General features: G+C 31.7%; 2 protein-coding genes across 2 annotated transcripts; both read right to left on the bottom strand.

The window, feature by feature from the left end:
- Positions 1-19,631: 19,631 nt before the first annotated feature.
- Positions 19,632-50,828, bottom strand: LOC127735837 (sodium/potassium/calcium exchanger 1-like). Its single transcript, XM_052246225.1, has 6 exons — positions 50,546-50,828; positions 42,083-42,357; positions 36,142-36,267; positions 32,792-32,911; positions 27,376-27,512; positions 19,632-25,699 (listed from the first exon to the last, which is right to left on the bottom strand). Exons 1-6 carry the CDS (start codon positions 50,577-50,579, stop codon positions 25,456-25,458), a joined length of 936 nt encoding a protein of 311 aa, XP_052102185.1. The 5' UTR covers positions 50,580-50,828; the 3' UTR covers positions 19,632-25,455.
- A 65-nt stretch (positions 50,829-50,893) lies between these two features.
- Positions 50,894-112,893, bottom strand: LOC127735834 (sodium/potassium/calcium exchanger 2-like). Its single transcript, XM_052246223.1, has 6 exons — positions 112,835-112,893; positions 112,698-112,759; positions 105,640-105,838; positions 59,470-60,441; positions 54,334-54,442; positions 50,894-51,725 (listed from the first exon to the last, which is right to left on the bottom strand). Exons 4-6 carry the CDS (start codon positions 60,217-60,219, stop codon positions 51,490-51,492), a joined length of 1,095 nt encoding a protein of 364 aa, XP_052102183.1. The 5' UTR covers positions 60,220-60,441; positions 105,640-105,838; positions 112,698-112,759; positions 112,835-112,893; the 3' UTR covers positions 50,894-51,489.
- Between the last annotated feature and the right edge of the window lie 4,804 nt (positions 112,894-117,697).

Genomic DNA, 117,697 nt, shown 5'->3' with positions numbered 1-117,697 from the left:
GTAATGTGTAATTGATCATATTTTCAATTACATATAATTAAAAGTAATTCATAATTACATGGTAAAAAGGCAATGTAATTCATTACTTTCAATTAAATGTAATTGAAAATATGATCAATTACACATTGCATTTTTACCATGTAAATAAATTATGAATTACTTTTAATTGCACTGGACATGTTCTTGGAAAATTTAAAACGTGCACTTCTTGTTTCTCAGATGCACTCTTAAGTGTGCCTTCGTTAAGTTCGCACCTGGTACTAAATATGCATTATGTTTTAATAACACATTAATAATTATCATTTGCTAAATATGGGAATTATTTTATAACATGTTAAACAATTTGAATTTCTTAATTTATATCTTAACATTTAACATTTAAAAAAGAAGAAGATTTAAAGCAATTTAATTGACATTTAGTCTGTAAATTTGTTATTCTTACCATGAATGATAATCTTAACCTCAGAATATAATTTTATATCCTTACATTTAACTGATTATTATGCCAAAGTCAATATACATTTTCTCCTTCCAAACTTATTTAATTAATGAATATTGATATATATTCCATATTACGTATTCAACACACCAGCCTCTCCGTGTAAAATGCTGATATTTCCATTCAGAATTCCAAAGAAAACACCGTGAAATTCTTGAAAAAAAGAAGAAAAAAAACCCTTATGAAATGGGATAAAAACAAACAAGATTTTAAGAAAGAAGTGCAAATACATCTAATGTGAGGGCAAACCACAAATAACAGTTCCCCTTGTAACATATATATTTTGATGATTAGATATGACAATGAAATATAAAATTTAAAAACTTATTTACATTGCTTTTACACGTTACATTGTTTTATATTGCATATATTAAATTTTTATAAGTAAAGTATTAGCTGGTTTGCAAATTTTATACCATATGATTAAGTTTTTAGGACAAAAGTAATCAAAATGGGTGATGTAACTGTAATGTAATTCATTATATTTCAAAATTAATGCAATTGTATTTGTAATTTAATTGAAAAATCTGTATGTAATTGAAAGTGTAATCAATTATTAGTACTTTGGCATGTAATTGAACCCCGGTTTAATCCTATCGAACTTTTAAATAAAAGAGTCCACAAATACAGTTAAGTCGGCCTCATGTCTTATCTTGCATCTAGAAATTGACAGTAAGGATCGGTTGAGGACAAAACTGTACGACAAAATTTCAGCTTTCCTATTGTGAACTTTCAATTTCTATGTAGCAACATTCCTGCAAAGCCTGCATATGGAGTAGTTAATATGATATTTAAGACCTTGCGTTTCCTATCATGACATTTATGGTATAGGGTTGCTGTTTACACCAAGGGGTCCAATACGTAAAAAAGTAATACAAAAATATCGAACTCCAAGGCAAATTCGAAAAGGGAAAGTCCATAAAAACTGACAAAATCAAACGCTATCAATCAACAGAACAAGTGAAAAACAACTGCCATATTCCTGACTTGTCACAGGCATTTTCCGAAGAAAAGTTGAATTTATCCTTGCAAAATTTTACGGACGCCATCACGTTTGGTTGGCGTTATGGAATATATATTGTATATGTTTCACAGATGACGATTGATATGTTCCATTTATCGTTACCATAATCCTGGTTTCGAAGGGTTCGTGTTGCTCAGTTTTCTATACTGTGTTTTGTAGACTGTCAGTTTTCTTTTCTTTTTTGCCATGTCGTTTTCAGTCTCTAACTTATAAGTTTGAATATCTCTTTGGTAAGTTCCATCTCTGTTTTATGTCTTAAACTAAACATTGAATAAAACGAATGATAGTTCCAATACTGACAATATTCAAACATAAAGTCATACTGCTATGTAAGTTTTTCCTATAAGGACTAGTTTAATTAAACGACTAATAAGGTAACATAACTGGTATTTTATTTTGCGCGCTCTGTAAACAACATTGAAATAAAATTATGATGAAATATATCGTTTCTGAAAAGAGTTTTTCCGGAACAGCCAAACTTTCGAACCATTTCGTATTATCCATAAAAAATGAAAAAGGTTTTTAGAAATTAGTGGTAACACAATCCTTGACTTAAATATCTACTCATGTGTATTACAAAGATTACGTTGATTGAAATCCGACCAGGAAGTCACTGTAGAAGCGGGCATGGCGAAATAGTTAGGAAGTTATTGTCTAAGGTTAGGGGAGGGTTGGCGCTTTCAAACTAGTTTAACCCCGCCACATTCTGTCACGGTGTGCCTGTCCCAAGTCAAGTGTCTGTAATTCAGTGGTTGTCGTTTGTTGCTGTATATCATATTTGATCTTCGTTCATTATTTTTTACATAAATCAGGCCACTAGTTTTCTCGTTTGAATTGTTTTACATTTGTCATTTCGGGGCCTTTCATAGCTGACTATGCGGTATGGGTTTTGGTCATTGTTGAAGGCCGTACGGTGACCTATAGTTGTTAACTTCTATGTGATTTTGGTCTCTGGTGGAGAGTTGTCTCATTGGTAATTAGATCACACCTTCTTATTTTTATATTGACAACGCCATGGCATTAAAAGAAAAAGACCAAAACACAAACAACAGTAAACAAAAACACAACATAGAAAACTAAAGACTGAGCAACACAAACCCCACCAAAAACAATATATACACCGTAGGAAGAAACCAAAGCAATATCACCATCTCAAATAAAGGGAAATTCGAGCGTCACTGATCAGTCTTTTGTAGACCAAACGCGCGGCTGGCGTACACAATTTTACAATCTAATTAAAATATAGAAGTCGGATTTCGTTATACTGCATACGATGCAGTATAACGAAATCCGAGTTCTATATTTTAATTAGATTGACAATTTTAATCCTGGTATCTATGATGAGTTTATTTAGAACCGCTGGGTCGATGCCACTGCTGGTGGAGATTTCCTCCCCGAGGGTATCACTAGCCCAGTAGTCAACATTTTTGAGTTGACATAATTATCCTTGACATGGTCATAATTATACATTTACTGTTTACAAAATTAAACTTTTCAAAATTTTGGTTCCTTAATGCTCTTCAACTTTGCACTTTATTTGGCCAATTAACTTTTTTAATTCGAGAGTCCCTGGTGAGTCTTTTGTAAATGAAACACGCGTCTGGCGTACACAATTTTAATCCCGGTATATATGGTGAGGTTATTGACAGTAGGATATGAGAACTTGTCTTTTTGTGTTAAGTTTAAGTATGTAGTTTCCCTCTGTGAAACAAATGTCCGAATAAAAAAGGAGATTTTTTTGTTCCTGGTGTATTATCTAAAGTCAATTTCCTTTGGGTAAATTTCTGGTGTATTCATAACAAAACAGGAACAAGTCTGCTTTTAAAAGGCGCTATGTGAGGAAGTGAAATATAGAGTGTTGAAAAGTTATAACTGTCAACGATATTAAAAAGTACATCGGAATCGCGTAATTTATCTAAAACACATAAAGATTTTTTTACACAACATAACGAATTAATCTCATTTTTTTCCTTATGATTTATTACACAATTTGATGACGAATAAGTTCCTTTTTACATGTTATGGATCTGCAGAAAGGACAGAAAGATAAGCTGCAGACACCTAATAGAAGTTTTAAAGATAAGACGAAATTTGGCGTTTTTGTGTAGTTCAATACATAGCAAGGATATTCATGTTCAGAATTGATCTTAAACTAAGACGTGGTAATGATACGGTTGTTTACTATTTAACACGATGGGTGCCACATGTGAAGCAGGATCTGCTTACCCTACCGGATCACCTGAGATCACTCCTAGTTTTTGGTGGTATTCGTGTTGCTCAGTCTTTAGTTTCTATGATGTGTTTTGTATACTGTTGGTCTCTTTCTTTTTTAGCCATGGCGTTGTCATTTCATTTTCGACTTATGAGTTTGAATGTCCCTTTTTATAACTTTCGCCTTTCTTTTAAGAACTTCACGATATTATTCAAGTCATACCGCTATCTCATTGTGGGCTGCTTTATCCACCGGTTCGAACACAACTTAAAATTGAGAATGGAAACGGGGAATGTGTCAAAGAGACATCAACCCGAGCACAATCTAATTAAAATATAGATCTCGGATTTCGTTATACTACGTTATACTACATGAGGTATGTAGTATAACGAAATCCGAGATCTATATTTTAATTAGATTGGTCTGATATGCATGTATCACCCGTTATGCGCATCCACACTCAGTCAAATATTGCAATTAATAATAGGACCCCATCAGTAAATTAATCCGATCAGAACATGGCACATGCAAAAACTGTTGCCCATAGATAAGATACAATGTAGGCGAAAGGAAGACTATAGATTTGACACTTGGGAACTGGGACATCGTATGGTTGTAATGACAAAATTGATGATATATGTATTCTATCTATTCATTCCTGTAGCTCGGGGAAAGTGATGAACATTTTCAACTCTGCTCCTTGACGTAAACGCAGTCATGGTCATCGTCATTATACATCACCTACACCTCCATGATGTCTCTATTTATGACCTACTGCCATTTGTACAAAAGCCGTTGGGTATTCATTTGCAAGAAGCTTTATTCACTACTCCGTTCAAAACTTCATTCTCTGTACAACTTATGTCTTAGTCCAAATAATTATGACGTCTTGAAAGGCTATTTTAATTTTTTTTTCTGTGACACCTAAAACAAGCCTAAGGCGTCACAGAAAAAAAATTTAGGGAGCCTTTCAAGACGTCATAATTATTTGGACTACTTATGTCAGAAAACCACTGTTACAAACCCCCATTTAAACCAATACATGCATACAGTTATGATCTCGGATATTGCCAGTCACATACTTTTAAGACCAGTTTGCATTGGAAAAGACGAAAAGGAGAAAAGATCCTTAAAAGTTTCTAAAACCTTCCTTTGCCAACAATGGTCTCGATGCCATCGGCAATACTCCTTCATCATAAATCATTCATTCAAAAAAGCCTTCATACTTTAAAAGACCAGTCTGTACATATCATTTCTTATACTTATACCAAAACAATTGCAACTAAATAAAAATTTTAAATACAAACACGTGTTGCAAGATCTCAATATTGACGACTTCAAGCCTTCCTTATAATCCGGCTGGCCACATTGTCTTGTCTTGTCTTTTAGTAGACCCGTCCTATATAGGACCACCTCCAGTAAACGGAGTAAAGTATAATTCACAATTGTTCTATTTAAAATGTTTTTTTGTTTTTGTTTAGGAACAGTACTTTACAGAGGGGTGGCTGCCTTTAATCCCTTTCTCTTGCTACTAGGCAAAGCGTTAAGAATGTTGTTTCTGCCTACGTGCAAAGAAAAACACAATCTACGACTAAGTTGTTCTAGCAGGTTTAGCTTGTGAGTACAGTAACATTTACAACCACAACCACAGAATACAGCACTCGGGTTCAATATACATAATGTATCTACTGTTGTATTGTCCTTGGTGGAGCACTAAGTACACACATACATTTTAAGAAGGTTATGATATTCAAGCAAGAAAGACATGCGTATAGGTGATAAAGCATTGCATCTAGTGAGAAAGTGCTCTAGTGTTTCTGACTCTTCTTTGCAAAGCTGGCATGTTGGATCTACTTGATTCTGGTTGAATGCCGCTCTTGTACTCTGTAGTTGGTAGGTTCCAGTCATTAGTTTTAACTTTAGTGATAGTCTTGCGACATCTCTAGTTGATGTTGTGACACTAGTTAATGCCGGATGGTGAGCACCAATGGCGTATTGGTCAGTGCCAATATAATGTATCCTAATATATAGAGTTGCAAGGTCTGTTATATATCTTATCCAATAGGAGTCTATGGCCTTAGACACTATTTTTTTCCAGACATTATTTGTTGGAGGATTGTCAAATATCTCTGTGCCAGATGGTAATTCGTAAATTGCTAGAAGTTGTCTAATTTTTGAAAACCAGCTGCGGTCGTTAATACCCTTGATACATAATTGCCTTTCTGCTATTTCTTTTTCTATTGAGTTCTCTGATCTGCATATAGAGGCATACATCCCTAAGGCTTTCTTGTGAATGTTGCTTTCTAGTGGACTTGTTCCGGCTAGGATGTATGTTGCTGGATCTGGCGTTGTACTTGGTATTGATAGTACTTGTTTCAGGATTTTTCTGTAGAATGTTTCTATTGCCTGTAGCTCGTTTCTAGATGGAAGAAGGATTTCTAATCCATATAACAGGATCGGGAGTACATATACTTGTAGTAGGTGTAGACAAGCAACTGGGTTTAAGCCATTTTTTCCATGGAGCCGGCCTGTCCCCATCAGACTATAGAGTGTACGCCTAGCCTTTTCTATATTAGACTGTATGTGAGTAGACAGTGTTTTATTTCTGTTCTTGTTATGTGTTATACCCAGATGTACATACAGGTTTCTGGTTGCGGTAATATATTATTTTCCAATATGAGGTCATTGCTCCCTGGCTCCAGTGGCGAATCCAGAGGGGGGCGTAGAGAGCGTAAATTTTTTTGTAAAATGATTAATCAGACTAGACTTCGTGAACTTGGCATTTTCCGCGTATTTAATTTTTATGCGACAATTCTTAACTTATAAAGATATGTTTCGCTCGTATTTAATTACTGTAATATATTATTGATTATGTCAAAATCATGTGATTCGCTACGGTGGAGTTGACCAGTGCGTCGAAAAAAACGTCACTCAGTCATTTTGAAATTCAAATTACAGTAACACATTGCTTAGGCTGAGGATGACAAGCATGACACCTTCAAAGCGACAAAGGATTGAGCAAGAACGTGTTTATTGACTTCTATTTCACAATTCCACCGAACAGAAAGTAATACTCTATTACACTTCCATGAAAAAAAAGTTCCACAGCAATATTATTTACCTACGAAAACATGTTTAACCCATCACGCCCCAGGCTATTAATAACATAATTACACCTTATGTAAGAATCCTGGGTTTTGATTGGTTGATAGCCAGTGTATTTTTCACCAATTTACTTTTATCAAATGAATATCGTTCATTTTTAAACAGCGCCGGGGTATATGCAAAAAGGATATGCCTTTTTTACCCTCTCTGCCGTGGTATTTGCCAAAAAAATACTCTATCCGACTGGACGCTTGTAATGTCACGATCATCAATGCGTTTTGTACGTTAACATTCGGTGTAATTAAACAGATATAGCATGTTCTTGAGGGGTATTTGCGAAAAATACCAGTCTTGAGAATGAATTTCCCTCGCCTTACGGCTCGCGAAATTTAACATTCTCTCGACTGGTATTTTTCGCAAATACCCCTCCTTAACATGATATAGCTGTTCATAGCTGAATAATGATCCCCAGTCAATAAGCTCTAGATAGATTTAAAGTCTAAGGTACGGACCATTTGATTTGAGGGGGCAGTCTGAGATGTTTGAGAGAAAAAAATTCTTACCCTGATTTTTGCCTTAAGCAAAAATTCTTGCCGTATCTGGATAGAAAACAATAACCTTGTCCACTTTTTTTGCTATTAGAAACAAAAAATTCCAACAGAATTATTTAGCATTAAATGAACATGATGAATAAAAAAACGGGCGTAATTTTTTTGGCGCCGGGGGATTTGCATGTAAATCCCATATCTGACCGGAATGTCTGTTTCGTCGAACTGATAAAATGAATATTTTTTCCGGGCAAGGCCCGACTGCAACCTGCCTGATGGGTGTGGCCTTTATGTCTCCATTTGTCGACCGTCATTCATATATTCGTTGTCATTTCAGACTCATTCGTAGCCTTTGGTTGATTTGGAACCCCTCACTTCCTTTGTTGGGTGAAACATTTCAACCAAACATTTGGATAAAAATTGCTTGTTTGTCTTTCTTAACTCGTGTCGGTCGTATTGTAAATTTCATTGAATAGCCCGGCGTATATCTTGTTTACAACAAAAAATCCGCGACGTTATGCTAACTAAACATACAACAAACGAGAATTTTCCATGTCAATTTTTTACTGACAAGTCCCACATCAAATATATTAGTACATAGCTTTGGATTCATCCAATCATTTTATAATAGACAATTAATGGGGAGAATACGGCATCAAAAATGTCCAACCCTTACACTATTTACCGGATTTGTTATAACATAAGCAACACGACGGGTGCCACATGTGGAACAGGATCTGCTTACCCTTCCGGAGCACTTGAGATCACCCCCAGTTTTTGGTTGGGTTCGTGTTGCTTAGTCTTTAGTTTTCTATGTTGTGTCATCTGTGCTATTATTTGTCTGTTTGTCTTTTTATTTTTGGCCATGGCGTTGTCAGTTTGTTTTCAATCTATGAGTTTGACTGTCCCTCTGGTATCTTTCGTCCCTCTTTTTTAACTATAAAATATACATGCCTTACGTCAGGAACCGTTAAAAAAGTGCATTTTTTACACTTTTTTATGTTTTTTAGCCAAAAAAAGGTCCAAAAAAATGTTCGCCTCGCTCCCCTCGGCGATCTTTACATACTTCGCCCCCTTTCCACAATCATGGATCCGCCACTGGGCTCAGTAGGTATGTTAGTATCCACAGCTTTCCGGTGACTCCTGCCAGAAAGAGCTTTCTGTATAAGCTTGAGTGGCTCACTACATCAAAGGCGGCTTTCGCATCCAAAAATGAAACGTGCAGTGGGACTTTCATATCCACAGCTTCTAGAATTGACTCATACAGGATCAGTGCGCAGAAAAGTGGAGAAACTTTAGTAGTATACCCTCTCTGTAACCGGTTTTGTAGGACGTCAATCAGTACTTTCAGCCTCTTTTGGAGTAGGAATTCCAGGCATTTTCCTATTACTGGTAGGACAGTGATGCCTCTATGGTTCTTTGCTTCATGTTTCATACGCTTGTGTTTCCTAATATCATGATTTCCTTGATAGATGATTGCTGCTCACACGGAAGCTATTAAACCAAGAGTTCCAAATGGTGAAGTTGAAGTCATCCCTTCGTAAATTTTACGAACGCCATCACGAATTGGTTGACCGTTATGGAATAACCGTTTCACAGATGATATCGGATATGTTCCTTATGTCGTAACTACAATACCCTCCCTTTTCACGAATGTGACTCGACTTACCGAATTAGACTATTTACCGGATTTGTAATCACATAAGCAACACGACGGGTGCCACATGTGGAGCAGGATCTGCTTACCCTTCCGGAGCACCTGAGATCACCCCCAGTTTTTGGTGGGGTTCGTGTTGCTTGGTCTTTGGTTTTCTATGTTGTGTCATCTGTACTATTATTTGTCTGTTTGTCTTTTTATTTTTGGCCATGGCGTTGTCAGTTTTTTTTCGATCTATGAGTTTGACTGTTCCTCTGGTATCTTTCGTCCCTCTTTTATAACCACTGGGTCGATGTCTCTGCTGGTGGACATTTTGTCCCCGAGGACATAATCCGCCCAGTAGCAAAATTGCATGAATTTACAAAGATCTAACAGGATACTGGCTCGGACGTCGCCCAGTATAAAAAGGTCCGAAACAGACGCCACCATGGACACGGTGTCGTCTGATAAGGCAGGTGTCCCCTTATCACCAGACATGACAAATATCACAAACATGACTCATTCAGATCATCATACTAGTGACAATAGCAATAGTACACATACACAGCCATGTTCAGTTCTCCTTAAAGACATTTTGGATTTTGATGACTCTGAACAACACTGTCTCATTTCGAAATGTGGAACTAATGGCTGCAAAACTTGTGAAATTTTAATAACAGACGCTCAATTCACTAGCAATTTAACTAAAAAGTCTTACTTTACTAGAAGTTACGATGATCTGAATTGTAAATCTATAAATGTCGTCTACGGATTAGAGTGTAACCTTTGTGGATTGGTTTACGTCGGTGGTACGAAAGGAAGGCTAAACCAACGTATGTGCGGCCATAGATCAGATATCAACTTCAATGCAAACGACATTCTGTACCAGCATTTTAATCAGCCTGATCATTCCATCGTTTCTATGACAGTTCGTATAATCGAAAATATATACCACAAGACTAACAATCCCCAACTTGCAACGCCTCTCCGTAGACAAAAAGAGGACTACTGGATTCGACAATTGGGAACTGCGACACCATATGGTTGCAATGACAAAATTGATGGTATAGGTATTCTATCTAGTCCTTCCTGTAGCTCGGTGAATGTAATGAATATTTTCAACTCTACTCCTCGACGTAGACGCAGTCATGGTCATCGTCATTATGCATCACCTACTCTGCATGATGTGTCTATTAATGACTTGCTGCCATTTATACAAAAGCCGTTAGGCATTCATCACATTCGCACGAAACTGTATTCATTACCCCTTTTAAAACTTCATTCTCTGTTTAATTTATGTTTGGAAACCACTGTTACAAACCCTCATTCAAACCAATACAAACTTACAGCTATCATTTCGGATATTGCAAGTCACAGACTTTTCAAACCAGTTCGCATTGGAAAAGATGAAAAAGAGAAAAGATCTTTTCTTAACCTTTCCTTTGTCAACAAAGGTCTCGATGGCGTCAACTTAGGCAATATCCTTCATCATAAATTAGTTCAGTCGAAAATACCACCTTACTTTAAAGATCAGTCTGTACCAATAATTTCTTATACCTATACCAAACCATTTGCAACTAAAATTTTCAATTACAAACACGTTTTGCAGGATCTCAACATTGACGACTTCAAGTCTAAACCTCCTGATTGCACCTGTGCTACTTCCCAATTCACATATAATCCGGCTGGCCACGTTATTACCGGAGACCTCAACATTGTCAATAACACTTCCCTGCGAAATTTGTTATCCAAAGGTCCGAAATATCGTGAGCCTAAATCCATCAATTGGAAATACAACCTCAAAATACTGATGGATTCAGTCGAGGATTATGCCAGGCAATGGGCTAAACGCGAGAAAGAAGACGTAGGTACTCTTTCCGAATGGATTACGGTTGTTAGGTCGTTGATACAAATCCGAATTAAGACACTAAATGGGCATATCAATACCCAAGCTACGTCAATTTTTAAAGACCCAAATGTTGCAAAACACTTGTCCTACCTCCATGACAAATATGTTGTTGTCCCCGCAGATAAAGCCCCAAACAACATCGTTTTTGTGTGTAAATATCATTACATAGACTGCTTGATAAATGAATTAGGTATTGACAATTCACTTGGAAACTCAACATATACCCTAACGACACTTACCAAAGAGGAAATCCTGGATAATCATAGGTCTGTTCTATGTTCCTTTGGAATTTCAACCAAAGATGAAGAACTGGATCTTCTATCACTGTATTGGATATCTAAACTACATAAGTGTCCTTACAAACAATGGTATATTGCTGGGTCTTCCAAGTGCTCCACGAAACCTCTTTCTGAATTATTAACATCTATTTTATCAGCAATCAAAGCCGGGCTCCAAAGTTATTGTGAAACTGCCTATTCTAGAGGTGGAGTGAACCAGATGTGGATACTAAAAAATTCCAAAGATCTTTTAGAGTACATACAATCTAAGACTCTCTCATCTTGCAATAGTATTAAAACATTTGACTTTTCTACATTTTACACAAGTATTCCCCATTCCAAACTAAAAGACAAATTGAAAGAGTTGGTATTACTTTGTTTCATTAAAAAGAATGGCGAACGTAGATACAAGTATCTTGTCTTTGGGAGGGATAAATCCTACTTTGTAAAGAATCACTCTGATTCAAACAAAAAATTCTCTGAAACTGACATTATCAAGATGCTTGATTTCTTGATTGACAACATATTTGTTACGTTTGGAGGACGTGTTTTTCAACAGACTGTCGGAATTCTAATGGGAACCAATTGTGCCCCTCTTTTTGCCGACTTGTTTCTTTATTATTATTAGGCTGACTTCATACAGGAACTTCTTAGGAAGAAAGATAAGAAGTTAGCAATATCCTTTAACTCTACGTTCCGCTATATAGATGATGTTCTCTCACTAAATAATACAAAATTTGGTGACTATGTTGAACGAATCTATCCCATCGAACTAGAGATAAAGGATACTACAGATACAGTTAAGTCTGCCTCATATCTTGACTTACATCTAGAAATTGACAATGAGGGTCGGTTGAAAACAAAACTTTACGACAAAAAAGATGACTTCAGCTTCCCAATTGTGAGCTTTCCATTTCTATGTAGCAACATTCCAGCAGCGCCTGCATACGGAGTATATATCTCCCTATTGATACGATATTCCCGGTCTTGTATTCCCTATCATGGTTTCCTTGATAGGGGATTGTTGCTCACAAGGAAGCTATTAAACCAAGAGTTCCAAATGGTGAAGTTGAAGTCATCCCTTCGTAAATTTTACGGACGCCATCACGAGTTGGTTGACCGTTATGGAATAACCGTTTCACAGATGATATCGGATATGTTCCTTATGTCGTAACTACAATACCCTCCCTTTTCACGAATGTGACTCGACTTACCGAATTAGACTATTTACCGGATTTGTAATAACATAAGCAACACGACGGGTGCTACATGTGGAGCAGGATCTGCTTACCCTTCCGGAGCACCTGAGATCACCCCCAGTTTTTGGTGGGGTTTGTGTTGCTTAGTCTTTGGTTTTCTATGTTGTGTCATCTGTACTATTATTTGTCTTTTTATTTTTGGCCATGGCGTTGTCAGTTTGTTTTCGATCTATGAGTTTGACTGTTCCTCTGGTATCTTTCGTCCCTCTTTCATACCTTTCCTTTTGGAGACTGGGAGAGTATGCCCAACTTTATGAGATCTGGGATGTTTTCTACCTCACAGCTGTTTATGATTTCAGTAATACAGTTCAGCAATGCTTCCCCACCAAATTTAAGATGTTCAGCTGTAGGCTTTCAAAGTGTTCTTTCCATCCCTTGATGATATTCTCTGGTGTGGAATATGTGTTATCTCCCACTATAAGCTCCTCTAACTGCACCTGCGGTTTTACTCTGTGCGCATTTACTAACTTGTAGAAGGTTTTACTGTCTTGGGATTTTGCATTCCTTATTTTTTCCAAGTACTCATTTCTTTGTCTAGCAATCTCTTGTCTCCTGGCGCTTCTGAGTTTCTTTATTGTTGAATTCTTATCTTCTTTTAACGGACCTTCTTGTGGCCTTCCATTCTCTTTCCACGCAAATACCGGTAGGGCATTTTTATTATTTCTCAAAGCTAGTCCTATTTCGTCACTCCAGATGTGACAGTGTGCCGGTTTACGCCTAGAGCTTGGTGGAGCCATTTCCTGTCCTGTCTCGACTAGTATGCTGATAAGTTTCTCTGTGTTAATAAAGTTAGGGTTCTCTTCTAATTTTAACGTTTGAAGCCTCTTGTTCAAACATTGCTGGTAGTCATCTATGTCAATCTTGTCCCAGTTGATTTTATTCCTATATTTTGTTGAAACTTTTATTTCTTTAGGTCCTATTACTAGTATTGGGTAATGATCAGAGGTGTTACTAGCAATTAGATCTAATTTGATTATCTTCAGACTATTATTTTGGCCTGGGTCTAGAAGGAATATGTAGTCTATGGTGGAGCATTCCTGACCATTGGAGTTTACAAACGTGTGGCTAGTGGGATGCTTCAGGTATCCACATTCTGAAAGAAACTCAAGTAGTTTACATTGTCGTGCAGTACTTTTCCCAGTTAAGTCACAATTCCAGTCTCCACAAAGGACAAATCTATAGTCGGACTGGTATTTCTTAGTTATTTCGTATAACATGTCGAAGCATTCATTGAATTCATCATTTGTCTTTCTACTTCCTCGACATGGCATGTATACTGATACTACTATTATTGGGGTTGGTGCGGTATCAGTCTTAATGCAGACTATCCGTTCACATCCATCCTCTATAGTATCGTCAACTATGTGGTCTATTTTATTAGACCAGACAACTGCTGTTCCACCGTACCCTCTAGGTTTCTGTATGGGTGGTATTGGGTTATTATCGTCGACAGATCTGATTTTGTAGTTTATTCCCTGTATAGATTTTCCTAACAGGTTCTGCTCAAAGTTAAAAAGCCAATGTTCCTGTAACCATATAACATGGGCCATAGTATTCAGCGTATCTATACAACTTGCACTGTTCAATCCATTTTTACAGTTATATGAGGCAATGTTTATATACATATTTACATCCTCATCCGTTTCGACATCCTCTAGCCTCTTTCCTTTAGTATTTGGTTGTATTCTAAAAAATGGTTCTCTTCTAGTTGTCTCTCTTCCCATTCCCCATTTTCATGTTTTTGTGGGGATAGACTCTTAGTGTCATTCTTACATTGGTTAAAATCTAAAATACTATGTACAAGGTTTTCTGCCTGATCTTCAGTGCTATCTGAAGTGAAGTTGTGGCGTATTTAGGTTACTGAAGCTAAAATCTAACACACTATTTACAGGTGATGCTATGTGACTTTTACTGATAATTTCATCTGAGTCTTTCTTTTTACTGTATGGTGTCTGCAGCTCTATATCGGAGTCATGAGTGGTTTCCTGTGTATTGTTGAGGGCTATTTCTTGTCTTTGAAGTTCTTCCTTTTCGTTATTTACTAATTGTCTTTCCCGTTGTTGTGGCTTCATATCAGCCTTATATCTTGTTGTGGGTTGCGAGTTACAGTTACAGTTACTTGGTCTCTTGTGACATTCTCATATGTAGTTCTATGAACCTCCTTGTATTTGGCTGAAATACGGTAGTCAGGTTAGCTGTTGTACTTAGAGTTGGCATTTCTTTAGTGACATTTTGACCGTCAGTCTTGTGATTTGTTGAATGAATTCTACTTTTCCTGCTATGTTGGTCTTGATACTGATGATGTGCCTGCTTTGGATTGGTGCTAACCGGTGGAAACATCACATTTTGCATTGCGGTTTGATTCACTAAATTGTTCTGACCATGTGGGGGTATCTGGTTATAAATTGGTGGTGGTGGACGTATATATGGTTGATGCTGGTATCCATAAGGTTGGTGAATACTGGTTGGCCTGTGATAGTACCATGGGTGTACAGGTGGATGTATGTATTGAGGAAATCTATACTGTTGTTGAGTGTAACCCATATTTTGTTGCGATGATTCTAGGGCTGTTATTCTATGGTTGATATTGTTTATCTCTAGTTCCTGTATTCTCTTATATAATTGGCGGGTTTCTTCTATATGCCTTATGTTATTTTTAAGACTGTTCATCTCAAGTAGTTGGACTGTGTTCAGAGGAGATGGTTGTCCAGGCAGATGTTGACAGCAAGCTTGATGATGGTGTGCCGGTTGCATTTGCTGATTATGGTTAATAGTCTGATGGGGAACTTTTGGCTCGATACCATTGGAAACTGGACTTTCAAAGTCATTTCCTGTTACTTTCATTCTTAGTATCCTGTTAGAGTTTTCCAATTCCTTAACCTGTTCTTCTAATTTCATAGAGTAGGATTTAAGCCTGGCATTATCTTTGTTGCAATCTTCTACCTCTTTTTTTTCATATCTTGATACCATCTTCCTTTTTCTTTAATCGGATTTCTTTTTGCCTCATTTCCCTGTTGCTTAGTTCTATTTGTTTTGAAACTTGAATGTCCTTTAAACTGCTAGCAATCACAAGAGGGTTGGAATTATCTGCTGCGACTATTGTATCTACAGATTTTGCAGTATTAAGCAATTGTGTAGTTGCTGTAGAGTGGATAGGTTCCTTTAAATCACTAGACTTCTGTTTGGGTCTGATGCCCGAGTCCCTAGTATCTATTTGTTCGTTAAGAATATCTACTGCCAAATCACGTTCATTTGTAGTTATTATTACTAATGCTTTTGAATAATTAGCTTTGACTTCTAGCTTATCTGAGGTGTATTTGTCCGTCAAAATGCATATTTCAGTCCTATTAGGTATCTCTGGTGTTTGAGAGCTGTTACTTTAGCTTGGCAGCATTGCAGTTTGCTGTTGACATAATTTAAATGTATATGGGGAATCTTCTGGTTTACTTTCTAGGAAAGTTATCTCCTGTTTTTTAAGTTTGGCACAGGAGAAGTGGACCCAGTGGTTACCTGTGTTGCAAAGTATACATTTGGATAGGCAGGTTTTCTTACATTTTGGGCATTGGTTGTTGGCACCATCATTTTTGTACTGATGTTGATGAATCTTTCACTAAAATGTTGTCTGTCCGAGTTATTGAGGCAGCAGGATTTTTCTGTAGCAGGTATTCTTGGCATTTATTCTTTATGATCTCATTTAAATTCTGCAGATTTTGGTTTGGTTGTTCTATGGTTTTCAGTTCTTGGATGAATTGTTCTGCATGTCGCCCATTTATTTCCAGTCTGCATGTGGTATGGTACATGTTTATTCGATAGAGTTGTTATGATGGTCTCGAGGCCAGAGCTACAGATATTGACCGCTCTACTACCATCTCGCCAGTATCATCCGCCTTGTTCGTATGAACTAATTTGAGGTTCGGACTTGAGGCTAAATGGTTGTCAAGACTGTCTATAAAGACAAGAAAGGCCCCTGGTGTGAGTTCCATAATAATATTACCATATTTAAACTCTATTTTGTAGTGTTGGGATCTGTCAGTGGCTGCTATTAACTTCTTTGCAGCTTTTGGCTGGTTTAATTTATATCCCTGTGCTTTCTGTTGGATTTTTGATGGTGTAAATATTTGAGTCAGAATCCTGTTCCTTGATCTAGTTACTAATGCTATTTTAGGTGGATGTTGTGGTAAAACTTCTATTTGCCTATGTGGGGAATGTTTCTTGTGTATTATGGCCGAGCGTGGTGTTTCCCACACTGACCCAGATTTTGATATATGCTATATTGTCAGATAGTGAGTGCTCAGAGGATTATGCTTAGTAACTTATTTTGAGGAGATGTCTAGCGTAGAGATCCCCACACTGACCCTGGATAACAAGTGTTATGGAGAGACTACTATCTGGATGAATAGGAATTGCAGAGTTTGTGTTATAGTCAAGCGTGGAGGTTCCCACACTGACCCTGTGGAGGTAGTCAGGTATGAGGGATCACCAGTTCTGGCTAACTATGAATGACTTGGACTTCTGTAATACAGTAGTGATTTCAGTTCAGTGTTATAAGAAGGGGAAAAAAGACGAAAGTTTGGTTCATGGATCAGAGTTCTATGTCTGTAATGTGTTGACGTATTGTCAAGCGTAGTGATATCTACACTTACATGCGATGTTAGTATTATTAAAATCTTAAAGTGATGTAATCTTAAAATATAATATTAAAATCTATTACTATGTATATATGATGAATCAGTATGAGTGTATTTATTTATTGTGGTCAAGTTGTGTCTCATTTCAATTAGAGACACAACTTCAAAATACTAATTGATTCAGTCGAAGCAGACATATATATTTCCCTGGTCGAAGATTATGCCAGGCATGCTGTGAGGTCGTTGATACAAATTAGAATTTAAAAACAGAATGGGTTTATGAATACACAAGCTACATCGAAATTAAAGATTCGAATGTTGCTAAGAGCCGATCCTATCTCCATGACAAATCTATTGTTCTGTCCCCGCAGATAAACCCCCAAACAACATCGTTTTTGTGTTTCACAATACATACACTGCTTGATAAAGGTAGTAGGTATCGACAAATCATTTGGAAACTCAACATATACTCCCAACACATATACCAAGAAGGAAATCCTGAATAATAATGATATAGTTCTATGTTCCTTTGGAAATTTCAACCAAAGTATTGGAAACTAAATTACCTAAGTGTCCTTACAAACAACATTATATTGCTGGGTTTTCAAAGTGCTCCACGAAAGTTATTGTGAAACGACCTACTCTACAGGTGTGAATAAGATGTGGATACTAAAACAATTCAAAGATCTGTTAGAGTACATTATAATCTAAGTCTCTTTCCTATTGCAATAGTATCAAAACTTTTGACTTTTTTACACTTTTACAAGCATTCCCTATATTCTCTGTATTGCATATAGAGTATATATCTCTCAATTGATACGATATGCCAGAGTTTGCATTTCCTATCGTGATTTCCTTGATATATAGAAGGTTGCTGCTTACAAAGAAGCTATTTAACCCAGAGTTCCAAGAGGAGAAGTTGAAATCATCCTTTTTACAATTTTATGGATGAAGTTTCACAGATGAAGACGGATAACGTTCCAGTTGTTTTAGCCACAATACTGTCCTCTTTTCCTGGAATGTGACTTACCAAATTAGGCTGGTCACTGGGTTTGTATTTGCATGAGTGCTATATATGGAACAGGATCTGCTTACACCTCCAGAACACCTGATAACGCTCCTGGTTTTTTGTCGGGTTCGTGTTGCTCAGTTTTCTATGTTGTGTTTTGTATACACTTGTTTGTCTTTTGGTCGCTTTTTGTTTTTAGCCATAGCATTGTTAGTTTGTTTTCAATTCAGGAGTTTGAATGTCTTTTGGTATCTTTCAACTCTCTTAGCTTGTATTTACTTTCTGATTAGGAGATCCAATGCTTCCCAGTCCCAGTTCCAGTGAATTTGCTTACAATAAAAATCTTCATAGAGGGACTACCAAATTCATCCAAGTTTGAATCATTAAATATGATATCTCTGCATGTTGAAATTGAACATGATATTTTGTTTGGTCTCCACATGCTTTTCCCAAACAAATTGACTGCATACATTTGTATTTTAATAATCTGCAGTTATTTTCCATTTATCACTTTGTTTATGATAATCTAATTTGAGAACAAGACTAAAGCTTTACACTGCTTTTCTTAAATGTGATTTTTTGTTTTAACTTTGCACAAAATATTCTATAAGTCTTACTTTTATACCTTTTACTAAGTTTTATAAAAAATAAAAACCATATTCAAAGATAATGTATATATATATATATATGTAGGACTCTGAACCGCGATGGTCACGCTGAGGTGCGATGGTTTGTCGTTGAAGTGTGTGTTTTTTATGAAGCTGAAGTGCCATGGTGGCATTGTGATGCTATCTTGTTGATAGCTACGCCGAAGTGTGATGGTCTACACAAATTACATTTTCAATGCTTTTCATGTCGATGTAGAAGTCAATTTGTATGTTAGAAGCAGTTTTCCAAGTTTTTAAGTTGATAAGGGGCTTATTAACTTAAATACTACAAGAAACAGGGAGGATTGGTGGATATGGGAAAGTCAACATTTTGTAGCGAATTTTTTTCGAAATCTACAAAAGGTTCATTTTTACATTCTATGGAGTGAGAAAATCTCTAAAAACATACTGGTCCGTAGACAGACTATACGTGTTATAATATTATGGTAAACGAGGAACTCATGATAAAATGTTAATGCAGAATTATGTCCACATGTAGAAAAATCAGAGAGGACTATCTTTCATTTAGTATGCAATTGTAATTAGGACAGACATATACAATAATAAATGTAAATTTATTTACTAACTATTAAAAAAATCTACATGTTCTTCTCGTAATTATTGTACATCTGTAAATTTTAAACTAGCCATCATGCATCAAATAGACCATCACATTTCTGTATAGACTATTGCACTTCAGCGTGACCATGATGACACACCTCCGAGTTCTACATATATATTCTATATAACAACATGTTATCCTGTCAGATTTGTTCAAAATTAAAAGTAATAAAAGTTTGTGGCCTTTAGACAAAGGAATAAAGTGATACCCTGGCAAAATATTAATATGGGAAGGAAACAAACAATAATAGCAAGGTTCTCTAAAAAAACTTTAATGATAACGGACGGAGAAAAACAATTAATATCACATAATCACAAGTCATGGTCAATAATAAACAAATATAACAAACAATTCAAACAAAACACTGTACTAACACAGGGTGCACTTTGGCTCAATAATTATTATTACCATGGAAACAATATATATGTCTAATTGAAATGAAAGTTTATTTATAAATACTGTTTTCCAGAGTTACAAATACAAATGACTCTCCTTATCTGTAACTTTATATCATTTAAAAATTCTTGTTATCTCAAAGTAATATATCTGTCCCAATTGATAGATTTGCTTTGAATTTACTTCTTATTTAACAAAAATCGTCTTATTCCAAATTATTATTGTCAGTCCAATCAACTTTGAAATGATGAGAATCGACTGTATATGTAAAATAAATTTTGATACATTAGTTCACAATTTGTCATTCTGGGGCCTTATATAGCTTACCATGTGGTATGGGTTTTGCTCATTGTTGAAGGCTGTACAGTGACAACTAATTGATTACAGCCTCTACTTTGGTCTCTGGTAGATAGTTGTCATATTGGCAATGATATACCACATTTTTTAATTTTCATATTAAATTTCAAGATAAGATTCGAACTGTTTTTTGGTCTTTAAATATAAATGTAACCTCTACCATTAATAGTAGAAGGTCAATCTTTTAAACTTTATCAAATTCTCATATTCTCTCTGAATATGCTGTTAACATTCTACCATCAGTATCTTTCTAAAATCTACTAACATTCATAAGATTAGGATGATTTATTATAATGATCAGCAAGTCTTTTCACAAAATATTTTACCAGAAATATTACTCATAAGTCAAGAACATTTCATTATAATTTAATTTTGGATGTAATGCGTCTTCTGATTGGCTGACGTTGTTTTGTTTATCAGCTCATAGACATAATTTTGTCATGTGACCGTGACGTCATTAACGTTTTTTCATGGTTTACTACGGTTTAAAATGGAATTTAGAATTAAATTATAAGAAATGACTGTAATATTTTTTCTGTCTATTCGAAATAACATAAAAAATGTGGTGCACACTTTAAAATAACCCGCTACGCCGGTTATTCAGTGTGCACCACATTTTTGATGTTATTTCTTCATAGACAGAAAAAATATTATAGTCATTCCTTAAATAACGTACAATCAATTTTTGTTGTAAGATGTTTTGTGAAAAGAGCCACAGTTCTAGTTTGAATACCAAGGTACAAACAAATTAAGGAAGCTGAATGAACTTATATGGCTTAAATCAACAAGTTTCTTCTAACCAGAGTCTAAAAATCTCATTGCAAAATATTTCAAATCAATAACTTCAGCATTACACACCATTTTCCTCCAATGGTTCACTTATTTAAAGTTGATGTTGAAAAATCTGGACAAAAGTGCTTTAAGAAGTCGATTGCATGCTTAGACAATTTGTTTCAGGTAAGTTGAGTCCCCATTGATTTTGTGAAAACCAATAATTCAACCAGACATTCTTATCAAAAAGGTAATAAAACAAGTTATACATCATATCTATGAAAAACCATAAAATAAATGTTCGACACACTTCTTGCAGTACTCTACATATGGTTCACATTTCAATTATTATTTCAAAATAGTTCATATTTCAATAAATTATTAATTTTATCATCCATAAAAAAACTTGGTCCGACTTCATTAAATAACAAAATATTTACATGACTCTCCTCCAGCAAACCAGCACTAGATAATAAAGTCTACAAAAATATGCTATAAAAACAAATAACGTGGTTTTTAAACAAAGCAAATGAATGCAAAACTTTGTAGAGTATATCAATATAATATATAAAGATAGAAAATATTCAGCATAGATCCTCTAATCTATAAGATATAGAGATCATAGTTATTAGCATTTTTAATTTCATTTGACTTCTTTTATTATTTCTCTCATTTTCCATGAAAGTTGTTGAAAGGAAGTTTTATTTTTGGTAAAATTTTAACATAATTCACAAAACTACTAAAATCAATCTGTGGACCTAAGCGAAAAATCTCAACAGAAAAAAAAAAGAATTTTAACATAGATTATATCTTAATTGAAACAATCATTTCATTTCTTTTCATACCCATGCTGGGTTTTAAATTTCTGCAAATAAAACTTCAATGTTAAAATGAGAATATCACTTTTGAAAAAAATACAAAAGTTTAAAAAATGCTAGACAATATTGGATGACTGAAATACACATGTCAAATAACTAGACAAAAAAAAACAATCTACAGAAATAAAACAAAAGTTATATAAAAAATAAAATGACTTAGAGTTTAATAATACTGTACCAAACTAAAATGAGCATTAACCTATAAGGTCAAAATAAATTTTGAGTACCAAACATCTACCTTTGTATTGTTACATTTCAGCACTAAACGAGTAGACTATATCATTCTATTAATTTTATCAATGAAATATATAAATTAGAACTTGAATAAACTATTAACAATGAGATATGTCTTGCCTTTTTGTTATTTTGATAGTAAAATGCAAATGTTGAAATTAAAATAGCAATACTTGTAAGCTATGCAAAATATTCAAAGTCAATGAACCATGACTGAAGATACAAGGCCAAACAATCTCCATGGAAATGAGATGTGCCAATGTTAATACAACTGCATACTAAATATCATTGACCTGCCACTAGTGGTTCCCCATAAACAGACCTAACCACAAACTAATACATGTAAACTAAGCAAAAGTTTCAAAGTCAATAGACCATGACTGAGGGGGCAGGGCCAAATAATCTCCAATGAAATGAGATGTGCTAATGCAAATACAACTGCATGCCAAATATCATTGACCTACCATTAGTGGTTCCCCATAAACTTACCTAATCACAAACTAATACATGTAAGCTAAGCAAAAGTTTCAAAGTCAATAGACCATGACTGAAGAGGTGGGGCAAAATAATCTCCATGGAAATGAGATGTGCCAATGCAAATTTTAAGTGCATTCCAAATATCATTCACATACCACTAGTTTTTCCCCATAAACTGACCTAATCACAAACTAATAAATTTTTTATGCTGCTGTAGCAGACGCCGGAAACGGCATACCTATGTCTCGCTTTTTGATGCCGTCAAGGCAAGACAAAAATGACTCCAGTATTTTTAATATGAGGAACCAAATAACAGATATTAACTACTTCTTTAAGTTCTACACCAAATTATCTCCCTTGAAATACAAACTTTAAGATGGTTATCAGTACTTGTAATTGTTTATCATTCATATCTTAAATAATTTAAATCCTGGTTTTGAATTTGAAACATACAATTCTGCATTACATGGTAAATCAAAAGCTTTAATTATAGAAATTAATGATAAACGTTAATCATCTGATAACTATTTTGTGTTTTTATCTCTTAAACATAGATAAGTATACGATTAACACATTAAGACATGTATGTGCCTTGCAAAAAAAAACTTCTGTAAATATATTTAAACTTTCGGATAAAAAAATGTATCAAATGATTAACATATGTATAAGAAAGACTATACAAGTCCCAGTACAAAATATGACATTAATTAAATGCTGAAATAAATAAATTGTACACTATAATAACAAAACCAACAAAAACTGAAAATAATAAATAAAAATCTGGAATATGACAACTTGTTGTCTAAGTCAGATCAAATTAAAGTATTACTATTAAGATAACATACATGGTATTGTTTCTACAGTTTGGCTGTTTAAAGTAAAAATGTAAATAAACACAAGTGCAGTATTTATATACATAAATTGTGCTAGTACAATTGACTACAGTTTTTATCTTTCACAAATATTTAATAATAAATGTATTTTAAACTTTACAAATGAAAAATGACATTGCAAGACTATAAGGTTTTCTCTCCATTCCAGTCAGTTTTGGTGTCTTATTGCTTAAATTCTTAGTGAAACTAACAACAAAATGCAGATTTCATAACTTATTTTTTTTTAAATGTCTGTTGAATCGCAAAAAACAATCAACATACCCTTCACTGTTAAAATTGATAAGGGGAGATAATTTTTATTTGTTATCCTACTGCATTCAGATAAAAAAAAAATTGATAATTTTGGATGGAAAAAATGAAAAATGACCTGTAAGACTATAAGGTTTTCTCTCCATTCCAGTCAGTTTTGGTGTCTTATTGCTTAAATTCGTAGCGAAACTAACAACAAAATGCAGATTTCATAATTTTTTTTTTTTTTTAAATGTCTGTTAAGTCACAAAAAACAATCAACATACCCTTTACTGTTAAAATTGATAAGGGGAGATAATTTTTATTTGTTATCCTACTGCATTGAGTTAAAAAAAAAAATGATAATTTTGGCTGGGAAAAAAAAAGAATTTTTGTCATTTGAAATATGAAGAATCACGATGGTTGAAATATATATTTGATGGTTGATGATCATGATTAAAGTGATTGTTTCGTTATTTTTTTTTCCAGAAATTTTTGTACTTGCTAAGGACATTGTATGTAAACCTGCCACTGCACACTTACAATACATGTACGTACTATCAGAAGATTTCAAATGTAATAAAAGTACAAAATTGAGCATTTACCATTTGTGAATTGATTTGATCAATATTTCTGCTAAAATTCACAAATTCTTCCTTTACATCTTAAATCATTTATCTGATCATATAAACAATTCTATTAAACTTTCCTTAGTTTCTGAGAAAAGAATTTTTCTTCAGAGAATTTCATATTCAATTTACCTCTCTTGGTAGGTCTGTAATCTGTTCTCTGATTAGTTAATAAATTCCTACTTTCTTCAATAAAAAAATATTTTAAGAGAATTATCTTTCCTCAAAAAAAAAGTATAGCAAAGTCAGAAATGTTAGTTTTGTTTTTCTTAGTGCGAAAATACAATTGGGTAAGAATCACTCATATTTTGAATTTCAACTGTAGGTCGAAAAAGAACACACTATTAGATCAAAGTATACTACCAGCATTTATTTCAAACACTCTCTGGCATAAACACTGTTACGGAATGTTATATCTTAACCACTGTGATAACAAGTGTTGTAAATCAAATCAGTTTATACATATAACAAAATTTGTGGAATGCTTAACTGTATTAAGAAATTTAAGAAAAATAAGTCCATCGATATGGACATCTGTTGCCTGTCTCCAAACAGTTAGACATGATAGGGAAATGGATAATATGTCAAATTAGAACCAAACTTGCGTTAAGTGTTTATATAACATCGAGTTAAAATTTCCAATGATTTGTTTAATATTCACAAGTTTTTGAACAGAAACCATAAATTTTTCTATTTACCAAATTATTTGGGGCAAAACTCAAGAACCAAAAATGTGTAAAATTTCGAAGCAGCAAAAAAAATCCCCAAATGATCTGTCGAAAGTGATATATAGTGCATGAATGGTGCTTAGTGATAATTGTAACAGAATTAACAATAACAAAAATGGTATTCAATCATTATCTGCTCTTCTGTACAGAAGGTGGTGCTGTCACAATGTGTTGTATCAATTTGTCTCTTTTCATCAATTTTACAAGGACAGAAGAACTATTGATGAGGTTATATAACACTTGTATGGTCAACGTTTCTTTTCATCTTCTTTATGAGGCTAGAGTAACTATTGCTGTTTACAGTGTTATGGCAATGTTTCTATTCATCAACTTTATGTGGATCAACTACTTGGAGTAACTATTGATGGTACCAGTTTAAATGTCACGGTTGACCGCAGCTTCATAAAATAATGATAGTAAAACTTAAATGTTTTGTGGTTATCTATATTTGTTCTTTATATAATGTCTTCAGTCTTCTTTATAATCTTTCAAGTAACAGGACATTTGATAACACTGACTTCCAAGAGCACGCTAAGAACAACGAAAACGATGTACAGAACCAACATTGATGCTCCTAATGGCTTACTCATTTTCCACTTCGATATAGCTATCGTAGCAATCACAGTGATGAGCATAACAAATAACAAGAAAATGGAACAAACAAGTCCGTTGCTATTTACATCAACTGAACCTCCGTTGATGGCCAAATATATTAACCAAGGAATCGGCAATCTGAAAAGGAGTAAGAAAAAGAATTTTACTCAAAAGTCCTTGATGAGTTAATTATTATAGCTGAGTTTTTACCCTCTCTCTTTCAACTGGAGCTTTTCAAGATAATTAAGGCAAAAATTATAAACACCAAGTTATATAACTAAATATCAAGTATATCAATATTTGACCCAGATAAGACTTTTTCATATATGCTCATGAATTAATTTATATTTCATAGTTTAAGTAGTTTAAGCCATTTCAATTGATATTTTATAGTGTGTCTTTCTATGTTGTGATGTTACACTATTGTTTCAGATAAGGGTGAAGGTTTGGTACCATTAAAACGTTTAAACCCGCTGCAATTGTTTGCACCTGTCCTAAGTCAGGAATCTGATGTTCAGTAGTTGTCGTTTGTTGATGTGGTTCATAAGTGTTTCTCGTTTCTCGTTTTTTATATAGATTAGACCATTGGTTTTCCCGTTTGAATGGTTTTACACTAGTAATTTTTGGGGCCCTTTATAGCTTGCTGTTCGATGTGAGCCAAGGCTCCGTGTTGAAGACTGTACTTTGACCTATATTGGTTTACTTTTATAAATTTTGACTTGGATGGAGAGTTGTCTCATTGGCATTCATACCACATCTTCTTATATCTAATAAATCAAAGGTAAATTTTCCTCAATAAAAATAAGTTTGAAATGTCCTGTTTTTTCCTTTTTTGCTATGTAAATTGTAAATATTGAGTTTTTTAATCTTTGTATCACAGCTTTGAGACATAAGCAGAATTTATAAGCACACGATGTCAGCGATGTATGAATATATGAGAGCAGAACTAATCAACCTGACTTTCCTTTGAATAACAAAGGTTAAAGTTGTTAAAGGAAGGTAGAAAAGACCATAAATGGCATGATACAGATTATATGGTTATAGACATTGTTAAATATCAGCCACTTGACACAATGTCAAGCCTTTTCCTTAACTGAGCCAACTTGCCAAAAGGGTTCACATTGTGACTGATATATATAGATTATAACATGGCCTTTTTCATATCAGACCCCTTATCAGCCCTAGGTCATGTTATCAGCCTGAGAGCCGACAGGCTCGAGGGATGATTTTGACCATGGGCTGATAAGGGGTCTGATATGAAAAACGACATGTTATGTTCTTTTTATCATATACTTCAGCAGAAGACATACAGACAAAACTATTTTTAAAACTTTGAAACAATGCATTTGTTGTAATATTTGTTTTGTATTTTTTAATAATATATTTTCCTGATTATTAATATTTTCTTTTTCTCCAACTTTGTTATGTTTTACTAAAAAAAGAACGTACCATTGAGGTACATTTTCCGGAATTTGCCGAATGACGTCGAACTGTCATGCGATAACTTTACAGAAAAGCATGCGATAATAACCGGAAGCAGTTGATATGAAACGGAAGCAGTTGATATAAACCGGAAGCAGTTGATAGCAAAAGTCATATCACACGACTAAGGCAATTCTTCAAATTTAATGAATAAATATATGTACAAATAAGTTTTATCATGGGGTACAATTATACCATTATTTTCTATAAGTATATGATAATTTACTATATCAATGCACAGAAAACCTGTATTTATCACTGTGCTACAAGTGTTATGATATAACTTAGCAGTGAATGATCTTCTAAAGTGAACAATTACTAATTTATCTTACCCTACTGTAATATCAAAAATATTGCTTCCCACAGAACTGGATACAGCCATGTCTCCAAATCCTTTCTTAGCTACTATTACACTGGTAATGAGATCGGGGATACTGGTACCCGCTGCTATTATTGTCAAACCCATTATCTAAAAAACAAGACAGGTAATATAAAATCAAGGGCACTGTTACCCACTGATATTATTGTCAGAACCATTATCTAAAAAACAAGACAGGTAATATAAAATCAAGGGCACTGTTACCCACTGATATTATTGTCAGAACCATTATCTGAAAAACATGACAGGTAATATAAAATCAAGGGCACTGGTACCTGCTGCTATTAATGTCAGAACCATTATCTGAAAAACATGACAGGTAATATAAAATCAAGGGCACTGGTACCTGCTGCTATTAATGTCAGAACCATTATCTGAAAAACATGACAGGTAATATAAAATCAAGGCACTGGTACCTGCTGCTATTATTGTCAGAACCATTATCTGTAAAACATGACAGGTAATATAAAATCAAAGGCACTGGTACCTGCTGCTATTATTGTCAGAACCATTATCTGAAAAACATGACAGGTAATATAAAATCAAGGGCACTGGTACCTGCTGCTTTTAATGTCAGAACCATTATCTGAAAAAACATGACAGGTAATATAAAATCAAGGGCACTGGTACCTGCTGCTATTAATGTCAGAACCATTATCTGTAAAACATGACAGGTAATATAAAATCAAGGGCACTGGTACCTGCTGCTATTATTGTCAGACCCATTTTCTAAATGACAACACAGATACCAGCTGAATAACCTAAAAGACTGATGACAAACAATTAGGGGACCTGCTGAACACAGAAGATGGAATACATGCAACTAAAATCTGTGGCAAGGAGCCCAGATGTCCATTTTAGGCTGTACGTTAAGCAACCAACAATCAATCATTCAATCAATCAATCAATCAATGTTAAAAGTTATTAAATTGCTAAATTTGTTTTTGAAAATTGTTCTGCTTAGGAGTTGCTTACAACACCATGCCAACTTATAAAGTTCAATGACACACAACAATCCATGTTTGAGTGTACAATACAGAAATGCATTTAAGTTTTAATGCTTTTTCCATTTAATTGAAATGTCTGACAATAACCCAATAAGTCCTACTGTGATAATCTAAGAACATGGAGATAGCACATTGTGTCATTCTTATCTTCCATTCTCATATCAATTAAAATGTTTTTCTTCAATAAAATCAATTATTGATAGCGATGTTGTGAAATGTTTTAATCTGATGGCAATTCAGTTTACATTTTTTGGTTTAAATGGGATCTTAACTTTTTGAAAGGGAAGAGAAAATCTAAGGTCCATTTAAGTTCTGTCATGATTTGCATAATTATTCTTATAAATGTAGTAAAACTAACGACTGCCATTAAACATGCTGTTTGTATAAATTTTGATTGAGTCTCTCTTCATTTTTTTGTTTGTAATGAAACAAAATTGATTCAATGACTATCATTCTATCATTAGAATTTAGGTATTTTGAAGTTTCAGGCTATTTGCTACAGCTCATTTGCTATCTTGCATCCAGTATTCCACATGTCAGGCAACTATTTTGAACTAAAACTGAATAACAATTTTTTCACAAACTGATTGTTTCTAATTGTTTATCCAATTTAGCCTGGTAGAGAGAAAGTTCAACTGTCAAGTTCTAACTAGCATGAACACAAATGTCTAGTCATTATTTATTCAGTTGTCCTTAACAACACAGAATATTATGTTTTCTCAATTTCTTTTTTGGATGTTCAAGATATCTGTCACTGTGTAACATTATTTACCAAAATCCCTTCACAATGAAAGTTTTAGTTGTATTTTCTATTAGTCAAGACAATATTTATATCAAATCTTACTTCAGGAAATCAATTTTTATTGTGTGATGCCTAATCAGATATAACTTATCAACATATTTTACAGGAGTATCACAATGTGTGCCACAAGTGAAGCAGGATCTGCTTACCCTTCTGGAGCACCTGAGATCACCACCCGTTTTTTGGAGGGGTTCATGTTGCTTAGTTTATTCTTTTCTATATTTATAAAAAATTGTATACTGTTGTTTATCTTTTCGTCGGTTTTTGTCATAAAAATTGTCAGTTTGTTCTCGACTTATGACTTTGAATATCCCTTGGGTATCTTTCCCCTCTCTTTTACAAGCTACAGAGTTCAAACACAGATATTTGTGTTTGTTTAAAGAAACAGACTCTGGTGGAGAGTTGTCTCATTGGCAATCATACCACATCTTCTTATTCTTAGATTGTTTCATCAGTTTTTATCTGATTTACGTAAAATACACAAAAAGTTGCAATTTATAGTGAGTACAATTTCTAAAATCATAGTAAATTCGGTAAGAGTTCCATATGGCACCCCACCATACTAAAAGAACACAATAATGTATTACAGTTCATTCCGTGGGGGTGCCATATGGAATTCTTTCCGTAAATTCTATCATGCCGATGGTGAACTTTATCAAATTTTAAAACAAGATCTTTATAGGATTCTCTACAGTAGAACTGATTTAGAAATTTTGAATTGCTATAAAAATGTCCAAACTAAGCTTTCATACAATTTTTCTTTCGAAAAGTCTTCTATATTCATAAGAATCAGACATCATTTGAATTAAAACATTGACATAGCAATTCAAAATTTCTATCCATCACCTTTAGCATGACAATAACAATAAAATTTCTATACAAACTGTGAGGCTAATTTTTCATAATAACATTGAAGTGGAATTAAAGTCTTATAGGATTGTAAGTATGCTTTATTTTATCACTTTGCACTTTCACGACTTGACTGTGGTTTTCTACAGCAGTTTGTTCAAATTTCTGAAGAGTTGAACAGTTTGGTTTTATAAAACAAATTGCAATTTGGTCAGAATTTTGAATAAGTTGCAATAGGTGGAGAGCAACACTAACAGCCAAGTCACAGTAATAGTTCTCTAAAATTAGATATGATGTAATACAATGTATATCTATTTTCAAATTACAATCAAATATAATTAATAGTTCCAAATATTTTTACTTTCATTTGTCACAAAATAATATAGATTTGTAACTTATCTATAAAATGTCAACAACTTTTATCTACACAATGTAATGTAATGAAATACATACCTTAATAAAAATAGATTATTATCTAATAAAAGGATTTCACTTAATAAAAAAATATATATATATATATACATGTAGCATTCAGAAAATTAGTTTATACAAAATAACATATAAACCTGCCACAAAATTCCTCAAACAATTTACCAAAGACTGTCTTTTAAAAAATGAGTTATCTCCCTTTGTACAGATATATGGTTTAACATAGTACTCTAACATTAGTTATGGGTTTTTTTTATGGACCAAAACTTTGGACTAAATCATCAGACCGGAACAAAATTCGAACTTGAGCTATAACTTGTCATAATAAAACTATATACCAAATATCAAATCAATATCTTCAAGAATGAAGAAAAAAAGTGTGGAAAACTGAGTTGCCGGACTGACAGATGGACAGACGGACAGAGTGCAAACCTAACGTCCCCTTCGACTTCGTCGGTAGGGGACTAATTACCCTTTTATTTCAATGAAGTCAATTACGTACATCTTCCAAATGTTTATAGAAATGGAAGCTAGAGAGTAGTTTAATGGTTTGTTACAAAGACAATATTATAGAATTAAAGTCGGTGTTTATATTGCTTGACTTTGAGTTGTTTATGTTATGCTATCTGCATCATTTTTTAGGACCATGGTTGTTAATAGTGTCCTTCTCCAATTACATTTTTCAGACTGCTTCTGATTATCCTCAATTTTCCTTGTTTTTAATATTAGAATAAAATAGTGATAATAAAACCATACTAATGGTACAAAAAATTTGATTGGTTGATATTCTATGTATTGAATGTCAATAAATTATGTCCTACAATGATTGTAAATTATATAGGATTTGTTAGGCTCCATGTTGACATACTTCTGATTTTATAATAATTAAGTTTGTTTATAGGCCATAAATATGATCTCTTAACATCTTCTTACAGTGTGGTCTTTGATATATTGATTCTATCCTTTAACTAGGTCGAGTTTAAGCAATTAATCAATTTTTATATCCTCGTTAATTAGGCATTATTTCAGCTAAAAGTCAGTTTAGAATCCAATTTGCAAATAATTTAAAATATAGTGACTTCTACATGTTTTTTTTTTTTTTATTAACTGATATTGTTTGGTTGCCTTCTTATAGACAAGAATATTGTAATAGGGAATCCAAATTATTTATGTTCTACAGTTTAAGGCAAGAAAATGATGCTTACTAACACTAAAAAGAGTCTTAATAATGAGTATGTGTGCAGAGAAACATGAAATAAAACAGTGATTGAATGACTTAATGATGAAAGGAAGTAAATTTCAAGGCTAAAATGGCATATTGTACCTTTTAAGAGGAATTTATCAAAAATATCGTTCTGCATAAAAAATTAGGCAAGCCTTATGTGTGAAAATAAGCATTGACAATTGTCACCAATCATAGAACTTACTTTTACAATCAATTTCTGTCTGAATCAATACAAGAAAAAATTGACGGATGGATAAATGGTATATTTATCATACATATTCAGGACACAACAATGTGGAAGGAAGGCTCCCCATATAAGACTCAATAATGATGGAAAAAGGATATGGTGTAGCAAATCACTACATCACTTTAAAAACTAAAAATAAAGAAACAGCACTTCTATTACTCAGTTATTTATCTCATATAAAATAAGGAAATGTATGAATTCCAATGAGACAGCTATCCAAATAAAGTGGATTTAAGTAGTTATTAGTCACTGACAGCCTTCAACAATGAGAAAAATCCATACCGTAAAGTCGGCTAATGGCTTGATTTATGACAACCAATAAACCAAACTAGGTACAACAAACATCAAGTCAACAACCAATGACAAAGCTTGGTATCTTTGATTAGTTTTTTCAAACAACCAATGACAAAGCTTGGTATCTTTGATTAGTTTTTTTCAAACAACCAATGACAAAGCTTAGTATCTTTGATTAGTTTTTTTCAAACAACCAATGACAAAGCTTGGTATCTTTGATTAGTTTTTTCAAACAACCAATGACAAAGCTTGGTATCTTTGATTAATTTTTTCAATCAATTTTTCTTCATTTGATATTCCTATAATGGAAGAGAAGCAAATTGACCAGAAATTTTCTCTGTACTATAAGTCCATGCGTTTAATATTAACAAACTTCAGAAACTTTGCATTTTCATTTTCTGCTGTAGAGTTTATTCTCTTATAGTGTTTTTATATGGCAATACAATTTTGACCAAGACAAACACATTTTACTACAATCAGACAACTGTAACAGCCTAACCAAAGTAAGTTACTGACCTCATCTTGGATTCCAATGGTTTTGCCCACTGTGGCAGCCCACCAGAGCATGAGGTAGGAGTAGATAGCAATCCATAAAATACTGCCAAAAAATGTTATTATAAACCATCTCTTCTTCTCCTGAAAATAAATAGCAATCCATAAAATACAGCAAAAAATGTTATTATAAACCATCTCTTCTTTTCCTGAAAATAAATAGCAATCCCTATAGTACTTCCAAATTCCTAATTTTATATTATCAAAAATATAGATTAAAACTGTGTTCATTAAAATCTTCCATTTTGTAGTCTATTACTAATTTTACGGTACTGATATTAATACAAGTATAGAAAACTTTTGAATTCAGGCACTTTCTCTACGTTTCCTATGGCACAATGCTTAAATCATTATGACACAGCAAGAACCAATTGTTCAATGACGTTGTTTACGCCAATTGACCTGGGGTAACTCATTCATCAAAAACAACTCGAGATTGGCATACTTAATTATTATGTCAAACTTTTAAGGAAGAATGGAATTGTATGTACATTACACAATCCAAAGAAATACTGGGGAAAAAAATTCACTTATTTTATTAATCTTTTTGTAATTTTCATTGGGATGTGTTGACCCCACACCTATTCAATTGTGGTTATAGAAATAAAGTGTTGACACAGCGATGCAACTCAAACTTTAACATGCAAACTAGGCAAAAGTTTTATAGTCAATAGACCATTAAACCATGATTTAGCAGGTGATGTCAAATAATCTCCATGGAAAGGAGATCTGCCAGTGCTTATTCAACTGCATACCAAATATCATTGACCAATCATAGTGGTGTAATGTGTTCATGGACAGCACAATATGGTTGTAAGGGTTGTCTTTAATTTAGCCAATAAAATAGCTTTAAAACACCACATGAATAATGTCTGCCAATCAAAATGCTAGAATATGTATGCAACGTCTATATATAACTCATGTAATTTTTGTAAATGAAAGTTTTCTAGTCTATTATTTGGACTGATAATGTATGTCATAAATAGCTGATGATATTATCTCTCAATTTCAAAATTCTCCTGTCATGGCTGTGTTAACTTACAGGTCTATTTCATATCAAAATAGAAATCATTAATCATTTATTTATGATAATGTGTAAGAAAAAATTCATAAACAATGCAATTTGTCATAAAACATTGTTTTTAAATAGCTTTCATTTGACACTCTATTGAATGTGAGATTATTTAAAAGTAGTGAAATATTATGATTAGCAGTATCATATCAAATTGAATCTAAGGAATTGATTTTAACAAATATATTGGCTATAATACAGGTTTTTTTCTTATCAAAAATTCAACAGCTATTATTCACATTTCAAAATCAATATTTTTGTAATTAAATAAAAGAGTGCATATTTATTAGAAATTAATTACTGTTGCCAAGCAAAGAGTAAAACAAAACTTTGTACTAGAACAAACAGTTTTCAAGTACATATTTTAAAGTTAACATGCACTATTGCAGCTTACAGCTACAAAATTGGAAAGTTATTTATATTTTCAACTGTAATAAATCCTGTGTGGAGTATTGTCCATTTTAAAATTCTATAACAGTATATGCTTCCTAGTCTACACAAACTAGCCAATAAAAGAAGTTTTTTTGTATTTCATTACTCATATTTTTTTTCGTCTGTAAGACTGTTATACTTTCATGAAGTTCCGAAATCATATATTTCAAGATCCCCACAATTGGATTTAAAGATATCATGAAATTGATTTAACATTCTTTCTAAAATTCCACTGCAAAGAAAGATTTTTACCTCCTGATTATATTCAATGTGATCTGGTCTAACAACCTTTCAATTATATCTAAACTTATACAACTGTTAACCTATTTGATTTTCTTGAACTGGTCAGATCAATTATAATTTACCATAGTGCTATAAACATATTTTGGGTACCATACTAGTATCAGTACTGCTCAGGTGAAATTACTTGATCCAGGTGAGAGTATCTTAGATTTACCTGATTTTCACCTGAGTAATTTGATTTTAGCACATACTTACAACTTCTCGTCCAATCAAATTGCTTATATTTGCCTTCTAATTTTCATAGTACATACTTTTCCTGTGTACTAAGTAACTACGCATGAATGACCACAAGGGTAAGATTTCATTGTATCGTAATCAAGATATTTAAAACAAAAATTGCCACTGGCTATCTTGAAATAAAATGCTGTGTTCCAAATTAAATTAAATAGTTTGTAATTAGTTTTCACGTTGATTTTTAAATATCCTGCTATTAAAATCTTTGGATCTAAAAATTGTTTTTGACAATTGCAAATTTTATCATTTAAATAAAGGGTAATACATATGGTTCTTTATACCTTGATTACAGTACAACGATATCTTAAAATTATGATAATGTATCATCCATGCAATTACTTTGTACACAGAAAAGTGTGTACTATGAAACCTTGTGCAGGAAAATTAAAGCAACTTGGTGATAAACTTTCTTAAGGAAGGTGATCTATTTCGTCATGAATTGATTGATTTATTGATTATTGGTTGCTTAATGTCCAGTGGCAAATATTTCATGCATGTTCAGGACGATGTCATGAATTGAAAAACTGTGATTATGTCCGAAGATAATGTGCCACCTATATATATATATAAACATATTCTGATAAATCTTTTAGTTTTTACTTTGAAATAATAAAAAAAAAAAAACAACACAAAACACAAAACCTATAATCTCTGATCTATTGGTAGTTGCTTTTTAATGCCTATCTGCTAGACTATATCTATGGGGACAAACTATCTCTATGTTTCAAATTTATTATAGCTTTAGTTCTACTGTGAAATTAAAAAATGTTTTCAAAACATGTAAAGCTTCCACTGCAATTTAATTATTGCCTGCTTTTGGTCAATTTATTTTGTCATCTTACCATGTAAGAAGAACATGTATAGTAAAACACTGCTTTATATCAGTATACATACTTACACCAGCAGCTACCATCTTTTCATTCTGGAGTGAAGGGCCTTTTGAAATCACATATTTTACAATAATACTAGTGAGTAGATTTACAAAACTTCGTTAATGAGCTCCTTTTTACAAACACCTGTGATACAAGTAGTCAGCCAAAATAAACTATCAATAGACCAATTAAAAGATTACTCGAGTTGTAAATATGTGCTAAATTGGATAGTCTATGGAAAGATATATACTATGAAATTAAGAGCTCGGGGCAAGCCCCTCGCTCTAAATTTCATAGTATATACCTTTCCATAGACTAACCTAGACTTAACATTCTATATATTTTTAAAACAGCCTGTTAGAATATATATCATTGATGATTTGAGTTGTAATAAGACTTACTGGTCTTCTAACATCAGGTAGAAATAACCACAGTGGAAATATTATTGGCGCTACTAAAATATAATTCAATCGTTTTCTCCATTCCTTAGGCCAGCTAAGATCTAATGGTTCTTCTTCTTCTTGTAACTGAAATTAACAGATCAATTTAAAATCTTTAAAAAATCTAACATAAACTAACTTTGGTAACTAATTTAAAGTAACTTCACTCAAAAATATATTTACTCAAAAGTTGGAGTATCGCAATTCAATCTATGACAAATTGCTCACCTTTAAACCATATCTACTGATTTCACCCTTTTTGTGAATTCAATTATCGTTTGAAACAATGCAATTAGTGAGGGTACATACTTGCTAGACCATATTAAAATAAAAAAGAGTAAATGACTCGCTGAATTTTACGTAGGAGGAGATTTTTGTATATGTTCTATTTATCATTTTTTCTCATTATCACTTGGAAGTGTGTGGGATCAAGAATATAATAAGTTGAGAGTATAATATTGGATATCAATCACATCCCACAATTATGCACCTAAACATTCATATTTTAATCTTATTCATCTCTTCATGGTGTTTAATAAAGTTAAGAAAGAATACGGTTCAAAATATTTTCAGTAAGAGGAACACTTTTTACATAGATACAAGACCAGTGGATTTAGTCGATTGTTATATTCAAGTTTTGGAGACAAGATAAAACTGCTTGACTATATATAGCTAGTCCCAGTATGTTTCAGCTGGCTAAGTGTATGATCATGTAGTTGATTCATCTAATATTACTCATGCCTCAATAATGTAGCTATTTAAAAAAATAAATAAAGGTGATCCATCAAATATTTGTTCTGATTCCTGTAATCCAGGGTTTTTCATCCCCAGAGGTTTCCTTCTGTCATATCTTATCAAGGTTTCTTGTTACTTTGATACTTTGTTATTGTTAATTTTATAATTCACAACTTTTTTACACTCAAAATGCCTTTGAGCTTGATATTTTGCCCAGACACCAGTCTATAGTTAAAGACTGCATGTTGACCTCTAGATGTCTTTGGTTTGTTGTGTTGTTCAGTTGGTGTCTCATTGATGTATTCTCCACATCTCCTTATATTTTTTTTGGTCTTTTTCTTCTACATTTCTGTCTTAAGACAAATTGAATTTCTGTCCAATCTGTTTTACACAGAAGTGTTATCATTTATCAGCAAAAAGTTCAGGTTTTGTCAATTAAACCAGAAGATGACAAGATAGAAAAATATTTCATCAGGGTTGCCATACAAAAGCAGTGATAAAGTATCAATTTGATGACAGAAAAATAGAAGCAACTAAAATTTCATTTCAAATCCATACTATAATCTTCTTATTTATATATAAAACATCTCAAAAAGTGTAAATATTGTGTTCTATCAAAACAAGTTGCTCTGAGATTTTATATAGAGTGGGTGGCGCATATTCGCCTTGGACACATTTTCACCGTTTTGCTATTTCTTCTGTAAAATTTTTGTGCCTTTACCAAATACTTGCCTAAAAAGATGGTAAAGGCTGTTTGTAATGTTTGAACTGTTGATATTCCTCTTTACCCCATTTCCAAGGTTACTTGCACATATAAAGAAATACGCAGGTTTTTTTAAACGATTTTGGCAATTATGTAAGATTTATATGGCAATCATGCGCAGTCTTAACGTAAATATTTGTGAGAAAAATCGTATAGGAATGATCTCTCAAGCCAATTCATGTTATTGCAAACATTTGTTTTTATAATATACCAGGATAACGAGGATGGTCATATTATACATTGCGGCGAAAATGTGTCCCCCATGGTACACGAACAACTTGATTTCCTCTTGAGTTGCGTTTGTTTTTAGAACATTTTACCAATGTTTTGAAGATGATTCCTTTCTCAAACATTTTTTTCATATAGTTAAATTTCTGAAACCTACATAAAAACTTCCAAATATTCGAATGCAGGTCGGATGTAAGTTGGAATGTACAAATTATGCGGCGAATATGGGTCACTCACTCTAGACACCTTTCTGTTGTTTATGACCTTATGATGACCTTGTTTTGTTGGACTGTTGTCTTATTGATATATATATAGTATAATACAATTGACATATATATACACCCCATATCATCATTTATTCACATTAATTATTTTCTTTTGCATATCAGTTTTATTTGTGTACTGGAAAAGTTTGCACTTAGACTATCTGCTTATGAGAAACTGGTAACTTTTGGGTGTGACAAACTTTTTTTGAAATATTTCTAATACTATAAGAAAAATTGTATTAAGTTTTTGTAAAACCTTTTATCTGGACAGTACACCTGCTGATTTTCAATATTTAACTGAATATGATAGCATATCTTGCAAAAAAGTTAAAATTCACTTAAATATGTTGTGATTTTGTTGCATCATCAGCCATAAACAGATCACGCAAACAAACTTTAACTGGTTCCTTGTTGTTTTCTATGTTTGGCTCAAGGTGGCCTGCATACTTGTATTATGAAAGGGGAGAGAACAAGTGATTAAAAACAAACATCAATCAAGAGCCTCTTTATGGAATATGCTTAGTTCTACAAGAACATATAAATTATGTTGGCCTTTGGGATTTAGACGTCTTTTGGTTTTTTTGTCATTGGGTTGCCGTCACACCATCTCCTTTTATTCATTAGAACATGGTTTTTGTTAGTATGAAACAATGGCTACTTGAATAAGTGTCAATATCTGTGAGGTCAGTTGCATGCCACAAAAGTAGTAAGGTCAAGATTGTTTACTGTGATGGAATTTTTTTCCTCAGAAGAAAGAAAAAGAATTTAAGTTCAAAGAAAATTATCAAACAACTAGTAATGATTGGACTTTAAAAAAATCAATCTTGAATTGATTCAAATTTGATGTAAATGCTGTAATTAATTCTTTGATGGTAGAAAATATCAAAGGTTATATTATTAATCAATATGAGGTTATATCTATGGTGAAACGACTATAATTGATTTGGTTTTACAGGTTATGTTAAATCATCTCCAATGAAGAATTATAAAAAAAATCACTTCAAATTGTATACACGCTTTGTTTAGTCACATGTGAAATATTAAGCAAGTGAGATTAGCACAGTAGCTTTCAGTGTACTTGGTACGTAGCTATAGCAATCTGGGACTGTTTTTTGATTGGCAAAGAAACATGTTTATTGAGAGGGAGACAGAAAATCTAAAAACACTTTCGAAAACAGCTGGATAATTCATAGTAGTGTTTTTGAACTGAGGTTTGAATAAACTAGAACACAATAACCACAATATGTCAATATAACATTTTATATGCACAAGAAAATATGAATAAAACATGTATTTGTTATCATCATGAATGAATTATCCCTGGCACTGAATTGAAATGAGATATTAGAAACAAATGAAAGATCTATTATTCATTGAAACTCAGTTTTATAAAGGTAACAAAATTATGTAATCAGAATCCTTGAATAATAAAAATCAGTGTTCTTCAGAGGTAAGCTCCATCATGAAAATGATTGATTCCCAAAAGCCAGTTTAGTTTACATCAAAGCACTCTGAAATTTGTTATTTGCTCTACAATGACATTGAGGATTCATACTTGGTGATTTTAAGAGCTATTTTTTCTTCCTGAAGTTTTATGTAAAACTTTTAACATTGATGGCCATTTGGGATGTCATTCAGAGAAATCAGATACAATAATAGAATTGGACCATTAAAATGTTGTTCCTTAGTCAAATTGGTTCAACTGGTATAATCAATACAGCTATGTTTGCCATCATAGCCTCCTCAAAAAGTATTGTTTTAACAGATTCTGGACATTGAACAAAAAATTAAAGAAAATATAAATTGATTTTTCTAGATTTTTCAATGTCAAGGAATTTGTAGAAATGATTGCCATCTTGTAGAAAATCAAGACAATCTACTAGGGGCATTTTACCAAAATTAGATTTCTTTTTCTGCAGACATTCATAAGATTAGGAATTCAATATCTTCACAAACCGTATATGTTCTATTTATAGAATGAACAGCCATTTTTTTTTTGGATGATAACTGAAGGGTCATAAGAAAAATATGGAAAGTATAGGAAAGTATATTTAAAACCAATTTAAATTGGTAACAATTGTCAAAGTGGTTTAAGAGAGGTTTATGTTTGAAAAGTTTAGGAACAACCATAATTGTAAGTGATACAAAGCATATATTAGATTAATAGGACAAGGTGAGCCAATAAAACTCTTAAATGGTCATTGAAATGTTATTTCTTGAAAGTGATTTTAAAACATATACATAAAATGAATACCATAATTCATAACATAAATTACTTGATACATTTTGCTGGTTCATATTAACTTCATAATATTTTAAAATCTAAAATACAAATTCCTCAACAAAAAATAGACAATAAGTGTTCCCTAGTATTAGGAATTTTTATGAAATAAAATTATCAATACATTTACATAGTTGACATAGTTCTTCTTTCCCAAAATATCATATCATCCGCAAAAAGGTTTTGGAAAATGTTTTGCTTGTATAATGTATAATGTGCTAGGCTTATTTTTCCTTATCAACAGGATGCAGACATGGAATTAAGATGGAAACTGCATCGATGTTTCGTGTTATAAAGCTATAAATTTTGATTCTTTATTCAAATTTAAACAATCATTCCATGACATGAAAATCTTAATGTAAATTTCAAAAAAACCTTCAGAAATAAAAAGAATCTTTTCCAAATCAAACTACATAAAAAAGATTAAAATTTTTTTGTAGATATGTCAGACACAACCTGCATCATACCATTTGTACTTGAACTATGGGTAAATCTGTACTTAAATAATAAATGTAATGTAGATATCTGATGTCACCATAAGTCCATTATCTTAATTAGTGATTAAGAAAGATGAAAGTGGACCATTTTTTTCATTTAATTAAATCATGAAGCATTTTATACATGAAATCCTAATAAGAATTTCCAAGAAAATGTAGCCATGCAATTCTTGGATGATATATATCTATTATCTTTCTAATGCATTATTCAGTAAAGAAATACGGAAATTATTTCCCGACATCACCTGAAGGTTAGAGACAGGTGACAAAAAGGTTAAAGTTCTCAATTATACTCATTATTGTTAATGGGATAAAGAACAAGCTTTCAAAACATTTCTTATCTGTTCAATTCCAAATAACTGTACAATAACGTATCATGACTAATCTAATTGTGTTTCTTGTGGAAATAAGCAGTACTAATTCCTTAATGAAACTACGGGAAATGACTTTGAAAATTCCTTCATAAGTTCAGGTATTTATTACACATGGAATATGAAAATAATTCTACCTGTATATTACTTTATAAAAAAAATTTAACAATTTCTAAGAATATAATTACTGCAGAATTATGATAGTTCATGAAATAGTATCAAGCTGTGACATACTCTTGCATCTTTCAAATAAACTGGCAATGAACTAAATGAATGTCCAAGGAGTTCACCATCTTCCAGATAAGAGTAATCATTATGACTCATGAACCTAGCATGGACAGTGTAGTACGTTATCATCAATTTTAGTTATTGAGCTTTGAATATCTGAGAGACTGTTTAGAAAAGATTGATTGATAATGCTGGTGTTTAATGCCACTTTCAGCATTCTTTGCAATCTCATGGCAACCAAATTTTATTGATGGAGGAAGCAGTAGTGCTTGGTGTTTGGAAAAGAAAATGATTGGCAAATGTTCTTCCAGTCATCCAACTCAGATTAAAGTTATAATCCCTGTTCTACCCAGGAAAACAATATATATTTTTGTCCCCATAAGACATAATACTCACATTTTCGGAACTTGCTACTTTTTATAATCAAAGCGCAGAAGCGCTGAGCGCTGAAAGGCAGTTTTTATGTAAAAAAGGAAATGCTGTTTTTGTTTGTACTTTGCCACTTAGATTCCCCTTAAATCTATATTACCTACCTCTTCCTTCTTGTCTTCTCCATCAGGTGTTTCTGGTGTTATTGGTGACACACGTGACACTGCTATGTCACTTGACCCTTCATTCAACACAAATCCACCATTGTCTGAGGTAATATGTCCATTTGTATAAGCAGTTAATTTGTTATTTTCTTGGTCTACAGTACCGTTATGATTTGTTTGCCCATTGTGTTCTCCGTGCCCTGGTGTAGTGACCCCTATCACAACTTTCAGTGTTTCCAGTGCATGAAGATGTACTGCTTTTTCATGGGGCTTTGCTAAAAACAAAACAAAAAAGATATCTATTTGCTGTAAATTGAGTCTTTTTACTTGACTATTGTTAAAATACAGTATCCTATTGATTATCAGTTGTTTCTTACCTGGCTAATAGTTTATTCCAAATTACCAACTTTGTTTCTAAATAAAGAATTTTGTAAAGAGAAACAACTCATTGGTAAGACAAACTGTATCACTGCCTAGTCAAAACTAGATGAAAATTCATAAGAGTTCTTTTAACTTAAACCGAAAGAATATGTTTACCACTTAAATTAGCATCTTTTTGTGAAAATGTACAGTAAATGTCTGTTTCATGTTTCATTTTCTGCAAATTCTAATAAACTTCAAACATTGTACACTTTTAATATCATATCTATTTTACTTTGAAATAACAGAACAACATTTGAAGGTTGCTGTTCTTAACACACATTATAATTTTTACTTAGCATAGGTTAAATAAAATTAAGCAACCATTTTTGCTTTTCAAATGCTCAAAGGTTAAAAATTAGACAAAGCTTATGTACAAATTCCATAAAAATAAAAAATGGAAAAAATTAAGTAGCGACCTCATAAATCGATTTGGTCAATCTTCTCAGCTGTGATAAGATGCATGAATTCTACCGATATCCACTCATCTCCAAACACAATTGACATGCATGAAGCTTTTGTATTAATTCTTCATTAACAGATTAACAGATGAATCCACATGGCAATAAATAATCACCAACTAATGATGAGTTTAACAAAAACATGGGTAACAATGTCATTTATGAATATCAAGTGTTTATTCCTAATACAAATGTAAAAATAATACAGAAAACATAATGAATTATGCCTTAAACTCAGAATTTTGTTTTCAGCACAGTTTATTCCCTCGTTTGAATTCTATGGCATTCTAATTATTTAATCATTATGACTACTAAAGACAAAATTAAACTCAATGACATTTCAGAATTATCAGTAAATAACAGCTTAAAGAGAAATTGAGGATTGATTCATCTCTTTTTACCAATCTAATTTCGATGAGAAATAAAATAGCAGCAAATAGACTTGGTTCAAATTTCTGTCAACATCTCATGACAGACCTACTTATCAAACTGCTAATCAAAAGTGTTGTTATATACATAAATAAGTCGTGACTTATGACAAACATGTGACTTATGACAAACATGCGACACTTAATATATTTGTTCAAATGGCAGGTGAAGCCATCTTCATTGGTATCAGTTTCTAACTTGTGAATATCAAATAACAATCTCTGAACTAAAGTGTCATAATATTACACTACATGACATTATCCCAGGCTTAGTCAATTTCTTGGATTTTGATTGGCTAATGGCCATCATTAAAAAACACAACTATTCCCTATCCATTACCTCAGGGAACTTCAAGGCATTTTCCGTAGTTCCGTAGTTTTTCTCAGTGAAAAATTGAATTCCGTAGATCATCCATGATGTCTGTAACTAAAGATTTTATCCTATAATTCCGATCATTGGCATTAATTTTAGTAAATGCAAATGGGATTACTGACTGAGTTATGCAAATGACCAACGTTGACGTCACACAATCTATGACATAACGCTTGAGACATTGAGCGCTAAATTTAATTTATTCTCTGTCTCTGGATTCATATATTTGACTACCTGTAGGGTTCTACCAAAGATAGTATCCTACGTACACCCTGTAAATAATATGTCAAATTTCCAAATTTCAATAAAACTTTTTCAAATAATTAATAAATTGTTGCTTTCATTTTACACTTTGTGCGCGAATTACCCTAAACATTGCCCTATTGGGACTAAGACCAGGGATAAATTCTTAAATCTACATTCATATCCGTATATATGGGTATTTTAACTCCTCGCCTCAGAGTGTATCAGAGGGTACTTCGGGGTGTTAAAATACCCATATCTATGTATATGAATGTAGATAACTTATATTATATGTTTTATCATTCTGTTAATGTCTGTATCATTGTGCATTTCAAACAAGCGAGACAACTGTTACAATACTTTTTAGATAATAATTGGAAGGGAGATAACTTCAAATAATTCAAATATTCTTTAGAGAGGATTATGAGTTTATTATTATTTTATATATTTTAATGAATTTGATTCTTTCTGAAAGAGTCACATATTCAACTGTATTTTCAAAGGAAGACTACTGAAAACAGCAGATTGAAAAGTGATCTTGCTGTTATTCATAAGATATCTAAAAATATAACATTAAAAACCTTAATACTTTGTGACGCAATCCTCATAACACAATCCATACCTGCCAACTTTTGAAAGTCTCCATGGGGGATTTTAAGCAATAGAGGACCTAATCATACCTATACATGTCATTAGTGTACTTAATTAGAACATCTGTAGTTCTATGCGACTGTCATACAAGTGAGAGGTTTAGCTAGCTGTAAAACCAGGTTTAATCCACCATTTTCTTCATAAGGAAATGCCTGTACCAAGTCAGGAATATGACAGTTGTTTTCCATTCGTTTGATGTGTTTGAGTGTTTGATTTTTCCATTTTGAATTTCCCTTGGAATCGGTATTTTTGTTATTTTACTTTTAAATGAGTGTACATGTGTTTAAATGTATTTTTTAATCCTCTGAATGCCTTTTTAAAAGTGTTTAAGTCTAAATACTTGAATATTAATAAGATCAGTTCAACACCTCTCATGGAAGATATTCCCCATAAAGGAGGAAAGTTGGCAGGTCTGTCAACCAAATGAATTTTTGTTCTATTTCTGGCATATTGTCAATAATAATATGATAATTGTAGCCTTTATATGAGGTTGATACGAAGGATATATTGACCTAAAGAAGTATATCAACCTCAGACTTTGTCCTCAATTGATATATTTCTTTCAGGTTCATATCCTCACATTGACCTCGTACAAAATCTGTTATAATTGTACAATATATTCATTCAATATGTTATGTCCTAGAAATTATCAAACAAAAAACCATGATTAAAAAATGTGCCACAATAAAAATAAAAATTAGCTGCTTTTAAACACACATTCTAATACCATTATACTATGTGTTTATTTAATTATAAAGAATTATACAATGATATGTTGCATTGTAAGAGTGAATTTTTGTGTTAATCAAAGAATTAAGGAATGGTTATGCAGTTCATGTTTCAGCTTTACGATTACGTCTTGATAGAGATTAAATAAGATCTGGCTATACTTAAGGTAACTTATACACTTATAGGGGATTATCCAGTATTTGGAATATAAATTAAGCACTTAATATTTCAGGTTTTGGATGTACATTGTTTACTGAAGTCAGTTGTTACAATAGGTTCCAGTGGCTCTTTTCACAAAAAAATCTTACAATAATAATGGATCATAAGTAATACTGAAATATTCATGACTACATATTTATTATTGTACTTTAATAAAATAAATCTTATCTTATCTTATCTGTATTATGTAAGATATATTGTGAAATGAAGTGCTGGCCTTTATTTCATAAAAAATTTAACGACAAAAATTACTTTTTAGTCATGAACTATTCAGTATACTTGCGATCAGTTTTTTAAAAGTCATAACATTTTTTTTGAAACATATTTTACTAAACTGACATAGATTCAGGCTAACAGTCTGAGGTCAATATCTTTTTTTAATAGTTCAGAACACACAGACATCTCTTGAGTCACTTCCTTCAGATATCCCCTGCTTCACTTTTTGATAACACACATTCTGACATTGCTGAACAATAACCATTATACTCAGAGAACAAGGAATAAAAACTGTACTTGATTCCCTAACCTCATCACATGCTTTCAAACCTCTAAGGTGGTTGATATTTGTAAATCTTAATGTTTTTTATTATACTTCACGTAAAAATGCAATATTTTGATTGGCTTATACGAGGGTGTTAATTTACTCTATTCTATGGTAAATACTCTATTACCCTTCACGGAGACGCTTGATCAAGTGTGCGCTTTATTAAATACGACTCTATCCTATGGCAAACATCTATTACCCTTCACGGAGATGATTGATCAAGTGTGCGCTTTATTAAATACGAATGGTTGTTATGTACAAGACGTCATAGTTTATTACTTTGAATTTGAAATTTAAACGACAGTAATAACAGAACATTCAGTATAATAAATTAAATAACACATATCTGAGAGGGTGATAGAGCAGATTGTTACCCCTCGAAAAGACATTGTCAACCTTGGCTTCGCCTCATTTGACAATGTTTTCTCGGGGTAACAATCTGCTCTATCACCCTCTCAGCTATGTGTTATTTATATATTGTCATCTGAAGAATTTGGTGGAAGATTTTTGATAGCCTCTGCATTATCTATTCCCAACTTTCGTTAACTGGATCCATAACAGAATTGTGTAAATCTTGATCATAACTTTTTTATAATATATGACATTGTTCCCTACATAAAGCTTACCTATAAAACAAAATTGTACTAACATTAGAAAAAAAAGGACAATTTGTGGTGATTTAAGGAGTTTATATCATTCATAATGGCTTCCTTGACAGATTCTGGTGCTTGCTAAAGCCCTTAACTTAGTCTGTTTGATTAATAATAAAGATGATTCATTGGTGTAGTAAATTTTAACATTCAAATATACTTCTTACATCGTAAAGAAGGCAAATTCGTTTGATTCGCAATAAATCACTGGATGAATTAACTGGCTTCATCTATAATTAAGTCTATATTAAGGAAATACAGAAAAAATGTTTTTGTCATATGCTGTACAATTACGTGGTACCACCTACACAGATATTTTTATCAAACCAATGTTTCACATCTAAACAGGAATTATAACATCAGGGCAGCTAAATAATCTGAGTATTTTATGGTTGATATATCTGATATATATCCAGAGTAGCAATAAAGTGCTTTCAGTTCTTATATACTGAAATGTTTCATACAAGGAAAATTAGAAATATCAATTGGCATTATCATATGATGCATTTGTATGGCTACAAAGAATCCATGATGTTTTCCCATGGGAAAAGTCTACTCCAAACAAACTTTATTTCTGTAGACTTGTCATTACATAATTACAACAAAAGGATGTGAAAATAAGTACTTTTCACTAAGTTTTTAATAACTTGAGACCTTGGATGTATAGAGCTAAAATCAATAGAGATCTCCAATCTCATCCAAGGACCTGAAGTTCTCAATAGGAAACCCCTTTTCTGCACCTATTTTTGTTGATATTTAGTAACTATGACCTGGTCATTAGGAAACCCCTTTTCTTCACTTATTTTGGCTGATTTTTAGTAACTATGATCCGGAGGTATTGACCTCAGAATCAGTTGTGGTCTTCAGCTCATTATATGTGACAATATATGCAATATTTGTTCCAATGTCATGTATATTTATAGACTTACAATCCAAAACTCCTTTCCAGCACACATTTCTCTCTAATTTTTGTAATTTTGAACCTGACCTTAGAAGTGATTGCCTCAAAATAGATAGGGATTTTCCTTTCTTAATTTTAGACCTTATATCCAAGTAAGTTTGCTATATGATACAAAGTGTTTGACTTAGAATCTGGAAACTACTTTCCTGCACAAAGTTTTGTCTAATTTAAGTTACAATAACCTTGACCTTAGAGGAGGTGACCTTAGAATAAAAAAGAGATCTTTCTCTTATTATATGTGACCATATATCCCAGTAAATTGCAATCCCATATAAAATACTCATCATCTTAAACCACCTTTCTGCACAAATTTCAGTTCAGTTTTAGTACTTATTGCCACATTAACCTATTATGTCTGTTTGGGTTGCTCACCACATTTTGTCAATATAACAGAACTATAAACAACTGTTATACAAGTGGGGGGTTTAGCTAGCTATAAAACCAGGTTTAATCCACCATTTTCATGCCTGTACCAAGTCAGGAATATAGCAGTTGTTTTTCACTTGTTCTGTTGATTAATAGTGTTTGATTTTGTCAAGTTTTTATGGACTTTGCCTTTATGGGTTTGCCTTGGAGTTTAGTATTTTTGTTATAATGACCATATAAACAAGTATGTTTACTGAACAAGAATTTAATTTAACATCTCAAAATTAAAATGACTGACTGACTGGTCAAAAACTATATATACTAGATACATTGTAGTGTGGGGAATAATTACAGTCAACTTTACTAAAGTTCATTATACTTGAAAAGAACTTGAAAATATTAGTAGGAATACCTATTAAAACTTCATGGCCATCATAAAAATTAAACTTGTCTTTATTTAAGTGCATCATACTGTCCTCCTTTATAAGTTGTTGTGTAGGATGTTAAACACCCCTGATTCTCTCAAGTGCATTAATACACTAGTACTTACAAAGAACTGGCATATTTCTAAAGTTAAGTAAAATAATATCTGAGTAATGAAGTACATGTATTTAACGTTTTCTACGTTATTAAAATTAATCATAAAGACAGATCACATTTCCTGAGACCTGTTTACTGAGCATGCTTATTATTTTCTTGTCCTATATGAACCAGCCACTAGCTATTTACACAATTAAAATCAAGTCAATACTCCTTCCATAGCTTTTGTTGGTAAAAGTACACATATTTCCTTCTCTACAGCTATCAAGTACATTTCTTAGGTTCAACTTTATTCTAGGAAAGCTGATTAAGATAAAAAATGTCACAGTATCGTGTCAGAATCAAACGATGCTTAAAATTCTTGTTTACTAACCATATTACAAAATATAACTTAATATTGTCTAATTGTTGCTTGCTGAGTACAGTGGCATTTTCAGGTCAAGAAAAAAATATCAAATGAAAACAATAGGTTCTGCAACCTGTAAGACCAACCTGGATGAAGGGCAGGAAATTAGAACTGGCACAGAAAGATGAGAGATGTTGAATAGTTGCATTGTAACAGCCAACAATAAACCCTAAAAAGAGTTGTTGTAAGGGTTCTTTAACATGCAAGAGAACCCAGTCAACACTTGGGGGTTAACCCTGGAACTATTAATTACCAATATAATTTATTTTCCTCACCCCTATAATACAGGCCATCAAGACATTTCTCAGTTAACTGTCCTGTGCCTGGATTTCATCTGGGGTTTTACAAGAAAAGGGAATCATGGCAAATATAGTGTATGTTAAAACGTTTAAACCCACTGCATTTGTTTGCCCCTGTCCTCAGTCAGGAACCTGTTGGTCGTTTGTTGATGTGGTTCATAAGTGTTTCTTGTTTTTTATATAGATTAGATCGTTGGTTTTACTGTTTGAATGGTTTTACAATAGTCATTTTTTTAGGGCCCTATATAACTTGCGGTTCAGAGTGAGTCAAGCCTCCGTGTTGAAGGCCATACTTTGACCTATAATGTTACTTTTACAAATTGTGACTTGGATGGAGAGTTGTCTCATTGGCACTCATACCACATCTTCTTATATCTATATACTAGAATACACCCGCGATATCGCATTTCCATGACTGAATTAAAGTACCTACGTCTTATTTTTTGCCTTGATTTTTAGTAATTGTATTGTTATCTGATAAAGTTATGCTGATTATAAGGTGTATAGTTTTCTCCGTTTTAAAAATCTTTCTGTTTGAACCTGTCCTGGTTTTCTTACTTCTGAGTAGTTGCAAATACATAAAACGTAGGCTCGCACATGCCGAAGAAATTTTGAAATACACATATTTTTAAATCCGCTGCTCTGTTACACAGATATCCAGTGGTGCTCCAGATAGTGGAGGAATTTACTGCAAATAAAGAAACTACAACCGGAAACTATATGTGACATATACTATTAGTATCTATATCGGATTCGACCCAGAACTTGTTAATTATTAGTTATATTAATTGTGTGGAAAACAAAGGGGCCTGGAATGATGTAATTTTTAATCAACACCATTATCCTAAATTAGTTATATATAAAGTTGAATTTTTTAATTCGTCGTTTTTACGCCATGCCGGCTAACAAATTGGACCTCGTTATTTAAGTAGTATAGATCTTTTAAAATCAATAAATTTAAAATTTACTCTATATCTTTCATTGAAACCATTTGGTTTTTCATCAACCTATATGTATTAAGTTTTATTATTATTTTTTATTTTTGTTGTCATATTTAGTAGAAAAAGCAGATTTTATAATTAGTAATTCATCAATAGATTAATATAATTATATCAAACCTACAACTGACTAGCATTGTTTATAATGAACATGCACTTTATTAAAAAATCTTACCTTTTTTAGTTTTATGTGTTCCCAATATTTTCATGTAAAATAATTTGAATTAACTGCATATAATTTGTTTTTTCTTAACTAACATTCAAAATAGTTCTTTTTGCTTATGCATTGTTTAAATATTCACAACTGATAAAGATCTATAATTTTTTATTCATCTCGTTTTAAATTTGCATTATTAGATAAAAGGTACCTCAACATTTCATATGGTGTATCTTTATATACATTTTCCTCATATATAGTAAGCAATGCAAGAACACACCAACACTTTACAGACAAAGATTTCATTTATGTTTTTTTCTTAATATTTGTATTTATTTCTCAATATATTTTTAAGAGAATAAATGCTGCTAGAAAACATAGAACATAAAAATGGTCACACAAAATTTTATTCCAGATATAGCAGGTATATTTTGTATTATGATTCAACTTGCACAACTTGTAGAAAAATAGTATTTCACACAGGTTTTTTTTAATGATAATATTGGAAACAAAGCAAATAAGTTTAGAATTTGTCTTTCAAATCTTTCTACTTGACATTATAGACTTACTGATATACGATATAATTAAACCTTTGTTGTTAGGATGATTTAGAGCTTTACATATCAACACTTTGTGAGTTCTAGATGTTATATTTTTTTTTTCATTTGGTTGCAGACTTATTGATGGATATCCCACATCTACTTTTATTCAGGACAAACTTTCTAATCAATCTTCTTATTTATCTGTTTAATGTTTTACTACAAAGAATTTAAAACAGTGGTGGTGCATTTCTTTTGTATCAAGTCAGGAATATGACAGTTGTTTTCCATTCGTTTGATGTGTTTGAGCTTTTTATTTTGCCATTTGATAAGAGACTTTCCGTTTTGAATGTTCTTTGGAGTTCGGCATTTTTGTTGTTTTACTTTTTGTTGTTCAGTATACAATCTCTGACTGTTAAAAGTTTAAGGCCGATTATTCAGGCCAAGTGTATGAATACAGTTGCCCATATTGATATTGTAGTTTAACCGTGACTTACTTCTGTGAGCAGATAAAGAGGCCAGATGAGGCCCAAAAACAGCAATACTGAATCTTCTATTGTAATGATTTCCTATCAAATTTAAAGTATTTGGACTCAATCCACTATGGTTACAGCTAGGGTGTGTTATTGAACTTCTATCAGTAGAATTTATTTTTGATTCTGCAAGATTTGAAAACATACTTCAATGTAAATCAAATTAAACAAATTATATGTATCCACTGATATAATACTGCCATATAAAAGGCACAAAAGTGACAGTTAAACCAACAAATGCTTCAAATATACTTTGAGTTTACATTCCATGCAATCATTTTCTTCCATCCCTTGAGTCAAAAATTAAAAAAAAAACTGAACCAGTTTCAATTTTCACCATCATATCATATTTGAATCAAAGAAAAATATATATCAAGACAGTCACATTTTCTAATGCATGAAAAGAATGTTCCAGTAGCATATCAGGTAAGGACTATTTACATAAATGAATGGACCAGTAGCATAGAGGGCATTGGCTCCCCTTTTGATTGGAAAACAGAACGGACCAGTAGCCTAACAAGTATTGACCATAAGCAGAACTATCATGGGCCATTATAATAACCAGATTGGACAATTAGCATAACAAGTATGGACCATTAGCATAACCAGAAAGGACCATTAGTATAACCAGAATGAACCATTGGCATAACCAGAATGGACCATTCTCAAAACAAGTACGGACCATTAGCATAAACCAAAATGGACCATTCGCAAATCAAGTATTGACCATCAGCATTACCTGAATGGACCATTAGCCTAACAAGTATGGAACATCGCATAACCAAAATGAACATTAACATATCAAGAATGGACCATCAGCATAACCTGAATGGACCATTAGCATATCAAGTATGGACCATCAACATAACCTGAATGGACCATTAGCATAACAAGTATGGACCATCAGCATAGCCTGAATGGACCATTAGCATAACAAGTATGGGCCATTAGTATAACAAGAATAGACTTATAGCATAAAGAGAATGGACAATTGATATGACCAGAATGGTCAATTAGCATTACAAGTATGGACAATTAGCACTACAAATATGGACAATTAGCATTACAAGTATGGACAATTAGAATAACAAGAATGGACTTTTAGATAAACTAGAGGTACTGTAAGCAAAGCTCACAAAAAGATACCCCCACCCCCATACAAATCCAAGGCTAGTATATTATTTGTCCAAAATAGGAGGTACACAATGGTGTTATATGGTTAAGATTCTGAGAAAGTTTCAATTACTTCTGAAAAGGAGTTTAGGAGGAATTGCGGATACAAAATGGATACCCCTCAGATATAACTAGTTTTATTAACAGTAACCCCAAAAATAATTTTTATCAAACACAAATATAGGAGCTACTCAATAAAACCATATGGAACAGGCTATTATTTGAACTTGGAATTATTTTTAATTATGGAATTTGCATAATTTCTTGTGCTTGAAATTTTTAATAAATTCCATGTTTATTCTGTACTTTAATGTTCTGTGCTGCACACAACACTTTCTATTACACAGAAGATAGTACATTTTCAATAGAATGTGCTGTGCTGCGCACAACACTATCTATACAAAATACATTTTATGGAAAGTGTAATGAACCGCTCAAAACATTATAATACCAAATAAACATGGAATTTATTAAAAATTTCAAGCACAAGAATTATGCAAATTCCATAATTAAAAATAATTCCAAGTTCAAATAATAGCCTGTTATGGTTAAAATTCTCAGAAAGTGTTATTAAATTCTGATTAGGGTTTAAGAAGGTGGAGCAAATACAAATGTGTACTGTAGTGTACATATATGACAAAGTCCATCTCATGCCAAAGTAAACCTCAATAATCATTTGAATGAAATAAAATAGGAAGTATATATGTTTATCAGGTTAGTAAGATTCTTAGAAGAGATTGTCACACATTCTGTCAAGTGGCTCAATAGCAGTTGAGGATACAAATGTGGGACAGGCAGACCAACAAAGGAACTAGCAGACAAATGGATGGACTCCTCCATCACTACGTTTGCCCATTTCAGAAAGCAGGGGGTACAATAAGTCATTTAAACAGCTGTAAAATTATCAAGGCCATAACAACTTTAAATTGGTATGCAATTCTCTGAAAAAATTCTTCAATAAAGATTTAGATTTTTTTTTTCAGCAAATATTTAATCATAAATTTGTGTTTTAACTTCTTTTAGTCTAAATATCCTCAAAATGGGATTGGTAAGAAGTAAACATGCAGTTTGCCACAGCATATATGGTAGAAATTATATAATAATTCAAAATCAAAGAACCTTTAGTGAGCAAGCTCTCACATCCCCACAGTCCTTTATAACTTTTAAATATTATATGTCATGTATATTTTTTAACTATAGAAATCTACACAAAATCTGAGTAACTGTCTAATCTTCAAAAATATTCACTGAGTAGTGAGTAATGTGAAACAAAGACTGCTGGAGTAAAATATTACACAAAATCAATATGTTGCTTTCCCCTGGCAGAAAACAATATGACCCTCTTTTACCAGTAACAAAAGAGCAAACCTGCAAAAGAAGTTCATACTCAATCAAAGCCTAAAAACATATTGTAATAGTTAAAAACTATATTGTGGGTAAGCTAAAGACATTACAAACTTTCAACTGTATCTTTTTTGTACAGACAGACAATTTATGTCAAGATATCTAGATGTAACTTTTGTGTGTAAGTTTACAAAAGTTTTCCTCCCCCAACACTTACCTTCATGTAAGTTGTGGTGATTTGAATGAATGATCAGGTCTAATATTCCATGCCTAAATCTGTTCCCTCCTGCATGTAAAATTGGCATACTTAAACTTCGCTCTGGTCTCTGTAAAAAAAGATAGATTCCAAATAATTTGAATCAGTTTATTGTTTGTTGGTTATGATATGTACTGCCAAGTTAACTGCTGCCATGACATGTCCTGCCAAGTTAACTGCTGTCATGACATGTCCTGCCAAGTTTACTGCTGTCATTACATGTCCTGCCAAGTTTACTACTGTCATGACATGTCCTGACAGGTTTACTACCATCATTGCAAGTACTGACAGGTTTACTACCATCATGACATGAACTGACAGGTTTACCACCATCATGACAAGTACTGACAGTTTTACAGCCTTCATGACATATACTGACATGTTTTCTGGTTTTATGAAAAGTTCTGACAGGTTTACTGATATCATGGCAGGTACTGACAGGTTTATTGCCATCAAGACATGTCCTGACAGGTAAACTTTCATCATTGCATGTACTATTATGTTAACTGTTGTTATGGATAAACTGACAGGTTTACAACTATCAAGACATGTACTGCCAAGTTAACTGCTGTCATGCCATGTACAAACAGGTTTACTGTTGTTATGGCATGTACTGACAGGTTTACTGTAAACATGACACCCACTGATTGTTAACTGCAAACATGACATATACTGACAGTTTTACTGACAACATGACATGTACTGACAGTTTTACTAATATCATAGCATGTACTGAAGGTTTACTGCTATCATGGCATGTACTGATAAGTTTACTGCCATTAACAGATGTTCTGCCAAAGTTATTGCCATCATGGTATGTACAAATTGACATGTATGTCAGGAGGCATCTGTCATGATATGAACTGCTAGACAAAAATCTGTCATGGCATGTATGCTCCTAGAGCAGGAGTCTATCATTGCATGTATTACATGGGATATTATCTGAAAATGCTAATTTTCTCTAAAGCTTGAAGGCTGTCAAATTCCAGATAGTGGTGAAAATGTGGGGAAGTTGTTAATAATTTTCCTTTACATCATCCAAACCAAACAACAACAATCAATTACAATTTCAATTGAATGTTTTCATGAAATAATCGTATTATAAATTTCAAGAAATAAGTGTTCCAGCTACAGACTGTCAATAGAATTTCGTGTCACTTTCAAGGACTGAGTTATCTATAAAAACATTCCTGAACACTCTATTGATTTCCAAAGACATTAATTACATCAGATTACTTTAATTTTTTTCTGATCCAATATTCTTAATGAATCCATAGAATATAGATAATAGGTATGTCTCACTTAATAGAGTTATTACCATGGAAACCAAACAATTGATGACAAATATAAGTAATGACAGTTTAATAAACTCTACTGCTCATTTCATAAAGCTGTAATTAGAAATAAATATTCTGATTTTGTGAAGTTCAGGTTTAACAGGTAATTACAGAGTTAATATAGATCCCAATGCATTACAGGTATATTAGGCATAATGAAATTGAAGTTCAATCTCCGAAGACATAAACTGCAAATTTTACATTCGCAAATTTAGTTAATATATGTATAGCAAACTTCTCCTTTTGAATCTCTATCAAAAATGTCTGTGCTTACTCTGTTCAGACAGAGGTTTGGATAGGTATGGCAATATACTGGGATAGAAAAATCTAGAAGGAATACAATACAGATATCCCCTATAATATTACAATGAAAGCAAGCTTTTATTTGGTCTAAAGTTGCATAAATTGAAGAAAAAATATAATACTATATCTTTTATATGAAATTTTACCAACTATTATAAACAAAACACTTCTTAAACTTTGTGTATCTTTTATACTTTCATTATTATGCTTTCCATAATTGAATTTTTGCCAGAGTCTGTGAGCATCACCCTTAATCATATTTTCGCCACACTATTTAAGATTTTGCTGTATCCCTATAAAAACTACAATGGATTAGTGAAGAATGTATAAAGGGCAGATAAGAGGGTTAGAGGGTCAGTCTTGAAGCCTTAACATATTGAGTTTCTGCAATACACACTGCTAGATCTGAATCTCCTATTGGTGATTTCCTCCACTCAGATAAAGAAAAAGTTATTATTAGTGATTTAAATTCTCTACTATGTATCCCATAATCCAACAAGGAAGTTTAAAGTTATAAAATTAAATTACATGCATTTTTCATAAGAATTCATAATTTTCATTGCAGACAACAATCACAAAATTCATGACTGCTTTTATCTCCAATGACAATGTCCCAACAATGAAAAAGAATACAAAAATCTTGATTCATCTAATAATTTCATGTTTGTAGGCATAAATTGTAAATATAAGAATTGAATGCTTCTCTAAGTAATTTGAAAAGTTTGTAAAAGTGTTGATTGCGTGTATATTTTTAGAATAAAGTGCTTCTGCGTTTCATAAAAAATGTGCATCTCTCAACAAATTTACACCCAATTAAAATTACAAAAAAGAATGATTCATTTCTTCAGACTGGACTTGACTGCAACATAGGCCCCACACTGGCATGTATTTATTAATGCTGCTGTGATTTGTCAATTTTTCATTTCATTTATACAAACTTGGTGTTGTATTCTGTTGTCTGATATGTATTTCTCATTAACGAAATTTATATCTTTAATCTTGATAAGAGATCTATTTGACTGTTTTGATGACAAATGTAGCACTGACATGCATTATTCTACAACAATGCATTATGCAAGATTAGTTATCTGTTTTAATTAATTACTTCAAGGTTAAACAAGAAATTGATTCAATTTCTCATATTTCAATTGTTTTCTGTAAACATGTTATGAGATTTAGGAGAGCTAACAATGATTAAATAGCAGCATGTCAACAGAAGTAAGTTAAATATAAATTATACCACACAACCCCATTGATTACAATATTTATCCACTCAAGATAGGTCAATTTTCAAACATCAAAATGCAATGTTTACCAAGCTTTTCAAAATGGGAAAATTTAACTACGGAGAGTGGATAAATATTGTAGTCAAAAGGGTAAATGGGATGAATGGAAGAATCTGTTTCTTTAATGATTAAATGGAAAGTACTTAATATTTCAATGTTCTGAATGGAAATGGCGGGAAATTATAAGAGACAAATTCAATTAACCAATTGTTTATCAAAATTTATCAAACTGGTCAGAACTGGTTTAAATGCATATTCAAAATTAGTTTTCCAGTTAAAACTCATTAGATGGTCAATACATCTGAAGTATTCAATAATAATTGACTGAAAAGCCTGAATTTTGCATTATGTCATCTGATGCCTTTTGTAGCTTACTTTATTGTATGGTTTTTTAAGGTGACCTGATAGTTGTTCACATCCTTGTTCGTTTGTGTTTGGTGGACAGTTAACTGTCTCATGGGCAATCATACCATGTTATCTCCTTACTTTAATACAATAGTGTACTTCATATTATGCTAAAAAAAGACACTACTCTACAAACAGCCATTATACTAGGGAAACAGTAGGGGCTAGGTTAAAACTGACTGAAAAATAATAACAAGGAAAATAGTTAAATCAGAATGGGATCTACAATAAAACTTAAAAAATTTACGACTTTGATATTCTGTGAGGAATTCAGTAGTAAAAACCCAAAGCTACTTCTTGAACAGGCATATGTCCTTCTCAGCCTCCTTTTATCCCTTCAACGGAAGGCAGGTGTTTATACAATATGTCAGCCTCTATATCACCTTATGTCTAAATAATATCAAATCATGATCTTTCTTTTAAAATGAAGCATGAAAGTGCTTGACTTTTGTATATATAATTACTCATATGCTTGTAGTGCTGTGTACCATATTTAGGTAGGAAGTCAAATTACTAATGTTATTTCCTATCATATGGTGCAAGTTACATATTTATATTTAGAAAGAAAGTCAAATGACAGGCGGTAAATCGTAAAATATTACCTGAATTAATATGCTCTTTTCAAAGGAATAGATTTTTTATGGTAATATTTCAATGTTTCAATATGACTAGTGACTGTTGTCTCATTGCAATGAAAATCAGTATTATACAAATAATTGTAATATATCCAGATTATTTTGATGGTGAACCAATTGAAAATGTCAGAAATTATAAATATCTAGGTGTTATTTTTACCTGCTTCTGGAAGTTTGTCTACGGCTAGATATGATTTGTATCAAAGGGGGTTAAAAGCTTTCCTCAAGTTAAAAAGTACTTTAGAGGAGGATCATTTGTTAAAACAAGCCCTGGTCACGAGTATGGACTCACAAAAATGTAATAAGTCATCTTGGTATTCTAATATTGTATATATTTTAAGATGTATTGATGTTGATATGGAAAGTTTTGACATTGAAAAGGTTAAAAATATTTTGATTATTAGATATAAGATTTAGTGGAAAAATACTATAGACGATAATGCAAATGTTAAAAAAGGAAAATTGTGTATTTATTTCAAATTTAAAAACATCTTCAAAAGGGAAGCATATTTATGTCAAGTTAATAAATTTCAGTTTCGAAAAAGCTTAACTCAATTTAGAATCAGTGCTCATCAGTTAGCTATTGAGAAAGGTCGATATAAAAAAATGTATTAAGATAAAAGAATTTGTGGGCAGTGTAAAAATATGCAGGTTGAAGACAAGTTTCATTTTTTAATGGAATGCACTGCATATGAAAAGGAAAGGAATTTTATTCTTAATGAAGCAAGCATTCAATGTAAAAACTTCCCTTATATTTCAAAGTACAAACAGTTTATTTGGTTGATGTCCTGTGAGTCTGAAAATGTTAATATGTCAATGTCAATGTCAAGATTTATTACGACTTGTTTTGAAATAAGAGAAAATTTGCATTCAAGAAACTAAATATACATGTAGCAATGATGTAGTTTATTTTTATGTATTAGAGAGGGTTGATATTCTATTTTATTTATTTTCAAACACCATCTGGTATGGAGTATAGTTATTTTATCATTTATTTTTAATGTAATATATCTTAAAAATTGCTGTATAATTAATACTATATATATGTATATGTCGAAAACGGGCCCTTTAATTGGATTCAATAAATATTCTTATTCTCTTATTCTTATTCTTATTAATTCACATACAAACCTCTTGTGTTTCCACTTTGTTGCATCGTTTCTTCAAGCAGCTTTTTACTCTGTCTTCAATTTGTCCATTAAACTTCATGAAAAGAACATAAGCAACATATCCAAAAAATAATATCAACGCTTCGTACCAATGTATGATCTCATCGTAAAAAAAACCAATTAGTAATATTAAGTCTATACTGTAAAACGTCACATCTCGGAATAATGGCCACCATGTCAGATTCAAAACTGTTTTACTAAATATAGCACACATACCAATCACAAATAAAATATTGAACACAGCAGATCCAACAATTGTTCCAATACCCACGTTATTCTTGGCAAAAAAGATTCCAAAAAGACTTGTAAAAAGTTCTGGAGCACTACCGCCAGCAGCCATAAAAGTTGCCCCAGCTACATCCTCGGTTATTTTAAATCTCTCTATTATAACTCCAAGAGATGGGACAAAGAACTCATCACATACAATTGCCAACGCTATAAACATATATATCAGTCCAATCACATGTAAGACCACGGCACCATTCTTTAATTGTTCATCTGTAAATGCATCTGGAGGATAAAGACTATCATCTGAGTCTGATGTATTTAAAAGTCTCCTTGAAGCAAAGTGTGTATCTTCTGCGATATATCCAACATTCCCTTGTCTATAATTAGCAAATAAGAATATAAAAAATGCAGTACACAGTGATCCAAAAAGCATATACAAGCGCACCTTTCTTGATTGTTTTCTTAGAGCTTTGTTCCGTAGCATGATTCTTGATTATATTATTACAAAATTCGAGTAAAATAGAGTTAAATTTTCAACTGACAGAAGTGGTAAACAATAAAATTTCAAAATGGACTTTCTTTTAAGGAGGTAACCATTCCATTGCTTATCTGCAGGTCATGAACTTTTGTCAACTTTATGCTGCTGTAGTAACAAGTCTATTTTCATTATTCTGTCTTCCTGGTATTTCTACTGAATTGACTCTGCCTGAAAGAACAAAAATAATATATAGTTATTTTACTAGTTAAGCTTCATTAGTTTTTATATTTTTATTGTTGACACACATACTTTAAAAAAAATCTATGACTATGGAACATCTGTAATCTGATTCAAACATTGGGTAAATGTTATGACTATATTAAATGTTATTGTTGATACTTATATGTTACCCACAGATATCTTTTAGATATTGTATAGACACCTGTCTATTGTTGATACCTATATGTTGCCCACAGATGTCTTTTAGATATTGTATAGACACCTGTCTATTGTTGATACCTATATGTTGCCCACAGATGTCTTTTTGATATTGTATAGACACCTGTCTATTGTTGATATTGTATAGACACCTGTCTATTATTGATGACTGTATGTTGCCTACAGATGTCTTTTGTATATTGTATAGACACCAGTCTATTGTTGATACCTATATGTTGCCCACATTTTAGATATTGTATAGACACATGTCTATTGTTGTTGATACCTATATGTTGCCCACATTTTAGATATTGTATAGACACATGTCTATTGTTGTTGATACCAATATGTTGCCCACATTTTAGATATTGTATAGACACCTGTCTATTGTTGATACCTATATGTTGCCTACAGATGTCTTTTGGATATTGTATAGACACCTGTCTATTGTTGATACCTATATGTTGCCCACATTTTAGATATTGTATAGACACCTGTCTATTATTGATGACTGTATCTTGCCCACAGATGTCTTTTTGATATTGTATAGACACCTGTCTATTGTTGATACCTATATGTTGCCCACAGATGTCTTTTTGATATTGTATAGACACCTGTCTATTGTTGATACCTATGTGTTGCCCACAGATATTGAATAGACACCTGTCTATTATTGATGACTGTATCTTGCCAACAGATGTCTTTTGGATATTGTATAGACACCTGTCTATTATTGATGACTGTATGATGCCAACAGATGTCTTTTGATATTGTATAGACACCTGTCTATTATTGATGACTGTATGTTGCCTACAGATGTCTTTTGGATATTGTATAGACACCTGTCTATTGTTGATGACTGTATGTTGCCAAACAGATGTCTTTTGGATAATGTATAGACACCTGTCTATTATTGATGACTGTATCTTGCCAACAGATGTCTTTTGGATATTGTATAGACACCTGTCTATTATTGATGACTGTATCTTGCCAACAGATGTCTTTTGGATAATGTATAGACACCTGTCTATTATTGATGACTGTATGTTGCCTACAGATGTCTTTTGGATATTGTATAGACACCTGTCTATTATTGATGACTGTATGATGCCAACAGATGTCTTTTGATATTTGCATTTTTGGGTTGCTGTTTCAGAGTTTTATATCCTGCATCTCCAGTTATTACTACTATGGAGGTGTTTAAGAACCTTGACTTTTAACATCAACAATCAAATGTCATGATTCTGAACTCCATTTTCATTAGATAAACTTGAATCAAAGTCCATAATTGGGTGAATATGTAACTGAATTGGATTATTGCCATGTGATATAAATCTATTATATTCAAATTGAAATACTATATTCCAGGTTATTGAAAAACTAACTTCTACCTTATTGAAAAACTATATTCCACCATATTGATATATTATATTCTATCTTATTGAAAATCTATATTCCACCTCACGATACGCCCATCGCATTTTCAATGAATAAAGTTCCATTACTCCTCAATGTAATATCACAAGTTTATTAAAAACTATAGGGAGCTTATTTTCATAGATATAAACCATTCACCAAAGTTTCATGAAAACTGCTCAAAGCATTTTTGAGTTATTGTCTGAAAACTGGAAAATTCACCCCTTTTTTATGAATAAAATCCCATAACTTGGAAATGTAAAATCAAAAATTTATAAAAATCTAAAGGGAGCTTCCATCAATAGATATAAACAATTCACCAAAGTTTCATGAAAATTGGTTAAAGTGTTTTTGAGTTATTGTTCAACATGTTGACAACGGACGGACAGACAGACTGACATACAGATTGACAACGGTATACCATAATACGTCCGGTAAACGGACATATGATAAACTGCTTCGCTGAGCGCAGCTGGATACGCCCGCAGAGGTCCAACCCTGAACAGTTTGGGCAAAAATGGACACAATATTCAAGCTTGATACAGGTCTGAATTTGGATTGTAATTAAATATTTGACATATTATAGGTTTCTTATTCAGAATAAATGTAGTCAAAGAACTTGAAATTGGTTATATGAATTGAATTTTATAATATTAAATTAAAGATTTCTTGCTGTTGTGCAATACACTGTGCTGTTGCGCAATACTTAGTAAATCTGTTGTCAGACTATAAACAAATAAAGGGAGGTTATCTTAATAGATATAAACCAGGCATGAAAGTTTAATGAAAACTGCTCAAAGCACTTTAAAGGTATTATCAAAAAACTGGAAAATTCCCCTTTTTTTAATGAATAAAACCCCATAACTCGGAAACATAGTATCTAAAATTTATAAAAATCAAAAGGCAGCTTACATCAATAGATATAAACAATTCACCAAAGTTTCATGAGAACTGCTGAAAGCATTTTATAGTTATTGTCCGAAAACTGGAAAATCCCCCTTTTTTTAATGAATAAAACCCCATAACTCGGAAATGTAAAATCTAAAATTTATAAAAATCAAAAGGGAGCTTACATCAATAGATATAAACAATTCACCAAGGTTTCATGAGAACTGCTGAAAGCATTTTTGAGTTATTGTCCGAAAACTGGAAAATCCCCCTTTTTTTAATGAATAAAACCTCATAACTCGAAAACATAAAATCTAAAACTTATAAAAATCGAAAGGGAGCTTATGTCAATAGATAAAAACAATTGACCAAAGTTTCTTGCAAATTGGAGAAACCATTTTTTAGTTATTGTCCGAAAACTGGAAACCCCCCTTTTTATAATGAATAAAACCCCATTTCTCTGAAACGTAAAATCTAAAATTTATGAAAAACGAAAGGGAGCTTTTGTCAATAGATATATACAATTCACCAAAGTTTTATGCAAATTGGGTAAAGCGTTTTTGAGTTAATGTCCGACATGTTGACGACGGACGGACAGACGGTCAACGGTATACCATAATACGTCCCGTAAACGGGCGTATAAAAACTATATTCCACCTTATTTAAATACTATATTCCACCTTATTGAAAAACTATATACATACCACCTTATTCAAAAACTATCTTCCAACTTATTGAAAAAGTAATTATTCCACCGTAGTAAAAAAAATATATTCCACCTTATTGAAAAACTATATTCCACCTTATTGAAAAACTATATTCCACCTTACAGAAAAACAATATTTCACATTATTTAAATACTATATTCCACCTTACTGAAAAACTATCTTCTGTCCTATCCATTAAAAAAAAGTACTAATCATTACCTTACATAATATTACTTCACTAAGTCCATTGTTTCATAAAAACACATATATTTTGAACTCATCCACAAATAGTTAATTCATTGAAATATTATGTTTTCATAACGATTACTAAAATTTCAAAATAGTTTTCCTATTAATGAGTTATGATGTATTTTACATGGAAATAAACTCCAATTTGATGCATTTATATAGAAGTTTCAAATGAACAGGTATGATAGTTCTATTAGTACTCTGAAAATAGTGAAAAATGAAAACTAAACAACATTGGCATTTCCTGTACTTAAATCCATAAGCTAATCAATTCTATATTAAATTTCAAATCATAGTGTAGGATATATTTTTCAAAATAGAGCTAAAATCCATAAAATTGTCAATTTAAAACAAATTTCAAAGACAATTTAATGACAATATATTAGATAGCAAAATCTATACAGCTACAACAATTTGAATTGGATATGAAGTATACAATTGATTATGTTATGGTAATGCCTGAGTTCCAAGTTCCACGTATTGATGGTTAAATTGCTAGAATTGAAGTTCAACTGGTTACTTTGAAATCAGAGGCAGTTGCAATCATTTAAAAATTAATTCATATAACTATTCTATCTTTTCTTAAATATTTTATATCCCTATATTGCCATCATTATTTGAAATCAGTGTAAGTTCCAACAAACATTAACATAATTATAGTACTTGGTGATTTTGAAATATGTATTTAAAGTTATCCTTTCCTATCTGGTCACTTAATAATGAAAATAAGAATCCCAGGATATAAAAAAAACAAACTATTTTCTTATAATTATCTCAAATTTATCAAATCAAGAAGACTTTTTTTTAATCTAAAAAAAAAAAAGATTTATTGAAGATACTGAATCTTTTTGAAGATGAACAACATGTACATTTATCAGTTACAAATCTTTATTGTTATATTTCATCATTGTTCTCTGTTTAGTTTTTAACAAAATAGATAAAAGCAAGAAATGAACAAAAGTGGGTACCAAAACACACAAGGAAGTATTGGAACACAGGTGAGTATCAAAACACACAAGTAAGTATTGGAACAAAGGTGGGAATCAAAAACACAAGTGGGTACCTGAACACAGGTGGGTATCAAAAACACAAATTGGTACCTTAATACAGGTGAGTATCAAAACACAAGTTGGTACCTGAATACAGGTGGATATCAAAAACACAAGTGGGTACCTGAATACAGGTGGGTATCAAAAACACAAGTGGGTACCTGAATACAGGTGAGTATAAAAAACACAAATTGGTACCTGAATACAGGTGAGTATCAAAACACAAGTGGGTACCTGAATACAGGTGAGTATCAAAACACAAGTGGGTACCTGAATACAGGTGGGTATCAAAAACAGAAGTGGGTACCTGAATACAGGTGGATATCAAAAACACAAGTACCCAAGTGGGTACCTGAACACAGGTGGGTATCAAAAACACAAGTGGGTACTTGAACACAGACAGATACCAAAAACACAAGTGTGTACCTGAACACAGGTGGATTTCAAAATAAAATTGAGGATGGAAAAGGGGAATGTGTCAAAGAAAAAAATATAGGACTAATATATATTGGTCCCAGCTGGGAAGGAAACTGGATTTTTTTGGTTACATATATGGATCATTATCAAAAAACATGCATATTTCGATGAGGAAAATTTCGGGAAACTGATGTCATTGTTTTAAAAATTAAAATATGTCCTGCTATTCTGAAATATAGTAGCAACTATATTCAGAAATACGCAATGGGGAAAATTAGGAGTTCCTTCAATTTTAACAATTTTAAGTCATCCTTTGATAGAATCATGTCAATGGTGTTACCAATATAAAAACTTGTATTTAGTTATTAAAAAATATTTTTAAATACCAAACAACTGTTCCAATTTGTTGTTAAGGGTTGAATTACTACTTATTGACACTATTTTTATAGGTATGCATTCTATTTGAACATAAATTTTAGAATTATTTGTTGTAAAAAAAATAGCTCTCCTAATTATGGCTGTTGTTAATATTAAAGTATACACTAAAACTGAATATAGGTCAAATGTGTAAGACTGAATGATAAGTTAATGCCTAATCCTTCGTATACAGCATAAAAAAACTTTCATTTGTTAATAAAAAAATAAAAATTATTGCATTTTTATATAGTAACACCACTGACCCTTCAGTAACTACAATGACAAAAAAGTATCACCATTAATAACAAAGTTCAAATTTTACTTTTATTAAGTACTGAACACAAAACAAAGAACACTAAGCAAAAGAAAAAGAAAAAAATAATTCTTAGGCTAAAAAATCCCAAATCATATAACAAAACATCAATAACTAAAAATTCGTAAGGGTTCCGCGGAACCCAGTGTCTCGCCTACTTTTGCTGTTAATCGCAGGCTCAACAAAATGAGTAAAAAAATCAATAAAAATATTCCTTTAGATAAGTACTATCTTTTGATTGTAAGAAGCTTCTGTCAAAGTTTGGTATAAATCCAGGATAGTTTATGAATCTAATAAATGTTTTAAAAACCTTAACTGCAGACTGTATTTAATGTTAACCGGAAGAAAAACTAAGTCCATTTATAAGTAAAATATGGATAAACAGGTACAAAAAATTTTCTTCTAGATACTATCTTATGATCATAAACAAGCTTCTGCCCAAGTTTGGTACAAATACAGGATAGTTTGAGAAATTTTTAAAACTTTAACCACAGAGTGAATGTATTGTTTCCTGGCAGAAAAACTAAGTCCATTTATATGTAAAATACGGAAAAAATGAAAAACAAATTTTAACAAATTTACTTCTGGATACTATCTTATGATCATAAACAAGCTTCTGTCCAAGTTTGGTACAAATCCAGGATAGTTTGAGAAAGTTATTAAAATTTTAAAAACTTTGAACACAGAGTGAATGTAATGTTTCCCGGCAGAAAAACTAAGTCCATTTACAAGTAAAATACGGAAAAACAGGAATTTTATTTTTACAAAATTTACTTCTGGATACTATCTTATGATCATAAACAAGCTTCTGTCCAAGTTTGGTAGAAATCCAGGATAGTTTAAGAAAGTTATTAAAATTTTAAAAACTTTGAACACAGAGTGAATGTAATGTTTCCCGGCAGAAAAACTAAGTCCATTTACAAGTAAAATACGGAAAAACAGGAATTTTATTTTTACAAAATTTACTTCTGGATACTATCTTATGATCATAAACAAGCTTCTGTCCAAGTTTGGTAGAAATCCAGGATAGTTTAAGAAAGTTATTAAAATTTCAAAAACTTTAACCACAGAGTGAATATTTGTGGACGCCACTGACGACGCCGACGGAATGTAGGATCGCTATGTCTTGCTTTTTCGACTAAAGTCGAAGGCTCGACAAAAATGTCAGTAGTGTTACTAAATAGTGTCATTGTAAACCAGCATACACCAGTTTGTGAAAACTTGGTATAGGTAATACATTATATTGTTAAAACATTGTTAAATAAGTATTATATTTCATAAATAATATGTTTTGGTTGTTAAACATGATAAAAACAGAAAAAATTGCTGATTGTCATAATATATTCAGTGGTGTTACTAAACTGGTCAATGGTGTTACTTTATTAAAGTGGTCTCACCACTGACAGTAACACCAATGACGTACAGGTGTATTTTTAGATTTAGTTGCAAAATAAGTGCTCCCTACCCCTATTTTATATGTTGTTTTCTACAATCAGTATCTTTTCATAAATCAAAGTCGGAAAATGATTTTTCTAGGGTACACCATGGACACACCTTTTTTATATGTTGTTTTCTACAATCAGTATCTTTTCATAAATCAAAGTCGGAAAATGATTTTTCTAGGGTACACCATGGACACTAATTTCATTTACAATACAGCTTTTACTTACTTTTAAGATTTATTCACTTATTTCCAACATAGATTTTAGTGTCGTCTGCATTACATGCTTATAGGTAACATTGCTAGGGGAGAAACTATTGTAAATGCTGAAATCTTGAGAAAGATAACTCTTACCCAACCAATTTGTCTTTTGGTTACACCAGTGACTTAAAAAAATGAGACTCTTCTTTTTGTTGAAAATTTTTAGCATAAAACCAACATACACTTTGCAAATCATTAAAAAATGTTTGTATATATCAAAATGCAATAAATAGTGATAAATCCTAAAAACAAAGAATATGAATAATAGTCCAATTTCAGGTCTGAAAGGTACTATAGAAAAAAATAACAGTTAATTCTGGCTATATCCAAGGGTTTCAGAAAACATTAAGGATGTTTTTCTAACATTTCATACTGTAAACTGTATATAGTGTATCACAAAACATTCAAATCTAACACATACAAGTGTTGTTTTGATATATTTTCATGTCTGTGACTTAAAAAGACCAAATAACATATATTTGCATGTTTTTTTTATAATGACCCATATATTTCAAAACTTGCCATTGTGAAGTAAATTTCTTATAAATATTTTGTTATAAGAGAACATTCTATTCTTGTGTATTCTTCTATTCTAGTTACATTTAATAATGTTACAGATCTTTGTTACTTCTTGAGGATTTATTTTTTGAAGAAAAAAATTGAATAACTTTTAAAAAAATATTTATTTTCTTGTATAATATTAACACAAAGTGAAAATTCTGTAATTATAACAATTAGTAATCCTTAAATTGCATGAAATATTTGCCGCTGGATGTAAGGTAGCTACCAATCAACATAAATTTGTCTTCTTACCTGTTCAAAGTGAATTTTAAAAATTCCAAAATAAAAGGAAAACAAGAGGATTATTTTGAATCCTACCAATAAAATGATGTTTGCAAGTTGTCACAGTTCAAGTTGTCAACTGAGCAGGAAAGCCCTAGGAACTAATTAAAAGCAAAACTAATTAGCGATCTAAATTTTCTGCAGCCTTATTTATAACAGTTGTTTTGTTGCTATGATGAATTGAAGAAGAAAAATAAAAACTAATTTAGCTGACATCCACTTTTATCCGTGTGTTTATAGCTGTAGATTTTTCATTACCTATACACCAATCAATAATGAGCATCCTACATAATGCTGTTCATAATGACGATTCCGTTACTGATGATTTTAAAGACAGAAACATCCTGTCGATTTAAATCAATACTGGTCTTCACAAAATTGTCTCGATAAAAACATGTTTTAATCATAAAGGATTAAAGAAATTATATCTCTTATGTCCAACTATTTCATAATCTGGACTGAATGATAGTATGTCACAATCTATAACTCAGGCTTGCAAAATGCACTAGCTATCACGTCATAATTTGCTCAGTAACAGTAAAAATAAACAGTGTTGTCCACGCTTTTCAGGCTAGTTAAACATTTTTATATCAATTATTGGTACATGTGCTAACAGTTTTAAATGTCCAATATAGATTTCTTTATAATCCCTAAGGTCACCACTTAACTGTTTCAATATTAATTGTATCATAATTCGGAGTAATTAACAAAGATTAAATACAAATAATTATTTTACATGTGGAATCATTACCATTGGTCATTGGGATAAAAACTCTGGTTTATTTGAAAACTTTACCACAAAGAATTGTTCTTGTTTTATTTTTTATTATTTAAAAATTGATTTATAAGAATCACAAGAAATAAATAAGTACAACTATATCACTCAAATTAGATGTGAAACACATTAAGATTTTATATCTAAAATATAATATTTTTTTTTTTCATTAAAGCAGAGGTTGAATTTCAGGCTAATGAAAAACTAGAAATTTTGACTAGCAAATTAAGATTAAATGTCCATTATAGATTTCTTTGTAATCCCTTAGGTCATCACGTACAGTTTTAATATTAATTGCATTGTTATTTTTCTATAGATTTTTCATATGGAATGAGATTAGAAATGGAGGTAAAACTGAAAACAGTCTATTGGTGGGAAATCTTTACTTGAGAACTATAGGTGCTTACTAGGCAAACTTGTTAATTACATGTATGCCCAGACAAAAGCCTAGGGGTTTTATAAATATTTGAATATGCCATTTTATATAAATATTATCCATAGTATACTGTTTTATTAGTAGTATTATTAGAAAATGAAGATAAATATGAATTTTTCAGACTTTAAACAATTATCATGTTTTCAAGAAATATTCAATCACTAGATATCACTAGATAGTAACCCCTAACACTAAAAAAATATATTACAAACCAAGCTTTTACTTTATCAGCTGTCTGTTATCACGCTTTATGAATAGCTAATATGCATTTAAAGAGAGAAAAACATATTTTTCTTTACATTAAATTTAGAATGCGAAAAGTTTGTTTTTTTTCAAAAATGTACTCACCAGAGTTGAATTTATTATGTCTAAACTTTTAGTAATGTTATACTTAATGATATAATGCTTTAGTTATTTATTGTAAAGCATCCAGTAGAGGTGGTCAAAAGAAAAAGAAATTAAAGGTCTTAACAATAATGTATTAGGTATTTAATGATTACTAAACAGGAATTAATTTATCTACACAAACCAAGATAATTAAATTGCCATGTACAATTATAATCTAATAGTTGTGAAAAATGTGAAATTTTTTTTTTAAATGTAATGTTTAGAAGTGACAAGACCTATTTAATTGCTAAGTTTTAAAAAAATGTCAAATATAGTACCGGTATGTGTGGAAATTTTTTAAAAAGATTCAACACACTTTTGTTTTGAAAAAGCAATATTCTCAGTCTTGTTCTTTTTTTTCATCAAAGGAAATAAAACGTATCAATAGTCTAATGAAATGCCAAAAAATGTGCTAATTTATACTTTTGAACTAAATTCTTTATAAGAAAGATTTTTTTATTTGAAGTATTAACTGTAATATAAAAATTTGATAAGTTCAAAAAATAAAATTTCCAAAGAAAATATCTAAAATTAACTTTGCAATTAAAAAGATTTATGTAAAGTTATACATTCACTTCCAAGTGATTTATTATATTTTTAAGGGACAAAACTCTTGAAATGTGCATGTGCTTTGAACATTTGTTAATATGTTGTACATTTCATATTGAAGTGGCAAGTAGTATTGATTCTTAAAATTGGAATTATTTACTTTACCTAAATTGGTTTATATTAAAACAAACAAGAATTCATCTGTTGTCTTTCTAAGCATACACCATCTTGTAATTCAAAGTATCGGAAAACAGAACAAAGGTGTCCAAAAGATCCAAAAGGAGCATATACATTACAACTCATCACTTCTAGGCTGCTGACCCAAATTCAAAATCAATGTATTCAGAAGTTGTGCTTGAGAAAAGTGAGACGAAAATATTAAGTTCATTCAAATTGAAAAATTCAAAGAATCTGCAAACAGGAAGTTGGTCTCTGACAAATCTGAAAAAAGCTCACACATTACAACCCATTACTAAAATATTTGTAGGACAAACGGACAGACAGAAAAACAGACAGATGGACAGACAAGCTCAATGCAAGGTGAGCCCCCACTTAGTAAATTTTCAACAAACTCCTACATTAATGGTCTGGTTGAAGACAAAATATTTATTTTAACACATTTGCTAGTTTCAACTTGTTAAAAAAAATTTCATTTCATGACCAAAGAAATTAATTAAAGATAAACATTAAAAAGAAACAAATTACAAAACTAGTACACAATGTAAAACTATGAGAACAATAGGAATGAAAGTACACAATGTAATAGTATGAGAACAATAGGAATGAAAGTACACAATGTAATAGTATGAGAACAATAGGAATGAAAGTACACAATGTAATAGTATAAGAACAATAGGAATAAAAGGAGATGTGGAATACACACAAATGAGACAGAAACCTAACAACACATGAGTGTCCAGCTCTAAATCACTCAGAGTCTAGTTTAAGTACCCAATCCGCCACCTTTTCATCTTGATTAGTGTATATAAGGAAATGCAAAATGAAATAAGTTTAGAAAAAAGCACTAACCACTATAGTATCTGTATTATAGACAAAATCACAAATACAAGTAAAATAGTGCTAAATAAATATACTATATCAAAGAATTGTCTTTTGTACATATCCCTTTTGATCTTTTAACACTACATCTCCTTATATAAGTCCTTACAGACTGAGATAAAAGACTTGTAGAATTATTAATTGTATCCCTGAATCTTTTTTTCTCATGACACATATCAAACAAGGCTAACCATATGCATAAACAATTTCACAATACTTTTTTTGTTGCTATTACTACCATAGCTGGATATTACTGAGGTTCTAGAAAATGTTGACATCAGAAAATAAAACGATTGAGCAAACCATACATTAAAAACTTTTGAAATCAAATGAAAAGCATTAACTATTTTCCAAAATATCTAATTTTTCAGCTACTTAAAAAAGATAGTCATATGACACAGCAGAAATACAAAGCACCCTGCCTTTCATGAGATGTAATTATAGCACCTAACCAATCATGTATCAAGTTAACTATCTTCAGAAAATTAATGGAATTTGTACAACATTGCTGAACATTGATTTTTTTTTTATATCATGATGAAAGGAATTCAAATAAGTATTTTAGCTCATTGATAGGGTTTGAAATTCCAACTTTAATGACAAAATAGCATGAAATTTCATCCACAGTTATCATGAAAATAAATTACTCGTACTAAAGTTTAACTTTCTGTTATGTACTTTTATTCAATTGAGTAAAAACATTTAAAAAAAAAACAAGGTTTCTTATATTGCACTTAGTTTGACACAGCAGTCAATTAATTTTTTATATCAAAACTCCTAAATTTGAACAGTTTTATTAAATCTTTGATAAAAGCATAACAAATATGTAACAAATATGTAAGTTTTAGAATGTTCTATTCTACATTTCAAATAAAAAGTAGAAATCAGAAATTAACCACAGATAAACATAGCTTATAGCTTACTATGCAGTATGGGTTTTGCTCATTGTTGAGTGCAATACAGTGACCTATAGTTGTTAACTTCTTCATCATTTGGTCTCTGGTGGAGAGTTGTCTCATTGGCAATCAAACCACATCTTTTTATTTTTATATATACAAGTCACACAAAAAAGTAAGCACTGTTGCAATCCCATTTGTCCATAAACTAATATGAGAGAAATCTCAGCCTTACAACAAATTTGGTGCATATTTGTTTTATAACTGAAATGTGTGAAACTGTAACAGTAATCATCTGATACGGTAAATAGTGATCATACTGTGAAACACATATCTATTATTCTGTGTGGTATATACTTGCATATGAATTAACGCATAGAGAAATATGGCACCAGAGACAATGAATTTCTCAGTAAATTGATCGGCAGTTTTTAGGAAAACATCTGCTGCTAGATTTTATTATGTTTTGCTTTCAACAAAATTTGTCCTTAAGAATATTATAAACCACCAAATAAACTACCAAACAAGTCAGATCAATTTTGTTCTTTCCTTTTTTTTTAGATAAATTTTATTCCACCTCATAACTGAAAATTAGTGTAAATATTCCCCTTTATATTAAAATATTTGCATTTCGCATTCAGAAAAAATCTGCAATATCGTCTCATTTGCATTTTATCAAAGGCCTTCCAAGTTCTATTAAAACAAATTTCATTGTTATTAATGCATATGTGACACATAAATTCCATCAGTGAAATCATATAGCATCATAATTCTAACATGCAATACTACTACAGTGGCATTTACATGATATTCAGATAAGCCATGCACAACATTAAGAGATCCAAACCAATGCTGTTCTGAATACACAATCATTTACCAGGAAACACAAATCACTAAAAAATCATCAACACAATCAACTCTCATAGCTTAAACATCAAAAGATCATCTAGAATCATCTAGAAAATAAACTAGAACTTTGATGGTTTAAACATTAAGGAAAGTTGGGGATGTACATTAAAATTTAATGGTTCTTACATGAACAAAATTCAAATGCAGTACCGAAGAACTTGATGTTTCTTACATGCATAGAATACAAATGCAGTACCGAAGAACATGATGGTTCTTACATGAACAGAATACAAATGTACAGGTACAAAATTCAAATGCAGTACCGAAGAACATGATGGTTCTTACATGAACAGAATACAAATGCAGTACCGAAGAACATGATGGTTCTTACATGAACAGAATACAAATGCAGTACCGAAGAACATGATGGTTCTTACATGAACAGAATACAAATGCAGTACCGAAGAACATGATGGTTCTTACATGAACAGAATACAAATGCAGTAACGAAGAACATGATGGTTCTTGCATGCATAGAACACAAATGCAGTACCGAAGAACTTGATTGTTCTTAAATGCACAAAATCCAAATGTACAGGTACAAAATTCAAATGCAGTAACGAAGAACTTGGTGGTTTCTTGCATGCACGAAATTCAAATGCAGTCCCGAAAAACTTGATGGTTCTAACATGAACAGAATACACATGCTGTACCGAAGAACTTGATGGTTCTTACATGAACAGAATACACATGCAGAACCGAAGAACTTGATGGTTCTTACAATCATAGAGTACACATGCAGTACCGAAGAACTTGATGGTTCTTACAATCATAGAGTACACATGCAGTACTGAAGAACTTGATAGTTCTAATACATGCATAGAATACACATGCAATGCAGAAGAACCTGATGGTTCTTACAATCATAGAGTACACATGCAGTACCGTAGAACTTGATGGTTCTTACAATCATAGAGTACACATGCAGTACCGAAGAACTTGATAGTTCTGATACATGCATAGAATACACATGCAATGCAGAAGAACCTGATGGTTCTCACAATCATAGAGTACACATGCAGTACCGAAGAACTTGATGGTTCTTACAATCATAGAGTACACATGCAGTACCGAAGAACTTGATGGTTCTTACAATCATAGAGTACAGATGCAGTACTGAAGAACTTGATGGTTCTTACAATCATAGAGTACACATGCAGTACCGAAGAACTTGATAGTTCTAATACATGCATAGAATACACATGCAATGCAGAAGAACCTGATGGTTCTTACAATCATAGAGTACACATGCAGTACCGAAGAACTTGATGGTTCTTACAATCATAGAGTACACATGCAGTACCAAAGAACTTGATAGTTCTAATACATGCATAGAATACACATGCAATGCAGAAGAACCTGATGGTTCTTACAAATATAGAGTACACATGCAGTACCGAAGAACTTGATGGTTCTTACAATCATAGAGTACACATGCAGTACCAAAGAACTTGATAGTTCTAATACATGCATAGAATACACATGCAATGCAGAAGAACCTGATGGTTCTTACAAATATAGAGTACACATGCAGTACCGAAGAACTTGATGGTTCTTACAATCATAGAGTACACATGCAGTACCGAAGAACTTGATGGTTCTTACAATCATAGAGTACCAGAGGAGTACAGTATAGTTATGACAAAATAGGAAATAGCATTTAACTGTCTGGAACCCATGAAAATTAAAGTGATTTAGTTAGTGACATTGTTTCCAAAATAATAAACTGATTGTGACATATCAGTTCCAATGTCAAAGTATCAAAACAAAATAAACAATAGATAAACTAGTCATAATTTCACTTGAAATGGGAGGATATTTCCTCAGGGACTGGTTTTAGCAGCAACCAAGCAACAATATTACAAATCCAAAGATTAAATAAAAGTCATTTGAGAATAACCTTATTAATTCAAATAATTTTAAAGAACTAATTGAAACAATGCATTAATGATAAATAAAAACCGACCTGACTTGATAACTCCTACAGTTAAAAAAGTATGAACTGTAATATGATGTCACAGAAGTTTAAAAGTGACGTAACAGTGACTTAGGATCAATGCTTATAGAAATTTTAATAATGGTTTTAATGACACAGTTAGCAACCTGAATTTCAACTGTTTAAATAGTAATAAATACTATGTCAGTCTACATAAAACTTAATTCAGGTTTCATATTTATATTGCACAATTACAAATTTTCAGAAATATAATATCTAAAATATATAAATGGTGTGGTTAACCAAATATAATTTCAAATAATTTTATTTAAATTTCTGACCTGTACTGCAATGTCTAACCTAAAACTTAGACATGATTTAACAAATGGTTAACCAATCAAATAAATAGATTTAAATGTTGAAAGGATTAAAATCAAGTATTGTTCTATTTTCTATTAAAATTTGTCATCTGTATAATATTGCCTTCATTACATAAATTTTTTATAAAACAAGTATATATGCTATTTATTTTAATATGCAACAAGCAAAAGGACTTACTCCAGGGTACTCAAAGTGCAATAAGTATTGAGTTTTGCATTATGACAAGATAAAGCTTCACTGATAGTAGACATGGTAGAAATGGCAATAAGTTGAATAATTTAAAACCAGTTCAACGAGAAGTTGACAATCTCTGGCACATACCAGTGGGACAATAACAATACACTTCAATAATTGGTACTAATCTGCTTCACAAAAAAACTAGAAAAGTGTTAAAACATTCAATATCAAACAATTTCAAAAACATTATCAATATCTCCAAAGTGTAAGATCTAATATAAAAAAAAATCTTGAAAGTCATTCTATTTTATCAGGACGTGATCACAAAAGGTTGACATCAAAAATTGAATGCAATGAGAAGAAAAAAAAAGATAAATAACTAGTTATAGTTATCAAGACCACATAGAAGACATAATTACCTCACAAATCTTTAAGTTAGAAAAACATCATAGATGTGAAATTTCACTCATAAGGTTCCTAAAATGGACCTTAAATAAATGAAAATGTAAAAATTCATGGACCTGGGTAAATTTATATGGCTTCCTCATTTGATGAATACATAAAATATTTTTTAACATGTCTGTGACCTTTACAGACTAAAACCTTTGTTTCCTGTCTGAAAATAGCATTAATAGAAAACAGTATCACTTGAACATGGAAACAATAATCATCTTTATCAAATAATTTCAGGCTATATCTATCAAACTCTTTTCAATTATCTTTATTCCTAATTAATTGGTTTTAGGCTACAAGAACAAAACTTAATGGTTTTAATATGGATACTATCTGAACTCTTACATAACACACATTAGTATTGGATAAACACAATTTACCTGATTACTCAATCAATATTTTCTTTAGTCTACAACTTGCTGTAGACATGCTACAGACCAAGTTAAGACCAGCTTCCATATCTAATGCTTTTAAATGTAACACTTTAAAGACTGATAATAAAATCTGAGTCTTAAAGTGAGTAATGACTATTGGGAGGGGGAGGGGATGTAACCATCAACTCAACAAATGGGGGTATAATAATTAACTCATTTGTCCTATTCCATATTTTTTTCTCCTTTTTTTATAATCATTTCAAGAAGAGTTTCTAATTCATGCATCATTTTCCAATATTTTTTTATCAATTAAGATAAGAACTTCACTACTCTACCTCAGTTTGTATTGAAAATCTCCACGTAAACCAAATCAAATATTGGCTTAAGCCACAAATATATGCTAAACAAATATATAAATTTTTAATAACATTAAATGTTTATAGATTTAATATCGGATTATTGTTTATATGGTTTGCTTTTCTATTCAACTCAAATGAACCTTGAATGGGATGTCTACACCTTTGATATTAAATAGACATAAATCGCAACTATTTACAAAAAGCCATGAAATATAATTGTTCCAGTGTTCAACTGTAATGCACCCCACTATGGTACAAATATTAAATCTAAGATATAAATTCTTTTCATAGACCTCTATTGACATTTATCTATAGATCTATGCTACTTACGTCATTAAAATCTACCTAAATATAGATACATAAAATTTAGTGCTACTTTCTGACATTCATAATCAAAGTGTAATGCTCTCAACCAAGATTTGTCATTTTTAAATATTTTAAATTAAGTTTTGATTAAAATATTTTCAAAGGTTAAAGCAATAATGTTTTTACAATAAAGAGTGCTAGTCGGCTGCAGGTTACTGTTAAATGAAATTTCAAATGTAATTCCCTACTATCTTATCTCTCAAAATGAAATTCGTCCCTTTTTTCAATTCATGCAGAGGTTTAAAGCATCAATTTTCAGACAATAATTCAGTTTGTGACTGTATTGACTCAGTTTAAACATAAACAAGAGTGCACACGCTGAAATGTCTCGCCTACTTTACTGACCATTGATTTTATGTTGATAGTCCTAAATATAAAGCTTTACTACAAGTATCACATAAACTTAACATGATCCAAGAAAATGAGGTCAAGGTCAGATAAACCAAACCGGAAATACAAGTACACCTTACAATCATTCCATACACCAAATATAGTTGACCTATTGCTTATAGTTTCTAAGAAACAAAACTTAACCAGGGAAACTTAACATTGACCAATGAACAATGAAAATGAAGTCAAGGTCAGATGACACCTGCCAGTTGGACATGTACACCTTACAATCATTCCATACACCAAATATAGTAGACCTATTGCTTATAGTATCTGATATATGGACTTGACCATGAAAACTTAACCTTGTTCACTGATCCATGAAATGAGGTCGAGGTCAGATGAAAACTGTCTGACAGGCATAATGACTTTGCAAATGCGCACATACTAAATATAGTTATCCTATTAATTTACTCATTATAAGAGAGAAATTAATATTACAAAAAATCTTATCTTTTTTTCAAGTAGTCACTGAACCATGAAAATGAGGTCAAGGTCAATGACATATGACAGACGAAAACTTCATAACATAAGGCATCTATATACAAAGTATGAAGCATCCAGGTCTTTCACCTTCTAAGATATAAAGCTTTTAAGTAGTTAGTTAACTCCGACGCCTCCGCCTGATCACTATCTCTATGTCGAGCTTTCTGCAACAAAAATCACAGCTCGACAAAAATAACCTTCATGAAAAAATATGTGTTTTATACTATGAAAACATCACACTTATTCTTACACAGGTACAATGTATAGTAAAAAATAAATAAAAATAAATACTTATTATTATATTTCAAATTTGATTAACAATAATCATTTTTAATCTCTATGTTTCTATTACAGTCCAGCGATTCATTTCACAAAAAATCTTATGAGAAAAAATACTTATAAGTCATGAACATTTCTGGATAACATACAATCTATTTTTGTCATAAGATTTTTTGTGAAAAGAGCCCCAGACTGATCATGATCTGTGGCATTACAAAATAAGAAATAATCACCCGAAAACATTGGAAACATATTAAATTACAACTTTTCTCCTGTTTTCAGGGGAGACAATTTTTGTTAAGGTACCAGCAGCTGGATGATAAACCCAAAGTAATGAGAGAAGATCACACTGAAATTCACCAGAATATACCTACAGATCCATTAAAACCACTTAAATAGAAACAAACTAGTCATTTCATATGAACTGTACATGTTATTGCTTATACCACTTATTGCAGATCTGTTTCTGTATTGTTATGAGTTACAATTTATGACTAAAATCAGCAAAGACCCATCGAAACAACATCTGATTCAAAAATTTAATAACACTTTTAGATATTTAGATGATATATTGGCTCTCAATAATGACGACTTCAGTATGTACACTAAAGAGATTTATCCTCCCGAACTAACTTTAAATAAAGCTAATACTAACAATGAACACTGCCCTTTCCTGGATCTTGATATATTTAATTTAACGGGAAGCTTAATACCAAAATTTATGATAAAAGAGATGATTTTTCATTTCCTATTGTTAATTATCCATTTTTAGATGGTGACGTTCCCTTGTCGCCATCTTATGGTGTTTATATATCTCAACTTGTTTGATTCGCTCAAGTATGTAACAAAGTATTTGATTTCAACGAAAGAAATCTCTGTATTACTGAAAAATTATTACACCAGGGTTTTTGATATCACAAACTGGTCAAAACATTTACTAAATTTTATCATCGGTACAAGGACATCATTCGTAAATATAAATCAACATGCAGACATCTTATGCGTTCAGGTATTTTGGTATTTCACATCCAATATTTTATGGTAATATTCTTTACAAAGCACAAAATTGTCGGCATTCACCTCAAAAGCTAACCAAACCTTTAAACAGACTTATTCGGAAAGGATATAGTTACGATACTGTTGTCAAGTCATTAAGGATTGCATATTTTATTATAAATATTGATTCACTCAAAGGGTCTTTGCATCGGAAATAAACACATTTATTCTAAAACCAGTTGTTGGCATGATACGGGTTATGTTCTTCTCATATATTTTATGATGGTATGATACTAAACCCCTAAAGGGAGGGATTGTACTTGATTTTCATATGTACCTATTCTGACATCGGACTTGGACTTCTTTTAAACTGAGTTTTACTGTGCGTATTGCTATGTGTTTCTTTATTCTACATTGGCTAGAGGTATAGGGGAGGGTTGAGATCTCACAAAACATGTTGAACCCCGCCGCATTTTTGCGCCTGTCCCAAGTCAGGAGCCTCTGGCTTTTGTTAGTCTTGTATGTTTTTAAATTTCAGTTCATTTATATGTTTTGGAGTTTAGGGTGACGTCCATTTTCACTGAACTAGTACACAGTTTTATTAAGGGGCCAGCTGAGGACCACCTCCGAGTGCGGGATTTTCTCGCTGCGTTGAAGACCCATTGGTGGCCTTCGGCTGTTGTGTGCTCTTTGGTCGGGTTGTTGTCTCTTTGACATATTCCCCATTTCCATTCTCAATTTTATTCTTATTTCTTTAAAAGTTCAAAAACAGTCGATGTACGATTATTATATTCATACATTCAAAGTTTAAAAGAAAAATATTGTTAATACTTTTAAAAAGTTCTGCCTGCTTAAGGCTAAATATGACACATTAAGTTTTCTGATATGTTCATTGACTTATTATAGAGCTAAAGAGAATGCTGAGTCATTTATTTTGATAATATTTTTAAATCTAAGGGTATCAACATTTCTCCCTATTTTTTGTTTTATTCAATTAATTATGTATCTGCTTTCATGCTTTTGAATACAATCAACATTTAAAGTTTTCTTTTTCTTTAACAAAATCTATGTCATATAAATTTGCCTTAAAGCAAGGAAATTTGAAAGATTTTTTTTTTATTCGGTGGATGTTAAATTTGTTTTCGAACAATATGTTGCTCATATTTATAAATGTACTACAATATTGGAAAAGACAGGATATGGTGTATTAATTCATAACACAAAATCAAAAGCAATTCATAAAAACTAAAAGCAAAGGGAGAGCACTGTTATTGCTGTTCTGCATCTAAATGTCACAGAATACTGTGGATTCATTATTATTCGTGAGACACCAATTTTAGTGGATTTCGTGGTTAAAGGTGAACCACGAATTTAAATTTTCAACAAGTACAAATATTCTATTGGCTTGTATGCAGACTTTAACAAAACCACAAAATCAAATATCCTCGAAAATACAATTTTTTCTCAACCCACGAATATAAAGGAATCAACAGTACCATATAATACACCTTATTATGTAAAGACTCCTTATTATATAATATTCAAATCTATAACAAAGGAATATCATATAATAAGTTGTCTTTTTTAATTACATGTGTTATTTTAATTTTAGAAGAGCTATTTTCGTATTATTGCTTAATTATTCAAACTAAATTGGTCAAGCTGAACTCAAGTAATTCTGCTTTTCCTGAGCATATATTGATTTCAATACATAACAATTGTTTAAAAAGATTTGACAAAACTAAAACTGATCTGACCAGCTGATTTAATTTAACACATGTATGGGTTATGCTGTATTATGGAAATCTCACTTTTATTTTGTTTAACTATCACAAGCTGATCATGTATGAATTGTATTTTTGATTTCTTAGTGACAAAGTAAATGTATATTACATAATGCTATGTCAATAAGAGTCATTTCTTTCTCACCAAAATAAATCTTCAATTTAAACTTCCAAGTTTTATTTAGAGTAATTAAAGATATTCAGTTAAGACAGTAAATAGATTAATAAACACAAGCTGTAAGAGAGCTTTTTGTATTGACTACATAATATATACAACAGTCATTTAAACCACAAAATTTTCAATATATAATGCATGGTAAGATAATAAATAAATGTCAAATAAAAGTAAATCAAAGTACTGAAGTACTGAACATCGGATGACTGCAAGTTCTTGTGGATGGTCACAAGCACTTGTCTCAGAAAAAAAAATCACATCTCTATACCTGAAAGTGAGGTTAATGTACAGAGATATATTTTTTTCTGAGACAAGTTCTTGCGTGGATGATGAATGAATGACAGGGAATTCAACCTCAACGTAATAACTATTATATTGTAGTGATACAAATCAGTTTACTCTGGTTTGTTGTTATATATCATATTTATATATATGTATATAAAAGTTACATGCATATGTAATTTTCATCTATTTGCGTATCATTCTATTCTACTATTCTAATATTAGTGCAGTGCAAGTACATGGTGGACACTCTTCTGTATTAATTCGATTTTTTTATAGATTGGATTTGAGCAGGCATACATATTTTTCTGCAAAACGTTCTTGGGATATTCTTCCGCATGCATTAACATAATTTATCTGTACGTGTGCATAGATATTAATGATTTTTTACTTATATATATATTTCTAACGTCAAAACATTTTCATATTATTAATTTATGTTATAAAAAAAATATTTTTATGAGTATTTATTGAAGAAATGAATTTATAACAAGTGATAAGGAATGTTATTTTGTACTCGATAATGTCCACATATTTATATGAACGGTTACCAGTCAAAAACAAAGTCAAATCTCTGTGGCAACAATACATCAGAATGCCCTCATGGTCATCACGATGTAAAAAGCATAGTTTCTTTTTCCTGAATGTGACTTACTAAATTAGACTAATCACCAGGTCAGTAATTACACATGTGGAGCAGGATCTGCTTAAACTTCCGAAAAAACCTAAGATCACCCCCAGTTTTTGGTGGGGTTCATGTTGCTCAGTCTTTAGTTTTCTATGTTGTGTTTTGTGTACTGTTGTTTGTTTGTTTGTCTTTTTTCTTTTTCAGCCATGTCGTTGTCAGTTTATTTTCGACTTATGAGTTTGAATGTCCCTTTGGTATCTTTTGCCTCTCTTTTTCAAGTCATATTTTAGAAAAAAATGCATGCAAAATATTTTTAAATATAGCATTTTAAATTAGAAAATTAAGCACAGTATATAGATAGAAACAGAAAAGCAATTCAAATCAACCAGTCTAATATACTAAAAAAGCATAAGGTATAAAATTATGACTATAAAAAACCATTGATTTAGAAATATCAGTCTATGTTAACAGATTGTTTACATAGGCATTAATGTTTGGAAAAAATGACAGTTTGTTCCGGGATAGGAAAGCATTCAGTAAACTGCTTTTAGTAAAAATAATAATCTATTTCAAATTTATCATTATCAAATGAAAACTTCCGGAAATTTTCCCTGAGTTTCTGTTTGTAAAAGATCAAATTTTATTGGTTAAATAATCACTCACCATCTGCTGAAGCATTCAGACAGACTTTATTTGTCATTTATTTAAGCATAGATTAATTCACAATACCCCTGTAATATAATGAATCTTGGGAACTTTGACTGACTAAAAATTGAAGGAACAATTATCTTTTCACCTTTTTCCTGAAAGTCACTGTTTATGAAAAATTTGCCAAAATCTTTTCTTTGATGTTGATAAATTAACTACTGTAAATTCAGAAATTATTGCGAGGTTTATATCAATGCAAATAGTGCGACTGGGTTAGTTTTGCAATAACTAGAACTCGCATTCTGATATCTGATATTTGCATAGTTATGCGGAATTTCCTGAAATTGCAATAATTAATCTTGCATTATTGTCCATTCTTCATAAATCGCAATAATAAATGCACGCAATAATTTCTGAATTTACAGTATTATGAATTAAAGACAAGTACAGATTTTTTTACCTACTTCTGAGTCCAAGGCATTTAGGTGTTAAAGCAAAGACTGGTAGGCTCAGATTCAGATAAATGAATACAGGTCTCATGACATATCTTACTGCAGACTGATACCTATTGCTAAGTCCAAGGCATTTAGGTGTTAAAGCAAAAACTGGTAGGCTCAGATTCAGATAAATGTATACAGGTCTGATGACATGTCTTACTGCGAGCATTAAGGGGTTAAAGCAAAGACTTGTAGACTCAGAGTCATATCTTACTACCTTTTTTTGACTTAAAAAATTGAAAATATGGGTAAGAGTGGTTTTTTTAGTACAAAGTAAGGCTCAGATTTACATCAAATCAACATTTTCCTTTATTGAATATGCATGTAATATATACCACTCCATCCCCACATCAAATAATCTTATATCACCATAATTAAATTTTCATTATGAATACCTTAACTATAGAACCTAAAACAAACATTAATATAACTAAACATTCCAGGAAAACTCTTTCATTTGGAAATAAAAAGATCAATCATTTCTGCATCATAACCTTGGGACTATTTCTTTTTAAGTACCACAATTTATTGTTAGATAACGGCAGAAACAATTCCTTTCAAATAGAATAGCATAATTTGAAACCATGGTAGAAAATGACTATTGTTTCTAAACGTTGATGCTACGTATAACATCTTTAATGTTATAATGTTTTATTCATGGTGACAACATTGATTTTTAAATCATTATCTTAAGAATGTTTGGAAACTTGAAATTCTAAAATAGATGTCATTATCGCAATAAAATAACAAACAGACTTTAAAGAAAAGGCTCAAGTATTAAAGGTGTATGCTGAAAGATTAATAAAGTTTAGAAAACATAGAAACTAGAATATGTAATATAGGACATGACAAAAGTGGAAACAATTAAAAGAAAACTAATTAATGATAAAACAATAAACCAAAAACAAATATGACAGACAGTAACCAACGACAACCACTGAATTACAGGCTCTTGACTAGGGACAGGCACAACAGACTGTGGCAGGGTTAAACATGTTGTGAGTGCTCAACCCCTTCCTATAACCAGGGACAGTACTATAACAGCACAGTATAAGACAAAAAAACAGAAAGAAAAAATAAGAAATATGGAAATAAAATAGTATAAAACTGTTTTCTTGCATAGTAATTATTTCAATTATAAAATATGGAATGATAATGTTTCCGAGATATATATCTTAATGCAAAAATTCAATTTAAAGTCATCTAATTGGGAGTTAAATGCAGGTCAAAATAACACAGAAAAAGATAGAATTTAACCTAATAATTTTGTTGTTGATCTATATATGACAAAATTTCCAAGGATTTCTGTGAACATACTGTACCAGGCTTATCATATGAATTACTGGAATGTTCTGATTAATTCCTCATTATTAACACTCCAGAGTAATGAAATACTACATACAGGGACACAGTTTGCTGGTAAAAAAATAATCAGGATCACAGTCATGGTTTTTCTGGGAAAGTAATCGGATCTGCCAAGATGTTATGGAATTAACCAACAGTCACTTCCTGAATCAACATCAGAAAGTACCCTTTATTCTGATTAATGTGTGGACAGTCTAGGAAACATTTGATTGTATAAAGGAAGCACTCCTTCAATACATTTTATAAATTACAAAATTGATCAGATTAATTTTTAATTCATTGGGAAAGGGGGAGAGTGTTCTGTTTTGATATGACATCCTTCAGTGGCTATTTACTTTACTCAAGGTAAAATTTAAAACAAAATTATTATCTCTCCAATAGTCTATGTATAGTTTCTAAGTCCAATGATATTACTGTTCTAATTAACATTGGGGGCAATACACTATTTAGCTAGACCCATTTTAACAGTAGCCAAAAGTATTGCTCAAATAAGTCATATATATATAACTGCTAATTTGTATGAGACCAATTTATTGTCCATGCATCTCTCAATTCTTAAAAAATTATTAAAAAAAGAGGATCAAAGATAAAGAAGTGACCGCTTACAGAACATAGAAATATTGTTTAAATGTGGGACTGACATCAAATTAGTACGAACAAAGGTAGAAAAAAATTGTTTTGATTTTTGAGAATTTTCCAAAATTTGCCTTTTTAACATTACACTAAATGGGATGCCTTTTAGTGGAGTGCCTGACTCCATTAGAATTAGCATGTTTTAGTGCAGAAGTTATGTTAAAAATAATCCAGCACACCTTGATAATCATTTCCCTTACTTAATAATGTTTATAGTTCATTTTTCAATATTCAGAAAAGATCTGAAAATATACTTCGTCATAAAATTAAAAAAATTTTTTTTTTACTATCCATCAAACTAACATGCTTTTAACCTAATCTCCTTAAGTCATTAACTGTAAAACATGTAATATACTGCCTGTAATCTGTCAATAGTAAAGTGTAATAAACCTCTTACTGGATCATCTTCAAAGATTTACTAACTATCTGTACAAGTTTAATGACCACCAATAAACTTCATGATATTGATTCAGTTATAGCATTTATGTAAAAATTGACTACAGCTAGTACAATACTTAGGCCAAAGATTAAGTGGATCTGCATTATATTGCACTATTATATTTGAAGGTAATGTTGTCATTTCGTGACATTGTTTTTGCCTCTCTATATGTAAGATTTCAAGGCATTCTGTATTGTACACTGTTATATACTAGGGCGTTCTGTACACTGTTATATACTAAGGCATTCCGTACACTGTTATATACTAAGGCATTCCGTACACTGTTATATACTAAGGCATTCCGTACACTGTTATATACTAAGGCATTCCGTACACTGTTATATACTTAGGCATTCTGTACACTGTTATATACTAAGGCACACCGTACACTGTTATATATTTAGGCATTCCGTACACTGTTATATACTAAGGCATTCTGTACACTGTTATATACTAAGGCATTCCGTACACTGTTATATACTGAGGCATTCTGTACACTGTTATATACTAAGGCACACCGTACACTGTTATATACTAAGGCATTCCGTACACTGTTATATACTAAGGCACACCGTACACTGTTATATACTAAGGCATTCTGTACACTGTTATATACTAAGGCATTCCGTACACTGTTATATACTAAGGCACACCATACACTGTTATATACTAAGGCATTCTGTACACTGTTATATACTAAGGCATTCTGTACACTGTTATATACTTAGGCATTCCGTACACTGTTATATACTGAGGCATTCCATACACTGTTATATACTAAGGCACACTGTACACTGTTATATACTAAGGCATTCCGTACACTGTTATATACTAAGGCACACCGTACACTGTTATATACTAAGGCATTCTGTACACTGTTATATACTAAGGCATTCTGTACACTGTTATATATTAAGGCACACCGTACACTGTTATATACTAAGGCACACCGTACACTGTTATATACTAAGGCATTCCGTACACTGTTATATACTAAGGCATTCTGTACACTGTTATATACTAAGGCATTCCGTACACTGTTATATACTAAGGCATTCCGTACACTGTTATATACTAAGGCATTCTGTACACTGTTATATACTAAGGCATTCTGTACACTGTTTTTGTACACTGTTATATACTGAGGCATTCTGTACACTGTTATAACTTACAAATTATGCTACTGGTTTTTTTGTTTGGAAAGTTGCACATTTTGTCATGTCTGACCCTTTATAGTTGACTATACAAGTTTTACTCATTGTTAAAGGCCTAGATAGATGACCTTATTTGCTTACATCCATGTCATTTGGACTGTGTGGATAGTTATTTCAAATGGCAATCATACCACATCTCCTTTTTTTCATATTCTGTCACAACTATTGTTTGTTGGTTTCATACTGTCAACTTTAACTTACAAATGGAAGGTGAACATGAACCTAAGATATTTAAAAAGAACAATGATAGATTTACTTGGATGATTATGGTAGTCCATAAAGTTGACCCTTTGGAAGTAGAAACACTGGAATGAACCAATAGTATTCATTGTAGTTTTTCACTGCTACTGGTGAATTCAATATTTTAGGATATATTACATTATCAAATAAAAATATTACTTTTCACAATTATTTATGCCTTATCAAGATTAAAAAAAATATCTTAATCCAAAATATTGTGTTGGTAACATTATTTCTATTTGGGAGAAAGAAAATTATTTACCCATATTCTTTTAGAAAATAAAACAGTAAATTAACCAATCACCATGAACCTTTATTACCATGTAACAAATAACCCTTCCAATCACAATGAACCTTTATTACCATGGAACAAATTACCCTACCAATCACCATGAACCTTTATTACCATGGAACAAATTAACCTACCAAACACCATGAACCTTTATTACCATAAAACAAATTACCCTTCCAATCACCATGAACCTTTATTTCCATGGAACAAATTAACCTTCCAATCACAATGAACCTTTATGACCATGGAACAAATTACCCTTCCAATCACAATGAACCTTTATTACCATGGAACAAATTACCTTTCCAATCACAATGAACCTTTATTACCATGGAACAAATTACCCTACCAATCACCATGAACCTTTATTACCATGGAACAAATTAACCTACCAAACACCATGAACCTTTATTACCATAAAACAAATTACCCTTCCAATCACCATGAACCTTTATTTCCATGGAACAAATTAACCTTCCAATCACAATGAACCTTTATGACCATGGAACAAATTACCCTTCCAATCACAATGAACCTTTATTACCATGGAACAAATTACCTTTCCAATCACAATGAACCTTTATTACCATGGAACAAATTACCTTTCCAATCACAATGAACCTTTATTACCATAAAACAAATTACCCTTCCAATCACCATGAACCTTTATTTCCATGGAACAAATTAACCTTCCAATCACAATGAACCTTTATGACCATGGAACAAATTACCCTTCCAATCACAATGAACCTTTATTACCATGGAACAAATTACCTTTCCAATCACAATGAACCTTTATTACCATGGAACAAATTACCTTTCCAATCACAATGAACCTTTATTACCATGGAACAAATTACCTTTCCAATCACAATGAACCTTTATTACCATGGAACAAATTAACCTACCAATCACCATGAACCTTTATTACCATGGAACAAATTACCCTTCCAATGACAATGAACCTTTATTACCATGGAACAAATTACCCTTCCAATCACAATGAACCTTTATTACCATGGAACAAATTAACCTTCCAATCACAATGAACCTTTATGACCATGGAACAAATTACCCTTCCAATCACAATGAACCTTTATTACCATGGAACAAATTACCCTTCCAATCACAATGAACCATTATTACCATGGAACAAGGCTGTTTAAGATGTTTATCTGTGTATTTCAGTAAGAAAGTGCAAGCAGGGAATAGGTTTTTTTTTGTTATTATCAAATGGCCAGTCTGTTACCAGTGCTTAGGATAGCTGTGAATCCTTGATGGAGCAATCAAGATGACATTAGTGTTCCATATATTTCTTTGTTAAAGTTATATACTACATGCTTTACTATATGTTTATAATAGTTATTTCTGCTTGTTGTGAATTTTATAATTTGCTTATACTTATATGTGCTTACATTTTTATACTTATGTGTACTGGTTGTAAACCTTGTTGTACTGTCATGTTTTGTATAGATGTAATAGTCAGCAGTAAGAGCTTTCTTAAGCTCATGTTTATTGTTGTTTGTACATATGTGTCAATTCTCAATAAAATTTACTTACTTACTTATACTTATAAAATTATTCATGACAAATATGATGACTGTAATTGCAGCTAAAAAATCTAATTATAATCATTTTATCATCAATATCAGACAGTCTTCTACAATCTCTCACAGAAATACAAAACAATAGAGTCAGAAATAACCTCCTATTTGAAGAATATCACATAACATTTAATCCTGAACCATAATATATAATTACAGAGAATCAAATTTCTGAAATTAATTGGTTAATTTATGACAAGGTGAAGGACAGTATTACCTGTAATATTGTAGAGGCTAATTATAAACTGTTCCAAGAATTCAGAGGGTCCAAGGTATTATCAGATAAAAATCAACTTTCATGACAGATTTATCTCCAAATTTGGTACATGTATATAAATTCCAGGAAAATATATGTGAGAATGTGACAAAACAGAACAAAGTTATTTTGGGATTTGTGAGTCAACGACACCTCATTTGAGTAAAATAACATACAAAATATCAAATTACAGTTTAAGTTGAAATACATAGTTCCTTTTTAAAATCTCTTTCGGGCAGAATGAAACTGTATTAAATAGCTAAGCTATAGCTGCTATGAAAGTTTTACTGCCAGTCAAAAATGCATAAATATACAAATTTAACACAAGATCTAGTAAAATTTACTATACCGATAATTAATACATGCTAAGATGCTAAAGAGCCGGTGTAACTTGCCTTGGTCTATGTGCATATTTAACAAAGGACACTCTCCAACATTGTAGACGAGAATAGAATTCATGACAAAAATCTTTGTTTTGTTGATATTGTATTGCTGATCATTTAGTCTCTTTAGTTTCTCTCTATCTTCTTTAGTTTTTGTTCAAAAAAACAAAACAGGGTAAAAAAATCCTCATTTAAGGCTACCACTCCCATAAAGATTAACAGTCTATTAACTATATCGGCAAAATTTGACTTGTTAGTAGATCTTGCCCTTGCTGATCATTTTTGTGATTTAAAATGTCTCTTTATCTATCATAATTTTTATCATATAAAGCAAAATGCAAAAAAAATGGTAAAAATCGTCATTAAAGGGCAATAACTCCAATAAGGAGTTGTTGGACAATTTCCTCCATGAGTCTTAATAGTAGATCTTGTCTTGCTGATCATTTTTGCTTATCTAAGTTTCTATCTATCTATTATGATTTTTAAAATATAAGGCAAAAATGCAAAAAATTGGTAAAAATCGTCATTAAAGGGCAATAACTCTAATAAGAATTGGACTGACATTCGACCATGTAGACGTATTTGTAGAACTTGTCTTGCTGATCATTTTTGAAATTTAAAGTTCTCTCTATCTATTATAGTTTTCAAGATCATATACAAAAATGAAAAAAAAATGGTAAATTTTGTCATTCAAGGGTAATAACTCCTATAAGAAGTCGTCTGACAGTTTTGACGTATATGGACAACTGGTAAAGCTCAATATTCTGAACATTTTTGCCCTCTCAGATTTTCTTTTTTTTGTAACGGTTTTCAAAATAATAGACAAAACTTGTATTTTACCCCTATGTTCTAATTTTAGCCATGTCTGCTATCTTGGTTGCCAGGCGGGGTCATTGGATGCATTTATTAAACTAGATACCCCAATGATGATTGTGGCCAAGTTTGGTTAAATTTGGCCCAGTAGTTTCAGAGAAGATTTTTGTAAAAGTTAACAGACGACGACGGATGATGGATGCAAAGCGATGAGAAAAGCTAAATTGGCCCTTTGGGCCAGCTGAGCTAAAAAGAGTATGTAGTAAAAGACATTGTTATACATCAATCTCAAGTTATTTTTTATGAATGAGTTACAAGGGGGTCAATCGGTGTAAACTCCATCATCAAACAATCTCAATTTTTACTGTGACGTAATACCATAAGCATTGTGACATAAAAAATTTATGAAATTTACAGGAAAGTGCACAAATTAGAAAGTTGTCTATTGAAATATCAGGCATAAGTTATCCTCATTAAAGATAAGGGCTTGTGTGACAACAGTCAAGTCAACAATCTTGGCAACTTGACAACTACCTCCCCCTTTTATTTTCTACCGAACCTAAAGGTAAGACTGACAAGTAGTTTTATCTATCATCCTTTAACCATCTAACTTATATATAACACTATTTGACTAGTTAAACTTAATGATCAGGAAGAAAATTCAACTTCCAACTCTATCCTACAGTTCAGCATAAGGACATCTTGATTTTTAATAGACAAGACTAATCCTATAAAAAAAAAATATTGTCCTACGAAAACTAAACAGTTCACATAAACTGTATATCAAACAAATCTTGTCATCAATTTTTAATTATCTTTAAATACATTCCAACATTTTTTCCACTTCAATAAATTTCTTTTCCAACTAATTAGTCATTTGATTATGGTAAACAAGGTAAACTTAAGGTCACCAATCTATGATAAAACTCAAACACATCTAGTGGTTGCAAGGTCAACGGATTCCATTAAAAACATTAATTAATAAAAACTCTTATTACTAACTCCATTCATATATTCATATGCCCATGACATTTTATCATTAGATTTGAACGCTTCATTAGCCGAAGAATTAATTATTTTAAAGATTACGGGTATGCTTGATATCACTAGGAAATGCTATTGAATAGTACAGATTTTTAATTGAAAATATAGTTCTAGAGTTCAAAACAATATATGAAAAAACAAATATGATAAACAGCAACAAATGATAACCACTCAATATCATGTTCCTGACTTGGGACAGGCGCATACTGAATGTGGCAAGGTTAAATATAGAATGTGGCAGGATAAATATAGAATGTGGCAGGGTTAAATATAGAATGTGGCAGGGTTAAACATGTTTGTGGGTGCCCAACCCTCCCCCTTACCTGGTACAGTGGTGTAACAGCACAACATAAGAACAAACTATAAAAATAAGATGAAAAGGGCTTGGAAAAGATCCATACAAAGTACAAAAACAAAAAAAACAAAAACACTAAAGACCCAAAGTACAGATCTGAGAGTACTCCCATTTACTGAAAGCTAGTTCAAAGCCAATACAACTTGTAAAAAAATCATGTATCAAAGACTAAAATATCAATCAGTACATATCCAACATCCAATGGATTTAGTGTAAAGATGTCATTTACAGTCAGAGAAAAACATGACCTTGTGCAATGCCAAGATACAGGTATTGACAGATTGCAGAGCCATGAGTGTAAAAAAATTCTAAACAGTCAGAGAAAAACATGATCTTGTACAATGCCAAAATACAGGCATAATTACTCCATTCAAAATTCCACTCAAAAGTAAGATTTTATTTTCAAGCACAAATTTTTTGGAACATATACTTTCATCAGAAAATATACTTGTAAATCAAATTTTCTGTGCTACAAAGTTTTCAAACCTCTGGATTAACAAAATTTTGGATATTCATATCTTGTGGATAATATTAATCTATAACGTATTATCGACAAATAATATTTCATTCAGTGATTATTGATTGCCTAAGTTAAACAGATCATGACATTGATAAACAATCAACACTGAGAACATAGAGTACATGAAAAATAAGTGAATGGATAGAGCCATGACATTTTTTTTCATATTTTTAATGTGTTCCCATTTGTTAATTAAACTTTTCCCTAACAGTTGTTAAAATTTTCTTTAAGAATCTGTTATTACTACTTTCCTTCCAGTGCACATTTGTTTACATTCTTTCATCAAGGTTTTCCCCTTGCACTTGCGCTCACGGTGGGGTGGACAAAGTATTAACGAGAGTTTCCTCGTATTTAAGGTAGGTGCATACATGAAAATATTGGCGAATTTGGTAAAGGAAGACAATAATTGAATAGCAGTACATTTATTAAGATTTTGATTATATAAAGGATTTTCTTTTACAAGAAAGTTCATGTTCACTTGTTTTAAACTAAAACTTACCCATTCAAGTATATAAAACATTCCACTTTTATTTTTAAATTTGAAGTTTCATATGACTTTAACCCTCTCCTCCATGAAAATTTTTTTTATATATACCTATTTCGCATATTTAATAAAATATTGGAAATAAGCTCATTTTAATAAAGTAAAAACTTTAAAAAACATGGTGATACACCATTTAAAAAAATTATCATGTTAAAAATAATAATGCACGGTGAAAAAAATCATTTCATCAATCTAATTCATGTCAGATATGACAAAGTATATACTTATATTGGATAAAATTTGATGAAGTCGGATACCGATTTTTGATGGCAAAATGATTCAACTGAGGTTTCCTGAGATACTCCATAGAGGCATCATTATGGAGGCAAGAGTTAAGTTATCTGTATATAGTAGATAAATGTAGTTGACATTTATCAGTTTTATAAATTTAACGTCTGAATTAAAAATTTTATGCATTTTTCCACTTTTGATTTTGCCTTTTAAATACAACCTGACAATTTGTGTGCTATGAATTAAAAAGAAGACATATCTGAGTATTTGTCAATTCTAAATCATAGCTTACAGCCTGTTTTTGAAGTTTGAGACAACTGCATTACACAACAATTCACCGAGTAATAAAATGCATTAAAATGCCATTATATCTGAACTGCTTTCAAAGACATCCAAATCTTCAAAGCTAAAAGATCCCAAATATCTTTTGGTAGTTTATCTTGTTTGATTTCTACCTCATTGGTGCGTGTATGTCAAACACTGCTGTTTATTGACATTAAAAAGACAAAAACATCTCATTTTACAATCAAACCATTTAAATTCTCTACAGACACAGATAAAAAAAACCTTATCTCTTTACACTTGGATGGGTTTCGAGTGTCCAGCATACTTCAAATGATGTTCTGTTTATTTTGAGTAACATTAAAACATTCAAAATGATACGTTCCAAAGCACACAAACATTTCCAAAGTAATAGGATCTTGGCTTCTTTTGCTTCATTAGTTTGTTTGAACATATCAGAGATTTTGGATTGCTACCTAATATATACTGAAACACATCCATCATTGCCTTGTTTAAATATTTCAATGGGAGGACAAAGAAGTTTACTTTAAAAGAAAAATATAAATAACATGAATTAACGTCAATAAGGTAGCATGTGCAATCGTCAGGTTTAGTAAAATAATAACAGCAGCATCATCAGTAGCGGTCTTATATTTGTCATATCTTAATGTTTTTGTCATTTGCAGAATGTAATGATGATGGGTTATATCTAATAGTTTTGGTTTATTTCAATAATATTTTCTTAAGACACAGGATGATTAAGAGCTTGACCTATTGTATAGAGCTTGGCAGAACAGTGGGTAGATGGTTATATTTTATTGTGACTGATATTTTACAATTTGTTCTTAAGTTACCGGTACTTTGTTACACCACTGTCCTAGGTAAGGGAAGAGTTGAGCACTCATGAACATGTTTATCTCCACAATATTCTTTATGAACCTGTCCCATGCCAGAAGCCTGTAATTCAGTGGTTGTAGTTGGTTACTTAGTGGCGGATCCAGAACTTTTGATAAGGGGGGCCCACTGACTGCAATAAGAGGGGGCCCCCAACTGTCATGCTTCAGTGATTCCCTATATAATCAACCAAATTTTTCCAACAAAAGCCCCCCCCCCCGCCTATGTTACTGTCTGCCCTAATTGTTTACTGTTTAGTATAAATCAGGCCATTGGTTTTCTCTTTAAAATTATCTCACATTTTTTTATAACTTACTACTATATGGATAATGCTGATTGATGAAAGCCGTACAGTGACCTTTAAAAAAAGTTGTCTCATTGGCAATCATACCACAACTTCTAATTTTAATATGTGTTATTTGAATAAAGCACTGAAGCCAAATTATCATGATTCAAAGAGTAAATTGCACCTTTACAGTCTAATTAAAACCTTGCAGTTTTGTTTCAACACTTTATAGTTAAGTATAATATAGCAGGTAATTCATGTCAATGACAGTTCATGGCAGTTCATGGACCATTCAGTTAAAGTAAATTTATGAAAAATAAAAATAGAAATATGTATAAAAATAAGAAGATGTGGTATGAATGCCAATAAGACAACTCTCAACAAGAGACCAAATGACACAGAAATTAACAACTATAGGTCACCGTATGGCAATCATTAATGAGTAAAACCCATACCGCATAGTCAGCTATAAAAGGCTCCAAAAGGACAAATATAAAACCATTCAAACGAGAAAACTAACAGCCTGATTTATGTACAAAATAATGAACAAAAAAACAAATATGATATACAGCAACAAACGACAACCACTGAATTACAGGCTGCTGACTTTGGACATGCACTTACAGAATGTGGCGGGGTTAAATGAGTTTGCTGGCGCCAAACCCTCCCCCTAAGGTGGGACAATGGTGCAACGGCACAACACAACAACAAACTATACAAAACATTCGAAAAACAAATATAAGAAACAGCAATAAACGACAACCACAAAATTACAGGCTCCTGACTAGGGACAGGCACATATAGAATGTGGCAGGGTTAAACTAGTTTGAAGGCACCTACCCTCCCCCTAACCTGGGACAGTGGTTTAACAGTTCCACATAAGAAGAAGCTATAAAAATCAGTTGAAAAAGGCTTAACTCATCAGATAGATACAAACCAAAATACAGCTAACAAAAACACAGAGATGGGGATGTAGGGTACTTATACATCCCCACAACAAAAAGACACAAGTACAGATCTGAGTGTACTCGCAGTTACTGACAGCTAGTTCAAAGCCATAACAACTAATAAAAAAAATCATGCATCTAAGACTAAAATATCAATCAGTGCACATCCAACATCCAATGGATTTAGTGTATTGATGTCATTTTCAGTCAGAGAAAAACATGACCTTGTGCAATGGCAAGATACAGGTATCGACAGATTGTAGAGCCATGAATGTGCATATGTATATAAAAATATAATTTGATTTTAATTTATTGATAACAAAATCAATATTAATACCAATAGAAACAATATTCAAAGATTTAATTATAGTGTTGAATTGGTAACCTTTTAGAATAAGTTAATTTAAAGGATTGATAAGTTTACTTGGATCGTATCTAAATTTCCGGGCTCAGTAAACAACATCTCTGTAAAAATTAGGATGTGCTATCCCTTTTGAAATAAGTTTTCTACAGTTACAACCAACCTTCCAAACCAAATCTTTATATCTATGGAAGAATTTAGTAAAATTTTTAAGTAATTTGTGGTAATGAAATCCCTTATTTAATAATTTACCAGTAATACATAGATTACTTTCATTGTGTCTGTTGCTAAAAAAATATAGGACAGTTCAAAGGGGAAAACCAATAATGGTTAATTGAAGTTAAAGACAGGTGAACAGCATCATGGTTAAATACATGTCAGAAAGAGACACAATTGTTTACAATATAATACACAGAAAACAACATTTTTTTAGCAATAAGAACCCCACTAAATCCAGGGCCCCTGGACAAGAGAGTAAGCAGTACCTGCTCTACTGACACATGTCTTGTTGGTACCCTGGACAAGAGAGTAGGCAGTACCTGCTCTATTGACACCTGTCTTGTTGGTACCCTGGACAAGAGAGAGGGCAGTAACTGCTCTACTGACACCTGTCTTGTTGGTACCCTGGACAAGAGAGAGGGCAGTTACTGCTCTACTGACACCTGTCTTGTTGGTACCCTGGACAAGAGAGAGGGCAGTAACTGCTCTACTAACACATGTCTTGTTGGTACCCTGGACAAGAGAGTAGACAGTACCTGTTCTACGGACACCTGTCTTGTTGGTACCCTGGACAAGAGAGTAGGCAGTAACTGCTCTACTGACACATGTCTTGTTGGTACCCTGGACAAGAGAGAGGGCAGTACCTGCTGTACTGACACATGTCGTGTTGGTACCCTGGACAAGAGAGAGGACAGTACCTGCTCTACTGACACCTTTCTTGTTGGTACCCTGGACAAGAGAGAGAGGTCAGTACCTGCTCTACTGACACCTGTCTTGTTGGTACCCTGGACAAGAGAGTAAGCAGTACCTGCTCTACTGACACCTGTCTTGTTGGTACCCTGGACAAGAGAGAGGGCAGTACCTGCTCTACTGACAACTGTCTTGTTGGTACCCAAGACAAGTAATGTATCTAATGACAAGTCATACTTGGTGACAAGTCATATATGATGGAAGGAGGAGGCAATTTTAGCTTTGATAAACAAAACACTTCCAAGATCATCTCAGGTATCTATACAAATTTGAAGGCAAAAAACTTAAGAATTTTTGGATAAAGTTAAAATTAATCCATATGCTTTCAAAGTTTTGAAATAGCAGACTTCTGGTGTGATGACATTATGCATGTATCAGTATACTAATCTTTTGGCCTAAAAAAAACAACCTACACAATCTGAATAACAAAAACTCTGAAGGGTTGAAAAAAAGTTAATTGTTCTACTTAATTATAGAGCCTAATTAAAAAGTGGTTCACTATTTTTTATTACACAATAAGTACCTTATAAATGTATTCTCTTGCTTGTTATTATTACAGAATAATCAAAACAAAAAAGATTTTTCAGAAAATTTTGGACCCCAAGTAGATTGGACTAAAATAGTTTTGATAGTTTCAAGCACAAGACTTTTAAGTATTGTTTAAGTCCCTTTTTTCTATTTACAGAAATAATCATCAAGTCGGTAATCAGGAGGATGACATTTTTTTAAATGAATTACGTCACCAGGAAGCATTTATGCTAAACCAAAGTCAGTTCATTGATTACTTTTCTTCAAGACATTTTTGCCAACATCAACCCCTGCATTCTAAGTGTTTCAATAAAAAAGCACAAGTTGTGTAATTATTTAAAATAATAACCATTCTAGATAATAACTTATCAAATCTCTACCAAAACTCATATTTATAAGGTACAACAAATTAATCAGTTTCCATGACAATAAAGGAAAATTTACATTTTCCAAGGAAATAACATCCAAATTACAAACTGAGCTAAAAATCAATCAGTCAACATACATAATAATAATGTAACAATAATCAAACATTATCTACATGTAATCAAGTAAACTAACAAATATTTCTCTACTACATGTATTCATATTTTTAAAATTAATTACTGAACTCCTCATGTATTTATTAATTGTCATATTTACAAATTTGCATCATTAAAAAAAGTATGATATGATTTCTGTGTGCAAAACAAATGTTTCTGTAATAACCTACATCAGTTACCCAGAAGACAAAAGGTATAAAAGGATGTAAAGCAGATTAAATCAAAAATTTAAAACTGTCTAACATCAATTTTGCTAGAGGGAGTTGTAACCTTAACTTTATAACAATTAAATATATATGTTGTGTACAAGTTATCATTTTGTACAAATTATAATGTGTACAATAAAAACATACAGATTATAATTTGTGTATTTTCAGTTTGAAAAAATTATAAATTGTATAAAAAGTGCCTGTACACATTATAATTCAAATTCATCCTTCACGATAAACTTTTGAGTCCACAAGCCTGAAGCTCAATTTTTTGAAAATTTTAGTTGGATTCTGTTGGCTTGTAGAGGAAAATTTTACAAGCCTGAAAGCAATTTACAAGCCAGGGCCTATGATTTGTGGTTCAGCATGAAGACTAAATTTGTACAAAATAAGGCTTAATTTCACTTATAACTTGTTCAATATTTTACATAGAATAAGTTTTCAAATCAAATGATAATAAACTGTTACTACAGAGATATGTCTCGCCTTATTGTAATTTTGATAATGTAAATGTTGAAATTAAAATAGCAATACTTTAACATGCAAGTTATACAAATATTCAAAGTCGATGAACCATGACTGAAGGTACATGGCTAAACAATCTCCATGGAAATGAGATGTGCCAATGCTAATACAACTGCATATCAAATACCATTGACTTATTATAAGTCGTTCCCTTTAAACAAATCTAAACACAAACATTAACTTGTAAACTATGTAAAAGTTTCAAAGTTAATGAACCATGATGAGGGGGTGGGGCTATATAAACTCCATGGAAACGATACTTGCAAATGCCAATAAATTTGCATACCAAATATCATTGACTTAACATTAGCAGTTCATCTTAAACTGATCTAATCACACAAACTAATACATGTGAACTAAGCAAAAGTTTCAAAGTCAATAGACCATGACTGAGGTGGCAGGGCCAAATATTCTCCATGGAAATGAGATGTGCTAATGCTTATACAACTGAATACAAATTAACATTGGCCTGCCACTAATGGTTCCCCTTGAACTGACCTAATCACAAACTAATACATGTAAACTAAGCAAAAGTTTCAAAGTCAATAGACCATGACTGAGGGGGCAGGGCCATTTAATCTCCATGGAAATAAGATGTGCCAATGCTAAAACAAATTTACAATACTATACAATTCTCTTATTTGTTGGAGCAGGTGAGCGAACCATGACACCTCAAATTACACAATACATTATGTTTTTTGCATTTACACTTGGAATTGTGCAATTTGTCTTTAGTATAAAGATGGTTGTGCTTTGATGTGTTATTCTCAGCAAATTGCTGAACTTCTTGATAGTCATTATCCTGTTGATCAACAATAATTGCCATTCTAATGAACACTATAACTTTTACTTCTGCAAATAACCATTCGAAAGACCAGTGCACAGGAGTTAAATTTTTTCTCAAGGCAATATAAATGAATCAATATGACTTTACAAATTGCATTGATTTTACATATATGGGCTAGGTTGTCTTTCTTAAAAAGTTAAAGTTTAATAAGGTCGAATTAATCACTTGCAAGTGAATAATTCATTAGCAATGTTTCATTGCTTATTTTGACAAAACTGTACCAAACTGGCTACTAAAAGCAGATTATTACTTTTATTAATGATTGAACAAAAAAAACATATTTTATTTGTTTCTATATCTCATAGTTAATGCCCCTTAAAGCCTTTTTTAGTAAAAATTATAATGTGTACAGGCACTTTTTAAACAAATCATAATTTGTACGTTCTTATTGTACACATTACAATTTGTACAAAATGATAACCTGTACACAACATATACACACTTAGGTAATTCTATCAAGGAAATTTACAATAAAAACGATCATTTGTATCATACATATGGTTGGATAATACACAGTAGAATGACTAATCAATCAAATTGATAATCTTCTTATTCAATGCCGGACAATCACTTTAAAGCCAGAACATCATCTTGGTGGATTCAAAAGAGATGGTAGAAATCTCTAAGATGGCAGAGATCTCTAAATTATCACTTAATGAGACAACACACATAAACAAACAACCTTTGATAATATTCCAGACTTTGTACAGACTCATAAAATATGTTGCAGGGTTGAAACAAAATTTGTGAATACTCAACCCACCCCTTTTGTTTTTAACAGATGATTTTTTTAAAAACAAATGTTATAACAATAACAGATTTACAAACCTATGGTTATAAAAGAACAGAGTTTCAGTGTCCCCTGAGTTGCACTCATTTTATCTGTTCACGGGTAATGCTAAAAAAAAAAATTTCTTTTACTGTCCTTATTCAGTGGGGTTTGGGGTATCTCAATAACAATGGCTAAAGCAGTTTACCAAATTGCAGTTTGAATTCTTCTCCAACAAACTGAACAAATGGTAAAATATTTTAACAAATTGCTTCAGTGAAGGTTGTAAGAATTTAGTGAGTGCAGTGAAATAAAAAGTAATACTTACCATCCAGCTCTAGTTAGTTGATGTCTATGTCCTCAATTTCAAACACAATAATGACTTACTATAATATGAGTCACTGATTTAATTTTTAGCTCTGTTTCCTAACAGCAAGTTAGTGCGTAATTGTAATTTGGATAATTTTTTCTAAAGCAATTACTAATCTGCTAATATTAAAGGGAAATAATTAACATTACTGTAAAATCAGCAAAATTTTGTTGTCAAATATGAACTTCCTTCATTTTATAAGTAATTTGTTTGTAACATTATTTCCAGATATTTAACTATTATCCCCTGTTCTGAAAAGAACACTGAAATTTATTTTTAAGATGATTAAAATTTTGAAAAAAACTGTTAAAAACATATTATGGAACACATTCAAAGTTCTATAAATCATACAGATTCCTCTGTAAATTAAGAAGGTATCACCAGCCTAGTAGTCAGCAGTTCTGTGTTGACATGAATTATCATTGATGTGGTGAAAATTATAGATTAACTGTCTTGCAAAACTTTGGATTGTTCAAAGTACTAATGATTTTCTACCACGAGGATTAGATTACTTATAAGCAGTATTTGGCAGAACCTTTCGGAATTTTGTGTCCTCAATGCTCTTCAACTTCATACAAATTTGACATTTCAATTTTTTTTCATTTGAGTCGTATTTATGAATCCTTTGTAGGCAAAATTATAAACCTGGATCTTTGATTAAATTTTTAATATACAATGACTCAATAAAATTATTTCCCTTTAATGCCAGCAGATCAGTAATTCTTATAGAAAATATTATCCAAATCACAATTACACAATAACTTCCTCTTAGAAAACAAAGCTATAAATAATTGACCTACAAAAAAATGTTTTGAACTATTTATTTATAAAATTTATTTAGGATAGAAGTTTTTATGTCAAGGTTAGACCTTTTTAAACCAGTGACTCATATTATAAAAAATTCCAAAGATCTTTTAGAGTACATACAATCTAAGACTCTCTCATCTTGCGATAGTATTAAAACATTTGATTTTTCTACACTTTACACAAGTATTCCCCATTCCAAACTAAAAGACAAATTGAAAGAGTTGGTATTACTTTGTTTCATTAAAGAGAATGGCGAACGTAGATACAAGTATCTTGTCTTGGGGAGGGATAAATCCTACTTTGTAAAGAATCACTCTGATTCAAACAAAAAATTCTCTGAAACTGACATTATCAAGATGCTTGATTTCTTGATTGACAACATATTTGTTACGTTTGGAGGACGTGTTTTTCAACAGACTGTTGGAATTCCAATGGGAACCAATTGTGCCCCTCTTCTTGCTGACTTGTTTCTTTATTATTATGAGGCTGACTTCATACAGGAACTTCTTAGGCAGAAAGATAAGAAGTTAGCAATATCCTTTAACTTTACGTTCCACTATATAGACGATGTTCTCTCACTAAATAATACAAAATTTGGTGACTATGTTGAACGAATCTATCCCATCGAACTAGAGATAAAGGATACTACAGATACAGTTAAGTCTGCCTCATATCTTGACTTACATCTAGAAATTGACAATGAGGGTCGGTTGAAAACAAAACTTTACACAAAAGAGATGATTTCAGGTTCTCAATTGTGAACTTTCCATTTCTATGCAGCAACATTCCAGCAGCGGCTACATACAGAATATATATCTCCCAATTGATACGATATTCCCGGGCTTGTATTTCCTATCATGATTTCCTTGATAGAGGATTGCTGCTCACAAGGAGGCTATTAAACCAAGAGTTCCAAATGGTGAAGTTGAAATCATCCCTTCGTAAATTTTACGGACACCATCACGAGTTGGTTGACCGTTATGGAATAACCGTTTCACAGATGATATCGGATATGTTCCTTATGTCGTAACTACAATACCCTTCCCTTTTCGATCTATGAGTTTGACTGTCCCTCTGGTATCTTCTTTTATAGTAAGTCAGTATTTTGTTTAAAGTTCATGACATAGAGATCAACTAACTGGAGCTGGATGCCATGTATTACTTTTTATTTCATTGCACTCACTTCATACTAACATCCTTTCAAGTTACTGTGACTTGACTGTAAGTATTGCTCTCCACCTACTGCAATAAATTCAAAATTTTGACCAAATTGTTATTTGTTTTATAAAACCAAATTGTTCAACTGGTCAGAAATTTTAACAAGTTGTTGTAGAAAAACAGTCAAGTGGTGAATGTGCAAGGTAATAAAATAAAGCATACTTACAATCTTATAAGACTTTAATTCCACTGCAATGATATTATGAAAAATCAGTCTAACAGTTTGTATAGCAATTTTATTGTTATTGTCATGCTAAAGGTGATAGGTAGTAATTTTGAATTGCTATAAAAATGTCCAAACTAAGTTTTCATACAATTTTTCTTTTGAAAAAGTCTTCTATATTCATAAGAACCAGACATCATTTGAATTGAAACATCTTATATTCAGTAAAATATATGTGAAATTACAATACGTTGTGAATAAGTTTCCATGGGAGATAACCTCAAACATTATTCTTTTGAATATAGAAGACTTTTCAAAAGAAAAATTGATTATCTCCCATGGAAACTTCATAACAACGTATTGTAATTTTACACATATTTTACTGAATATAAAATGTTTTAATTCAAATGATGTCTGATTCTTATGAATATAGAAGACTTTTCGAAAGAAAAATTGTATGAAAGCTTAGTTCGGACATTTTTATAGCAATTCAAAATTACTATCTATCACCTTTAGCATGACAATAACATCTAGATTTGTAATTGCAAACTCTTAGACTGATTTTTCATAATAATATTGAAGTGAATTTTAAAAAGTGTTATAGGATTGTAAGTATGCATTATTTTATCACCTTGCACTTTCACGACTTGACTGTGGTTTTCTACAGCAGTTTGTTCAAATATCTGACCAGTTGAACAGTTTGGTTTTATAAATAAATTGCAATTTGTTCAGAATTTTGAATAAGTTGCAATAGGTGGAGAGCAACACTAACAATCAAGTCACAGTAATAAATATTTGGCATGAGATCACTTACAATGTTATTTTCCATATACTGTAGAAACATTAATTTTCGTGGGGTTAAAATTTCGTGGTTTTGTCTCTATATAAAATTTCATGGGGATTTAATTTCGTGGTTTCCATTAAATGGAAGTGATATTATATGTAGGTTAAATTTCCGTGGGGGTTTTAATTTCGTGGATTTATTCTTTCCACGAAATAAACGAAATTAAATCCTCCACGAAAATTTCTGCTTTTACAGTAAATCTATTTTCAAAGGAAAATACTTGGATGGCACTCTTCCAAGACCTTACTGATATAAGCCTTTGTCATAAACTTTAGACAAATTTGACAAAAAATGTAGGTGTGAGAGTGTGTTACAATGCAATTTTCTATATAATAAATATTTCATAGAGGAATAACTCTTTTTAAATTGGTTGTTTCTGCATGGATTTTAAATCTTGTCAAAGACATTTCTGATATAATACTTTGATTTAAATTTCTTAAATATCTGGCAAGAATTGAACACATGAGAATGCTTACAATGCAATTTTCTATAGAATTTACATTTCAAATGGACATATTGCCTGTTAAAATATTTGATACAAGCTGATTTTCAAACTCGTCCCATACAATGTTGAAATAAACCTTTAATATAAATTTCATAACAATCCTACACAAAATGTAGGCTTGAGAGTGCTTTCAATGCAAATTTTCAATATAATTAATATTTCCAAGGGACATAACTCTTTTAAAAATAGTTGATTGCAACTGATTGACTGAACTTGACCAAGGCATTGCTGATTTAAACCTTTGATATAAATTTCATACAGATTTGACAAGAATTTTAAATGTAAGAGTGCTTACAATACAGGGCGTCTGTCCATCCATCCGTCAGGTATTTCTATGTCCCCATCAACATGAGGACAAACAACTTTTTTCCCTACCTCTTCATTTACTTCTTAAAAAAATCTGACCTATCAATAATGCCGTCATCCAATATCAGCTCATTCATAAGTTGTTTTAAATCAATATAAGACATGCAAGTTCATGTTTCATCATAATCCTACAATCGTAAACAAATCATGCACAGAATCACGACCTAAGGATAGTGGAGTTATTTGATGATGGATAAATACTCATTAAATGAATTTTTTTATTCATTTTTTTTAAGATTCATTTCTGTGATTAGAAAACAAAATAATAAAATTACAGATTTTCATTTGGAAGTAATGCATCTGAGACTTCTACTCCATTAAAATCGGGAAATTAGGTCTTTCTAATTAATTTCTGTAATGATCAATTTTCTCTCCTGTGATTAATAAACTATTTACTCACCTTATAATCTTATTTGTATCATCTTCCTCTGTTGGCTGAGGCAATCACTGGATCACTAATGGTGTAGGTATAAGTGATTTGATTTCTGGACAACTGTTGCTACATAAAAATTCAATCCCTTAAAAAACCTTTCGGTAAATCATTGACCCTGATACATGAATTTCAGCTTTGCAGGTATCAAGCCACCTGTATGTCTTAGCTGAAATAAAGTAATTAAGTCCCCCTAAACATTGATTAGAATTGATAATGATTATAGCAAGTTGATGACATTACTTTCTCAATATCCAATATTTTTATCAATATCCCAGACACTGATTATGGTGAAGTTAACTACTGTGAGATTAATCACATTTTGATACCTATTTTCCCAATACACAATTCATTTTCAGTGAATTATAGGACAACAAAAATCTTAATCATTAGGGAGGTTAATATTTGAAATTATTGTCTCCAGTATGTACTAGTATATATATAACCTATAAAATTGCTGCAATTTTTATATAAAAATAAGATGCATGTATATTTGGTATGATTGCCAATGAGACATCAATCTGCGATCAGTAACCAAATGACAAGGATCTACCTAAGCAACTGTAGGTCACGTACTGTATGGCCATCAACAATGACTAAAACTAATACCTTATATAAAGCTATACATGGCCCCAGTATGACGAAATGTAAAACCATTCATTAGAGAAAACCAACAGCCTGGTTTATGTTAAAAACAATAAACAATAAACAAAAAACAAACACCAAGTGTGGCAGACAACAATCAACAGAAGACAACCACTATATAACAGGCTCCTGACTAAGGACAGGCAAATAAAAAATGTGGCAGACAACAATCAACAGAAGAGTGAGAAGACAACCACTATATTAGAGGCTCCTGACTAATGACAGGCAAATAAAAAATGTGGCAGACAACAATCAACAGAAGACAACCACTATATTACAGGCTCCTGACTAAGGACAGGCAAATAAAAAATGTGGCAGACAACAATCAACAGAAGAGTGAGAAGACAACCACTATATTAGAGGCTCCTGACTAATGACAGGCAAATAAAAAATGTGGCAGACAACAATCAACAGAAGAGTGAGAAGACAACCACTATATTACAGGCTCCTGACTACGGACAGGCAAATAAAAAATGTGGCAGTGTTAAACGTGTTTGTGAGTGCTGCATTATCTCCTAACCTGGGACAGTTGTGTAATAGCACAAAGTAATAAGCTATTTTTTCAGTCCTTTCTGATGCCAGAAGAACAGACATTTGCATTACTCTGTAATTTAGACACTTGCCAGGCGACCATAATTTATATGGGAGGTTTTCAAAGTCCCCCTTCCGAAAAAAATTTGTTCTCCCATTTAATATTTTTCTGAAAATAAAACTCATTTAAGGTATTGATGAGCAGATATCTTTGAATGAGTCTAAAGAGACATTTATAAGAAATGACGGTGTAATAATGGCATCAAGAAGTTATAAGGATATTTTTACTAGTCCCCCTCCAGAAAAAAAGGAATCCCCACTTTGGATTTTTCTGATTATTAAACTCGTCAGTGATTTTGATGACTGGGAACCTTCAATCAAATTTGAAGAGGATCTGACAAAAATTGCAGATGCCAGCATGAGTACAACAAAGTGATTACAGACAGAAGGACGGAATGAAATCAGTATACATTATTGTTTAGGGGCCAGCTGAAGCCTGCCTCCGGGTGCAGGATTTTCGCTGTATTGAAGACCTATTGGTGGCCTTGGGCTGTTTCCTGCTCTTTGGTCCGATTGTTGTCTCTTTGACACATTCCCCGTTTCCATTCTCAATTTTATTATACCCTGAATGAGATATATGAAGACAGTATTATCATTGGATAATAGTATTATTGATACATTGAACATGATACCATTATTATATTAAAGAGATGCATTATGATTGCCAAAGAGACAACTATCCACCAAATACCAAAGGATGTGGATGGGATCAACTACAGGTCACCTTACAGCCTTCAACAATAATCAAATAAAATATTATGGTAAATTCAGAAATTATTGCAATGTTTTAATTAATGCGAAAAACGCGACTGGTATCAGGTTCACAGTTATAAAAATTTCAAATTTATAATTTGAGTAGTGATTTTTCTTCATAAAATTTTTGTAATTCTGTTACTCAGATTTCGCATTTTTCCTTGTAGTCAAGGATTCGCAATAATAAATGCATGCATTAATTTCTAAATTTACAGTATTTAGTTCATCTAAACTATTTCTGGCCATGCAATAGTGACGTCTGAAGGTAAGTTGTAAAAAGTGCTATGTAAGCAGTTATATATTATTCATTTATAATGTCTGAATGTTCTTCATTTGGAAGTTTTCATTTCTGCTAAATATTCTAATTAATTAGCAATGAATATGGATTCTTGCTAAAAATAAGACGAATGAAAGATTTGTTATTGTTAAATGTTGACCTCACAGAGAATTATAAATATCTAACAAAAAGAAAATGAAAAAAACTTATTATGCTCGCTTGCTCAATTATATCTTTCCCATTGGGTTAAATGGATTTGGAGTCTATATTCCCTTAATAGCTGCTACGTTTAATTAGCTTAAAATGAGAAAGCTTGGTAAAACTTCTTCCTATAAAGTTAGAAAAGCTTTAAAAGCAGAAGAAATATGACAATTATCAATCAAAATCAGTGAAGCATGTCTTTTATCAATCAAAACAGTAGAGTATGTCTCAAGATCTGATCGTAGTTTCAAATCCCTGATGCTTTGATTGGGGATTTTGCTACACCGAAATTATAAAAACAATTGTCAATATATTAATCTTGCCAAGTTTTGTACAAACTAATCTAGTAGTTTCAGTGAAAAAATAATTATGACCTTCAATATGGTTCTACTGGAATCTCTTAAGCATGATTAAAATCCTGGCTAATAATGTATGCCATCATATTAATGACTGGTACTGTTATATTCTATAATTATTGTGAAATTGTTTTGTTCTTGATTCAAATGTTTCAAAAATGAAGTAATACATAAAAAGTATGACAGGAATTACCAAAAGTATTGGACAATACAACAAACCACAACAACCAACAACTGATCACTCCTCCAATAGACAAATAACAACAAACAACAACAAACGACACATAGTAGAGATAGGCTGACTTGTTACAGACACAACATATGATATATAGTCAAGAAGCTGCAGCACAAATTTGTTTATAATGCCTATTCTGTTGGACATGCTATCAGTGTAATATTGCAAGTTTCCTTATATATCAACCTAAAGACTGAACTGTACAAAATATCTGTCACCAGACATATGCTATGGAAAAGGCTACTTTGTTCTATAAACATGTCACAGAATACTAATTCATTCAAAATCAAATAACTTATACTTTGAAATTGGTCTGGTTAGTCATTGTTTACTTCAACTTTATCAACTAATTACATTATCTCTATAACTTTGTATTATAAACTCAGGGAAGCTAATTTACATCAATTTCCAGTTCTAGGACTTTACCACAAGCATCTTAATTTTGATGCAGTTGACCTAGTAAGGACATATACAGAAATCACTTTTTGTCATTGATGTCAAATGTTTACTGTTGTGACACATACAAAGTTTTTTTGGAAAACAAGTTATTTCCTTCAATGGAGATCAACTGGAAATACTTGTCATACATGTATAACTTGATATACATGAACCCTGTCTGACAGACATGTAGACCTTGCAAAGACCCATTGAAACTACCAATTATAGATATCCTATTTTACTCATGTTAAGTGAGAAATTAACATGACGAAAAAACTATACAGATTTTTAAGCAGGCACTTAAACTTAATAAAATGCTTCGCTGGGGCGCAGCTTGATACGACCGCAGAGGTCGAACCCTGAACAGTTGGGGCAAGTATGGACACAACATTCAAGCTTGATACAGCTCTGAATTTGGATTGTTATTAAATATTTGACACAGCATAGGTTTCTGACACAGAAAGAATGTGGTCTAAGAACTTGAATTTTTTTAATTTACCTATTATGGTCCAATGTCCAAAATCAAAATACATGGTTAGATTCAGCATATCAAAAAACCCCATATATTCAATTTTTGTTAAAATCAAACAAAGTTTAATTTTGGACCCCAACTTGGACAAACTTGAAAACTGGGCCCATAATCAAAAATCTAAACACATGTTTAGATTCAGCATATCAAAGAACCCCAAGAATTCAATTTTTGCTAAAATCAAACTAAGTTTAATTTTGGACCCTTTGGACCTTAATGTAGACCAATTTAAAAAACGGGACTTAAAATTAAAAATCTAAATACACGGTTAGATTTGGAATATCAAAGAACCCCAATAATTCAATTTTTGATGAAATCAAACAAAGTTTAATTTTGGACCCTTTTGACCTCAATATGAACCAATTTGATAGCGGGGCCCACAAATAAAAAATCTAAATTCATGGTTAGATTCAGCATATCACAGAACCCCATATATTCAATTTTTGTTGAAATCAAAAAAAGTTTAATTTTGGACCCCAACTTGGACCAACTTGAAAACTGGGCCCATAATCAAAAATCTAAACACATGTTTAGATTCAGCATATCAAAGAACCCCAAGAATTCAATTTTTGTTAAAATCAAACTAAGTTTAATTTTGGACCCTTTGGACCTCAATGAAGACCAATTTAAAAAACGGGACCCAAATTAAAAATCTAAAAACACGGTTAGATTTGGCATATCAAAGAACCCCAATAATTCAATTTTCGATGAAATCAAACAAAGTTTAATTTTGGACCCTTTTGACCTCAATATGAACCAATTTGATAGCGGGGCCTACAAATAAAAAATCTAAATACATGGTTAGATTCAGCATATAAAAGAACCTCATATATTCAATTTTTGTTGAAATCAAACAAAGTTTAATTTTGGACCCCAATTTGGACCAACTTGAAAACTGGGCCCATAATCAAAAATCTAAATACATGTTTAGATTCAGCATATCAAAGAACCCCATATATTCAATTTTTGTTGAAATCAAACAAAGTTTAAATACTGGACCCTATCTTGGACCAACTTGAAAACTGGGCCCATAATCAAAAATCTAAACACATGTTTAGATTCAGCAAATCAAAGAACCCCAAGAATTCAATTTTTGTTAAAATCAAACTAAGTTTAATTTTGGACCCTTTGGACCTCAATGTAGACCAATTTAAAAAACAGGACCCAAAATTAAAAACCTAAATACACGGTTAGATTTGGAATATCAAAGAACCCCAATAATTCAATTTTAGATGAAATCAAACAAAGTTTAATTTTGGACCCTTTTGACCTCAATATGAACCAATTAGATAACGGGGTCCACAAATAAAAAATCTAAATACATGGTTAGATTCAGCATATCAAAGAACCCCATATATTCAATTTTTGTTGAAATCAAACAAAGTTTAATTTTGGACCCCAATTTGGACCAACTTGAAAACTGGGCCAAAAATCAAAAATCTAAATACATGTTTAGATTCAGCATATCAAAGAACCTCATATATTCAATTTTTGCTAAAATCAAACAAAGTTTAATTTTGGACCCTTTGGACATTAATGTAGACCAATTTGAAAACTGGACCCAAAATTAAAAATCTAAATACACTGTTAGATTCGGCATAACAAATAAATAAATGTGATCAAAGATTTTACAAATCTAATGCGCCATACTGTGCAATTAAAAAATATTTGAAGAATAATTCTTTTTAATTTCTGAAATCTGAAATGAGAAAAAATTGGCCCCCCACAATTTCTTTTTATCCCCCCCCCCTTTTTTCCCCAAAAAAATTCTTTCCCTCAAGATATGGTCATAATCTCAATTCAAATTTCCAATGGAGTTGGCAACCATAATTACCCATCTAAATTTACCATAGTGCTAACTTAATCTATTTTATAATAGAATTAATAAAAATATAGTGTCAAATCTTTCATATGGATTTTTTTGTAAAAAAAAAAGATGAAAACATTTGCAGATATTTTTACTGGTCTTCCTTTATAAATATGCATTTCTTTAAACATAATTTAAAAGCAGTGTAAGGGAAGTAACCAAAACGTTGTATTTGGATTACCTCCCTTACACTGTTTTAGATTATCTTTATTGTTCATTAACCATTACTTTATACATAATTTAAAAGCAGTGTAAGGGAGATAATTTCAATGATGTATTTGATTTATCTCCCTTACACTGCTTTAAATTATGTTTTGTACTAAAGTATTTGTCCATTAACCAGGACAACCTTGTTTTTCCCCCTTTTTTGCCCCTAATTCCTAAACGGTTTGAGCCATAACCCCCCAAAGCAAATCCTAACCATCCCTTTGTGGTATGGAAACTTGTAGTATAATTTCAGAGAGATCCATACACCGTTCCACAGTTATTGTCTGGAAACTAGAAAATGCTCATTTTTGGCCCCTTTTTGGCCCCTAATTCCTTAACTGTTGGTACCATAACCCCCAAAATCAATCCCAACCTTCCTTTTGTGGTATTTAACCTTATGGTCAAATTTCAAAAAGATCCATTCACTTAAACTAAAGTTAGAGTGCGAAAACCAATATGTATTCGGACGACGACGCCGGACGACGACGACGCCAACGTCATACCAATATACGACCACAAAATTTTTTTGCGGTCGTATAAAAATGAGATAAAGAACAATGGACATTTGACAGACAGAAAAATCCTAAAATGAGTCATCTATAACCAAGGTATGAAGCATCCGAGATATAAAGCTTTAAAATTTATATATCAAATAGAGTACGCCATCACCACAGAATAAGCGTCGCTATGTCTCATATTCTGCTACTTTCTTTGCAGGCGAGACAAAACTTGGTTCATATTTTTTATTCTATATCAAACTTTTTGACCTGATTGCAGTTGGAAATTGCTTACTGAGCATTAAACATCCACCCTTTTGTCTATGTAAATCATACCAAAATTTCCCACATAATACAAGATATAAAATGAAAGTAAAACTAACATACATTGTATAACTCTGACTTAACTATTGTGTTTATAAGTGTACTTACCATCGTCAGAAGTTCAACATGTCTACACCTAATAGTACTTCATATCTACAATACAACAAATACTTTTTACAACAAGGAAAATAAGTTTTTTCCCATTTTCAAGATATATGTATTTTTTATTCTTAATGATAACTTACTCATATAATGCAATTCTCCTTCTTCTTTCATTATATCACAGGCATATAAAATTAATTTACTATAGGTAATACCTAAAGCAGTATAAAAGAATATTATTGACAATTTATGAAATTGGAGTCCCTTCAGAATTTAAAATTAATGGGCATAGAGAAATCCTTTGGAAAAATCCATTTTTTCATGAACTATTGTATTCATTTATTTAAATACTATTTGGTGACTTTCTATGTGAAATCATTAATTGATGGGAAAAAAATTCAAATAAAAGACCTTGACAGTTTAATAAATCTTTAAATGTTTATGGTTTGAATAATTTGAATTGCTTATGAGGAAAATAGCTTTTTCTAATAAACTCAGGCATTGTCAACATTTCATACAGAATAACAAACATTGCATAAAACATTTCTGGTCAAAATGTAATTCATACATATGGAATAAACAACCATGACATGTTCAAGTGTATGATATATACTCCTTCCCATCAATGACAAAATAACCCTCTATCTGAAAGGAAATTAATTTCCATCAACCCTAACAACAAGTCAGCTCTCACAAACATTCTAAATGTCTGGAAAAACATGTCAATCAAACATTACAAATATGTTTTCAAAGAAAAAAAAATCAGTTGCCCACTGGGTGCATAAGCTGAGTTGCAATCTTTATGGATTTAAAGTGGGAAATTTTTTATTTTCGGTGATGAAGAAATTGCAAATTCTGCTGACAATACATCAGGATTGACAAGAAGGTTATTTGTAAAGATCATGAAAAATGTATCTTTGAGTCTTTGTCATAGTTTTCATATAACCTGAGACTACTATAACACAAAATATAGTAGTCTCAGATATAACTAATTTATATTTTTATATGGCATTATTTCTTGGGGGCTTTCACTCATTCATCATTATGAATTCATTCATTTGGCCTTTATAATTCAAGGGGAATTATACTCCCCCAATTCAATAATACATCAGATGGGTTAATTCCTGCCAGGTCGGTAATTTCTCTAGTCAAGTAGCTCACACCTGCCGGGATCTCCCCAGGTGACATTTCATACAGTTATTAAAGTTTGATGCAGGGATCTCCCCATCTGTGTTATGTATTTATGTGTACAAGTATTTACATAATTTTGACCATTAGGCATTTTCATTTACATGTATTTTATTAGGTTTAAAAAATTCAAAGGTTAAATTTTACAATGAATGAGTAGTCCCAAGAAAGCCAATAATGTGAACATTTTAAGTTATAGAAATGTTTATTGTTATGTAATGGTATCTAATTTGGATAATGATGTTTAGAATAAGTATGTTATATACATGTAATAAAAGTTTTCTTTAAAAATGTGTTGTGTATAAATATTTATATATTTATGTATTTACAAAAATGTTCCTGTAATTTCTGTTCATTTCAAATTTTATGAACTTGACAGTTGACCTACTTACCTCAAAATCACAAGGCCACTTTTTCTTCGTTAGGGACATTTTAAACTTTTGTTAGGTGAAGGTAAATAAAAAGAAATCAGGCCGAAATCATATTGCTTGACCCAATTTCAGTCTACAATATTGCTGCTGTGACCTTGACCTATTGACCTAAAAATCAAAATTTTCATCCCATGAGGCATTATCAAACCAAGTTAGGTAAAAGTTGGATGTATTGTTCGATAAATTATCTGGAATTCAAAATTCTGCCCAAATTTCAGTTTATCAAAAGCAAGTGTGACCTTTCTTTTAACCCCAAAATCACAAGGCTTCTATGAAGCAATTAGTTCATCATTTATTTAGAAATGTTTGAATTATATGTACCTCAGCTTCAAAGCATTTTGATAATTTGAATAAAAAGAAAATGTAGCTAATGCATAGTATATCAATGCAACCGTATAAGTTTTGTAACCCAATGATTCAACTAAAACACAGGATAGTATGAGATGGTTTCAAGTTTTATGAGCATTTGGATATGTGACAGTGCATTGTAGAGTTCACCAGTAGTGCAACTGATTTCATACCTAGTTCATAGTTATGTTGCTCAGTTATTAATATCTAGTGCTTTTATTGACTATTGTTTTGACTCTCTTTTATTTATTTTATAAGTTTGGCCATGATGTTGTCTGTACTTTTCTTATTACTGGCTGGTAATTTCCTTATTAGTATCATTTTATTTTGTTCCCTTGTAAAGACTTAGCTGTTAAAAAGTCTGAGTTATTATTTATATCTTTCAAAGGCTAAAAGATGGGTTGCAATTCGAACTTGAGAATCTAATATTACCTTATAAATATGTGGAATGTTTAGATGGTAACTTCTAGTGATGATATCTTCAAAACAATTCTACAATTGACAATGTTCAATTTAATAAATAATTGGAACAGATTGATTTTTTACGCTTCTACATGTCATGCATGTATATATTGAATTTCAATATCAATAATTTATCAGGTAATATGATGATTTAAGTATATCCTTCATTTTTAGATAATGCGTTCAATTATCTTCAAGTTTAATAATATCAGTTATCTGCAGCCTATGGTGTAAAAAAGCTGTAATGATACATGAACCCTCATAGAATCTTCAAATTATTTATGTGATTGTCCTGGTTGTCTCTGGAAAGTTTCAATAGGCTCTAATTTTATAAAGTTTATATTATGCTTATGTTTGCTGAAATCCTGATAAATCGAACTTTGAATTTCTAAGGGCTGTGGAAACAGTATAGATGTTATTGTACATGTTTGAAACACTTGGGTACATCTCAATCCACATATCCAAAATGTGCATTTGGAAAACTAATTTTCAACATTATACATTAAATTAAAGTACATGTAAGAAAATGCTTAGAAGACAGTTTTTTAGCAAAATCAAAATAAGGTCTATAACTTCCAACAAATGTTCAAGTTTAAATTCAATAGTGTAATAAGACCTATCAAAATTCAAAGAGCTGGAGAAGTCATAAACAATATTCCATTGATCTTCTTTGTCTACATTGTGGACCATTATTAAATACAGATCAACGTTACCGGTACCTCATTAGAAAAAAATCCTTCATTGTTAGTGAAAATGCATGCACTGATGCAGTATAACTATTCTGTTACAGAATTTTAATTGTAGATCTAGTCCTTCGTGTAGAAGATCGAAAACAAAATATAAGAAGTAACATTGTATGGAATGATTATTTTCTTGCATCTGGTCTTACAGCAAAATTAAACTGTCATATTGTAGCTGATGCAAGACAAGAAGATAACAAAAACAAATGCGATGTTTGGATTGGGTTTGGAAACTATCTGAAAGTTTAAATGAAATTGTCTCATTAAGATTAGGTGTTACAGAATGGAAATGACTATTCCAGCTGACAATTCAAGTGAAGAAACCATGATAACCATTGATACTTATAGTTCTAGCCCCTGTACCCTTCATACCAAAATAACCATGTTTACAGGCCATAGAGTGACAAATAATAAATCCTTTCATTGCTATTAAGGAAATCGTCAGAAATACTTATTCGTTGTAGTGAACAACAAAATATAGACCAACATATAGGCTATTAGAGACAACTGTGTTGCTTTAGGAAGATTAATTGTTTGTTGTTTATCTAATGTCCAATGGCTTTAGGAAACAGACTAATGACAAAATGGTTACTTCCTGTATATCATAAATAAATAACTTCAACTTCTAATATTTTATGAAACGGAAAAATAATTCCATGATAGTCTAAATGATTTTGATAAAATAAAAATCCAGCTGTAAATGCATGTGATTTTAAAATAATCAGAGAGGAAAAAACTGCACATTCCAAACTTACAAGTTACATGTAATTCAAATTACAAGTATAAACATAATAAATAATAAAAGGAACTGAAAAAAAGAAAAATATCTAGTAGATAACATATTAGATGGGAACCTGTCAATAGCTAATAAAGATATACATGATAATTGCTAATCTTTATCATGTAATGAAATTGATGGAAGCTACTTCACTGTAATCAATGTAAAGATATACACTTTTTTTCTGTAACTTCCAACTCCCCTTTTTATTCTGTCAGTTTTGAGGAAAACTTACTTGAAAATAGCACTGATTAAATGACATATTAAAAAAAAATCATGGAATTAGTTTAATAAGCAAATTAGGAAAATGTATGGACTAAAAAAATATATTGTGACAAGGGAAGTAACTCTTGTTTATTTCCACAAAAAGATCAGAATGCAAGAACTTTTTAGTTACCTGGCATTTTTTTTCTTAAAATACGTTTTTTCCTTTTTAGTATAACATGTACATAATGTAAGTGTTAAACTTGAAAATAATAACAAAATATGATATAGATATAGGAAGATGTGGTATGAGTGCCAATGAGACAACTCTCCATCCAAGTAACAATTTATAAAAGTAAACCATTATAGGTCAAGGTACGGCTTTCAACACGGAGCATTGGCTCACACCGAACAGCAAGCTATAAAGGGCCCCAAAAATTACTAGTCTAAAACCATTCAAACGGGAAAACCAACGGTCTAATCCATATAAAAACGAGAAACAAGAAACATGTATGAACTACATAAACAGACGACAACTACTGTACATCAGATTCCTGACTTAGGACAGGTGCAAACATTTGCAGCGGGATTAAACGTTTTAATGGTACCAAACCTTCTCCCTTTTCTGAAACAATAGTATAACATCACAACATAGAAAGACACACTATAAAATATCAATTGGAAGGCTTAACCAAATCAAAAAACGTAAATTAACAAACAATGAACGAATAAATTTGATCTGTGATACCTGAATGCAAATACAGTCGACTCTCGTTATCTGGAAGTCAGCCGGACCAGAGAAATATTTCGAGATACCTGTAGTTCGACTCAAACGAAAACCGGAAGTTTGACAGA

This window comes from Mytilus californianus, unplaced genomic scaffold (genome assembly GCF_021869535.1).
Source record: "Mytilus californianus isolate M0D057914Y unplaced genomic scaffold, xbMytCali1.0.p SCAF_3, whole genome shotgun sequence".
Taxonomy (NCBI): Eukaryota; Metazoa; Mollusca; class Bivalvia; order Mytilida; family Mytilidae; genus Mytilus; species Mytilus californianus.
This window is presented reverse-complemented; position numbering and strand designations above follow the sequence as displayed.

Excerpts from the sequence above, each read along its gene's own strand:
- LOC127735837 (XM_052246225.1), bottom strand. The coding sequence starts at position 50,579 with ATGAAAATATTGGGAACACATAAAACTAAAAAAG. Across the intron at positions 42,358-50,545 it reads AACACATAAAACTAAAAAAG|CAAAGCCCCATGAAAAAGCA; the intron begins GTAAGATTTTTT and ends TTTTGTTTTTAG. Across the intron at positions 36,268-42,082 it reads GAGAAGACAAGAAGGAAGAG|TTACAAGAAGAAGAAGAACC; the intron begins GTAGGTAATATA and ends TGTTAATTTCAG.
- LOC127735834 (XM_052246223.1), bottom strand. The coding sequence starts at position 60,219 with ATGCTACGGAACAAAGCTCTAAGAAAACAATCAAGAAAGGTGCGCTTG. Across the intron at positions 54,443-59,469 it reads ACAAAGTGGAAACACAAGAG|AGACCAGAGCGAAGTTTAAG; the intron begins GTTTGTATGTGA and ends CTTTTTTTACAG. Across the intron at positions 51,726-54,333 it reads TCACCACAACTTACATGAAG|AATCAAAAATAAATTCTACT; the intron begins GTAAGTGTTGGG and ends CAAATCTTGCAG.